At 43.3% G+C, this 144179-nt stretch overlaps 3 protein-coding genes and 1 long non-coding RNA gene across 7 annotated transcripts; 3 read left to right on the top strand and 1 right to left on the bottom strand.

The window, feature by feature from the left end:
- The first annotated feature begins 35020 nt into the window (after window positions 1-35020).
- Cpeb4 (cytoplasmic polyadenylation element binding protein 4) lies at window positions 35021-104107 on the top strand. Of its 3 annotated transcripts, XM_047555103.1 has the most exons (10): window positions 35021-37530; window positions 55923-56004; window positions 74528-74578; window positions 89962-89985; window positions 91685-91858; window positions 95885-95974; window positions 96348-96466; window positions 97765-97879; window positions 98883-99064; window positions 101372-104107. In XM_047555103.1, exons 1-10 carry the CDS (start codon window positions 36406-36408, stop codon window positions 101597-101599), a joined length of 2190 nt encoding a protein of 729 aa, XP_047411059.1. In that variant the 5' UTR covers window positions 35021-36405; the 3' UTR covers window positions 101600-104107. The 3 variants fall into 3 exon arrangements, with proteins under 3 accessions (XP_047411059.1, XP_047411060.1, XP_047411061.1); XM_047555104.1 differs by lacking the exon at window positions 89962-89985; XM_047555105.1 differs by lacking the exons at window positions 74528-74578; window positions 89962-89985.
- Window positions 83408-85353, top strand: LOC124986624 (bifunctional methylenetetrahydrofolate dehydrogenase/cyclohydrolase, mitochondrial-like). Its single transcript, XM_047555106.1, is given in 2 exon segments — window positions 83408-83906; window positions 83909-85353. Coding segments are annotated over 2 exon segments (1035 nt in total). The 3' UTR covers window positions 84445-85353.
- A 1744-nt stretch (window positions 104108-105851) lies between the features above and the next one.
- Window positions 105852-112927, bottom strand: LOC124987648 (uncharacterized). 2 transcript variants are annotated; one of them, XR_007109216.1, is made up of 6 exons: window positions 112768-112927; window positions 109057-109144; window positions 108343-108707; window positions 107242-107381; window positions 106690-106784; window positions 105852-106053 (listed from the first exon to the last, which is right to left on the bottom strand). It is a non-coding gene; the product is annotated as an uncharacterized LOC124987648 (long non-coding RNA). The 2 variants fall into 2 exon arrangements; XR_007109217.1 differs by lacking the exon at window positions 112768-112927 and adding an exon at window positions 111022-111224.
- Window positions 112928-123352: 10425 nt separating this feature from the next.
- Window positions 123353-132686, top strand: C6H5orf47 (chromosome 6 C5orf47 homolog). The gene is made up of 5 exons (XM_047554810.1): window positions 123353-123620; window positions 126339-126424; window positions 127884-127983; window positions 129353-129391; window positions 132497-132686. Exons 1-4 carry the CDS (start codon window positions 123353-123355, stop codon window positions 129370-129372), a joined length of 474 nt encoding a protein of 157 aa, XP_047410766.1. The 3' UTR covers window positions 129373-129391; window positions 132497-132686.
- Window positions 132687-144179: the final 11493 nt, after the last annotated feature.

Raw genomic sequence — 144179 nt, forward strand, 5'->3', positions numbered from 1 at the left:
CCATCAGATTCCTGCCACAATCCAAACTCCAGCTTATTTAAACAGAAAATATGTGTCTGAAAAGGAGACGGGGGAAGCGCGCGAAACCGTGAGGATTTTGTCGGTAAGCAAGGCAAGGCAGAGGACGTGACCGAGGTGTCCGTCTTCTGTCGCCGCATGACAAAGCACAGTGCTTAAAACATCATCACAGGACCTGACTCCTCCGACTCTGCCGGCTGCCTGGGCTCTCTGGGCAGTTCTGTTCCACGTGGTGTTGGCAGGTCCCAGGCACCTGGAGGCTCTGCTGGACTGAAATGGTCATTGGTCCTGCCGGTGGGTGTCCTGGCTGTCAGCTGGAGCTTAGCTGGAGATGTCAACCAGAGCCTCTCTGATCTCCTCCTGGGATCTTTCCACACAGCTAGGTCCCAAAAGGCAGGAATCCACGGGTGAGAAAGGAGAAGCCTCAGATCTCCTGAGGCCCAACCTCGGGAGTTACAGAGCATCACGTTAGCTGTGTTCCATTGGCCAGAGCAAGTCATGGTCAGCCCAGACACACAATGACTCTGCCTCTTCCCAGGACTGGGAAAGTGGATTTCGCAGCTGTCTTTGTGCCCATCATCCCTTGCTAGCTTATTCCCATTACCTCGTGAAGGAGGGGAGATTGAATAGGGAACTTGATTAACATCAACTGGGATTGGAAGATCAATGGATCCATTCATTTACTAATTTGTTGACTTGGGAATCACTATCACAGAATAGATCGGTCTTCTTGGAATAAGTGAGAAGCAGCTAGAGGGGCTGAAAGCAGCCAGGCAGACCGGGGTCGTCTCTCGTGACCTCGGGTCACCTCGGGTGAGCCACTTAGCCTGTTTGGAACTTAGTTTCCTCATCGATAAAATTGGAATAACTGTAACTCCAAATGAGAAGGACACTCACTCCTTGCAAGGTATTTCTAGGGTTAATTGGCCACGTGTCTGGACCCTGCCAGTTAACCTTGGCACGAATGACCTAGTAGAAGGAAAAGTTTTATTTTCGGTGAAAAAAAAGAAAGAGAGAACACCCTTATGTGACTTCAGAACACTTTTACTACACTACCAACAAAAAAGATGTGGATCTTTTGTATTTTAAAGATCATTAATTGAAGGAACTCCATGACAGAGGTCACCGCTGGGAACCAGGAATCAGAGATGACAGGGAAATCTGTGTTTTAGGGTTTACTTATTGGCATTATCTGAGTATTTCTCTTCTGTTTCTCTATGTTAAAAATAAGAAAGAATTTAGGGACACAGTGGCCCAGGTCTGTAATCCCAGCAGCTCAGGAGGCTGAGGCAGGAGGATCAAGAATTCAGAGCCAGCTTCAGCAAAATCGAAGTGCTAAGCAACTCAGTGAGAACCTGTCTCTAAATAAAATATAAAATAGGGCTGGGGGTGTGGCTCAGTGGTCAAGTGCCCCTGAATTCAATCCCTGGTAACCCCCCTGCAAAAGAATTTAAATAAGAAGAATTTGAATGTTGTCAAGACCGTTTCTTCCTGGTCACTGTTACCTTGGTGAGCACATAGTCGGGCATTAATGCAATTCACATCTTCTCTATAGCAAGCAGACTTGAGCATACGGTGTGTCTCTAAGGCGTTCCTGTCTCTCCACCTCTTCCTGGCTCCTCCTGGATCCCAGGGATAGTTTTCATTCTCTCATTAAGCACCTGTGCAGACTGGAGCCAGCTGGGGCAATGTCCTGCCATTGCTGAACCCCACAGGTCCCCAACACTCTTGCAGTGTCCTCGCCCCATAACCTCCATTGGCAGCCCCTTGCTCCTGTTCAGCTGAACCCTTGGATGTGTGACTTCCAGGCAGCCTGATTCCTAACGTTTCTTAGTAAGACCACAATACAGTGCATATTAGGAGGCAGTCAAGGAGGGGAGGGGAGGCTTGGGGGAGAATGGAGGGAAGGAGAAGAGGTGCTGATTCTTGCATCTCTGTAGAATGCTTCTCCAAAGCCCTTCCTCCTCCAGATCCCTTCTTCCCTTGCCCTGGGTTCTCCTGTCATCTACCCTGTATCTCCTACATGTAGTACAGACTGGTGAAGATCAATAAATATTCTGAAGGACTAGAAAAGGGAATTAAAAAAAGCTTATTGTGTTGGTCAGCTTTCTATCACTGTGACAAAATACCTGAGACAGACAACTTAAAGGAGTAAAAGGTTGATCTTGGTTCATAGTGCAGAGGGTTCGGCAGAGGCTTGATCCCTTTGTCTTGGACCTCTGATGAGGCAGAAGGTCATGGCAGAAGTAGGAATTGGAGCAAAGCCGTTCAGCTCATGGTGAGTAGGAAACAGAGAGCAAGAGCTAGGGAGGGACAGGAAGGGGTAGGGATAAAACAAACCCCTCCAGGGAACTACTTCCTCCAACCGGGCCCCGCCTCCTGAAGTTTCCACCACCTCCCAATGCCCATTAAGCCATGAACTCATGAAGGATTGGTTCACTGAAGAGACCAGAGTCCTCATGACCCAGTTGCCTCCACAAGCCCCACCTCTGAACATTGCTGCATTGGGACCAGGCCTTCAACATGAGTTTTGGGGACACTTGAGATCCAAGCCACCTTCATGCCCCAGCTACCAGCACACACACCCACTGAAGGCCCCCACAGTTCCTGTCAGGTCTGTGAGAACGAGGAGCTTTCCAGTCATTCATTTCTCTAAGTCTCCGCCACCACTGTCCCTGCGCTCCAGATGGCAACAGCCATTGATGTGAGCCAGTCTGTAAAATCATGGCTTCGCTCTGAAAGCAATGCTGCCTGTGGTTGTTTAAAAAAGGAGGGAGTGGGGTGGGCTACCCTCAACCGTTTATTATGACTCCCGCTCTTTTTCTTTCCTTAAGTCGTTTAAAGGGGAAGTCAGACACCCCATCCAGCCAATTCCTGGTCTTTCGTGATAGGTTGATAGGACTGTGTGGGTTAAATTGTGTTGCCCAAAAAGATTTGCTGGAGTCCTGGCCCCCAGGGCCTTCGAGTGTGACCTGATTTGGAAACAGCTCTTGGAGATGTAATTAGTTGATGAGGCCATACAGGAGCAGGAAGGGCCCGTGATTCCACGTGATCAGGGCATCCGAAGAGGAGAAGAGAGGCAGGCCCTTGGACACTCCAGGGAGAACGCCCTGGGACAGCAGAGGTGGAGACAGGACTGCTCTATTTGCTGGCCAAGGGGTGCTGAGGATTGCCACCACTGGAGAAGCTCGCAAGAGGCTGGGGAGCATTTTACCCAAGTTTCTGGCCTCTGACGCCGTGAGGGAACACTCCTTGTTTGTGTTCTTTGTCAGGCACACTGATTGACAGGGCTTCATCTTTGAATCTGCAGCTGGCTAAGAGTCTTCCTAAAGGAAGCCGGTGACGGTTTCAACGGGCGAGGGCGGAGGGAATTTCAGAAGCAAACACAAGCTCTCAGTGGATTCCAACAAGGCCCCATGTCCTCTAAATGACCTGTGAAAAACAGGGCCATTTTGAAGTTAGAACACAGTTCCTCTTTTATTATCCCAAAATTAATAAATAATAAGTTCTCGGGATCATGGGGGAGGGAGGGCAGAATGCCGTGCACCGTGGGCAGGCGTAGAAGGTGCCATCCGAGGCCCACCACCTGGTGGTCCCTGTGTGGCCTCGCGCGGCAGAGCCTGCAGGGTCCTGGAGGAAAGACTCACGCAGTGATCCAGAGGAAGGACCCGCAGGGAGGGACCACAGCTGGAGGCCCAGGGAGAGCCAGGGAACAGCCGAGGTGGTGGAGCTGGCGGAGAGGGCTGAGTGGGGAGAAGGCACGGCGCTAGAGCTGAGGGCAAAGGAAATGGCGGTACTGGAGTCCCTGAGGATGCAGAGACGGGCAGTCAGTGGCATCCAGGGGGCAGGATGTTTCCCATTGGCTGGTCCCAGCAGGAAGCCCGGAGGGGAAGGGAGCCCAGGAGAAGGGACAGAGGGCGGAGAGAGGAAGACGCGAGGGGTTTGAATGGAGAATAACCGGAACAGCAAGTTATTCTCCATCCTGATCTTAGTCTTTCCCTCTGTGGAGTGGGGATGAGAACACTGACCGAGAGGCCAGTGAGGCATTAACTGGGTAATGGGTTATTAGGCACTTAGTGCAATAATTGGCCCAGATACGTCCCTGATAAACATCGGGTGAATAAACAATTGACTGAATTCTTTTATAAGGCAGGCACTTTAGCTTTCTTCTAAAAAAAAAAAAAAAAAAAAAAAAAGACAAAACAAAACAAAAACCTCCGATGATAGCCTTGGATAAATTGTACCTCAGTTCCCTGCCATCGAAGGTACAGAGGGAATCGCGTAGCGAATCAGAGATAATGGACTCCAAGCTGAATCAGGGCTGCCGAAGTCAGGAAGGAGTCGATCTTACCCTGAAAGAGCATGGAGGAGCCACAGAAGGGAAACTGGAAGCCAGTTGATTGTTTGGTTTCTTGGAGTCTCAGGGGTCATGTGGAGGCACTGGTGGCCTTGGCTGAAATGGCAAGTGCCTCCGGTGATAGACTGGCCACAGCGTGGCGGGGGCCCTGGAGAGCCATTTCCAGACCATCATCTTAGAGTACACATGCAAGATGGGGCTCGGCCAGGGCAGGCGGGCTTTGAAAGGGAGGTGAGACAGAAGTCATTTTTAGGAGCTGTTTGAACCCTTCCCCGGTTGCAGGAGGAAGGGGAGGGAATGAATTGAACACCTCTGTGTGGGGGGTGAGGGGCTAGAAGGTTCCTGTGTGTTGCTTCGTGAATCCTCATAGCAACCTGCTGGGGCAGCCGGGAAAACATGCTCAGGGAGGGCTGCACCTTCCCAGCATGCTCTCGGAACTGGGTGGTCCAAGAGGGAGTGAAACTTAGCTCGATATTACTCAGGCCAGGAGATTTTCCCCATCCCACCATATGAGCCCAACAGAACGGCCACACTCCCAACGTGTGGTCTTAACAAGTGCTACCGAAACTTTATCACCATACTGGGAGGGAAAAAAAAACAATCAAACACCATAGGAACAGGAAAGGGGGCCTGGATTGGAATTCCAGCCTGCCTCTGCCCCAGGAGTTGGTGCCATCACGTACCAGTGACTCTCCCACGGTTCCAACACATGCTTTCTCCCCGCACCACCGCATTTTAACGTCTAAAGAATCAGAATAGTTTACAATCAATGGCATGTTAAAGTCTGGCTGACAGTAGTTATTCTTCCTGAGGGCCACATCAAATAAGGGTGAGCCCCGTCAGCGCTGGGGCCTTATATTTACAGAAGCCAGTGACTCCAGGCCCAAGCGCTCTGCATCTGTGGAACCAACCAGCTGCACATAGAACGTCCTTGCAGCTTTACTGAGCATGCACAGAGTTTTTGCCATTACTCCCACAACAATACGTGTAACAACTATTTACATATGATCAGATATGATAAATGCTATCAAGTTAAAGTGTATAGGAGGATGCATGTGTAGGATATGTGCAAATACTATGCCATTTTATACAAGGAGCTTGAGGACCCATGGATTTGGGGACCTAGGCCTACAGTTTCCAGCGGATGACTGTGTATTATTATTGTTTTCATTTCTCAGAAATGAGTACTTTTGCCTGGTTACAAGCAAGCCAGGAGGCCCCGACCTCGCCTCTCCCAGGACATCTTGTTCTGTCTTCATTGGCCACCTCGTCCCTCCTCTACCCTCCAGCTTGGTCCATTTGTTCTGGCTACTGCTGGGTACTTGAATTCCCGCCCCTGCCCTGTTGGCCTGCAGAACCCTGGTTGGACAGAAATTTCCACCCACCAGGAGAGGCTGTACCACCTCATTCCAGGGGAATACCCGGCACAGACATGGAGTTTGGCGTTGCCAGCCTTGTGGTTGGTTGGGGCTGGGCTTGTGACCCAGTTCCACTGTGAAGGAAAGGATGAGAGAGAGAAAGTTGCTTCTCTTCTGAAGAGGACATGGGAGATTCTCCTCTGTCCCCTGGAGAAGGTCAGGTCTTGATGCGCCTGGCGCTGCAGGACCAGGAGAGGATGCTGGGTCTGGCCCAGGAGTAGCGCGGAGGGAACCAGGTCTGCTGATACGGCTGAGCAGCGCCGTCTCGGCCTCTTCCCGCCCTTCTGCTGCTCAGCAAGATTAAGAAGTGACCTTATCCTAGAAGCCACCTTGAGTTTGGCTTTTCTGGTCCATCCAGCTGAAGGTCCCCTGATATACACACAGCGTGGGAGCTTTCCTCTTGCTGTTTGTCTGCATGGCCCTCTACCCTGGCTGGCTCCACTTCATCCCTCAGGCCCAGCTCAGAGGTCCCTCCCTGTCACCTCCCTGTTGAATGTGCCTCCCGCTGGCCCGTCACCCCATCCTATCCTGCTCTGTTTCCTGCAGAGCCCCTGGGACTCATTAAACGTCTCTTATTTAGAGACAGCAGCCTCCTCCCCATGCTGGAACACAGGCCCCAAGGGAGCAGGGACGTGTCTGTCTTATGCGTTCTGCATCTCCAGCACTTAGCTCAGTGTCTGGAACATGGTAGGTGCTCACTGAGTCATTTCTACAGGAAGGAGAAGTGGAGAGCTGGCCTTCTAAACCAGCTCTTCCTCTCCTTGGATGCCATTTAGAATTCCTTGTCTGTCTCTTGGATTCAGGCGATCTTCTTGGATTTCCCTAGCAGCTCAGTGGTGTCCTAGCTCAGGATGCAGCTTCCAGTGGATTGACGAGTGGTTTCCCCTGACCATCAGCAGCCTCTCTTTGCAGAAGAAATTTTAGAAAACAGACAAACAAACGTAGGCAGCTTCCTGTCTGCAGCTCACGTCCCCGTCAGGACAGATGATGCCGTTCCCTAGGACATGCCCTGGCGCAGTTTGGCCTTAGCATCCCTCTGGTCGCCCTCCCTGCCTTCTCTGCCAGTAGCCCCCCCAATCTGTTGCTGCAGGAAAAGCTGTGGTGGTGATGATGTCATCGACCCCCGAGTTCTTCAGAAGATGAACTGAGGCTCAAACAGGGAAGGGACCTGGTGACGGGCAGTGGGCAGAAGCCATGGAAGAGAACTCAGTTCCCCTTTCTCCACATTCGGAGCTGTTTCCAATAACCTGCTTCTTCCCTTAGATGGACACAGACAAAACTGGGATCAAATCCTAAAATTTAACTAGCTCCAGGGTGATCTAGAACTCATCATTTCAATTCCATGAGCCTCAGCTGGCCCATCTGCAGTTCAGGGTGTTTAGCAGGTTCCTTATGGTGTATGTGTGTGGTCCTTAGATGATTGTGTAGGTTGATATATAGGTAATAAAAGCACTAAAGCAGCTTTTACTCTAAATTGTTGTTTGAAGGCCCACCTAAACTGGGATTTAAAACCTGGACCTTTATGAATATGCATATGCTTGTCCTCAGCAAGAGGCTTGGTGTGAACCGGGCATTCTCTGCTTGCCTCCTGCCCGGCCCATTGACATGCCCCAGCCCCTGGACATCTGGTGCCTGCACCAATCTATTAGCTGCCTTGTCTGCCCCCAGAGAAGAGCAATCCAGGCCACCATGAAATATTTAAGCAGTCCTGACAGCTGATCACTTACTGCAACTGGGTTCTGTTAGGATCCTGGGTTGGGTTACAGATGAGAGGCCTGAGCAACTAAGGCTGAGATGTCAAAGGCCCAGGGCAGGGGTGTCCACAAAACAGGAAGGGGACACTGGAAGACAATGGCAGCTGAGGATGCCACTTTGTTAAGAAATGCGAAATTGTCAACCTCAGACTGCCTGCAGGTTTTAAAGAATTGCCAAGGCCTGAGATCCTATTCCGGATGGTAGAAAATTGCAGTCTTTAGAGTTAGAAAGATCTGGGTTCAGATCTAACCTGGCCATTTTCTAGCTATATTCTCTGGCAAGTTACTAAATTGTGCTGATACTCAGTTTCTCTCTCTGGAAGGTGGGGAGAACATGCCCCACCTCCTGGATTATAATGAGATTTAAGTACAATAAGGTGTTTGGAGGTGCCTGGAATCTGTCCCCTCTTCCCATTGAACTGGGGACGTCTTATCTGAGCTGGCTTTAGGAGTGAGACAGTCAGGTGTCCCATGGCCCACAAAGGATGACTGTGCTTAGGGTCACCTGCATAAGCAAGTTCACTCCATCCAACCAGGTGAAACACACTCCGGACGCCCAGCATTTCTGTTCTGCTTCTTTCATTCCCCCACTCCAAAAGGATCTGAGACTACCAAGCACATTTAACTTTTATTACTGTTATATAAAAAGATCAGGAGGAGTGTTGACTGTTTACTCCATAAACATCATGAACTCATGTTTATAGGTGGCTTACTACATGCCAGGCCTGTGTTAAGGGCTTTGCCTATGTTATCTTCTTTCAGAGATAAGCACAGTGCCACAGCCCAGCAAGCAGCAGAGCAGAGCTGCTAAGCATCAATGGCCCTGCCTGGTTTTAAAGCCAGAGCAACCCTGACTTCTAGGTCATGGTTATAAAATAAATTGTTTCAATGGGATCTGAAGAAAGATGGGGGAGGATTGTCCGGGAGAGCTTTAGAGTTACAATAACAAAAATAATTTTTCCTGTAGGGATGCCAAACACCAAAGGTGCTTTTATAGCTGGGGGTTCGTGGCTGTAAAACCTGAAACCTAAATGCCAGCTCCTGCCGGTGGATCAGCTTCACCTGCCTCACCACTGTCAGCTCTGGCACGGGTGCAGAGCATCTCACCTGTTTTCTTATCCTTTATGTCATATTTTCCAATCTGTGTTATGATAAAGTCTCTGCCATAAAGCAAATGTTACAACTTCAAAGTCTCTTGGCCTATTGCACTTGTAGTGGGGGTGGATACTTGTAAGGTCAATTGTATGCCGTAAACAATCCATCGAGTTACGTCCAGTTTGCCTGATGGACACCCAGAAGCTGATGGTTGGGTGCCCAAGGTCTCTGCGCTCCCTGGCAGCCCCAAGTCAAAGAAAACCAACAGGGGTCAGAGCCAGACCTTCCTTACAGGAAGGAGGCGCAGACACTCTGGGTTGTTACTTGGGCTTGGTTCCTTTAAAGTGGATGCCACACCACCAGGCTCGTGGTGGGATGATTTTCTCTGGCTGTGGTTTCCATAGAGTGAACATGGAATCTGTCTGCCCTGCTGAGTGCAAAAAGTCAATGGGATTTAGGGATCCAGGCTCCCTTCCCCTCACAAGCCCCAGGATATTCCAGATTCCACCCTCAAGCATGGATGGATTCTACACACTTCATCTCAGGGAATCTTTTTTTTTTTTTTTTTTTTTCTGTGCTGGGGATTGAACCCAGGGTCTTGTGCTTGCGAGGCAAGCACTCTACCAGCTGAGTCACATCCCCAGCCCTTATCTCAGGGAGCCTTGACAGTTCTCCCATAAGGTGGGCTGTCCAATCCCCATCTGACAGATAAGGCAAAGGAGGCTCTGAGAGGTGAGATGAGCTGCCCAGGGTCACACAGCCGGGAAGTGGCATGGTCTGGTCTAGAGCCCAGATCTCCTTCAGAGAGGTGCAACAATGTGCCCAACCACACACAGAGAGCAGGCTTCAACAGGGGGACCAAGTCCAGACCTGCCCCATCCTCCCCACAACCTCGCTTCCATCTAGCTGGTTAAAAAGCATCCTCTCTGCGCCTGCCCATCTTCCTGGGACTGGTGTCAGGCAGAAACATCGGGAACTCTGGCAGGGGAGAAGGGCTGAGGTATGAAGTCGCTGCTTCAGCTGGGAGATCCAGGGAAAGCTCCTTGGAGGAGGAAACTACCTGAGAGCTGTGAGACAGACAGGAGCACAGAAGGGGCAGGGCCTGAAGTTAGAAGTAGCTCCCCTGGGACAGGGGCGGTGACCAGGGCAGTGTGGGATGAAGGTCATGAATGAAGACCACAGCTCTGGGTGCAGCTGGACCGAGGTGGCCCCAGGGCTCCAGCACGCAGTAGAAGGGCGGACTTCTCCCTAAGAGCAACCTGGACGTCAAAGAGTTCAGGCAGGAGGCGAGACCACCAGAGGTGCACTTTAGAAAGATGATGGTGTGTGTGTGTGTGTGTGTGTGTGTGTGTGTTGGGAAAGCGGGTGTGGAGGAGAGCTGTAGGGGCATCAGGGAAGTCAGAGAGATGCTGCTATAGCTGCCCAGGCATGTCCAGATGAGGTTGGTGGTAGTGAGATTTGGGACATGTTTGAAAACATCATCTGTATTTGATGCTTTGGGGGCCAGCAGCATGGCCAGGGCAGGGGGCTGTTCAGAATGGCTGCCAGGCTTCGGCTCTGGTGCGGCAGGTGAGCGGCAAGGCTGAAGAGCCCCTGCCGTGAGGCCCCCAGACCCCTCCGCCCACAGCACCCAGATAACAATCCCCGCTCTGCCCAGAGCCTTCCGGGAACTCCGGCCAGACAGGCCCCACTGCAACCAGGCCCTGCGCTTTCTAGATTGGGTTCCTGGAAAAGCTGTTCCATTATTGATAAGGAACCCTCCTGACATCACTGCAAGATGACGAGGCGCTCCCCTGGCTGCCCTGCGGATCTGGGTCCTCCAGCTCAGTGACTGGACTATGCGGGGGTGGGGACAAGGCCAAAATGCAGCCACAAGAAGACACTCAGCACAGAGAAAAATAATGATGCCGTGAGAACTCGCAGCCTTTGCTGCGTGTCGGGCATGTTCTTCCAGGGACCATACTCGTCTTAAGGACTCTAACACGGAGGTCCTATAATTATTCCCACTTCACAGGAGAGAAAACTAAGGCAAAGGGAGGCAAAGGAAGTTGCCCCAGGTCACCCACCTTGCAGAGGGCAAAGCCAGGTTTAAACCCCAACAGCCTGGCTCCAGCCTACGGACTCCCCACTGCGCCCAGGTACTCCCCTGGAGGAATTGGAGTGGGGAGCACAGGAGGTGACTGGGGGTGTAGCCCAGTGGTAGAGCACTTGCCTAGAATGCAGAGGCCTTGTGTTCATCCCAGCACTGTGAACAAACAACGGATGAATTAACTGGAATGCCATAGGAAACATCTCACTAAACCCCTGTCTGGTGTTTCTATTCACCACTTAGCTTGATTTGCTAACCTCCTGAGGGGGAGGAATCTTGTCACACCCATCTTACAGATGAGAAAATTAAGGCTGGTCAACTAGGAAATGACAGGCCTGGAATACAAATCTTGGACATTTAACCCAAGGGGCAACAACTGCTCCGGCTTCTCTGCACACATGTTTGGATACCATATTCATAAGCTGTGCAAGTTCATGGCAAAGAACATTCCTGTTTCTACCAGAGGGCACCTGCCGCGCAGTGCACGACCGCCGTCTCAGGGTTTCTGTCCCCACAAAAGCCTGGTGAAAGACCCGCTTTGCAGCTCCACTCGCAGCTGCTCCTGTGTTTCCTGTCCTCTGATCTCGGGCACCTGCCTTACTTTTGTGATCTTGGAAGAGAGGAAGCGAGATCCCAGACCCACTCCTCTAATCTTCCACCAGTTTACTACTTGGAAATATTCAACCGCTGCTCTTTATTTTGCAGCCTTAGAAAATGTTTCACTCTCCCTCTTCTTTCTCCTTAAGTGCTTCCTTTTTGTGCATCCAGCTAAATGGTATTGAGCTCCTGCTCAGCAGTGGGGTGCTGCAGAGGGGTGAGGGATGCAGCAAACAGCAGTCCCAGCCCTACCTTTCGCCAGCTCTGTGGCTTGAGCAAGTTCCTCCGAGCCTCATGGTCTCAGCATTCCCATCCCTAACACAGGCTACCCCTGCCACCCAGGCCTCCTGGGTCGCCACAGAGAGGAAAGAGCCGATGCCGTGAAATTCTCCCATGTGATGCTCCGTACCCAGTGTGCTGAGTAAACATGTTCAGGGCACCATGACTTGAGTGTAAGAGGAGACAACAGGAACACTTTCCCCTCCCCGCCCCGCCCGCTCTGCAGGAAGATGTTTTCTAGGCCACATCCAAAGCAGCCCTGAGTCCTTTGTGAAACAGGGCAGACGGTGATGAGAAGAAACTACGGTGATGAGAAGAAACTAGGGTGATTCCACCCGTGATTGAGGCTGGTGGCTTAGAAATAGCAGAAAGCACCCTAGGGCTGGTCCCATGCTTGAGAAAGAGGCAGACATGCAGGTCTGCCCCAGGTCCTGGCTCTGCCATGCCCCAGCTCTGTGACTTAGGGACAAAGTCCCCATCACTCCAGAGCCTTGGGACCATTTTCTATAAACTATCTTCAGAGCTGTTAAAAAGATTAATTGAGAGAACTGTATGAAAGATCAGAGCAGATGGAATATGTAGAGTAAGGACCAGATCTTAACTTCAGCTCTGTGATAAGTAGGCATGGTGGGGGGTGGGGCACTTGTTTAAGATTTCATTGACCAGTTAGAATTTTAGCAGCTCCATGGAGAACAACTAAAGGGTGAGCACTGGACAGTTTCCTATTTTCACTATTCAACAGAAGAAACCATCAGAAATATACGTGTTCTGTCGATGGAAGCAAAGCTAAGTGTGGCCCAGCCTAGTTTCTTGCATCCAGTTTGGAGCCGGGTTCAGGAGCAGTTGTCACCTGATCCCATCTCCTGCTTATGTCACAGGGTGGGCTCATGGTAGGCCCTCTGGGGAGATTATGATTAGTCCAGTTGGTAGCACCCATCAAAGTGAGATGAGTGGGTCATGGTTAAAGAAGAAGTACATTTCAGGGTCCTATAGCACAGGGCGGTGACTTCACCTCGCCATAGCCTAGTGTATGTTTTGATAGTAACGAGAAGAGAGGAGCTCAAAGGCTCCAAACAGGAAATAATGAGGAGGAGATGGACAGATCAAGTCCCTGAGTACATCCGTACACACTCTATCCAGGCACTGAAAAATCACATGTAACCCACAGGCATGGGCAATCGTATTAGGTTAATCAGAACATTTTTAAATGTTAAAAAAAATGTGCAGCAAGCACTGCGAACAGACCCGCACCCTCAACGATGGGGTCTGAGCCTCACAAAGCACACACAACACAGAGCTCGATGGGCTCATTCATGCATCAGCTCATGCATATGCATGAAGGCGCCGGTCAGCGACCAATCCAGGGACAGCTTCTAAGCAGAAGAGGAAAGGGCGTTGGACCAGGGAAGTGGAACTCTATTCAAATCTGTGTTTTGCTTCTTTCTTCTCTCTGAGCCTCAGTTTCCTCATTTGTACAAAAAGGGATAATCTAACCAGGGTAGTGGGGAATATTGAAAGAGAAAACTGATATAAACCTTGCCAGACGCAGTGACTGGAAAGTAATAGGGGCTTCATAAATGCCACTTAAAGGGGAATCTGCTGCGGACTACAGAGTTGTGAAGGTTGCGTGTGTGCCTCTTGGTATCCCAGGATATGTCAGCTTTGTGTCAGGTTCTGGCATATGGAGATGAATAAAACATGCCATTGTGGGGTCTCTGTATTCATGAGTCCTACATCTACAGATTCAACCCAATATCAAAGTTTTTCTCTTAAATTTTCCCCTAAACTGAATGTGCACAAACTTTTCCCTGTCATTACTTCCCAAATAATACAGAAACTATTTACATAGAATTACATTATATTAGGTGTCACGAGTCATCCATATATGATTTAAAGTGTGCAGGGAGACGTGTGTAGGTTATATGTAAGTACTAGGCCATTTTATATAAGGGACTTGAGCATGGGTGGTTCTCCTGGGGTCTTGGCATGTATAATTCAAATTAATCCTGAGAACCACTATATATGATAGATGGCTAGGTCCCAGTGGTTCATGTGAATTCTGTCTGCACGTCTCTGGGGCTCCTGATCTCAGATGAGACCCACAAATCAGCTTTCCTGAGAACTCTTTTCCTAAGATGGGTGGTGGGGAGGGGGAAATTTCTGGAACCAACCCCCTGCAGATAGCAAAAGATGGCTGTGCTTTATTACTTGTCTATGTGAAACACGAGCCATATCAGGGAAGACATCACAGGTGACTTCCTCACCAGGTTTGAAGGGAATGAGGTCGTTTGTGATCCAAGTCAGTCCTGAGCTTACAGAGTACTCTCAGGGCATTTCCTGCATTCAAGAACGTGGCCACAGAGAAAACTTAGATTCAACACACAGTTCAATTTGAGTGGTTGAGGGACCCCAACCCAGGTGCGGCAGGACAGAAGGCAAGGCCCTGCTCCCAGTCAGGCTCGCTCCAGTGCAGCCGTGCCTCAGCCACCACGCTCCACAATTCCAGTAACAGTCACTAGCGCAGGGGGCCCAAATACGACTTTGCCTGCAAATCATCAGTACAGGGAAATAATGGACTTCTTTGTCACTCAGGTGTTTCCAAAATCTCCCCTTCCCCAGTAGCTCTACACTTCACTCTCTGTCGCCCAGTTTTGTACCCCTAGGAGGCTGATCAGGGCTCATGGAATCAATGGTTCCTGGTTGGGCTCCAACAATGGGGATCCCAGGCCTGAGACTGGGGGGCAGGTGGAAAAGTGAGACTGAGCTTTTCAAATATCTGCCTCTGCCTTGCTGTATCACCAGGGGTTGGCTGAGTCCCTCAATCAGAGGCCATACCTCCTGCCATGTAGTTCCCTCCATGGGGGCTCTGTGTCCTGTCTCCTGAAACCCGGGGTGTGGGTGGGAATGACAACGCTGGGCTATTACCAATCCCAGGGAACCATAGAACTGTATCCCCCTCACCTTCGTAAATAGCTCCTTCATTAAACTCTCCTCCGGTCGCCTAATTTGAGCATGCCATCTGTTTTCTCCCAGCCCCCGACTGACACCTCCAGGTTCCCATTCTGTAGCCTGCTTTGCACTGTGCATACATTTTTCTGGACCAGTGGAAAATAAGGCTGGAAACTCGGCTGTGACAAGGTTGTCCTTTCAGATCTTCACACAGTCTGTGTGCTATTTGGTTGGAGTCCTAAGAGTCACTTTTCCTCCCTGTTAGGAAAAGAGGTTTTCAGGTCTAATCTGAAATCAGGAACCTCAAAGATGTGTGTGGAATGAATCCACATGAACCATAGGACCTATTCATCTACCACACGTGGTGATTCTCAGGATTAATTTAAATTATACATGCCAAGCCCCAGGAGAACATCTGGTCTGTCAACCCTATTTCATCAGACCCTTGGCTTGTCTTTATTCCCTAGTGATTCCCACATATATTGCTCCGAACATCCGCTCTGCTCTGTAGTCTCGTCCTTTATACATCTGCAATGTGTAGAAAGGTAAGTCACTGTTTTCAAATCCTACTTATGCCAGGCACTGCCGACCATGCAATAAATGGTAGCCGTTGGTGCAGGAAATAGATGACTTATTCCATCTGCTTCCTGCTTTATCCACTTACTGGCTTGTAGCTTGAACCAGTTACTTAACACCCTTGCTAACATCTCAGATTCCCCATGCATAAAATACATATAATAATATCACCTCCCTTTTAGAAATGCTGAGAGGACTAAAGAAGTAACATCTATAAAGTACTTACACAGGTGTCTTATGATTACATCCATTACCCGTTTAATTCACATAATAAGAAGTATATGTGATTGTCATAAATTTGCAGGTCTGTTTGACATCTAAGTCTGGCTTCTGCACACTTTCACTGTGGCCCTGGAGAGTACGTCTGGCTGACAGAATTCAAGAAGGGGTGTAACAAATATATTAACAATGGCCACTGTGTATCAGGGCATTCAAGCACCAGGAACCAGGATAAACAATCTACACACATCTTCCTGATTTCCACTTACAGTGATGCAGGAAGAAACCATCATCAACCCCATTTTCCATGAGCAAAGGGTTAAGTTACATGCATACACAGTGGAGCCTGTGGAACTGAACCCTGTTCCTTCCACGCTCTTAACCACCAGGAAAATACAGTCACACTTCTCAGTCAGCAGAACTCGGGCATCTCCAAGAAACCTGTCTGCAGTGTGCACTCCGTTCTAATAGAGACCAGGATGGCATCTTCTGCTGCAGTGGCGGGCAGAGTTTAGCGCGGAGGCTGGCAAATGCAGCCTCTGATGTCATCCATTCCATTACCCCAAGCGCAGACGCGCACGTTTAAAAAAAAAAGGCTGAAGAAAAATTAAGAAGGATGGAGGCCCAGAGCCCAGCCCACTGAAAAGCTGCAGCTGGCATTACCAACGCTGATCACAGTGGTCACTAAACAGGAAGTGCCCGAGACCCTAACTGCCCAGGTCATCACGAGTCCCACCCTTCCCGCAAGGAGGAATGAGGGTGTCCTGACAGGCTGCCAGCCAGGCGCAGCTGCAGAGCAGGATGGCCACCCAGGGCCGCCCATCTGGGGGACAACAGCTCTAGTACAGTCCACCCTCTGTGTGCTCTGCCATCCCCTGGCGCGACCTCAGCCTGCTGCCCAGGCCAGGGCAGAAGACTTCCCCATTTCCTCCTTAAACGGTTTCACTGAGGACAAAGGGAAGGACAAAGAGCAGTGGGGAAGACACGACCGCGGGAGGGACAAAGGACAATCGTGTGTCCAACCCAGGAGGAAAGACACTGGGGACAACGCTAAGGAGTGGGAGAGAACAACACGACCCTGCGGCCCACAGCTGCCCCGGGGAGGGGCCCAAGCCTTGCTAGAACCCGCCCGACTCTCCTGCTCTGGAGAGCTCCGGGGAGCTCCTGGGAGAGAACAACACGACCCTGCGGCCCACAGCTGCCCCGGGGAGGGGCCCAAGCCTTGCTAGAACCCGCCCGACCCTCCTGCTCTGGAGAGCTCCGGGGAGCTTCGGGGACCCCACACTCAGTACAGGCCCAGCACCCGAGGCTCCACTCTGTGGGCCGTCCCCTGGCAACGATGATTGGGCCACGGGAAGGGTCAGCTGACCCAGGTAGACCAATCAGAATGTCACTGGAAGGGACGCCCACAAGGGCGGGGCTTTTCCTCTCCTACTTTGTGCTACAAGTGCCCAAGAGAAATCCTGGATCCCAGTAGGTGCTCAGTATTTATTTAGGGGCACCTTTCTCTACACCTGGAATCGGCATTCAGCCAGTTGGTCTCCCTAGAGCAAGAGCAGCGAAGTTCCCTCACAGCTGGAGCTGGGGCTGTCCTGTTCTGCAGACTGGATGCAAGAATGCGCAGAGGGTGGAGACGGAGGCGGACAGGCAGAACAGGCTTCCAGAACACACCCCGCCAGCTCCAGTGGGTCCTGGTGTTTAAAACCAAGTCGTTCTAATGAAACAACAGTCTCTCTGAAATCCTGCCTCAAGGGACTGGTGGAGGTCCCCGTGAACTCTTGAAGTATTTTTAGTTGAGTGCACTTGGAGGCACAAGGGACAGCTTTAGTCCTTCCCCAGGCACCTCTTCTGATCTGCCTGCTGAGACAGGAAAGAGGAAGGTGCGGGTGCCAGCTCTGGAGTCTGACAGCCTGGTGCCCAGTCCTGGCTTCAACCCACTCACCTGCAACACGCATGAGGTTACCTCACCTTGCTGAACTTCTGTTTGCTCCTTTGCAGAATGGATTTTAGAATTGCCCCCACCTCCAGGGGTCATTTTTTAAAATGTGAAGCACATGGTGCTTAGCACATGGTTAGTGCTGGATAAATAGTAATACTGTTTCTGATACATTGAACAAGCAGGACTCATAAAAGCAACTTGATTTTGGTCTACCATTTCCCTTCAAGAATATTGTACCATCTGACCTTGCTCCTGAATGTGAACATGGACAGATTCATGGGTTTTCTAATCTCTGTTGGCTCATAAAAGGTCCTGTGGTCACTTTAAGTTAGAGACAATGCCTCGATTCACCCCCCATATCTCTCTCCTCCTCCTGCTTGGGCCTGCTGCCAGCAGGAGCCGGTGAGTCTGGCTTTTCTGCTCTTTAACTAGCTTGCTAACCTAGTTTCTGGTCCCTCTAAGAATCATGTCGGGATAAGAAAGGGAGGTAAGGAGGATAGGAAGGCTCTTCGTTGTTGGTCCTGTCCAAGCTGCCTGTGCCCTCACCCAGTCTGGCAGGTGCTTGCAGTTCACGGGGCCCCTCCTGGTGCTCTGCAGATTTTGTGGAGACAGCCCTGTGGTGCCACCTGAGATTCCAGCCCCCTATGTAGGTAGCGTTTTTATTTGGGTTGTCATTCCCTGTCTCCCTCTTTGGCCTCCCCTTTCAGGCCCTTCCTCCTGGGCAGGGACCCTTTCATGGTGACTGAAGGCTGAAATTCTTACTGCTGTTGTACAGGTGGCACCTCGCCCCTTCCCTCTGTCTCCCTTACCTGTGACCTGCTCATGTGCCCACTTTCTCTGTTGCCACAGGCCACTGTAGCATCTGTGAGCATGAACTAGACCCAGGCCCACCACCTCCCCCAGCAGCAGGGCACATGAAACTCTCTCTGAGAGTCTTAGTGGACCAGGACAAAGAGGGACAGCACCAGCACCTGTCCAGAAGAAGTTTCCAGGAACCCTTCCCTGCATGTCAGCAGCCAATCCTTTCCTACCCCGCAGAGGTGAAGGGCCTTGGGGAGTGTGCCACAGGGGCACTTAATCTTTCAGTTCTCAGAAGGTGACTGTGTGCATTATCTCACTTCTTCCTCACGGTCACTCTATTCAGGTAGTACCTCTGCTGTCTCCAACTTCCAGATGAGGACACTGAGACACAAGTTAGTCCAAGATCATACCCTGGGAACTTAGAGTCAGATTTGCACACACATCTGTCTGACTCCTTTCCACTGCCACACACAGCAAAGCTCCCCAAGAAGAGGACATAACTGGAGTTCTGTGACCTTGATCTGTGTGACCTGGTACTTAGCCCTGGGCCTTCCAAGGACCCAGAGTACTCTGGATCAAGGGGATGTCCCTGAGACCTGCGTAGAGAGGCAGCAGCTGCCTCAATACAGAGCAAACACACAGAAGTGAGACTTCCTTGATGTGGGTAGAGGCAGCCAGCCCTGTGACTGGCAGCTGGGTTCAGAGAACTGGCCAAAGAAAAACCTCGCTTCCTTTGCACATAAAGGATCCATTCTCAGTCGCACATGCTGGCACGACACTCAGACCAGAGCTGCAGAGGTTGGACAATGAAACAGACACAGGCAAGAGCAAGTTTTCTTTTTTTCTTAATGCAAAACCCAGACAATGCTAGACGCATACACAAGTTTCATATGAACTGGCATTTTTATAGTTGAGATTTCTTGTGCCAAAATTTGGGGGGCAGATGGCAAAGAGAAGTGTCTATGAAGGCATAGATACTTGTGGCCCTCCCGCGTGGGTTGAAAACACCCCCCAACACTTCTCCTCTGTCCAGCGTCTCCTCTTTCTCCACCTCTCCATCGTTGATACCTTCCAGTGGCCATCCCTGGGCCAACTACAGAGGAGTGACAGTCAACACCCCTCTCCAGGACTCAGAGTCAGGTAGAGAAGAGTGGCAAGAAAAACCAGCAATGGAAATACAGGACCACAGAGCTGAGATGGAGATGCAGTCCTGGGCCAGCTGAAGATGCTTCAGTCGACCACAGATCATGCATACGACAGTGGTCCCATGAGATGATCATGGCGTAGAATTCCCTAGCAATGTTGTAGTTGTGATGTTGTAGTTGTGATGTCTCCGTGCAGCAGCGGAGAAGTTGGTGTATGCCCACTTCGGCACCGCAGGTGTGATCCTGTGCAGTCTGACTCTGGACAACCGTGGGAACCACCTGGTACTAATTGACTATGCTCGTGCTCACTATTTTGGAGTGTACTCCTGCTTATAAAAAAGAAAGCTCACTGCAAAGCAGAGTGCAGTGTTGGCTGCAGCAGCTTGTATTCACTGCCTCTCTCGGGTGCATGGAGGGGCTGCGTGGAAGACCAACTAGACTTGATGGAAGCACCTCTGACCTTCCAACCACAAAACCTCCTGAAGATGCACTCCTCAAAATGTGCCCGCAGCCCCCTGTGAGGCCATGCACAAAGGTGTTCACAGACTGCTGCAAGGCCACAGAGCATGATGGTGGTGACTTTCCAGACATCTTGTGACCCTGGAGGGAAAGGGGAATGGTTAGAACATAGGCCATTCCTTCCATCACAATCACCATGGGCATGGAGTCCACGTGGGACTGAGTCTGACTCCCCCGCCGTGGTTCCCTCCCCGCTCTTTGTTCCTGTGGGCCTCTCGTGTCCAAAGTGTCCAGGTGTATGCGTGATTTCCATCCAGCAAGCTTCCTAAATGCAAACCTACTACTTCTTTTGGGGCTCAGTCAAAGAAATCATGATCTAACTGGTCCAACAATGGAAAATGAACACTCTTGCTGCATCGCGTCTAGTGATAGGCAAATTAAGAACATTGCAAAGGTGATTTTGACAATGCGGTCCAAGTCGTCTTCAGAATGTGATGACCCCAGTCAGGTGCCATTGTACTGAGCACAGTTTCCCATGTAAGGAAAAGTCAGTGTGCATGCAGGTGAGAGGCCTTGACTCAGTAGCCATCTTTGTGCCCTTTGTCCTTGGAGTACCTGGGGTCTTCTGATTCTCAGTGACAAAAGCACCCAAGTTCTATCCAAAACCCAGAATTGGGTTTCACAGGTATGGGAACAATGACAACGGAATAGTGGCCACTCTGGCTTGTGGCTGCACCTGCAGGCTCCCTACGGCCCTGATGTTTCTGGTGTTTCTGTAATTACCTTCCAACCTCAGAAATGAAGACTCCATACCGGAGCTGGGAAGTTCTCTCCAGGACGAGGAGCATCTGAGCCGAGACCTTTCCCTCCATAATCTGAACATCAAAATTCAATCGAGTGTAATAGTCATTGCTTAGATCCTATTTCTAAAGTGGTCCAACCCAACAAGCACTAAAATAACATCCAAATGTTATCTTGCACTGCAAGCAAGAAAGAAAAATAAAAATCAGGCTGCTTTATCATTTGTCTCTCATGAACACATCTTATGAATATTTTTCTTTAAAAGACTAATCTGCTGAGGACTTGGAAAAAATGTATTTGTGTGCATTCATTAAGCCTCCAAGTTTGAAGCACATTCTGGGACTAATTATTTTTTAACAAACTAATCAGCATGTTTCATTCATAAATTGGGATTTATCAGTATAGCACATGAAAGGAGAGAACATATTATTATTTTAATTTGGTTAATGTACAAAAACGCGCTGTGTTCGTAATGACCTGCTTTTGCTAAATAGAGGCAGGCTGCAAATAGTAGCAGCTTCTCTAATGAGGGTGCTGGCTCCCGGCCCCAGCTGCTCGCACTAGACACTTGGTTTGCACCCTGACCTATTAGAGCTGTGCTCCTCCCTCAAAAACTAAAGGCCTCCTGTTTGTTTTGCTGATAGAGCCAGTAAGGCCTGCTTTGTCGTGTGAGGAGAAGGCCTGCAGGCTGGCCTGGGGGCGCTGTGGTGAGGGCCATTCACTCACACACTCCCTGAAACTGTCAAGAGTAAGGCCCAGGGCCTTACTCAGTAGCTCAGTGGTACAGAGTGTGCTTGGCACGCAGAAGGCTCTGGGTTTGATCCCCAACACCAAAAAATAAAAGAAAGGAAGGCCCCACTCCACTACCGTGAGATGCCACCGTGACCTACTGGTCCCTGTCTTCTCTCAGCCTACCTGACCTGCTGTCTCCATGCGCAGCTTGTCTGCCCTGCAAGCAAGTTTCCGGTTCTGAAGTCCTCGAACACAGGGATTTCTTTATCAGCCTAGCCTGAGGATCCCATTTGCTCCTGCGGATGAGTGCACCCACTCCTTGCCTCTGAGCTGCTCCTACACACTTGGATGTAGAGCCACTGAACCAGAACCCAGGGTCACCCAGAAAGACTGGATTATGTCCCCAGCCCCTCATAGACAGGAGCCTGGATTATGTCCCCAGCCCCTCCAAACATGGAGGCCAGGTTAGAACTGGAATCTTCTGGCCCCCTCTGGCCTACAGAACTGCTCTGACCTCACTTAGAGCGCAGCTGAGGAGGAGTGGGGGCAGGAGTCCCTGCTGGCCTTTATGTGACACACAGGAGCAGGGTCCGGTCGCATTCTTTCTGTCCAGCCCTGGAGCCAGCCTGCCGAGGTCTCCACCCGGGGACATCCTGATGTGGCACATTCTACAGCCAGGCTTGCTTTTGTGTTTTAAAAGAGAACATTTCCTCTTCTGTTTTTTTCTTTTTTATTTTCACTAGAGAAGCTATTTTTAAATTATGAAAGAAATACACATGCTCAATGGAGAAAATTTAGAAAGAGCAGAGAACTCTCCATTAGGAGTCAATCTGCAATTCCACTACCAAGAGACAGCCAGCAGGCACAGGTCATTTGGAGTATTGCCTCCTGGCCTCTGTGCCTGTGGCAGAACAGGTGGGCTCAGGCAGTAAGAGTAGCCAGGGCTTCCCCTGAAGCTGGGGGGTGGGGGGGACTGAAGCAATACTCAAGCAGGAGGGGAAAATGGTGCTGTATTTTAAATGTGTACATACGATGATCAGTCACATGCTTAATGGCAAGAGTGCATCTATGATTGTGTACAACTGAATTTAAAATATCTCTGCATAACTGTATTTAGAGATCATGTCAAAAATTGAAATCAATGGACCCAAGGTCTGGTCACATAGCTTTCCTGAATCCCTGCTGCTCCCAGGGCTTTTAGACATGCCTCATGTTTATAACCTTTGCATTTTTGTATTATTCCTTCATATTATTTTCCTAGCCGTTTTCCAAATCTATAAAAATTCTTCCACAACAAGATTCAATGGCTCCTCAGCATTCCACTGTGTAGACTTACCATGTAAATTTTCACCCATTAGTAAACAGTTTAGATGGTTCTTACTTTTTCTTTTTTTTTTTTTTTGTATTATGAATAATATCACATTCAATATATTTCTGTGAAAATCATGGTGACTATCTGGGGTTATTTCCTCTGGATGGATTCCTGAAAGGAAAATTCCTAGGTCAAGGGTAGGAACATTTTCATGTTGCTCAATTTGTTCTCAAATGGGGTGGCAGTGATTTACCCTGCAAGTTAGAGCATTTTCACTATTTAAATTAATCGTTAATTGCACAAGAGATTCATAGAATACATTCTCCTTGCACCGCATTTGAAAAGTAAGACCGAAGTCTCTTTTCTATGGTCTCTTCCAGTCTCCGAGTCCTCAGAGGTAGCCACAGCTTCAGTCTGACAGAGAGGTTAGCAAGCCTTCCACCTGGCTGTCGGTGTTTTTACTTGGAATAAAAACTCACAGAACCCCGTAACTAGGGAACACGGTGCTTCGTGTGTGGATCTTTCACATGGGTGCTGTCACTGCATACATACTACGCAACTGCTTCCCCCTAAGATGTGTGTCTTGGAGATTTTGTCCTGAATTTCCATACATCCAAGGGATGGATGCAGACCACTCTACCTAGCCATCTCTTTGCGCATACAGATCGGGGCCACGCCCATCTTTCCATTTCTATGAAGAGTGCTGCCAAGTCTGCCCTTTTCCTTGAACAAATGACTTGGCAAGTGAAAAACTTGTCTTCTCTACTTAAACTTGTTTTTTTCTATTTCCCTTACTTAAAACTAAATCGTTGACTTTCTGGGTCTTGGGCTGTGCACACTTAATCTTGATAGATGTTGCCAACTTGTGCAGAGTGTTTCAAGTCACTTTTTTAGGGATGGTCTAGAATGCTTTGGATTTAGGCTTAACTGTCTGGGATGGGATCTTGAAGTGTTCTGTCATATTGGATGTTCCCAAAGGTCTTGCACATTTTTATCCATTACTCCGCACATCTTCAACTCCGTAGGCCTGGTGTGGCCTTTGACCGTGGCCCACGGCCAGCGAGGGCGGATGAGACACTCTCTCCTTTGCCAGCCCCATCCTCTTCTGCCCGGATCAGACACCTGATTCCCGTCAGCACCTGCCAAGCCCCTGCTCGTCTTTCCAGATAGCACTCGAGTGTCCCTCCTTGGAAGCCCTCCCTGGAGACCAGGCAGAGCAAGGCAGCTCTCTCCAGTGTCCCCATGGCACCTGTATTTATTGGCTTTTATGCTTATTGCAATAGCAATGTAACCATCTCTCTCCTTTCAAATGGGTGGTCTGGGGCACGCTGAGGTGCATGGCATTTGACCGTGTTTGTGGGCCACTGACAATGACAAGCACGTTGGTATGGCTGACTGTCAGCTTGCAAGGGGAAGGGATCCAGCTTCTGCAGCACTCTTCAGAGACGGCTTAACACAGGTGGCTGTAAGCAAATAAGCAAATAGGCAAGAGACATTAGGTGACTAGTTACTGAATCTCCATGGTGAGGATCTGGATAAAAACGGATGAATAATAGCAACAAACTCACATGCACAAGAACATTTCCACATCTCTGGAAAGTGTCTGTAGCATTCCTCACTTCAATATTTCTTCATGAAACCTACAGGCTTTTTATGTAACTTGTTTTATGAAATGCGTCACAGGGAATGACAAACTGAAAAACCTCCTCAAACAGTTGGAATATAGTAACTTTATTGTCATAAATCTCTGAGTAGGATGTCAACTATGAAAAGAAATGTATGAGAAAAGACTGGAAATAAGTATATCAAAATGCTAACAATGTTTGTCCCAGTGGAGTCAGGGCCATGTGTGAATTTCTCTTCTTCTTTTTACATTGTTAACATTTTCAGACTATTTTACCATGTATATGAATTAATTTTTAGTCAGAGAAAAAGAAATAACTAAAATATTTTTCATTTAATCAAGTTTCTAAGGAGAAAATTGTAAATGCTCTGTGATGTGCCTGCATACATGACAAGAGAAAATGATTCCAAGAGGACTAACCCCAATTCTCAACCCTCACATTAGGGAGTCACTCGTTCGGTGTCGGCTGGGTTCCTCGGATGAGCTGGGGACTATACTGGGGCAGAGGGTAGGCAAGTAAGCCAGGTACAATCCCTGCCTGCACAAAGCTTTCAGTCTAGTAAGAGCTATGAATCCAAATACCAAGGTGGCCAGACATGAAGGAGAAAGGAGTCCCACCCACTAGCAGGCCCATCTATGATCCCCGGTGACATCCGAAGGCCCGGGAAAGACTACACATGGAAGCCCACCTCTGCTGTGTCCAAACACAGCTGCCCTTTGGTACCATAGGAAATGGTTCCAAAAATCCTCTCAGATGCTAAAACCCAAGGATGCTCCAGTCCCTTTAATTAATTGGCATATTATTTGCATATGACCGATCTACCTCCTCTCCCTACTTTAAATCATCTCTAAATGACTTATAACATCTAATACAGTGCAAATGCCATGTAAATTGTTGGTATCATTTACAGAATTGTGACGAGAAAATGTCTGTACAGTGTTCAGTACAGACACAATTGTTACCCAAATATTTTTGACCCATAGAGGGTTAAACCCAAGGATGAGGAGGGTCAACCATTTCTATGACCCTTCTGCACATGTGTGACCTCTGGGGAAGAAAAGAATACTAGTGTTCCATTTACATGTTGCTTGATCACTGGTTTTGAGAATGATATTCTCCGATTCCTGAATGTCACTTGATCCCATAAATAAATGATGATAGGGCTCCATGGCTGCATGTATGTTTGAATTTCACGAGTCCTCTGTTCCCCAGCAGAAATGCAGTTTACTTGGCATCTTCTAGGACTGCGTACATCCCCCTGAGCAGGCAGGAGGGCCTGGTGCGTGGACCTGCGGTCCCCACTCCACCCTCTCTCTGGCTGCCATCCACCTGAGGCAGGTGCTCTTGCTGCACTGCTGGAAGGCTGCTGCCCTCAGCTCTGTACCAGGGGCCACTCCCGAGTCCTCGCCACGTCCACAGGGCCGACCAGAGCCTGCCGTAGTAGACATCTAGTGCACTTTGTTCTGAACCGAGCTCACTGGCGTTCAGTTCTCTCTACTCGCCCATGTCTCCCCAGTCAAAAATTGATAACAGCAGCTGACACTCTCGGGCATAGCCTGCGCACTGTGTCGAGTGCTCTCCGGGTCTGACCTCACCTAAGCTGCCAACAAGCTGCTTAACTCTCTCACTCTCATTTCCCAGATGCAGAGACTGAGGCTCAGGAGCAAGAATTCCTAGTCATAAGTCAGGAGGCTGGCAAGTGGCAGAGGTGGGATCGAATCAATCTTTCCTGAATTGAAAGATCTCTGGGTGCTTTCCTTAATGTCCTCGAGTCAAGGGTACACAGAGGACATCTCTTGTGATTCCTGGACATTCGTTGGACACATTATACTTTTACTTCAGAGTGTATTAGGAAAAAAATAATGATAGCATCTGTTTATGGCATGTCACATTGATTTTTCTACTTATATCAGGGATACAAAATATTCCTTTTAACTTATTTTCTGAAGTTCTAAAACATTGAGTCCATTTATAAATAATGTCCCGTGAATGCTAACAAACATAATACAATAACACAACACAAACTATTTATTTGAATATATAAAAATGACTAGATTTTGAAAAACATTGCCTCAGAAAATATATGGATTTAACAGAAACATGTGAGCACACACTCACACAGTGAAACTAATTTTTAAATTCTCACCATGCCCCTTATAAGTGTGCAGAGTGTTGATTTAAAAATTGTAACCCAGGCTGGGCAAAGAGGCACATGCCTATAATCCCAGCTGCTCGGGAGGCTGAGGCAGGAGAATCTCAAATTTGAGGCCAGTCTGGGCAACTGGCTCAAAAAAAAAAAAAAAAAAGGGCTGGAGATATAACTCAGTGGTAAAGTGTCTCCGGGTTCAATCCCCAGTACTAAATAAATAAATTAAATAAATCGCATCTCAGACCCCTCCTATAAAGACTCTAAGAAGGCTCTACATTTCTATATTTGAAGCATGTTTATTGCTTTTTCCCCTTTCTATTTTTGTAACTTAAATAGCTGAATGGATTTAAAAAAAAATTGCCTCTAAATAAAAAATGAGCTAGGGGCCTGGCGCTTCCTCTGCCTCATTTCAACTCTGAGCAAATGGTGAATTACAGCACCCCTGGACATAGTGGTTTCTAACTACCAAGCTGCCAGGCTTTTAAATAACAGCAGCACAGAAGTGTGGCCATAATGCTACCTATTTCCCTTGCTAAATTATTTATGCATTTATTATATTTTACATGGGCTGTTGGACGTGAAGGTACTTCTGTGGGACTAGGTCATTTCAAGAAGCCCATTACTGAGAATCAACTCAGCTATATTAGAAACTGGCGCAGCCACTTGTACGTGGTATTGCTCATTAATATTAGATAATTACTGCCTCTGCAGTAGTTTTGGGGTGGTGGTAACTTTATGTGCATGTACGTATGTGCACGGGCACTATCCAATGACTCCAAGGCAATCCACTTCATTAAGGAGCTGTTTAACATGGAGGTACATCAATAAAGATGAGCTTAATGCAGTCCTCCAATGTACCTAGGACAGCCCAGCCAAATGAATCTATTATCCTGCATAATGTGTTTTATGCAAGATTGAAATGGTTTACTGTTTGTAAAAATCACTCCAGGATTCACAGTGACTAGCCCGCTGTCAGAGTCTCCGCGTGTAGAAGTTTTATGTCAATGGCAACTTCACACCTGCTCTTAGGAAGTGGCTGTATCCTCCCCAAACACACAGAACAACAACAAAATTGAGAGTACTACGTATAAAATGGCCCAAAGTACACTTGTTTCTAAATTCAACCTAATATATATTACTTTGGACTTACTTGTGACTTGTGTAGAAGAAAGAAAAAAAATAATTCGACTTTAAGTCAGTGAACACTCAGTCAAGGCCTGCTGTATGCTGAACTCAATGCCAGAGACAGGCACAGAAGAGAGAAAAGAAGGGTCCCTGAGGGCAGGAACCTCTCCAGCCAGTGGCCTCTAACAGTCTAGAACGTGGCCGTCTGTCGGTCATGGAGCTGAGTGTCAGCACCAGCCTCGGAGAAGGCACCGCCTCTGCGTGGTGGTCAGAGCCCATCAGGGGAGGGACACGTGAGCAGCAGAAGGACCGCAGTCCTTGAGGGGTGAGCAGGGGGACTGCTGACCCTTCACTTGTTTCCCTTCTCCTTTGCCAGCAGCAGCTGATTTTGCTCATGTTTCGGGTTGGGATCTTTTGGTGTTGGAAGGTGGGCCCAGGTCTGGTCGAGGTCGAGGCTCTTGGCCCAGGTCTGAACAAACAGTTATAGTAGTGTGTCAGTAAGTGTGTTGGTGGGCCTTTGGAAAAGACCTGCCCTCCCTGACCAGGACAAAGCTCAAGGTGAGAAACTGCAGGCTCTTCGTAGCCCTCTGTTCCTCACTTCTGAGGGCCACTGTGCAGCGGCCAGGACTGGGGCAGGCATCGAAGACCAAGAGCACCCAGAGCTTCCCACCAGCCACCTCTAGCCCTTTCTTTCTTTCTTTTTAATTTGATGCTGGGGATTGCACCCAGGAGCGCTTATCAGTGAGATCTATCCCCAGCCCTTTTTATTACTTATTTTGAGACAGGGTTTTCCTAAGTTGCTTTGGGCCTTGCTAAGTTGCTGAGGCTGGCCTTGGACTCGCCATCCTCTGTGTGTGCTGTCTCTAGCCCTCTCAGCGTGGGAGAAACAACCTCTGACCGTGTCAGGTGCTGCTGCTCGTGCCTTCTGTTACCTGCAGCAAACAGCGCCCAGGACTGGCTGGTGGGCTTTGGAAATAAGTTTTCCAGGGTGTTTGGAGTAACGCTCCTGGAGATGGTGGGAGATGGTACTGGAATGTCAGGCAGGTTCCGGGCTGACCAGGGCCCAAGGCCATGGCACAGGAGTCTGGCCATGGTTTCCAAACACCAGCGCTCTCCCAGTCGGGCACACGGGACGACGTCTGGGGCTCAGTGCACCATCTAAAGCACACAGTGAGATGTGGTTCCTCCCGCTCCTCGTCCTTCTGGTCACTGCAAGAGACCTTTCAAATTTGGGCTAGAACGCCTCTTTCTAACCTCATCATCTTTTCCTTTCTAAAAAAAGAAAGAAGGTCTCAGGCTCAGGGACTTAATGCAGAAGGAAGTTAACACCCCTCTTTTGTTTTTGTCTTTATATTTACGCTTGGTTATAGCAAGTGATACCAGGTTTGATTTGGGGTGGGGGATCGAGTTTCTTTGAATGTCTGCCTACTCTACATTGTTTTAAAGAGTAAGCCAACTTTCAGAAAAATGTCAAGGGACAGGGCAGAAGCCACACCCAGGACAACGCTTGTAATGTTGAAGTGAAAATCACTGAGGTTCGAAGAACATGACTGAGTACATCAGGGAGCCACTGGGAGCCTGGTCTTCAACGGAGTCGTGTAATCAGACTCCCTGTTAGAAAGACTCAGTGAGCGCGGCAAGGCCCTCAGCTTGAAGGGCGGGGACCGTTTCCACCATGCTGCTTGACAAGGTCCGAGCATGAGGAAGGGGCGTTTGAAAAAAAAAAAAGAAAGAAAGAAAAGGAAGAAAATCAGGTGAGAAATGATTAGACTAGAATGAAGGACAGGAGATACGGCCACTTGGGGACAATTGCAGGGGAAGGAAAGGGAGAGGGTGGAGTTTGGCTTAGGTGAGCGAGAGGATGAATCATGGCACCATTAAATGAGCTAGTCTTGGTGCAGCTGGCTGTGTCCGGCTGATGTACGTCGCTAAACCGTGGTTCTCCAAGCATGTTCGCCAGAGCAGCAGCACCTGGAAACTTGCTAGCAATGCAAATTCTTGCTTCTTCCATAGTTATTTGTTACAGTTTGGATCTCTAGTGACTCCCAAAGGCCCAGGTGCTAAAGGCTTGGTCACCAGCTTGTCACACTTTTGGGAGTGGTGGGACCTTAGAGAGGTGGGGCCTGGTGGGAGGAGGTTAGGTGACCTGAGGTATGCCTTTGAAGGGAATATTAAGACCTTGGCCACTTCCTTTCCTTTTTACTTCCCAGTTACCATGAGGTGAGCAGCTCCTTTGCCATATTCTCTCGCCCTGATGTCCTGTGTCACCATAAGCCCAAAGCAACAGGACCAAGCAACCGTGGATGGAATCTTTTGAAACCATGAGCCAAAATAAACCTTTTCACCTTATAAGTTAATTTTCTCAGGTATTTTGTCACAGTGATGGAAAGCTGACAACACTTTATTGAATTATAAATTCTAGTCTAGTTTAAGTAGTTCACCAGGTGACTCAAACACATGCTAAAATCCAAGGGTCACTGGACAGGAGAAAGAGTTCTGATCAAGACAGCTAAGCAAAAAAGTTATTTTACACCAGACCTTTCTCTGGGCCTCAGTTTACTCAACTGCAAAATGAGGGTGTTGACTTGGCTATGAGAGTTCCAGTAAGTCACTAAATCTTTCTGGGTTTCAGTGCCCCACCCCCCAAGCACCCATCTCCTCCTCCTTTGCTAGTATTAGAATCCCAACCTTTTATTTAGTACTTGTGAGCCCAGAATAAAGACCAATATCTTATGCCTAGGTGTGATGAACATGTGGCCTTTTATGTGAGAATCATTTTTGTTTTAGCCATTCCAATTTTGGTTTTTCTGTGCTTTTACATTATTCTGAGAAAACCTCTTGAGCTTTATATTTTTATGAAAAATTACTATAAGATGGGCTATACGGCCTGCAGTGAAAAATTACTATAAGAAAAATGAATACCAAGATAGAGATACCCTCTATCTTGGGGGCTGGCATCTGAATTTGATGAGTTCCCAAAGGGCATGAGGCACTCTGAAGTTTGAGGTTGAGCATTTAGAAATCACTTCTTATCATTGTTCCCTAGTAATATACATATTCCAAGAACAGGGAGCAAGAGATTTGGACATAAAAGGAAAGGATCATTTTTAGTGGGCTTCTTTTCTTTTTAAAAACAGAGATGACTTTTTTTTTGCTTAAAGATTCAAGACGGGAACTTTTTAGCAGAAATTCTGGCCATAAGGAAGTCATCACACAAACTAGACCAGCTCCTGTGGCTTTCTAGCCATGTTGGGTTTTATCTCTGACTCCCAGCTCTCTGGACTCTGGACCCTACAGTTTCCCTGCACGCTTGAGAGAGCTATTCTTTTCCCAGCAACGCAGGTAAAAATCCTCCAACGCAGCCTCTGGGTGTGAGATGGCAGCTCTTTGGCGGTGTGGCCATGGTTTTGACAGAGGAAGTGAAGTGCATCCAGCTAAAACGGCAAGGGATAGCCCAGGTCAGCAGGCTGCCCACGCGGGGGGCTGGAGCCACAGAAGACTCCAGATCATTCTGCGTGATGCACGTCACAGTTTGGAAGGTCAACCCCCTGGTCCAGCTCCCCTAAATCTTTGCCAGGACACAGACACTTCAAGTGAAGCATGTCCGTGTGCTGGACCTTTCCAAACCAGTTATTCAGTAACGATGCCTTGGAGGACTGACTTCGCCACTCCCCACCGAAAGGGCTTGTTAACCGTGGAGTCTATGCGAATGATAATATCTCAAGTGGAAAGGCAGGAGGAAGATAGTGGTTAAGAGGCAGAGGGCTTGCCCAGGTTGCAAGACAACAAAAGCAGAAAACACAACCCAGCAATTAGCCATTTAAAGAACGGGTGCTTTCTAAGTCCACACACACACTTTCCAATATTGGAACAGGTGAAGGCTAGAGGTGCAATTTCATAAAACCTGCTTTCAGGACTTGGTTTTGTTTCTGACCAGGTTGCTTTATGGAGTAAGCTTCCAGGTACTCTCAGAAAAGAGTATCCTCCCAAAGTAATTCCATCCTCCTCTCTTCCCCTGCCTGCGTGGGCTCTGCCTCGGAATCTTCCATTTTTAGAGTCTACCACTACACCAGAATGCTCATTAATGCGTCGGGCAAAGGAACTGCTGGGTATTAATCTCTTGGGAACTGGACCATTTACCTGTCTGGGCCTGTCTTCTCACTATAGCTCACTAACTGAAACCAATACCAAGGACACTGTGCCCTTCAAGTCAATTACAGAAAGCTCTGGGTCGCTAACTCTGAAAGAACCAACAGCTTGAAACATTTCTGCATGCAATGCACATGGGCTCATGCCATTTGTGGTGTCTCTGTGTATGGACGTCACGTTTCATAGTGTCCCTGTTTCGTGGAAATGAACCGCAGCAGGGTCGCCACATCGCCCAGCTCCAGTGGGCCACGTTCGCAGGCTAGTCCATGGGCCTCAGGGAGCTGCACAGGGCGGAGCATGGGCAGCGGCTGGTGGTTCTGATTGCCATAGTCATCAGGTGGGCCCTGGGTAGCTGGGTGTGGGCCGCTGGGAGCAGGCTCACAGTGTGTTCCAGGGCAGTGGAGGAGGACATTAGAGCAGGAGCCGAGCAGAGTTCAGCCTGTGATTACAGGGCGAGGCTTACGTCCTCCACCATGCTGTAAAAGGTCTGGGGGAGGAGGGACTGAGGTTCTACTTCCTGGGAGGCTCCAGGCCTGGGGCGTGGTTAACCTGAAATCCCAGAGGCAGCTGGGAGGCAGCCTCCAGGTACAGGCATTCCCCAGCCTGCAACGTCTCTGATGGGGTATTTTTGCACCAGATAGGGAGGGTTTCATTTTGTTATCTGGTGGCACCCTTAATGTTTGGGCAAGAACTCGCTTTCTGGGGAGCATGCTCCATGGGAAGGGCTCTCTCCTTCCTGCAGAGTATTCCAGCCAGCACTCATCTGCAACTGGAGATCCCTTCGGAGATCCTAAAAGGAGCGCTGAACTGTTGTCATGGTTACCATGGGACAGTTTCTGAGGCCAGAATATTTTTTCCAAGGAGGGCAGGCCTGGGCTGCGTATCCTGAGTTTCTTGAGTGGGCGATGAACCTAAGAGAATTGAATCTCTCTTCCTTCTCTCCTGCCCCCAGTACCAAACCAGAAAACTGACTAAGGTCTCCAGTGATCATCCTAGCTGCAGCCCTGCCCAAACCTACTGCCTGCACTGGATTTAGTCCTAGAAGATCAGGCTGACCTGGAAGCACCTGACTGGTTCTGGGTGTGGTTCCCTCCTACAGACTAAGACAGGCTCCTGCATTCTGTAGTGCATGTTACTGCTTCTACATAGAAATGCTTGTGAAGTAATTCTCTGCACTTATTATGCTGATAAGGAATCGACTTTTTTGAACGCCTCCTATCAGCCTAGCACTTCTGTGTATCTCATATCATTTACAAACCCAGAGAGAGTGGAGGTGGTGGTGGGCATATTGTCTGCATATTATTTATGAGGAAAGAAGGGTTTTAGAAGTGATACCCAGGGCTGCATAATGAGGAAGCAGCAAACCTGATATTCAAATTCATGGCTGTTTGGTTCTAAGATAGTCCCTTTTCCTCTTAAGTCACAGCTGCCATTTTAGCCACCGTAAAGAAAGAACTGGTACCTTCAAGAGACTCTCCACCATCTACTGGGCTCCATCCATCCATTCAATACACATGTCTGGAGTCTCTCTGTGCCTGATCCACTACTGGCTGCTGGGAACATAAAGACAAATCAGACATAACCTCTATCCTCAAGAAACGAAACCACTGACAACCAGCAGTAATTTAATTAAAAAAAAATCTACGAGATTCTAGAAGGAGGATAGGAGGGGAAATCATTCTGGAGGAAATAACACCTGACAGAACCAACTAGATCTGGAGGCATGTTCAGTGGTAGGAAATAACAAAACAGAGTAAGACCAAATCTCTGTGCTCTAGGAACTCACAGAATTGCAAAAACAAGACTCATACTTATGGTACAATGACAGAGAATCCCTGATTAAGGCTTCATATAGGTGAGCCACATATATGTGTTGGAGATCTGAGAGACTGAGGCACAGAAATTGGGGCCATGGCAGGAATAATACAGAAATGAAACTGAAGCCACTTTTGTTTATAGGATTCTCTTTAAACCTGTCTTTTCCTCACTAATTTTTCCACAGTCATTTCTGACTCTACACTGATTCTCCCCCCCTCCCCTTTTTTTCCCCAGTTTTTCATTTCCTGCTAAAGGAAAACAGTTCTTCAACATCTTTAAAGCTTGTGCTGAGAGCAAGAACTACCCCAGGCTCTGATGGTGGTCATAATGCTGGGAATGTACAAGATGAAAATGATACTGAGGACTGAGCAGCAAACCTACTGATGGAAATTTGAGATGTGAACCCCAAGTCAAATGGCATAAGGAATGAAACTAATTCAGGTTTGAAAACAAGCTGTCACTTAGGAAAGGCTCCATTGTCGCAGGTTTGTCCATTCATGTCTTCAGGATTCATTCACTGATACCTCCTGTCTATAATGCCTACTCCTTAAAGATCCCACAGTCCAGCACAGGGCTGGGAGACATAGGCAACTCTTACTATATAATGCGATAAGCAAGCACGAGTTGTACCTAGGGCCGTGGACACCTGGGAGAGCGAATTTAGAAAGTAGAGTGGGTGGCTTTTGAACTGACTCCTAAAACCAGGCGTTCGGCAAGCAGAGATGAGAGTAAAGGACGCCTACAAGGGCACTTAGGAGTATGTTCAGAGGGCGATGAGGCGTTAAAAATATGCTTCCATAAGGTGAAAAGGCTGGAATACCATACTAGTCTGGCCTTTATCCTCGAGTTAAGGGACAGATGTAGAAGCGATATGAACAGAGGACCATGATTAAATTTTCATTTAGGAAATGTCCCTCCGCACTGCGTTAGGCTAGACCAGCACCGGCGAAATGAGGGCTCAGCCACGCACGCCCACAGCAGCTACGGCTTTAAGACACCATGGGAGAGTTGGAGGTGCGGGAGCCGGGATGAGGGTGAGGGGAGAGTCCGTCACAAGGTCCACACTCCCGGCAAGGACCTACGCAGAGCGGGGCACCGCACAGCGCCTGGGAAGACCTGCTTCCCTGTCCTGATCCCTCTGGGGCGGAGCTCGGGCCAGAGCACGTGACGCCTGGGGCACCACCTTTATTAAGGGCAGTCCTCTCGTTGATCGGCCTTTCGCAGGTCTCCATTTCGAGCCTCAACACTTTGACTTTATGCCACATAGTGCGAGAAGCCCATCTATTCCGCGTGTCCCTGTACGATCCTCCTTCGGAGCCTGGTTCGGGAAGATAAACATCGAAGGGGCCCTTTGCCCACACAAAAGATGGCGGCGTGCTGCGCCGACTCCGGTGGGGGGACGGGTTCCAGGCGCCCGGCCTCACTGGGCGAGGCGCAGACGGAAGGGGCGTCTCCGCAGGCAACTTCTCGACCTTCCTGGGATGGGCCCCGAGCCCGGGAGGCGGGGCTGGGTCTGCATTCTAGCAGCGCATTGGTCTTCCGGCGGGTGGGCGGGGATTCGGCGGCGCCCCACCTCTCCCTCCTCGAACCGGAAGTGTCTCTCGGTCTTTCCAGCTGGTTGTCATTTCACTCGGCTCGGTCCTGAGGAGAAGGACTCAGCCGCGGCTGCTGGACCCGGGCACCGGGAGGCGGCGGCGGCGGCGGCGGCGACAGCAGGGAGGAAGAGGAGGAAGAAGGAAAGAAAAAGAAGAGCCAGGCGGAGTCCGCAACGACGACAGCTGGGACTGCGGGACCGGGGTAAAGCGGCGGCGGCGACAGGGACGGCCCAGCAACCGTGAGGAGAAACAAAAGCCTTCTAAATTATAGTTTAAAACCCCGGGGAGCCGAGCGAGCCGAGGGGAGGCCCTTCTCCGTAGCCCAAGCGCGCTGGTGGGGTTTTCCTTCCTCCCCGCCCCCCCACCCCTGCGGAGAATCGAACTGAGAACTGAACAAACCGCCCCTGGGTCCCATGAGGGAGAAAAACCCCGGAGCCGCAGAGAGGGGAAGAGGCAGGAACCGCAGGACCTTCCCGGCCGCCCCCGTGGTCCGCGCTCCCCCGGGCCGCCCGCTCGCCCTGTCCCGCTGATCCCCGATCGCCTCCCGAGAGGGGCAGACGCGTGTTCGCAGCCCCTTTCATGGGGGAGAGGAGGCCGGGGGCAGCCCGAGAACAGCGACCGCAGCAAGATCTGCACCCGGAGCCTCGGGAACAGCCCCGGAGGCCAGAACTGCGCCCAGCGAAGGAGCAGAGACAGGACCAGGAGCAGCAGAAACCTCCCTGCAGTCGTCTTTCCATTAGTCAATGCTGATTTCCCCTCCCGCAACCGAGAGCTCACCTCCCGCCCCAGATAACCTAATATAATCTATATATATAAATATATAATATATAATGTTCTTAAATTATTCCTGATTTTTTTAACCAAGCTGCCAAGAAGAGAAGAACGTATTCTCCCCTTAGCCCTATTCTAATTTTTATGTGAGTGAATCTAAACTGCTGAGGAAGACCATATGTGATTGTTAAATTATATATATATACACATATATATATTTTTACTCCGCGCAATGCTTATTCTTCTACATCCATAGATGCTTGAGAAGCTGTGTTTTTGTCATTCATGTGTATTTTCCTTTGGAAAAAGAAAGCGCCTATTTTACTAACCAAAGACTTGATTTTTACCCTCTTCGTTTTTATTCCCTCCTAGAAATCAGCCCAATTGGATTCATGTCAATATTTTAAAGAGATTTTTTTTTTTTTTTTTTTAGTTGCTTTTTTCTTCTTTCCGAGAGAGACCAGAATTCCAAACCAGAGCTACTTAGGGTGATAAGCTGCCATCTTTGAGCTAGCTATAAATAAGATATTTCAAGCAAACAAACAAGCAACTTAATTTGGGGTAGAGGGAAAAAAGGCGAGTGACATCAGGTTGTCGTTTTTTATTGTGAGATTCTGATCCTAAAAATAATAAATGGGGGATTACGGGTTTGGAGTGCTAGTGCAAAGCAATACTGGGAATAAATCTGCTTTTCCAGTCCGATTCCATCCACATCTGCAACCTCCACACCATCACCAAAATGCCACCCCCAGCCCTGCTGCTTTTATAAATAATAACACAGCTGCCAATGGCAGCAGTGCTGGGTCAGCTTGGCTCTTTCCTGCTCCAGCTACCCATAACATTCAGGATGAGATCTTGGGGTCAGAAAAAGCCAAAAGTCAGCAACAGGAACAGCAAGACCCTTTAGAGAAGCAGCAGCTCTCCCCGAGTCCAGGTCAGGAAGCTGGAATACTGCCTGAAACCGAAAAGGCAAAATCTGAAGAAAACCAAGGGGACAGTTCATCAGAAAACAGCAATGGGAAGGAGAAAATACGAATTGAATCACCAGTTTTGACAGGGTTTGATTATCAAGAAGCCACGGGGCTAGGTACTTCGACCCAACCCTTGACATCGAGTGCATCCTCTCTTACTGGTTTCAGTAACTGGTCAGCAGCCATAGCGCCTTCTTCATCTACAATAATCAACGAGGATGCAAGTTTCTTTCACCAGGGAGGGGTCCCTGCTGCTTCGGCTAATAACGGTGCTCTGTTGTTTCAGAATTTCCCCCATCATGTCAGCCCTGGCTTTGGCGGCAGCTTCTCCCCTCAGCTCGGGCCTCTCTCGCAGCACCACCCTCACCACCCTCACTTCCAGCATCACCACAGCCAGCATCAGCAGCAGAGGAGGTCTCCTGCCAGCCCCCACCCGCCTCCCTTTGCACACAGGAGTGCTGCTTTTAACCAGCTGCCTCATTTGGCGAATAATCTTAACAAACCCCCCTCTCCATGGAGCAGCTACCAGAGTCCCTCTCCAACCCCGTCATCTTCCTGGAGCCCAGGAGGTGGCGGATATGGAGGCTGGGGAGGTTCCCAAGGCCGAGATCACCGCAGAGGGCTGAACGGTGGAATAACACCACTGAACTCTATCTCACCTTTGAAGAAAAATTTTGCAAGCAATCACATTCAGCTCCAGAAGTATGCTCGTCCCACCTCTGCCTTTGCTCCAAAATCCTGGATGGAAGATAGCTTGAACAGGGCTGACAATATTTTTCCTTTTCCGGTAAGATTCTGTGCCATTAATAGATTAAGATGAATAAGGAAATAGCATGGTGTAATGGAGCTGAAGAGTTCGAATTGTCCATTATCACCTCAGAGCTCTTCTTAAAATATGAATCAGTTTCCAGACTTTATCAGAAGAGTGTAATTTGGAACAAAATGTTCAGCTGATTCTTTGGCAATTTTCTAATTATAGCCTAAATTTTTCCGTAGCTAGTGATGTCATGATTATTAACTATACTACCTTTCTTGCCCTACAGGAGAAATGAGGGTCAGTTTTCCCTGCTTATTTAGGTGAGAACAAACAATACACAGATGTAAATATATTTCATTGTGGAAGCCAATGAATATTTTTCTGTCCATATGAAGTAACAATGTAACTTTTAAAAAATTATTTCTTTTGACAGTTAAGGTAGTGATTCACCGAAAACTGACTATTGAATTCCAGTTTTCTCAGTAGGTTGTATTTTAAACCTGGGACCTTGCAGTCTGAACAGTCTGAATTGAGCTCTCAGACCTCTGCAAATTCTGACTGGCCTTGTGTCAGTAAGGGCGACTAGTGAGAGAGATGACCTAAAGTGTAATCTGATCACCAGTTTTGTTTTATTTTTGTGGGCTGGGGGTTGAACCTGGGTCCTCCTCCCAGAGCATTTCTTTTGAATACCATGAAACTGGTCATCTCATGGTGACTGTTTTTTGTGGATGCCTTTCACCCATTTGTTTACTTTCCAGTGTTAACACTAGGGGTGTAGATAATTAAACCATTCCTAAAAATAGATGCAGGCAAAGATCACTTGTCTTTCTTGCTACCAGTATATCCTCTCTCTGGCAAGAGTCACCTTGTTGGATGTTTTGAACTCATGAGCAGCCAGTTTAGTTGATATAAACAAGATAAGGGAATTTCATTATTAGTTGAATATCACGTGCCTCATTAAATTTCTATACTTTGGGAGTGTGATCATTTATGTATGTTTAGAAAATTTATAGGTGGTAAGATAATATTGAATCAGTCATCACAACAAGCCCACAAGGTAAGTTCTATTATTATCCCCATTTTACAGATAAGGAAATTGTAGCTGCTATGGATATGAATTCTAGGTTAAAAACCAAGGATTAAAAATATGTGAACATGCATGTGTACACAGACACACATGCTGCCACTGGAGTGTTATTTAGAGTTCTTTCTATAAGGGCCAAAATAGTACAAAATAGTTGTAGTGTTCCCAAATTCCTTGTTAACACAAGCTGAAGTATCTGTTTTTATTAGTAACTATTTAGTGGGATGGGAGGTTTGCCAAGAGAATTCGTTGTCATTCCGTGGAATTAAATATCTGTTCTACCCTAATGATTCAGGTGCAATATATCTTAAAATATTTGATTAAATTTAGTTTTAGATTGTTAAAAATGCTTGTGTTGCCCGTTGAGCAACTGTTAACATTTTCTTTTAGACAGTATTTTTACTCAAACTGAAGTACAATTATGTTTTAGTGGTCAGATAAATGACTGTGTAAGACATTGGCAATTCCATGAAGTCTAGTTATAAAAACTTGCTTTTCATATTCCTTTGAACAAAAATTTAAAGGAAATTTAATGCAAAGGTAACTTCTATGAATTATTTTTGTATTACTAATTTTAAAAATCCAGGTTGGCATTCTGTATCTTTTAACTGAATTAAAATCTGGCTCAGAATTAAACATACTTTTCAGTCTTATTTTGCTATTATAAAATGACAGAATGAATTTTTGCAAACTTATGATCCGTCATCTCACATTCTCAGCTTCTTATGATAAAGGTTTGCTTTGGGAAAAATGAAAAGTTCAGAAAAGAATAAAATATGCACATACGCACATTAATATTTTCCCCTGTGGGGCTAATGGAATGTGTTTAATGTGAAATCTTTTTGATCAGTTTCTTTGGAGGTTAAGCTAATTTATGAAATAATAGACTAATACTAAAAGATGTTGATAGAATCTAACTCTTCCCTTGTCTATTTTGTTGAGAATGGAAAAAGGTCAGTGTACCTGGCTCAAATATGGCAGGATGGGATTAGAAAGTAAATTGGTGATTTCTGCTCTCCTTCCCCATCAGCTTTAGGAGTGTGTGTGTGGGGGTCGGGGGAGGCGAGAGAACAAGCACTGGGGTGATTTGAAAGTCACTAGAGGAATAAGTGATTGAAAAAATCTCTATGACAAACAACTCCTGGTTGAAATTTGAAAAAATTCATAAGAAGTAAATAAACTTAGGACTGTGGTGCTTGCTTAAATGAATGCAGTTCTTCTTGTGTGTGTGTGCGTGTGTGTGTGTGTTTTAAACAATAATTCTTTTGAACTACTTTTTGGCAAAACGTACCCCTCTGAGTTGATATAAATTACTTGGTTAAATTTGATATGAAAAAACTGGAAGGGATATTTCTTTGACTGGTACCCAGGAGACCTAGGTTGAAGTCTTGGCTTTCTCAGTACCAGCATTGTGAGGCCTCAGTTTCTTCACCAAGCGTGAAGGGTGACCCAGGTGGTCCCTGAAGTTCCTTTTGATTCTAAAGCAGCCTACTATGCAACCTAAACTGCTTGACTGTAATTCATACTTTTTTCTAAACATTCCTGTCTTATTTAAATTTGTAACTTAGCACTAATAATTTTAGGAAAAGTTTATAGATATTAGTCATTAAATTTCAATTGCTGCTGAAAAGAATTCTTAGATGTTATGGAGAGATCTTGACATATACTATAGAAATTATAGGCTAGAACTTAACAGGGTTACATTATAATATTAATATTCAAGCAAAGGTTAGCATGGAATTGTTATATTAAGTGGAAATAATGTCCCTGAAATGTAATTGTTACTAGGCAATGTTTATTTTAATTTGAAATGGACTAGAATTATTTCTAGCTTTGTTTACTGCAGGCTTGGGTACTTAAAGGGAATTGAAATTAATGATGACATTTTATATTAGTTTTTTGTCCAATCTCAACATTTCCTTTTATCCATGTTTATAAATCATGAGAAGATTCCAAATATGTGAATAACACTCCCTCCCAATAACTGATATGGAAAGGCATTGTATTTTGGAATTTTTTTTTTGTATTGAACATGTTTATAGGTTATTTTTGCTTAGCCTGAAACTTCATTGTGTGAATTCAGCTGGCATGCTTCAAATCCTGTTTTCAGGCACATTAAAGTAGTATGCATCTAACAATAGCTAAGATGCCTGCTGGGTTCTAAGTGTTTTACACAAATTAACACATTTTATTCATTCACCAGTCCTGAGGTTGCAATTATTATTATTCACGTACAAGATGGGACTCTTAACAATTGTGCTATAGTGTCTCCTCAAGTCATAACATAGGCAAGGTTGGGGTGAGGAGAAGGCCTACAAGAAGTGTGGGAGATGGAAAAAAAAAACTACATTGCCAAGTGGTGAACACCGCTGATTGTAAGGCTGCCAAGTCCTGGGTCCTCCAGGGGCCTGAGGTGGAGGACCACTTGAGCCCAGGAGTTGAGATCAGACTGTGCAAAATAGGCAGACTCTGTCCCTTAAAACAAACAAACAAACAAACAAACAAACATAAAAGCTGATTGTAGGGTTCTGAGAGTGAAAAGTCATAGGATCTATTTGTTTGTCAACTTTAAATGTTAAACTCAGATGATGTTCAAGTCAATACTTTTGTTTTTAATTTTGAGTGGTTGCTGTATACCATGCAGTGGGCTAGGTGCTTTCACATGTGTTATTTTACTTCCTGTGTAGGATTTCTCAACACTATGACTTTTGGTTTTATTGTCCTGATTTTAGAATTAAAAAAACAAAAACAAGGCCCATAATTCTTGTGAGTACAGGAATGATCTGATCCTTATAGTAAGGGGGGGAAAATCCTACTTGTCTTGCCAAACTCATTCTGGAATTCTGATGTCCAAATCAAATAATGTATTGGGACAACTGCCAATAATTATATTTGAATATAGCACTTCTTTAGTGGCATGCTTAGCTCTTCTGTCTTTGCAGGAAAGGAGAAGAGAGCTGCCTAGTTTGTATGCTAACACAGTTACCTACTGCTTCATTGTGCTCTTGCTTCTATTAGCTAAGAACTGGGAGTCACAAGCCTCTCTGTTAAAAAGATTATCCTTAAACTGAATTGGTAGGAAATACTTTAGGACTTTGAACCAGCCCCATATGTAGGGGATGTAGACCCAAGTGCCACAGATTTGTTAAGTTGTCTCAACTAGGCAAATAGTTCTTGTCACTTTAATTTTCAGCTCCCTTGGTGCTGTCAGTTTATTGATCCTTAAATCATGTACCACAACTTCTATTTGCAAAGTTGCAGCAGTGTTTCAGTTCTGAAACTCATGGTGAATTATTAGAATCATGCAATCTCATTCCATTTTCTTTTTCTTAATATAATCCCAAAAGGAATTTTTGCAAAGGACTTTTTCTTTGACTTAGAAACATTTTCTTTAACTCTCAAATATGGGTTGGAGAGTTCTTTTGGAAATACTTTGGGGAAAGCCTACCACATACAATTTCCTCCCTTTTTGTAAATTTAATTGCTTTTCTAATGGGGTGGGAATAATTTTAGGGTAGCCTTTTTTTTTTTTTTTAACTGTATTTTGTCTTTGGAGAAGTCATAAAATATGGCCAACGCATTGCTCCAACACCTTTCAGGAAAAACCTGTTTATTGCCAGCCTGGTGAATGTGGTTGTTGCTAGTTGCAATTAGAAAGATGGTACTTAATCATGAGGTTAAAATTTGGGAGTAATCCATATTGGTGTTCATAAAAGAAATGGGAAGGTGCCTTTAACTTAATCTATACATAGATTTGAATTTTACTGTCTAAATGAAATTTCCATGTGATTTTTCTCTCCAGATAGAAGGAAAATAATCTTGAAGATCTAGTACCACATCATTTTCAGTAATGTATTATACTTGGGTTTTTGGTCTCATCACAGATAAGATAATGTGAATAACGTGTTTTTCTTTAAGTCAGAGAGCTTATAGTGTGAGATTCATTTTAATTTTGTGGCAAATACTTTATTTTGTGTTAAATTGTTTAAAGGTGCCTTTCAGAAAGTAAAAGTATATTTTTGCCATGATAAATTTTCAACTATATATATATTTAAATCCAAATTTAGTGTAGATTCTCATCAATTTTTTTCTCATTACATTATTGAAACAATGAGTTATATTTTCAAGTTCTCAGACAATATTTAAGTGTATAAAATGATGAAATGTAGATCTTAAATTTTACTAAATCAGTTTCTGCATGTGCAACATGAATAATTATTGAGAAAAGCTGTTTTGTGAGGCCAAAAGTGTAGCATGGGCTATGGATCCACAAGTTTGACCCTGAACTCTAATTTGCAGCATGGCCTTGAGTAAATCCCTTCAATTTGAAAGACAGCCCCTCATCAACGTAATAGTACCTAATAGTGAAGGGTTATTGTGAGGGGCCCTGTATGTGGCCATATTAGGCAGCATAAAATTTTTTTAAATTTAAAATATGGCTCCCAAATATTTTTTTTAAATTCATTTTTATTGTAAACAAATGGGATACATCTTGTTTCTCTGTTTGTAACATGAAGTAGAGGCATACCATTTGTGTAATCATACATTTACCTAGGGTAATAGTTTTTTATTCATTCTGTTTTTTTTTTCCCTCCCCCCACCCCTCCCACCCCTCTTATCCTTCTATACAGTCCCTCCTTCCTCCATTCTTGCCCCCCTCCCACCCCCCATTATTTGTCATCATCTGCTTATCAGTGAGATCATTCGTCCTTTGGTTTTTTGAGATTGGTTTATCTCACTTAGCATGATATTCTCCAGTTTCATCCATTTGCCTGCAAATATAGCTCCCAAATATTGAATAAAATTATAAGGTAATTATAAGTATGGTTTGGGTTCCTTTAAAAGATTTTGAACAATTCTTACTGCATATGTTTAATTTCTCAAATTACTCCTTTGGAATCAATTATAGAAGCAACCCAGGACAGGTACATTGTTTAACAGAATTATAAGTTTTCTTGAAGGGAAGTTTTATAATTATACATATATATATGCTTATTAGCATTGGTAGCCTGTGTTTTTCAGTATTTTGAAAGTTTGCCTGTAACTGTTTTATTAAGAACTTTAGAACATGTATTGCTTTTATATAAAAGAAGATTAGTATTTTAATGGAAGATTAATATTTTAATGGAAAAATTGTGACTTTTGGTAAGAAGTAGGAAATAGTACCATAGATTTGAATTGGGTATGGTTTTATTTTTATCCTGGAATTAGGTTTTTTTTTTTTATATCTTAACTAATTTCTGGCATACATTTATTGAACACCTGCTATATTATGGACTGGCATAGGACTCACGAAAATGATTTTATGTTGTGTTCTGACCTGTGCTGATCTTCAGTGATACTGAACGTGAATTTTTCCCCTCACACATGATGATCAGCTAGCCTAATGTTATTTTAATCTATGATTAAACTTTAAGGCAAACAGACTCAACTTTAGGTATAATATAAACAATATATAAATTTACATTAATAAAATGTATAGAAACTTCCGAAAATATTTGGGCATTTGCACATATACACTTGTGTAAGCTACCTTGTATACTTAGGCACACCCTGTGCTGATTTACGTTCTGTGACAAAATGGTACTATGAAAGGCAAACTTTAGCCTATGAATAACAGAATTCAAGTTCCATTTACATGTCAAGGAACAGCTCAATCAGCTGTGTATAGTCCTGTCTCATGCTTTCAGGCTTGATTATTGAAGTTTAGAGCCCTAAGCTGAGCGTGCCATTTCCGTATTGTAGGATATTTAGGTTGGACAGTTTCTATTTGCCAAATATTTATCAAATATATCCCAGTCATTTTTATAGGCCAAAATTGTTATAGTTAATCCCTAGGTATTATACATTTTAAAACCTTATTTATATTAAAAACATCATGTAACCTTTTTAATAATAGTTCTTCCAGGTATTCTTGAGGATTGCCTCTAGTCAATAGGTGCATGGTGCCAGTCAATAATATAGCTCCTGTTGTTTTATTGTCTGTGAGACCTAAAAAGGACAAACACCTCAATATAAGAGCATTACTACTCAGAAAAATATCCTAATTATAGTTATGAATGTTGGATCTGATTCTGAATGTGGCTCTGCCATTTCCTGGCTATGTGACCCAGGGCAAGCTACTCCACCTTCCCGATCCTAAACTTTCTCATTTATTTTGTCTGTTTTTTTGTTCGTTTGTTTGTTTTTTGAGATTAAAAAATATGTCTGATATTTGCCTTCCAGAAGATTCTGTTGAATGAAAACAAGTCATCCAATAGAAATATTAATTCAGTCTTAGGAGTAGCAGTTTTTTTAGTTTTAAAAACAAAACGACTGTTCTTAAATAATGGTGAATTGGGCTAGATAATGTTTGTTTTTTTTGAACACTGTTGAAAATACAGCGACCACCGGTGATTCCTGCCTCCACCCCACCTTTTTTATTTTTAATTTTTTTAGTTGCAAATGGACACAATACCCTTTATTTATTTATTTGTGGTGCTGAGGGTGGAACCCAGGCCTCACACGTGCCAGGCAAATGCTCTACCACGTGAGCCACAGCCGCGGCCCCTCCACCCCCACTTTTTATACATTCCTTCCATAGTGTCTTTTAAGTTTTTTATCATGGAAAAATTTAAACATATTCAATAGTAGGCAAAATAGTACGGCAAACTCTCACTGCCTGCCGCCTGGCTTGCCGGCTGTCGGCTCCTGGACGGCCTTTCATCTCGGCCTGGACGCCTCCCCCTTTCACATTATCCTGAAGCACTTCCCAGATGTGGTATCATTTCATCTGGAAATGGTTCAGGTATCTCTAAGAGATAAGGACTCTAAAAACCAAACCAAACAAAAGATATCTTTTAAGTTTTTCTTTTTGAAAGAGTGAGAAACTGAGGCAAGGCCCGCATTTCTGAAACTGCCCAGCCTGGTCTTAATCACTGCAGACAACGCTAAGGGCCCCATCTCCTCAGCCACCAAAACAAATAAATAAAAAGAACAGAAAAGGTCCAGCCAAAGTACCAGACGTCAGCTAGCGACCAGGAGTTTGGAGTCCTCTTTTCATCGTAGCCCTCCTCTGGGTTTGGGCGTCTGTGGACCAGTGGGCAGGAGCTCTGGAAGGAAGAGTAAGGAGAGAGGGAACAGGACTGGACGGAGTATTTTGGGTTTTTTGTTTTTTAAGAGGAATGTAGAAGTGTCAGGCGTGGAGGCACATGCCTGTAGCCTCAGCTGCTCTGGAGCCTGAGGGGGGATTGAAAGGTCAAGGCCAGCCTTGGCAACTTAGTGAGACCCTGTCCCAAGATAAAAAATTAAAAGGCCTTGGTGCGTAGCTGAGTGGTAGAGTGCCTCTGGGTTCCATTCCCAGTAACTGGCACATGCGCATGTGCCCTCAAAAGGAATGTGGAGCTTTGGGGTCTTTTGCAGGCCTTTGGCTCCACCAAACCTTTTCACTTCGTTGTCTTTGAATGCACAAATGCTGGACGCTTTCGATGGCCTGGGAATACTTACCCAGGCTGAGGGCATCGTTCCATGAAGAGTACAGTGTGGTGACCTGTTTTGTGTTTGAGGATGGACGAGTGCCTTCTGCCCGGGAAACTGGAGGCCTAAGGATGTGGGCGTGAGACTTGTGAGGACCCAAAGGGCAGAGCCCGGGCAGACGCTGCCTGGGGCTCACAGAAGAGAGGTGGGCGGTTCCAGGATACCGCTTGGGTTTAGGAGTAAAGATCGTGCATTCGAGGGGCGCATTCCCCTGCCGACCAGGCACTTACCAGGCCTAGCAGACAGGAGGAAGAGGAGCCCTGACAGCCAGTCAGGGTCTTCATGGTCTTTATCCCTCAGGGCTGGTTTTAGTACTATTTCCTTAAACCAATGGCTTTTTGTCTTGAATGGCTTATTAGGTAAGAGAAACCTTCTGTGATATTTGTAGGTTCAGAGATTTGGGTGTGTGATTATCTCTCTGAAAACATGCTGTGGGAAATAACAACACTGTTCTGAATTGTTCTGCTCTAGTCAGTACCTAATTTAACCTGTGAGTTTCCCTGTTGCACAGAGAGAAGGGGTGGAGGGAATGTTTACTCTGTTGACTGCCGGGCCTTGGTACCTGCTGGTGCGTGTCTTTTCTCATTTATTCCTCAGCACGGTTTTATATGGGAATCATTATTATCTTCTTTTTTTTTTTTTTTTTTTTTTTGCGGTACTGGGGATCGAACTCAGGGCCTTGTGCTTTCGAGGTAAGCACTCTACCAGCTGAGCTATCCCCCCAGCCCTATTATCTTCATTTTGAGGAAGAAATCAAGGCTCAATGCTGCTGCCGTATCAGCATTACTTGCCTAGTGAGTGACGACTTGAATGCAGAGCTTATGGTAGATTTCAGTGATTTCTTTCTGCCAGGCAAGGTAAGAATGAGCAGGACAGGGCTAATGATCCAATAACCGACTAGCGGGGCCTAGGGTGCCTGTTTGATTTTTTTTATACAAATAAGTGGTGATAATAAGTGTTTACCACATTCAGGATTTCTGATGCTTTCAAAATGACTATAGTTAGTTCAGTGAAGGAGGCATTAAAAAATGTTCTCAAAGGCTTTCCAGAGGGATCTTCTGATTCATTGGTTCAGGTGGGAACCAGATGCAGCTGTTGATCCAGTGAGAGTAAACCCCAGAAGACATTTCATCCTTTTGTATATAGTTTGTAATTCTGTTAGGGAACCTTTGGTTACCTGAGATCTCTGCCTCTGTGGAAGAGGTCATGATGAGAAAATATTAACTGAAAAGGGAACTTGCTAAGAAATATGAGATGCTACTGAACATAGTTCCTCCTACTTTAGATACTTACCTCTTTGACTTCAACCTTTGACCCTTGTCTGCATTCAGACCATGTAAATAGAATGAAGGATTTCATGCCTTACAGATGTCAACGGTAAACATTCTAGTTCATGACAAGATTCATTTAAATGAACTACTTCTTTGAACTTCTGCTCTGAAGCCAGACTCTGCCACTCAGTGTGTGACTGCAAGGGCAATTAGTTAAGCTCTCATAGCTTCATTTGCCTAAGATGAGGCTAACAACAGTAGTGACTTCACTTGATGGTGAGAAGGTAATGAAGTGAATGATGGATAATTCACACAAGATGCACAAAAGAGAGGTAGGAGGAACGTGTTAGCCACTTCCTCTATTGGTGGTGGTGAACTTACAGCATGCGCCCCACATGCTTTATAACTGGGTGTGAAAGTGAGGGAGCTCATGATCCCCATTACAGTCCAGTGGGAGATAGTCCTGAGTTTCTCGACATCCTGTGGAATGTCTGAGTGCAGAGGGGGTGGGCACAGGGGAGAGTGACCTGTTGCCTGCACAGGGATGCGAGGTTTATTTGGAAGTGGGATCCTACAAGTTGAATGTACCGTCGACTCTTGATGATCTGTGGACTTAAATATCATTTGATCCAAAAAGAATATTTACATTTTGAAAAAATCTTGGATTAAACTCTCATGACCTCTGATTAATTATGGGCCCCTCTGGCATCTCAAACTTCCTATTTATTTTGGCAGCTGACACACTGGCATAGACTTTCTTTTTAAACCAAAATATTTTTCTTTCCCTTCTTCACCAGGGAATGTATAAGCCAGAAAGAGAAGCATCCATAGCTTGATACAGATTCATAGCAGTCTGAAAAGCAATCACAGGAACAGATATTTTTACGGAAAGAGAATGAGTAAAGAGGATAGCTGATTTGGCTTTGGTTTTTAATAATTTGATTACATTCAACTAATTACATTTTGTTTTAGACTCAGTCCAGTCATGCCAAGACATACAAATTCGAGTTTATATAAACAACTGAGTGGCTGTGGGGACAGTGGTGGGTAGCATAGGGTATATTTAGATAAGAAAATTTAGGCTGAGGACAGTTACTACCTGTGAGCACAAGATTTAGCTGTCAACATCCCAACATCCAGCCCAAAAAATGGAACTTGAAGGGTTACATACCTCTCATTCTCTAATGGAAGTAAGTCTACTTTTATGTAACAGTGAAACCTTTGAGAAAAATTTGCCTTGTGGTTTCTAACCATGGCGTTTTGACAGATATAATGACTCTTCCCCTTGATAACATCCATGAGTGTTTAGCAAATGGTAGATACTAATGTTTACTTATTAAAATCCAAGATCATACTCTTCAGCCACAGTTTATCAAGGCAAGCCAAGGAGGACTGGGATATCCTAGGCAGTTTTCTGGTGATATGACTTGATTAAAAAAAAAAAAAAATCAACCTCAATAAATCAGTAATGAGCCTATCCTTTGCATAGGACATTTGACCAACAGTTTGAGAGAGAGGAGACACATCATTATTAAGCCAGAAGGCAGAGATTCTGTTTTTGGGTGAAAATGGAACCATATGCCTAAGGTACCAGGTATATAGAAGCCAGAGATCATATTTTAAAGTGAAAATATAAGTGCCGGATTTGTATTTTGTTCTTAATGGTGAGCCACTTACCTTTCTGGGCTTTTCTCAAATAGCAACTCCCTATTTGTTGAACTTGATTATAATCTTTTCCCAAGGTATGCATCTTAGAGCTTGGAAAAGAGAGCTTTGTTTTAGGTGTTGAAAGCAAAGCCCTTCTCTTCCTATGAAAACCTTAAAATGGTTCTTGTGGAATATTTAAGCTGGACTGTATACAGCTATCACTCATAGTATCAGCTACAAATCTAATGCAGCTAACCTGTTGGAATTGCATAACTCAGTGGTTCTCAAAGTGTGTTCCCTGGCATCACTTGGAAACTTGTGAGAAATGTGGATTCTTGGACTCTACCCAGACCTACTGATGAGAAACTCTGGAGCTTGACTCAGTAATCCTGTTTTAACAAGACCTCCAGGTGATTCTGATGTTCTCTCAAGTATAAAAAACATTGGCTTAGCTCATCATCTGAATGTTGAAAGAAATTGCCATGGCTGGGCATGGTGGCGCACGCCTGGAATACCAGCTACCTGGGAGGCTGAGCTGGGAGGTTCTCAGGTTTGAGGCCAGCCTGGGCAATTTAGTGAAACCTGGTCTCAAAAGGAAAGAAAATAAATTGCTGCAGATGATTATTTTGGCTTATGGCATAATTACAGTTCAGTTGTTTTTCTTGATAGTGATAGACCAACAGGTTCATGTGCTTCTGTGGCTACTTCTGGAATGTTATGAGAAGGCCTGTGCTCAGCTGTGTGCTGACGCAGGCCTTCCTATTTTGCGGCGGCAGGCAGCAGTTTTCAGGTGCATATTAAAGGTGGGGTCCTGCCCTTTGAAATGCTCACTTTGTTTTTTAAGAAGGTCGTTTTTATTCACTTTGATTTTCATAGTGGTCTTGTATAGTTTTTCTTTTAGAAATAGTCCTGTGAAGTAGAGATGACAGAAACAACCAGCCAGTTTGACATGCAGCTCAGCATTTTAAATATAAGAATTAAGATTGCAAAACAAAATGAGGGCTAAGCATTGTAATAAAGTGTGCTGTGTTGAGCCTTGAAGATAATTGGTGCTCTTATATTTTTGTGCATGATTATTAAGCTCACATGTTCTAGGATCAGAAGGTCTGGGTTCAAGTTCTGCCTCCTCTGCTTACGTGGCATTGAGAAACTTGTTTAGTTACTGTAAACTTCATTTTCTTCATTTCTGAAATGGAGTAACAATTGAACATCCCCAGTTGTCTAGGAATCAGTAAAACTGTATGCAAGGCATAATGTTAGCTGCTGCTATTATTAGTATTACTTCCAACTCTCCTGTGGTAACTTAGAGATACATTTGTAATAGGTCTCTAATTTGTGTGCCACACCTGTTTGTCATCTCCCAATGGGGAGAAGGAAGGTAAGACTTCTCTTCTTATGGTTTTCAGAACTCTGATATCATCCTGTTTTGTTCATTCTTTCCTTGATTACGTAATTCTTGATTACCTCCTGTTTGCGAGGCATTGGCCAGCATGTTCACGCCCTTTGAGGGAGGCCTCAAAGCAGAGGGCCTCCCTTATTCAAATGTGTGTCTGAAGTACCCAGGCCTCTGCCATGACGTTTCCCTTACCTCGGGACTCATCAGCTGCTTTGGTGCGACCCCTGGGCGCTGCTGAACTCTGCAGTAACCTGTCTATGTAGTAAACTGTATTTCCTATCCCAGTGGTTATTATTAAAATGGGAATAATATAGTCTAACTTAGGAGTTTTGAGGATTAATTAAGACAGAATTCATAAGGTACTGAGAATACAACACAGCACACTTTATTACAATGCTTAGCCCTCATTTTGTTTTGCAATCTTAATTCTTATATTTAATATGCTGAGCTGCATGTCCCTAACAGATGCTTAATAAAGGTAAGTTCTGCTAATTTACCTCTCCCCCCTTTCAGCTGCCAAGAGAAACTGGCAAAAGTGAGTTGAACAAAGTTGTCAGTATCTTTTGTAAAATATTTTTTAATCTCTCTTTTTTTTTTTTGTACTGAGGATGAACTCGGGCTGCTTAAACACTGAGCCACATCCCCAGCCCTTTTTTATTTTATTTTTTATTTAGAGACAGGGTCTCGCTGAGTTACTAAGTGCCTCGCTAAGTTGCTGAGGCTGACTTTGAACTCACGATCCTCCTGCCTCAGCCTCCCAAGCTGCTGGGATTATAGGTGTGTACCATCATGCCTGGCTAAATCTTTAATATTCTATCTGAAATCAGGACACTTTACTCCCTTTTCTCCCAACAAGTTATTTCAGTAATTTTTTAGAAAGAAAATAGTTGTTTGTATTATGTATTGTGTGATGAAAGTGAATTGACTGTTCAGACTCCCAGGACTTCTGGGAGGGTACCTCATTGGTTAGAGCATGTGCTGAACACGTGCGAGTGCCTGGCTTTACTCCCCAGAACTGAGAAAAGACTCGAGAGTTTTATTTTCTTACTAATCTACCTCTGACCCTTGCCTTTTTGTGGACAATATGTGGTGAACTTTAATTCGTCGTTTTTATCCACATTTTTAGTTCCTGCCATAATTTTCATTACAATTTATAAATTGGACATTTTGGAAGAGCACATACATCTTAGAATGTTGGAAACTAAAATACAAAAATGGGCAGGGTGTGGCTCAGGGGTAGAGAGCTTGTGTAGCCTGCACAGAGCCCTGGTTCCATCCCAGCCCTCAAAACCCAGGACAGAAACAAAAAGCAAAACCCCCAAGTACTTTGGAGCTGGGAAAGAGAAATTAGAGATCTGATCAGACCTCTTCCTTTTATGGATCAGGAAAACGTTCTGGAGGACAAGCATGCCCCGAGTAGTTGGGGCTTCCTGGGGTCTAACACTCATCACATTGATTTATGCTGATTTTCTTATTTTGGTCATCAGCTCAAGTTCAATCAAGAAGAGTTGTCACTTAACGAATTTTTAACTTTATAGTTAGTTTACTTTTTGGGAAATGGACCTAGAAAATAGATCAGTAATTATATCTGGTTCAGTTAGCAATTATAAGAGGCAAAATTGAAGGATGAAATTAGGAACTCAAAGCACTCTTACTTCTTTGATTTAACTCTCATTGGGTAGGAAAGCCAACATTGTTTTGCTGTGCTTATATGTTGGGTTTCTGTGTGTTTCTGTTCCTCTGCCTACTTCCTAATGGCACAGACCCTTCCAGTTTAAGTTTTTAAACTCATTGTATGTTAAAAATCGAAGAAAATCAGGGAGTAAGTTAAGAAAGATAAACTTTGGACCCTCTGAGATCAAAATATTTACTTGACAAAATGTCAATTACCAAATGTTAAAGTACCAAAGCATCATGTGAAATGACCTTTCGCTGGGTGTGGTGTCACCCGACTGTGATCCTGGTTCCCTGGGAGGCTGAGGCAGGAGGATACCTAGTTGCATCCCAAGTTGAAGCTTCAGCAACTTAGCTAGACCCTGTCTCAAAATAAGCATTTTAAAAAGGGGGCTTGGGATATAGCTCGGTGTCAGTACTAGAATGCTTGCCTAACATGGGAGGCCCTGGGTTTGATCCCTGGTACTATGGGGGGAAAAAAGTAATACATTAAAAATACTATTCAAATGTAGTTTATAATAAGTATAATTCCTAATATGGTTGGGTTCTGGAGAAGAATACATATTAGACTAGGGTTGGCAGGAATGTGGTGCTTGTTCCACTGGGCTTTATACTGTGCATTTACTATAATCACAGCAATCTGTTGAGGCAGTTTCCTTCCAAGTTCACATAGAACCTGAGAATCCTTCTTGATGCATCACAGTCGATCAGAGTGTGTATAATGTTATTTTCTTGTCACCTCGCAATTAAATCATAAAATTTAAAGGGTTTTTTTCCCAGTCCCACAAACCATTACTTAAATTTTAACTTTTCATTTAGAATTTTATCTTTAACATACGTCACCAATTAAAAGTTAGTGGTTATTAAGTTTAGCAAAAATGTATGTTCCAGGCAATGTACTTGAGGCAGGGGGCGCTATGAAATGATTTGCTAAGTTTTGGTACCCCATTTAGAAACTCACAGGGCTTCTTGACTTAATGGAAAGAGCTCTTCTGAACAAAGTCAAGCAAAACCCTTCTGTGTTGTATGCTTTCTTCAGCTGCTTCTCTTTGGTGTTCTTCATCAGTGATTGTCAGAGTGCAAGTTCCGGAAATTCACAAGGTTGCTTACTGCTTTACTTGCCTGAAAAAGAATAATAGGCCCAGTTCTTCCTCCTACTCCATTATTTATTTTGGCAAAAGAAAACATACAGCTCTATAGTGGGAAAGGGGAAATCTATAAACAAACCTTAAGATAAGGAAGTAGGAAAGAAGAAATATTTAAACATTTAAAAAATTACTTGAAGGGTTTCATCCATTCCTTGATGGAAACATTTGCACACTAATAGGATGTGCTTGAGACACGGCGGGACAGAAATTCCCCACCTGTTTTGTACCATGGCACACGTAGACAAGGTGGTCTTCCAGGGACACCTCACCGCACACCCTCTGCCAGTCCTGCAGGCTGAGGGGATGACTGGGTTGGCACATAGGTGCCCATTTGTGGTGACCTCCCTGGGAACATTGGACGTAGGATGCAGTTCCTGCCCTTGGGAACCTCACCGTCAGAGGACACAGTCAACTGAACTGTGACCCCGAAGTCTGGCCTTCAGGGTGGGTGTGTGTGGGAGATGGGTTCTGTGGGCGGCCCAGTTATCTGGTTCTGGACTCCGAGAGGAGGGCCAGCCCAGCCGCAGCCGGTCTAGCTGGTGTGTCTTGGACGAGCTTCTGCAGCGCTTCCCTGCCCAGGTGTTGACTTAATTCAGTGCTCGAGGAGCGCAGTTCTGGCCATGTCCTCCTGCTCTCTGTGGACCTTGCTGAGGAGAAGTAGGTGAGGAAAGGTGGGAAGGAGGTTTTGGGGTGCGGCACACCACTCTCAGACAGAACAGCGTGTTAAAGACCCGGCCTCTCGAGGGCGCTGCCCCAGCCTCCGTGGAGAACCCACACCGTCCTTTCTGCTGTTGCTCGTATCTGACTAGAACTGCAGTCAAACGCCAACATCCCGGGACGCACAGTTCGTATCAGAGCGGCTCCTTCGCCGAACACTGCTGGGGGTCCTCATGGTGGGGCAGGTGAGCATGCAGGGTGTGGTGTTAGAGAGGCACAAGGGAGAAGCGGCAGCTCCATCGAAAGCGCTCTCCTGTGAAGGACAGTTTCTGTCAGCCAGATGTTCTAGAAGTTAGCTAGGAAACCAGAAAAGGGAGAGCCCAGAAATTTAAGCAAACAAACAATAAAATTAGGAGGTGAATTTTTTTAAGAAGCTAAAGTTTTGAGTTAAAAAGTAATGGGCCAGGCGCAGCGGCACATACCTGTAATTCCAGTGACTTGATGGGCTGTGGCAGGAGGATTGCAAGTCGGAGACCAGCCTCAGCAATTTAGGGAGACCTGGTCTCAAAATAAAAAATAAAAAGGGCTGGTGAGGTAGCTCAGTGGTAAAGTACCCCTGGGTTCAACCTCCAGTACAAAAGAAAGGAATGTTGGTAATGTAGCTGAGTGGTGGAGTGTGTGCTTAGCACACCCAAGTCCCTGGGTTCGCTCCCTGGCACCAACAATAAAAAAATAAGGAACTGAAGAGAGTCATGGAACCTGCTGGGCTGACTTCTTTGGAAGCTTGTTGACTGTGTGTGTGTGTGTGTGTGTGTGTGTGTAGGGGTGGATCAGAAGCATGTATTGCTTCCTCTCAGAGTAATATGAAAATGTTTTCATCTCCTGCATTTAACTTACTAGCTGTGCTTTAATTTTAGTTATCTGTGGTAGTCTTCACCCTGAGGAATGCCAGAGCAGTGGGATGTTATATATTTTAGGAGTCCCCACCCATTCTTAAAATGTACTGGGTTAAGCCAGGGTTTTAGAGGAACAGCACACCCTACGCCCTTTCTTCCAAGCTGAGATTGTAAATAAGATTGAGATAGTCTTTGGTTTTCTCATCTAGATGCTGACTCTGATCTGTGTCTTTTATCCTTTACTTATCAGGGAAAGGGCTGGGTTGTTTGGGACCTCCTACTTTGTGCCTGGCGGGTAGGAAGGGATAGAACCTGCTTCAGCAACTCCTCATTGTCTCCTTGGGGGAAGCTTGTGGCAGTAAGAAAAGCTCTCCCTGTGTCCCATCATTCCAGATTGAGTTTTATATTGGGGGAGGGGAGATTAGACCAACTTTTTTTTTTTTTTTTACATATTTTACGTGTGTGTATGGGGGGTGTTGTCTGTATTCTGAATGAGTTGTTAGTTTTAAAAATTCTTTAGAGAAGGTAAATGATTAGAATTCAAGGACAGTCTTGGTAATACAGAGATAGATAAACCAATCATTTTTATTTTCTTTCATTGAGAGCATAATTTGTCTTTTCATGATTAACCAGTGATATTGTTTTGGAATACTTTACTATTTAGCTATCTAACAAACATTTGATGACTATGAGCAAACCTTGACTTATAAGAAAATATTATCCTGAGAGCACACAGAGATGCCAGTTTAGAAGTCAGTCTTGAAACAAACTTAGAAAGCTTTGCCACACTATTACAGTCTCAAGTGGTAGAAAAGATAGATTTATTTATATTTAATTTAATGTTCTTAACTACTATGGAGATTAGTTTTAATGGTTTATGCTTTATTAATAAAAGTGATGCTTTGTTGAAATAAATTGTTAAAAACAAAATTACTCTCTACTGAGCTCTATATACTTTTGTAGTTTTTGATGTTTTGAAAGTATAAATAATAACATTTAGTAATAATGTACCTGATACAGAGCACGAGTACCTTTGCTATTTTTTGATCTCTGTCCCAGGAACTGCAATTTGTTTTCCTATTTTTACATGTAAATGCTGTTTTAAAAAGTGGTTTGTGGTTGTTTGGTTTACAGGACCGCCCCAGGGCATTTGATATGCACTCCCTGGAGAGCTCACTCATCGACATAATGAGAGCAGAAAATGATTCCATTAAAGGTAAGTTGAGAAATGTACTGTTCTATTTTAGTAAATTGTCAGAACATATATTATGTATTTAATCCAATGAGCAATATAGCCAATATTTTGGAATCCTATTTTGTATCAAGTTAGTGCTATCAATTTTACACATGAACTCTTTGTTAAAAAATCAAATAATATTTGATGGGCATCTACAGTAGACCCATCGTGATACCAAACTAAGCCCAGCAAGAGGACTAATTGGTAGAAGTGGGCAGTTAACTCAAAGACATGAATTGTACTCTTAATTATTTTTTATGTATCAGGCAAGAAAACTTCTTAGTGTGTCTACCCATTTAGGCCAGTGATTAAACCAAGAAGAGTCAAGTCTTCATAGATTTTTTTTTTTTTTTTTTTGCCTAGTTGCACATTTTTTAAGATGGCCAACTGTTTTCACAATTAAAATAAGTTTTGTAATTTAAGAAAAAATTTTATATATTATGTTAAAAAAGTAGTACTATTCCTATTTGGTTTTTGGTCTCAATTTTGGTACTGATTAGTTGTGGTATCTTGAAAAAGCATTCAGTTTGACCAGTCCTATTTCTTCATCTTTATGATATAGGACTTACAATCACCTGGGAGCTTCAGCAATAAAATTCAGATGCCAGCCCCACCCATATGTGGGATAGGACCTGACAGATTCTTTTTAATGTCAGGCGCAGCATGTACCTTCATTGAGAATTACCAGACTAGATGTTCTATAAGGGCCCTTCCTCTGATTCTGTGAAAACTACTCCTCAAAATAGAATAAAATGTTGTTTTTCACAAACATCTCAGTTTACTAAAAATTGAAAACCAAGATTTTTTTGTATTTGTTTTGTAGGGCTACATCCCTCTAGCCCTTTTACTATTTTATTTTGAGACAGTGTCTGGCTAGGTTGCCCAGGCTGACCTTGAACTTGCAATTCTCCTGTCTCAGCCTCCCATGTCACTGGGATTGCAGGCATGCACCACTGCACTCAGCTACAGATTCCCCCCCACAAAGAAATTTGGAGTATTTAGTACATTGGTCACCCTACATATTTGTTAGTTCCTTCGTTCATTCATTTGGCATTTAGGAACCTGCTTTGTGCCAGACATAGAACTTTGCACTGAGGGCAAAGGTGGCAAGTGGTAACCAGCCAGTTAGTTTTCCTTTGAGTTTGGTTTATCATATTAAAAAATAAAAGGAATACTTTGGGGATTCTAGACATGAAAAATAATGTGTATAAGAATATGCATCCATCTCATGAGTTAACTTTGAAATAGCACTGTTTCAAAGGCCTTTTAAGAAAAATTTGAAGGCCATTGCTGAATTCCTCATGAGATTCTGGCAGGTAATTCCAGTCTAGATGCATGTCTGTCTCTCCAGAAAGGTGCCCTCAGCCTGGGTTTTGCTCTTGCTCCTTCCCCCATTCTGACTTTGGGTGTCCTTCATTCTCTCCACTCTTGGTTCTCTCATCCTGAAAGGTGAAGAGTGTCTAAGGCCATTTCTAGCACCAGAAAAACTGTGTACTTAAAAAGTAGCTCCAGGAAAAACCTGAGTAAGGTCTGGGGTTGTACATGTCACTGTCTGGGCTGTGCTGTAGTATGTGAGTGTTACCATTTGGCAACGCACAGATAAAGGTGCATGAGAATCTCTCTAGTACTTTTTGCAACTTGGTGAGAATTTATAATTACTTCAGAATTAAAAGTTAAGTCCAAAAAAATAACTGAAGGACGTTCATTTATTTATTTGGCACTGGGGATTGAACCTACATTCCTAGCCTTTTTTTTTTTTTTTTTTTGATTTTGAGGCAGGGTCTCTCTAAGTTGCTAAGGCTGGCCTTGCACTTACGATCCTCCTACCTCAGCCTCTGAGTTGCTGGGATTACAGGCAAGCGCTGCTGTGCTAGGCTCTTTTATTCCTAATGTATTTAATTTTTTCAACCATATTTTTTTGAGAGCCTCCTACATACTGAGTACCAGGAATGATAGGTAGTCAAATCATTTTTCGTGGTAAGTGCCTATGGTTTTTATCAGAGAAAACACAGGTTACAAACAGCAGTAGATATACTTTATTATGTGAATTTTCTAAGAAGCAAACCTCTAACTGGTACTGAAATAGATATGAAGAACTTGCACACATTATTTTAGGATTAACTGCAGGATTTCCTTGGTTTATCCATTTTAGCCAGGATATCTCATGTTTATGTCCATCTTCTAGTTTGCTAAGTGGATTATTATATGAAGTTCATTTTTATTCATTCCTTTTTTAAACATATTCTCCTCAATTTTACCTATATTCTCTTTAGCCAATTCTGTAAGGATAATCAAAAGTTAAATGACAGAAAAAATTATGTGTGATTGATCTAGTCTGGGAACCTTAGGATTTTGTGAAATTATAATTTATAAGAAGCAGCATGACAGGGTGGGAAAATCATGGGTTTTTGGCGTCAGGTCTAGATTTAAATCACCACTCTGCCATTACATTCTGTGGTGTTCATGAGGTTTAAATGATATGATGTATCTGTAAAATCCAGCATGTGCCTAGTTCAGAAGACACTCAAGGGATGATATGGTATGTTACTAAATATCTATTAAGGCCTTTTTCATGTTCCTCAAATAAGAAAGCCAGCTTCAATGTAACTTTAGGTATTAAATGAAATGTGTGTTTTTTCCTTCAAAGAGTAATAAAGAATTCATAGATAAGGGCAGGGCCTGCAATGCTAGTTTATAATTATGCTTGACTTTTTTTTTAAAACCAAGATCATAAACTTGATATCATTGTAGTCTGTTATTACCCAAATGTAGTTTTGCTTATGGGAATAGTTTATTTCTTATCATACTCTGTTTCAAGTTAGTTTAAGGAATACCATGATTTTAACAGTGATTCTCTTGTGAGAGTTGGTTTAAAGGTAATAACAAAATCTGAATACCTTAACTAAGTAACAGGGTTGTTTTAGAATAGGTATCTAAAATTTGCCAATCCATTTTGAAAGTAAATAAATAAAATACCTCTCCCAGTGCTCTGCTTCCTAGGAACAGAAATAGAAATTGGCGTTAATTCTATGAGACTAGTAGAGAGCAATATCTCTCGAGAAAAAAAAATGTAAAAATTGAATTAAAAGGATTAATTGGAGAATTTTTTAAAACATGAAGGCAGATTTTATATTTGAATTCATTTTATGTTAATAATTTCACAAAACATATTATGAATAGCCCCATTTATTTTTATCTTTCATTGACAGTGCTCATAGATATGTGGTTTGTGGCTGTATTTAAATAATAAAACCTAAAACTGATACAAAACTAAACATTGAATCCATTGATGTAGCTTAATTAATTACATGAACAAAAAGTCAAAAAATTGAATTTATGTTTCCCCTCTGGGAAAAAAATCATCTCTCTTGATGTTGTGGTGTTTAAATTTTTTATTTTTGCCATCAACAAACAAGATGCTTGATATGCCTAGAGAACTTCAAGTATAGTTTTTGATTTTGTTTATCACTGTGTTGATTCCAGCTGGCTTCCTTAGAAACCTTTTATCTTTTTTTTTCCAACAAATGTTCAGGAGGACTTTGTCTTCATTTCATAATTTATGTCAGTTTCTTTTTAAAAAATAACTTATTCTACAACTATTTTTCTAAGAATTTTAAAGCTACTATCATTTTCTCCACATACAGGGACTTAGCTCCTTGGGGAGGGACAGGGTCCGCCCTCTACCTTATCTCTGTGTTCTTTCTCTGGTCAGCTGGCAGGTCTCTGTGTTATTTTTATCCTGGAAATTGTGCCTTGCCTTCTCCATAACCAGCGCCAGTGACAGTTCACAGAAGCTTGTCCCCAGAGACCAATGTCGTTTTCTTTGCTGCACACGCAGTCTCATAAGCCAGGAGCCTGAGCTACAGACTGATTCTGAATTTTGATCACCCGCACGGCAGCTTGCGCATTGCTGCAGTATTATTGAGCTTATCAAGAATTTTCTTTCCCTGGACAGAAAAATATTTTACTATCATAGATGCCCAGATGCTTATTTTGGGCTTATTTTATCCTACTATATTTGTGGTTTTTTTTCCTCGCCTGTGAAATTGGTACTTATTATTTAGAAATAGAGCAGCATGAAATAGATTAAAACCACATGTGAGTACATCTGTTTTCAGCCTTCTGAAACATAGGTTGGATACAGTGACATAAAGATTCGTAAAGCAGTGTTTTATTCAGCGTGTCCTGTAAGACAGACCCCCACCCCCACATGGGAAGGGAATAAAGGAACATAGGAATAAACCAAGAAGCAGTAGTTATGGAATGGAGGCACTGGATAAAGAGACAAAAAATAGTACTTGAAAATTATCAGATGTCAACAGAATGTACAATTCACAATTTCATAGGAGTAGCTGAGTGTTTAGAATTTGATATATGAAAACAATTCAGTATCCAGTTTGCTTCATTCACTAGAAAGCAAGAACAAAGGCAGTTGTCAAAACATTATGGTTGTTCTTCAGATAATAACTGAATTATGAGTCAGAATATCATCCTAATTTTTCCTTTGAATATGGTAAAAATGGAGTCTTTTCTCATCATGTGTTTGAGAACGTATCTTGCTTTCAATTTTTAGAAGAGGGAGACTTGGCATACCCACCATAACTCCTGGAAGTTTCAGGCATTTCAGATATTTAGTTTGAATGCAAGCAATAAGGATTGCATTCAGCATGGCAGGTCTTTTATAGATGCCCATGTGCTCAGGAAACCGATGGCGGATGTGGAGTAAGTAGTGGGTCCTTGTTACACAGTCAAACCCGTCACTGCCTCACTTGCTTCATGCATTCATTTAATTAAATTTTATTTTAAGAGTTGTCGATCTACTCCAAAAACGCTTCGCATTTAATTCCTGATTGCCGAAGGTGTTGTGTCCTTCATTTTAATATAATCTTGATGGTTTTCTTTCTTTGCACATTATGTTTAGGGGCCTTCTCCCTCTACTTTTCATTGCTGTAAAATTTGTTTGCAACAAATGCTTAAATGAGTGGGCAAGTGATGATTCCATCTGTGCCTCTTTTCTTTGTTGCTAAGCAAAAGAATTTATAATATTCTTCTAGAAGAAAATCATGAAACTTAGTTGCAAGTTTAGTGTAAAAGCTTGTTTCATTAATTTCATATAAGATTTTTTTATGTCACTGTAAAAGTGTTGGGATAATAATTTAAATTATTTAATTTATTTAAATTATTTAAATTCTATATCTTTATTGTGGGGAGAGAATGAATTTAGTGCTACTTGTTAAGATAAATAATAGCTAAGAAACCTTAACTTTTTTTGGATACGCAATTCTCTTAATATTCCTTTATTCCAGATTGCCACTACTTAGTTCTCTGTATTATAGAACAGACATTCTCTGTATTGGAGAACAGACATTATATTCTGATAAACAGATGTTTTAGAACAGATTTTATATGGATATGAACTTTATGTAGACTGAGAGCTCTAGAAACTTAGTGAGTTACCAAGATAGGATTAAATTTTTCATTTATTTAAATCATGTGTTATAAACGTGAAATAATTTGGACATAAATAAAAATTTTAAAGATTAGAGGAACTCCTACTGAAATAGGAGTTGCTTTAGGATTAGAAGGATTTATTTCAAGGAATGGTTTGGGGGGATCAGTATCATTCTTACAGTGTTTAACCTTTCTCTATCTAAGTCAGTTTTTCCTGTGGCAATTTGAGAATAGATAACTCTGTACCCCAGCCACCCCCAACCTTTTTACAGGGTTAGGTGACCATTTTCCTTTAAGAGACATCTAGTGAGGCATGATGCAAAATACCATACAGAAGAAATGGACAGTGCAAACTAGCTAATTTTCCTTGGATTCATAATCAAATTTCTCCTCTCCAAATAAATTGCTATTGTATGATATCAAATGTCTTCTGGCAAATCCAGGGATCTTTATGTATTAAGAATGTCAGGATCCAGGCTCAGCCCTCCAGCTGCCCTGCATGCCTGATCAGAGCCTTCCTGGATTGCTGGTTCTTTCTTGTTCTGTTTGGGTGATACCAAATAATTCAAAGCAGCAGAGTAGGGGAGTGGCTGAGTCTCCAGAGAGTAGAAAACTTCCTTCCTTCAGGAAGGCTCCTGGGTAATGGGGAGAGATACATAGCCAAGTGTACAGTTTAAACTGGGCTGCAGCTAACGTGGTGTGTGGCTATTAGACATGAAGTGCATTTCCTCTCCTTCTGAACCTCCCTCTCCTGACCAGGGTAGTGGAACATCCCATGCAGTCTCCTTTGCCTTTACTTGTGCAGTAGGATGGGACCGGGCTTCTGTGTTGAGGTAACTTTGGTTGTGAGGAAGAAGAGGGCACAGTTATGTGGCATGGTTTGCTCTGTGTCGCTGCCAGTGCAGGGCCTGTTCTTAACTTGAACAGCTGCCTGCTTTCCTGTTGACTTTTGATCAGGATTTATTGGATTTCTTAGGGCCCAGTGTGGGCAGAGTTTATGGAGGTGTGGACTTTGAACAGTGTGCTGTACCTTTGCAGATTTGGGTTTGCCTTTGTTTTTGTCTTTTTTTTTTTTTTAAGGGAGGAGGGAAAGGGGAAATGCCTGGGAGAGAAAAAAATGTGATGTGTGAACGTTGATTGGCTCATAGAATTGGACTGGGATCACCCTCGCTGTGCCTCTGAACTGAAACCAGCTCAGTCTGTACGGAGCACGTCTTATGCACTGGCCAGATCCTTATGGGCCCTATTCCTTACGTAACATGCCCTGAAAGTCAAAAGTGCTGATCTTCTGCCATCTGTCCTCCGCACATTTGTGATTGGGATATTTGACTCTTGTTTTTATTTGTTCTGAAAATCATACAAGCAATTGTCATATTCATGATGTGAATCCACAATTGCTTAGGCAGTCCTTTACTTTCATCTTGAATATTGACCACAGGAATTCTGCTTTGAGTTGGTGAGGCTACTCTGATTCTTACCTGGGTGAGGAGGGGAGGTGGAGAGGAGCTTTTTGTGTGTTATGATTGAATTTTGTTGATACACATGCAGGGCAGGGACTGGTAAAGTAATAAAGTAGATGTGGTAATTAAACACTTTAGAGATAATAAATCAGAAAGCAAGCAATAATCAAGTAGCAAATTAGATACATTCCTTTAATGTCTTTACATTGTTGCATTAAGTATTATGTATGTAGAGGTGGATTTTACCAGATAGACAAAAATAGTAATATTCTCCATTTAGAAATGAAATCTGAATAAAATTTAAGTACTAAGGCTTTCAGACTTTCAGCAGTTTGTCACTGATAAGTATCAGTGACCTCTCCATTATCTAAAAGAGAAAGGGTTCACATTTCTACAGATTCCCTGTTACTTGTGCTACACACCTGATGAATTTTGTGTGCAGTGTACCTTTTGATAGTGCCACTTATTTTTCTTTCTAATGTCTTTCTATTAAATTTCTATAAAACTATGTGGAGAGGGGCTGGGGAGATAGCTCAGTTGGTAGAGCGCTTGCCTTGCAAGCACAAGGCCCTGGGTTCAATCCCCAGCACCGCAAAAAAAAAAAAAAAAAACTATGTGGAGAGGTGATTCTTGCTTTCTCTCTTGCTGGTAGTTACTGAAACAGCCCCATATACTTATATCTGCTTAATAAACCCTTTGTCATTGGTGAAGGTCTTGAGGCCTTCCTTGATCCTGTTATGTAATCCTGGACTGTGTCATCGGGTGACTTTGGGGGAGGGAAAACTGTCATAAAAATATCTAAGATTCTTATCACATGCAGTTTAGCAACAGGAAGAAAGGAAGAGTTCACATTTGTGCCATAAAAATTATTGCTTCCTGATGATATGCATGGAATTTTTACCTGAATGCTGTATGCAGTTGATTAATTCATCAGCTCTATGTGCCTGACTTGTGAATTTATTTTTTTTCCCTCATGTTGCCTCTGTCCTCACTATAACAGTTTAAAAGACTAAGAAGAAAGAAAGAAAGAAACAAGCCAAAACCCCAGAATAAACCACATTGAATTTGTTGCTGCTTAGCAGTAGAGTTTGTGTAAATCAGACTTTTTACTAATTTTAAACTAGTTACTACTCTTTGAAAAAGCTGTTGCAGTGGCCAGCATATGCTGTCTCTGGGCTTCATTGTTTTGTCTAATTGGCTGGTTCTGAATTCATTCCCACACCAGTGCACTCAGATCTAAAAGCAAGCCTTTGTTTTATCCCTGGTATTACCTGGTAACCAGTCAATTAAGAACATTAGTGGGACTCTGAAGGAAAAGCAGTTCCATAATCTCTTTGGAATCTAGTTGGGCAGATGCCAGATGCTATACATTGGGAAAGGGAAGGAGGAGTTAGCCAATTAGAGGGCCCTTTTTAGTGCTTGGGAAACCAACAATACAGCACAAGTCTTAGTTTGAAGACCAGCCTTGATTAATTGAAGTATAAAGAACTTAAATCTAACTTCTACTGGCTATAATATCCCAAATAATAAATATCTACCTTGGTTGCCTAAATAGAGATATTGAAATCAGCTACTTGATCTCTTTATTGTAATGATCAGGAATTGTTAACATGTAATACACTTCTCAAAGTATTAAGAAATAAAAAGAAAAATTTAGGATTGTGCTCAAACCTGGCTATGCTGTCACCAGCTGTGTGGCCTGAGGTTGGTCATTTCTCTTTTTTTACCTGTAAACAGAGGGGTTGATCTCAATGATCTTTAAATTACCATAGGCAGTTCTATATAGTCTTACATTACAAACTTCAAAGTTTTTACAGTTAAATGACAGAGTAGCACGTAGATATCACGTGGGTCTGAGCATGGCAGTATTTCATATTGAAAAGCTTGTATAAGGGGAATAAGCAGAAACTAGTCAAACTGAGTCAGTTGAATGAAGGCTTTGCTTCTAGACTACATCTTTTCTTTGAGATAGGCCTAAAAATTGTTTAGGAAAAACATTATACTTGGCCTCTAGAAATGTTTCTGTTCTCCATTTGTGGACCATGAGTCTCTTCAGCTATGGGAATCATTTCATGGAGCCTGTGGACCCATTAGTGATCAAGCATTCCAGTTAGGTAATTGGTGTATCACTTCAGTCTGTGTGATTATCTTCTAGGAGCACAAGGATGCTGATGTAATGCAGTCAAAACACATTTAAATGTGTCACAGATCTCAGATTGTTCCTAAGGTTATTTAGTTGAAGTTTTAGTTGTTTTATGTGTGTTTATTCACTGGGTGGGGGTTGAGTGTAGAGAGGTCTTCGATCGTTGTCATGGAGGGAGCCTCTGGGAAATAATCTTGTTCAAGGTAGGTCTTAATAGTTATAAAGGCTACTAAATACTGTTGCAGAGGCCTTCTCCACTTGTTGCACTTCATACTCCACTGTTAGCATGCTCCCCAGCAAAAGAACGCAGCATAGAGAAGGGATGAATCGAGGAAAGGCTGAGGCGGACACTCGCCACGCTACGTGGTCATCTTCACCAGAGAACAGGTCAGCGCACCCTCTGACATCTGAGCCAACATTTTGCTCTCAGGGCAGGGCTATGCATATGGGGACATCCTGGCATATGGCTGCTTCTGGGAAGGGAGACAGGGGCCACTAAAACCTCTTTAAACCATTTGACTTGGAAATATCTTACCTTATAGCCTCTGCTTATAATCCAGCTTCACAAACATTTGAGCATGTTCTGTGTACCAGGTAGGTTGAAGGACACTTGATGCATTTTCCATTCTGAGGTAGACCTTGACATCCTGTATGAACAACAGTGTTAACAGTCAGTCCCAAGTTTCAGGGCACTTTAGGTACCATTTTGCTGACTTTTACTGAGTGTCCCTTCTGAGAATGATCCCAAACCTGAATCTGTACAGTAACTTTTTATTTAAATTTTATGATCTCTATTTTTATAGTTGAAAACCATCAAAGCTTAGAGAGATGCAAGAGCTTCTATAAAGTCCCTCCCCTTTCTAGGTACCTAGAGGTTGGGATAGGCACACAGGGCCTCTTGCCCCTGGTTCAGTGGCTCAGGCATTGATTAACCTTTAAAAGGGAAACAGAGATTAGAAAACTTAAACACTTTTGGCTGTATGCTTTGACACAGAAGATGTTAGCATTTCCTAATTTTAATTTAGGAGTCTAGGGACTGAATTTTGAAATATGTATTTTTTCATAATGATCTTCTGTAAAAGACTTGGATATCAGACTTGAGGGCTTCATATATTGAGGAGAGGAGGTCAAGATAGAATCACTGAGGGGACTTTTCCAAGTTGGTTATTCTCTGCCCTGATTCTGATTCACTGGGTCTGTCACGGGACTTAAGCACGTGTTCTCCCCAAGTGATTCAGATACACTGCTCTCCCTCCCCACCCCCACATCCCCCACTCCACTTTGAGAATATCTGTGAAGTCCAAGGCTGGCTGAGGCCATTCATACAACAAATATACATCAAGCATCTGCTGGGCTCTAGGCAGTATGTTAGACTCTTGACGTCAAGCAGGCACTAAAAACAGATTCCAGGTCTCATGTAGCTTATTTTCCAAATAATTAGCAAAAATATTTGAATAACTTGTTTGTTATTTAATTTTGAAGGCTAATGAAGTAAGACTCAGACCCGTGAGTGTGTATAAGAGAAAATAGGGACTGGGCATTCTGAGAAAGAGCAAAGACTAGAATTCTTGGATTAGGTGTGAAATTCAAGTACAGTCTTCATTAAGTTTCAAAAAGCTGTTAGGCCTTATTTGAAATAAGTGATTAAAGTTGATGATAGGTCTGTATGTTGAGCCAGCTAATGACTTGGTTCATTATTTTTGGGGATTTGGATTTCACTACCAGTTTTAAGGACAGCTGTTTGTCAATGCAGGGGTAGTAGTCTGTTTTATAAAATAATGATTATAAATAAGATAAGCACTCTTTTTATTAGTTTTTGTGGTCAATCAGAGAAACAATCCAGCATTAGTTTGTCTTTTTTTATGTTCATGTCAATATGGAGAACCATTTTTGAAAAATCTTTTTTACTCTGGAGGCAGTTCTACAATTCTTTATTCAGTGGCTCTTTTAAATCGTGCTTCTCAAAACACATGTGTCTTTTAATCAATCTTTTTGCAAATTAACTTAGAAGAACTTTAGTTTATTGTCTTGACCTTCCCCCTCACCCTCTGAATTACTTACAGATTTTATACCATTCATAGGTTGGTTTTTCTACTTTTCTTTTCACTCTGTTATCCATTTTTTTTTTTTTTTCTTTCCTTAAAGTTGACTTTGGCTGGTTTAGTTTGGACCAAAACCATGCCTAGTTTTGTAGAGCTTTAAAGATTGCCATTAATCACTGGTATCATAACATCCTCTTAAGGCAAGTTATCTTGTAGCTCTGTCCTCTAAATGTGGCAGCCGAGTCAGAAGGCTTCTGGCAAGGATAAAAATAGCCTCCTACTTGCTTCTCTGCTGTTGGCTTTTCTGGCAGTAGGAAATCTTTTGAATTCCTTAATTGGGTCAGTTCCTTGCTGGCTTCTCTAGACATTCCCTTCTGCCTGGAATTCTTAGATGATTTTAGATCTTACAACTTTGCACCTGTCATGAGTTGTTGTCAATCTTTTCTTTACACGAAACCTTTCTTAATCTACAGAAATTTATTCCGTTGACTTAATTGTAGGTCAATGTTTTTGCCACTATTACAGTCTGTTTTTCACTGCTCTATCACAATTTAAAGATTAAATTTTACTTTTTAGCACAAAAAGATCCTCCTTAGTTTAAAATTAATAGGAAAAAAATTAAGTTGAATTTTCAAAGTTCTCCTTTCCTAAAAATTCTTTTGTCTACTTGCTAGTTTGGCTCTAATAAAAGTAAGGAGTTAGGTTTTTCTTCCTTTTTTATTTCCCAGAGAAGAATTGTATCCCTGTTTGTAACCAAGGACACTAGCAAACTTCATTTCTCTGGAACCGAAAAATCCCCCAGATTGTCCCTCCCTTCACTGAGGTTCCAGTTTGGAACTGACTAGCCAAGAGAAACCCTCCCTCTCCCTTCTCTCTCTCAAGTGGAAAATTATTGGCTTTCTCTGGCTAGGGAGTGGAAAGGAATTAATATTCATTAGGCACCTACTGCATCCTGTAGACTTTTCTTGCTGTTCTGCAAAAAATTATCTCAGTATTGTCTCACAACAGCTTTGTGAAGTAAACAGAAATGTGGATCTCTGTTTTCCTGAGATTCAGTAAAGCTAGGTATTTGACATAGGCCGCAAGATGAGATGGATTTGATTCTACCCTTTCCACTGTGTCTTTCAAGGCAGAGAGACCACCAGTTGCTGACTTTGTTTCATTCACTCATACATTCTTTAATTCACTTGACAACTGTTTATTGAGCACTTTTCTCTGTTCCAGGCTCAGGATGCAAGACCTAAAATCTATCCTCAAAGATTTTGTTGCCTTAGAGCAAGAGGGAGCTTAGAGTGGGTAAATAAGGTTCAGTGCAGGAAGTGTCAAGGACACTGTACACTTGGGGTTATCTGAGCCAGAGCATGGGTGGCTTGGGGCAGGGAAGACTTCACAAAGGATGTGAACCGAAGAGGAGGTGGAGGCTTGGGTGGTAAGACATTGGAGGCAGGCAGAGGAGGGCCCTGGAGAGAGGAAGTAAGCTAGAAGTAGAAGTCATGAACCAGGAGTCTGAATGACTGGAGTGCCTGATGTGAGAAGGGAAATGCAGTGTGCAGAGACAGGAAAGGGCGTGGATTCGAGGATTTTTATAAGTCCTGGCTTTGAAACTGAAAGCCAGATTCATCTCAGAGAGGGCTTTTGTTTAGTCCAAACTCTGTGTGTGTGCGTTTAATGAATTTTAAATGACTCTGGGAAGGAACAAGACTGTTCAGTTGGTGTCAGTCCCAACCAGTTCTTCCTTTGTAATTTTGCATAGAAATGTCTTTATGGGAAGTTGGTTGTAGCACAGGTAGATCAGGGGATACAGTAAGCTTACGATTTTGATTTGGGAAATTATTTTTACATTGATAGAGTAAATTGCTAAAAATTCTCTTCATAGCATAAAGTTATAGAACATATGGAATAAGTTTTGTTTTCATATTAATGTTGGTTCTGCATTTGTGTAAAGCTGGTATTTGCATTCCATGAATTCATTACACACCTCAAATCTCGCTGTGCATTGTCCAGATCCCCACAGCGCCATCTTGCTGCGAGTCTCAGGCAGTGTGAGTAAAAACAGCAGATGTGGAAGAGGTGGGTGGAGTGTGTCCTTTAAAAAGCCTATGTCTGGGTGTCATAGTGCACACCTGTAATCCCAGCTATTCGAGAGCTTGAGGCAGGAGGATTGCCAAATTTGAGGTCAGCCTCAGCAAATTGGCAAGGACCTAAGCAACTTAGTGACACCCTGACTCAAAATAGAAAATAAGGGACTGGGGTTGTGGCTCAGTGGTAGAGCTTGCCTAGCTTGCATGAGGCCCTGGGTTCCATTCTCAGCACCACATAAACATAAATGAATATAATAAAGATATCATGTCTATCTACAATTAAAAATATGAGAAAAAAGAAAATGGGCTAGTGTAGTGCCTCTGGGTTCAATCCCAGTAGCTGCCCCCCAAACAAAAAAAAAACAAAACAAACATTTGTGGCAGCATAACTTTGATTTACTTTGATGTGAACTAAATAAAACTATCAGGAGTAGAGGCAGGAGGAGCACTTCTAGTTAAACAAGAGCTACAGATGTTTGTGTGTGGATGTACACGTTTATGGTTAGAAGTTTTTAATGGTGTTCACTGAAAACTCCTCCTCTCCTTTTTCTTTGGACTAAATTTTTATAGCTTGAGCCAATCAAAAAAAAAAAAAAAACTTGGAATTCCATGCTCCTTGTCACTCTATTAGAATACGTGGTGTGTTTTGAACAGCCTTCCTACTCCTTATTATCATTCTTTAGTCCATGCCATGTCACCAACAATGCTGGCATGCCTCTGGCAAAGAGAAGGTCATAGCATGAAACTTAGTAGCACCGAGGAACCCTTGGTGTTTTTCAGCTTGTTTGAAATGGAAGTATTTATTGTATCTTTTCCTCCTGAATCTTTAGTAGCAATAATATGTGTTACTTTTTAGGAAATGTACTTAATTAGAAAGTAATCCATCCATACATTGCTCACATGATCAAGTAATTTGCTTCTAGTCTTTCCTTCTTTCATCTCTTTGGTGAGGTTGCTTGGAGTCTTAAGAAATTAGATAGCACTTACTGTTCTTGTGAGCACACCTAACCCCACCTGTCTCTGTCAGTCTCTTTAGTAAATACTGGTTCTTTAACTCACAGACACCTAGCATAGAATTGTCTTGTTGCCGTATGGATCTTTTCGAGGCAAGCACTTTACCGACTAAACTATACCCCCAGCCCAGTATGGATCTTTTCTAGGCTGTAGAATTTGGTGGTGTGGTTCCCCAGAGTCACGCTATCAACTTGTGGGTTGAGTCATGTCACCAAATATAGCCTACGCCTTCTGCATGATGTATGCAAGGCATCTGGCTCCAAGTGCCACAGCTGGCCTCTAGAGACTACTACTTTTCTTGTCATAATAACCCTTAAGAGAAGGACTGCTGATCGGACAGTATTTTTTATATTTATAACACAATCAATATCAAGAGCCTTTGAAGGTTGAATTTTACTCACCAAATAAAAGTCACTTGCCTTGAATTCTGATACTCTCTCCCTTCAAAATTAAATTACAAATGTACTAAAACCTGGGTTCTGTTTTTGCTAGCTGAGTTATCACAGACCAACCAAACTAAACCGCAGGCCCTGGGTTATATTCACATTCAGGTATCTCAGTTATTTTTATTTTCTTTGTGAGATTCTGGTGTTTCGGGTTCAGTGGAATTAGCTAATATGAATAGTTGCCTGGTGCCTGAGTAGAAGACTCAGGATGACTGAGTTAGAAGACCTCTAGTTCCTAAGGGGGGTGGTGGTGGGGGCGCTGTTGGTTATTATATAAAAGGGGTGAGAGACAGCCAGGAACCGAAATGATTAGTTAAGTCCTTTGGCGGTTGCTGTGTTGCTAGAAGTAAAATTGGGTGAGTTAATTTCAGAAGAGGCTTCCCTTTGGGAAAGGTCTCCTAGAAGAAGGTGAACCTGGAGAAAAAGTGGAAAAAATCTCTTCAGAAAACTTACGTCTACTCGGAACACTGCACATGGATGTTTATGCAGCTTTATTCATAATTGCCAGAACTTGGAAGCAACTGAGAAATCCTTCAGTAGGTGAATGAATAAATAAACTGTGGCCTGTATAGACAGTGGAACACTTGTTATTCAGCACTACAAAGAAATGAGCTATCAAGCCCCCCAAAGACATAGAGGAAACTTAAATGCTTGCTGCTCAGTGAAAGAAGCCAGTCTGAAAAGACTATTCGGTGATTCAACTCTGTGCCATTCTAGAAAAGGCAAAACTGTAGATTCAGCAAAAAGATCAAGAGAAGAATGACTAGGTGGCATCCAAAGAATTTGTAGGGCAGTGAAGCTGCTCTGTATGATGCTCTAATGCTGGACGTGTAACCGGCTGTGCACATTTACTCACACCTGTAGAACGCACCTCTTGTGAACTGTGACCTCGGCGATACCAAGTGTCGGTTTATGTTGCTGTGACAAATGTACCACTCTCTGTGGGGAGTCGATAATTGGGAGGCTCTGCCCATGTGGAGGCAGGGGTGTATAGGAAACCTCTGTACCTTCGTTTTAGTTCTGCTGCGGAACCAAAGCTACTCTAAAAGCAAAGTCTTTAGGTAGATAGCCCCACACCCACAGCTACCCTTCATTAGGAACGTGGAACAAGGACCGCTGTGTAATGTCAGTACAGATCGCATCTGGACAGCAGAGAGGACGTTAGAGCAGAAGTGAAACAGGTGTGCAGGTGGTGAATGGCTCGAAGAAGATTCTTGATGCCCATGAACTTAACCATGGCAGCTTTGGGAAGATTCCCAGGAGGGAAGGATATGCATTATTCATAATTTTGAATGACTCTAGATATTTTAGTTGTAGAAATAATTTACAGAAAAGTACGGCAGACAGGTTGGGGAAGCATTTTGAAAGTTACCAAAAGAGTCTTCTAAATGTCACTGCTTAAATCTTCAAATTGAAGTAGAAAGAATAACTGATTGTTTAAGAAAATGTCTTGAGTGTATTTGCTACTCGGAAACCAAAGCTGAATCTAGCCTGATAGGAATCCTATTATAAGATCAGGTCAAAAAATCAAAAAGGAGTATCTCTTTCAGAATTCAGTTACGAGTTCTGTCAGTGATTTTTCAGGTGGTTTTTGGTTTTTTTTCCCTTTGGTCTTAGGTGAGGGGTAGAATTACTGTATTCAGAAAGGCTAAGGAACAGTAAAGGTGTCCAAGATCACCTATCCTTGGAGCGAGGGTCTGTCTCTTCAGGAACTGTGCAGGGAGGCAAACTCTAAACTGAGTTAAGGGCATCTTCTAAGTAAAAGGTACCCAAAAGATGAGTTTCTGATGAGGTAGAAATTACCAAACTGGGCCGGCCAATTTGGTAATTTGTCTTTTGGATTCTCATTTTTCTCCTTCCTTAGTATCAAATTAGAGACATTTTGGTTCATATAGAAAAGCCGTGACTTCCATTGTACTGTTAGCATTAAAAAAATTAGAATCTCTCCTGAGTATAAGAAAACATTTCCTCTTAACCCTTGATTTCAATTAATATAAATATTTTTGTTTCTGTATTGACTACATCACCCTTTAAACATGTTCGTAGTGCCCGAGGTGGTGTGGTAGCTCTGGAGTGTTCTGCAGCTACTGTAGTCACATGTGCATTCCATTCCAGAAGGTTGGCTGCTACTTTGAGTTATAGGATTCAGAAACTGGACCCCTCCCCCCACCCCTCAGTTTTTAACAGTTGAAGTCACGTTCCCGTGCTTAGCATCTTAAGTGTATACTTTTAAAAAATATATTTGTGGCAAGTAACAAGATCCAGGCTAGTTAAAACAGTTGAAATGGGGTTCACTAGGTTTGGATACTTGACTGTATATTAACATTAATGAATGAAGCCAATTCAGTAGGAACAAATTGAAATACAGAAATTAATTTTTACCTTCTTCCCTTTATCTACCTACTCTCACTCCCCAAGCAGGAATAAACTGAAATTTTAAGTGGAACAATTAACCATTTAACTTTAGAAAGCCATTTTATTTGGTTTTAAACTGTAGGAAAATTACCAAGTTCTGATTTTTTCATGATAGACTCCAGGCTTTGGGTATGGATTGATTAAAACTGCTGACAGTAAAGAACAGTTTTCTCTTTTCATGGCGGGAGTTCATTTCTGTGGAGACTGTTTCAAAGACGCTGGGTTTTAAAACAGGGAAGGTCTAAAGCTCCTTTCTGAAGAGCTGTTAATATGTGGCTGTTGGATTGGTGGGTCTGTACATCTGCCCTAGGAAAAGTTTCACTTTGTCCTCAGGGCTTGGGAGAACCTCTTTCTCTGCTTTTCCAGAGTCTTTGAGAGTCACAGTTCTGGGAGGTCAGAGTTCAGAATGCTGCTCCCTAAAGGAGTGTTTGCAGTTCTGCGTTGATTTTGATTTGCATACTGCTCCTGATTCATAGAGTGCTGGGCCACGGCAGAGAATGACCCACCAGGTTTTCCTGTCGGTCCCTTAGCAAGCAAGTCTGGTTGAGGGCTTGCCACCCTTCTTCTGAGTGGTTGTGGATGGGCATGTGGGCAATGGGAACTTCAGATGTTGCCTTGATTTTATTTTATATCTTATAGTGTACAAAGTATGCACGCATGAGAAGTTGTGGTCTAGATTCCTCAACTTACATGTAGAAACTCTTCCAAAACAGACACGTCATTCCTTCAAGGCAGAAAAGGCCCATTGCCTCTCCCCCATTTATTATGGCTACCAGTTTTAAAGACAGCTTATCCACCGTTTTTAGTATGTCCATAAATTCCTTTTTGAGGGGCACCTTGGGTGATCATTTTAAGTTAAATGTTTTTGAACTACTGCAAAATTCAGAGGAATCTCAGGATTTAGTGAGCACCTACTGTTCTTGGGTATAATGTTAGGAACTTTTGTTATTTCCTACCATGTCTAAGTGAAATCAGACATTCTTCTTATCTTCAGTATGTATTGTCCAAAGTCTGAATTTAAGCATGTCTGTACATGTAGGCATAAGCTGGCACTTTTGTTATGAGCCACATAGGAAAATATCACTAATTACATATTTGTAAAAAGTAACAAAAAAACTGCACAAATGAAAAAAATGTGAAAATTGCTTTTATAAGTTGGAGTTAGAACATAATGGTATATAGAAAATACTGTGGGTGGGGATTTGGAAATCAGAATGACCTAGTTGTTAAACATGAGGGATATTTTATTTTACCTCTTCCAAACTTTCTCTTTTTGAATTTTGGTGAACATGTTGATTCATTGTGTTCCTGAGCACCACAAAGTTTGGTCTTATAAGCAGATTTTTAAATACTTTGCCTATTAAAAGCAATCAGTTCAGCTCTGTTATTGAATAAGTTTAAACCATCAATGAAAAAAATAAATTTAGTAACGGCCTTCTTTTACCTTCAGGTCGTCTAAACTATTCATACCCAGGATCCGATAGCTCTCTGCTTATTAATGGTAAGTGATAATTGATTTCCCATAGTGAAGTGGACAAAGCAAGTCAGTACTAGGGGAGAAAACACAGTAGTTGTGCTTCAACTAATAGAGAAATGACAGTAATTTGTTCTGTAATGACAGTTGCAAGTTGCTGCTAATCAACTATTTTAAGAATAATTCTTTCCATTAAAATTGTGACAGGAACTTTTAAGAAAATTTGAGTGCTGATTCCCTATTTTGAAATTGCTGACAATAAGTTAGAATCCCATATGATAGATAAAGGCCAACTTTATTGAACGTTAGCTTCTGTAGAATGACCTTTGAAATGTCAACATAAAAGCCATTTCTGTGTTGCTGAAAAACTGTGCCAGAAAAAAGAGGATAATCAGAGATCTGAAACCAGACAGAGGCAGCCCGAGACCACAGTGCTTGACATTGGGAAAGACAAGGTCACTCACTGCTGCCAAAGGAGGTCGGGAAAATGAAGTTTGTTGGCTTTTATGGTACCTTCCATAGAGTCTCTCATTACCTGTTCTAAATTTTACTCCTGTGCTAATGAGTGCATGTGCAGAAGCGAGCCGAGCTCTACAGGGAGGCATCTCCTTACAGAATTAAAGAAGTTCAGAGCGTCTGTCCTGGTTGAGCATAGCTGAGTAGAATACAGAGGTCTTGCTTACTTCTTTTCTTCTCATTTACTGTTGATGTGTTGATAATGTCTCCCCCTTGGCCAAAGCTCATTATTCCCCAAACAATAACCACAAAACAAACCAACAACAACAAAAACAAACAAACCAAAAAACACAAATAAACCTTGTCTATGGTATGTGGTGAATGAAGAATTGAGAATTAGTTTTGTGACCGCATCTCCTTTTGGTTAGTGTGTAAAGTCAGTGTGCTGCGGGATGTAGGCTTGTCGAGCCAGGAACTGTTGGAAGGGGATTTGATTGATGAGAGTGTGGTCTTACACTGTGGTCTCTTCATTGCTATAGTGCTAGAAATAATATCATCATAGTCATAATTTTAAGACAAAGCAATGCCATAGGATTCCAGCATAAATCATGATAATAATAATATATAATAATAATGCCATGATATAATATTCTAACATAAGAGTGTGTAGGCTCAAATCCAAACCCAGTGGTGACACTGTCATCAGGATAAAGAGGATGTCCCTGCCCTGTAGCACGCTTAGCTTTTCCTGGGAACTAACTCCTGCTCAGGTCCAGGTGCTGGGAAGTGCAGCCACCCATCATGTGACTCACTGCTGTGTGCTCCCAGGCAACAGGATCAAAGCTTCTGTGTCCCAGTCTCCTCATGAAGTTATTCAGTTGGATCAGTTCCCTTCCGGGTGCATCTTTTTTGAGGCGATAAAAACTCTCTAGTGGGTTTTTCTTTAAAGCAAACCTCAAACAAACAAACAAACAAACAAACAAATTCTATGATTATGAGATTGCCTTTCCTTTTTTGTCCATGAATAACCTTTCTTTTATGAATAGGTTATTTTTAATGACCCTTACTTGGCAAAGGAAACAACCCCTCTAATATTTATGTTTTGAAATTTTACTGGTCCATAAACTCTAGAATGGGACTAGATGGTTGGTTTTTACTGCTGCTTACATGGAAGTTTTGTTTATTATAAAGGTACATTGGCTGAGGTTAGCATTGTCTCAAACCAAAAGACATGAAAATAAATAAAGAACAAAAAGAGATGTCATTGTGAGAAAACGTGCTGGCTCCTCAAACCAGGCATGACAGTGTGAGACCTTGCCCTGGTCTAGCCTTGATTTGAAGAGATGTGACCAAGTGTTAGATTTTAGTGACCAGCCAGCTAGGATCAGATGCCAGGGTATTCATCTATAAGGAAGAAGAACACTTCCAGGTAGGCTGGATGCTAGTGTGAGTGATGAACCCATTCTCTCCAGTAACAAAGTCTAGATTATAGCAAAGATTGCTTAATAGTCATGAAATTGAAGCCAAGCAGGGGAGGAAAGCATCGGGACCAATCCTTAGTCATTGATTTAGATGTGGGCATTGTTTGTTCCTCACTCTCATTTATAAAACATCCTCTGGAGCAGATCACTGATTGAAGTTATCTGTAAAGATAACTTCATTTCATTCCAGTATCATTTCTTAATAGCATTGTTCTTGCTTTAGTTCAGGTTTCAAGGGTAGCTATATTGAAAAATCTCATGTCATTGTGCCTAATGAAAACAAACTCAAGAATCATAGATATGTGCCACCTCCTGAAGTCATGGTGACAGTTGAATGTATGTAAATCACTTCACATGACACCCGGCACATAGTAGGTCAAACTAATTACAGTGATTTTTTTTTTTTTTTTTTTTGGTTTCAAATTTTAGTGCTAAAGATTTTGAAAAGGAAAAAAATTTCAAAACAAGGGGTTGAGAGAAGTTGTAAAAGCTGTCCACTATTAACATGCTTTCTGTGTCTACTACCCATGGATGAACTAAAACTCGGTTCACTTCCCAGTGCGCCCCTCCACGTCTTATGGCCATGCAGTCTTTTCTCAGAACTGAAAATAAATGGCCTAATTCATGGTGTCACGCTGTAGTTGTAGAAAGGAACTCTAAGGAGCTGTCTGTCCTTGTCTGCCATAGCCAGTCTGTTCCGGCTGTAAGAGGTGATGGCTTCGCCTCTGTACTGTTTAGCTGTGACTTTAAGAGCTCTCTTTCCAAGTGTCTGAGTCCAGAGCCCTTTCTTATTTTGTTTGGATTTGAAAATAGATAAGAGCTGTTTTTAGCTTCTTTCTCACGTGAACATTTTAACACATTTGAATTTCTACTGTGATTTTTATTGTACAACTTGTTTTGAAATTTTCAAGCAATCTCAAAACTTCTGGGGAAGAGATGGGGTTTAAGTTCTAAATAAATAAAGAAAAAAGGAAAGGCAGTCTTCCACAAATTTTTGCCAGTTTACATTGGGGTAACCTTGAATTTGCCTGTACACAGATGAGAGGGGCTTACTCATCCATGGATCAAATTACTTCTTATTATTTTGCCATGCTCAGTCATCAGCTTTCATGCTACCCGTTGGCCTTCATATATCACTTTTGACTTTTAAGAGGCATTGCCAGTACAAGTCAACAAATAATGATCAAAAACTGCTAAGAATGTTGCAGTGTTCATTTTAGAAAACTACTCAACTTATTGCTGTGTTATTATAGTTTTTTGGGGGGGTGGTGGGACCTTGGGGGAAAATTCTTGAATTTCAAATGTGTTTTAAAAATCAAACTTTCCATTTACGCTTTGGAAGCTGTGTTAGTTTGCTAGAGCTACCATAACAAGTACTGCAGAAGGTGTGCCTCAAACAACAAATGTCTCCCCAGTTCTGGAGGCTAGACGTGTACCCAGGGTGATTCCTTTTGAATGCTCTCCTTGGCTTTTAGACGGTTGTGTGTTCACATGGTCTTCCCTCTGTGCCTGCCTGTGTTCTAGTCTCTTCTTAGAAGGACACCAGTTGTATTGGATTAGGGCCCATCCCAATGACCTCATTGAACTTTACCCTTTAAAGACCTTGACTCCAAGTATAGTCACATCCTGAGGCCCTGGCAGCTAGGACTTCAACTATGAATTTTGTGAGTGGGTTGGGGGCATAATTCAGCCTATAAACTGATGCCTTTGACAGCACATTTCACGTAACAAGAATGTAGCGAGCATGTCCATTTTCTCATGGCACCACTTGGTTAAGCTCTGAGGTGGACATCAGAGTGAAAGATTACATTTCCTTTTACTTAAGGAGAATGAAAAAATGCAGGTGCACCACCTTTGTATACAAGTGCTGGACATTGCTCTCTCTCTCCCATCTCCGGTTCCACTCCTGTAGCCTTAGTGTTATCTTCTTCAGAAATGAACCTTGTGATCACCAAAAGTTATCAAACAACAGAAAAATGTTAGTTTTTTAACAGATTTATATCTTCTAAGGATATCTATTAATTTAGAAGTATCAACTAAATATTTGCTTGTTCCAGAGGAGGAGATTAGTGAGACAATTTTTAAAGGCTAGTATAGAATAACACCTCATTAACTATAGTTCTTTGGAATGAAAGGAGGGGAGATATCTGCTTGGGGTGGGGACAGAAATCTATTAAAAAGGAGCATATCATTTACCCAGGAGAAGTGTGAATGATAGGTGCTGAAAATGTACTATATGGTCCTGGTTGCTACAATACAGGGCCTTTTGAAAGAACCCTTCATGAAAAAGGTGATATGAAAAAGCTTTGTAAACTCTTGTCCTCTGCAGTTGTTAGGTTAGAACAGTAATGAAAACCCAGAGGAACTGCTGAAGATCAAATTAAGGATGGCATTTGAGTTGCTTCTGAGAAAGGGGGAGATTACCAGCACATAGGCATATGATATCTTCCCCTGGCCTCTCATTTGTTCCTTTTTCTTTTTAAATTTTTATAATAAACTGGGGATTAGTGATAGACAGAAACTAGAGTTGCCCTCCTCTTGGGTAACTCTTTACAAGTTAATAGTGCACATCCCTACCATAGCTTATGTGTGTTGAATGCTGTTGTACCAACAGGCTAATATGAGCTCAGGGCACCATGACTTTGGGAATTGTAAATGGAAGCATAAGTGTGAATTAATTCAGGAACAGTGAGCCTGTTAAATTAGGAGTTGATTTATAAGATTATTTGAATGACTCTTGACCTCCTTCGCATCCTCCTTGGGCCGCACTCCTCCTTCCTGCAGTGATGGGGTCAAGCTTTCTGGTTCCACCATCCTTATTCTTTTGTTCACAGAGTCACAACTTTTAGTTCTGAGCTTTTAATTTTTTTTTTTAATTTTAAATTATTTTTATTGTAAACAAATGGGATACATGTTGTTTGTTTGTACATGGAGTAACAGCATACCATTTGCGTAATCATACATTTACATAGGGTAATGAGATTTGATTTATTCTGTTATTTTTTCCTTCCCCCCACCCCTCCCACCCCTCTTTTCCCTTCCCCCCACCCCTCTTTTCCCTCTATACAGTCCCTCCTTCCTCCATTCTTGCCCCCCTCCCACCCCCCATTATGTGTCATCATCCGCTTATCAGCGAGATCATTTGTTCTTTGGTTTTTTGAAATTGGCTTATCTCACTTAGCATGATATTCTCCAATTTCATCCATTTGCCTGCAAATGCCATAATTTTATTATTCTTTATAGCTGAGTAATATTCCATTGTATATAGATATACCACAGTTTCTTTATCCATTCATCAATTGAAGGACATCTAGATTGGTTCCACAGTCTGGCTATTGTGAATTGAGCAGCTATGAACATTGATGTGGCTGATCTCTGTATAATGCTGATTTTAAGTCCTTTGGGTATAGGCCTAGGAGTGGGATAGCTGGGTCCTTGGAATGGTGGGTCCATTCCAAGTTTTCTAAGGAATCTCCACACTGCTTTCCAGAGTGGCTGCACTAATTTGCAGCCCCACCAGCAATGTATGAGTGTACCTTTTTCCCCACATCCTCTCCAACACCTATTGTTGCTTGTACTCTTGATAATAACCATTCTAATTGGGGTGAGATGGAATCTTAGGGTAGTTTTGATTTGCATTTCTCTTATTACTAAAGATAATGAACATTTTTTCATATGTTTGTTGATTGCTTGTAGATCTTCTTCTTGAAGCATCTGTTCATATCCTTAGCCCATTTGTTGATTGGATTATTTGTATTCTTCATGTAGAGTTTTTGAGTTCTTTATATGTTCTGGAAATTAGTGCTCTATCTGAAGTATGAGTAGCAAAGATATTCTCCCACTCTGTAGGCTCTCTCTTCACATTGCTGACAGTTTCCTTTGCTGAGAGAAAGCTATTTAGTTTGAATCTATTGCAGTTATTGATTCTTGCTTTTATTTCTTGTGCTATGGAAAAGTTGGTTCTTTGAAAAAGTAAACAAAATAGACAAACCCTTAGCCACACTAACAAAGAGAAGGAGAGAGAAAACTCAAATTACTAAAATTCATGATGAAAAAGGAAATATCACAACAGACACCACTGAGATACATAACATAACGAGAAGCTACTTTGAAAATCTGTATTCCAACAAAATAGAAACTGCCGAAGACATTGATAAATTTCTAGAGACATATGCTCCTCCCAAACTGAACTAGGAGGACATACACAATTTAAACAGATCAATATCAAGCAATGAAATAGAAGAAGCCATTAAAAACCTACCATCCAAGAAAAACCCAGGACCAGACGAATTCTCAGCCGAGTTCTACAAGACCTTCAAAGAAGATTTCATTCCAATACTTCTCAAAGTATTCCAGGAAATAGAAAAGGAGGGTACCCTACCAAACTCATTCTGTGAAGCTAATATCACCCTCATACCCAAACCAGGCAAAGAAACATCAAGGAAAGAAAATTTTATACCAATATCTTTGATGAATATAGATGCAAAGATCCTTAACAAAATACTAGCAAACTGTATCCAAAAACAGTAAGAAAATCGTGCACCACGATCAAGTGGGGTTCATCCCTGGAATGCAAGGATGGTTTAACATCCGTAAATCAATAAACGTAATCTATCATGTCAGTAGACTTAAGGATAAGAATCATATGGTTGTTTCAATTGATGCAGAAAAAGCGTTCAACAAGATACAACACCCCTTCATGCTCAAAACACTAGAAAAAATAGGGATAGTAGGAACATACCTGAACATTGTAAAGGCTATTTATGCTAAGCCCATGGCCAACATCATTCTTAATGGAGAAAAACTGAGAGCATTCCCTTTAAAAACGGGAACAAGACAGGGATGTCCTCTTTCACCACTTCTATTCAACATTGTCCTCGAAACTCTAGCCAGAGCAATTAGACAGACTAAAGAAATTAAAGGGATACAAATAGGAAAAGAGGAACTTAAGCTGTCACTATTTGCTGATGACATGATTTTATATTTAGAGGGTCCCAAAAACTCCTCCAGAAAACTTCTAGACCTCATCAATGAATTCAGCAAAATAGCAGGCTATAAAATCAACAAGCATAAATCTAAAGCATTTTTATATGCAAGTGACAAAACAGCTGAAAGGGAAATGAGGAAAACAACTCCATTTGCAATAGCCTCAAAAAAAAAAAAAAAAAAATACTTGGGAATCAATCTAACCAAAGAGGTAAAAGATTCTCTACAATGAAAACTTCAAAACACTGAAGAAAGAAATTGAGGAAGACCTTAGAAGATGGAAAGATCTCCCATGTTCTTGGATAGGCAGAATTAATATTGTCAAATGGCCATACTACCAAAAGTGCTATACAGATTTAACGCAATTCCAATTAAAATCCCAAAGATGTACCTTACAGAAATAGAGTAATCAATCATGAAATTCATCTGGAAGAATAAGAAACCCAGAATAGCTAAAGCAATCCTTAGCAGGAAGAGTGAAGCAGGGGGTATCGCAATACCAGAACTTCAACTATACTACAAAGCAATAGTAACAAAAACGGCATGGTATTGGCACCAAAATAGACAGGTAGATCAATGGTACAGAATAGAGGACATGGACACAAACCCAAATAAATACAATTTTCTCATACTAGACAAAGGTGCCAAAAATATGCAATGGAGAAAAGATAGCCTCTTCAACAAATGGTGCTGGGAAAACTGGAAATCCATATGCAACAGAATGAAACTAAACCCCTATTTCTCACCCTGCACAAAAATCAACTCACAATGGATCAAGGACCTTGAAATCAGACCTGAGCTTTTAATTTTAAGATTTACTGATTTGACTGATTCTCTCTCCCGCCCCCACTTCCTTTCTTTGAGATAAGTTTTCTCTGTGTTGCCTTCTCCTGGGTTCAATTGATTCTCCTGCTTCCATCCTGATAGCTGGGACTGCAAAAACTTCTCACCATGCCCGGTTTCCCCACATTTTTTTTAGTCCTTCAGGAAAGTCAGTTATGTGATAGCATCTTTCCACCTGAGACACCACCCTTTTTATTCCTCCTGCCCCGCTTCGGTAGTTTGCCATCTTCCCTTTCAGCAGGAGGGCTGAGAGGTGCGGGCAGGGGGAAGCCTGGAGTAGAGGAGGGGCTGCGTAGGCTCTATTCTTCGCAGCCTGCTAACACTTCCTGATGTTTTATCTTTCCTGGCCTAAGTCCTATTCCTTCCAGAATTATGGCTCTCATGTAGGAAAGGATGCTTTTCTTTAGTACAACATATGTTTATTTTAATGCAGGTACTACCAAGAAGAAAACCAGAAAGGGTCAATTAACAAATACAGCAGTGTGGCATACACAGTAATTATGAGTTCAGATAGTACAGAAATCGATGAAACAAGAAGCAAAGGCCTTCTTTCTTTTCCTATTCTAGTTTTTCTGTTTCTCTCAAGATCTTGTGGTTGTTTTAGAAAAAAGGTTAATACATATTTTCACATCTCTGTTTATTTTTACTTTCAAGTTTACACAAGGATCATCCAGTACATATGTAGACACTACATGCAGACTATCTTAGAGTTTTCCATATCAATACATGAACAAATGCCACTTTTAAAATGACTGCATACTAGGTATTTTCTTTTTATGAATGCATTATATTATGGACACTCATCCATTGTTACAACAAATGAGAAAAAGATACTTTTGAAGAGATAAATAATATTTCATTTTTACAACAAAATGTGTGTGTGTGTGTATACATGTGGAGAGAAAAGGAAAGTCTTAAGAGTATTTCTGTACCTTCTTGGCAAGTCGAGCACCACAGATTACTGGAATATTTACCAAGGGGAATTTCATGAGGAACACAGGGCTAATAAGAAGAAAAGCGTTTATAAGCAGTGCTGTAAAGACATTTTAGAAATAAAGTAGCTCTCCCGGCACGGGCACCGGCGCTGGCGATGGCTGCAACTTCCCTCCTGTCCGCGTTGGTCACCCGGCTGCTCCGGCCCACGCAAAGCTGCCACTTCCTCCATCATTCCTTCCACCTGGCCGCAGTTCGAAATGAAGCTGTTGTCATTTCTGGAAGGAAACTGGCCCAGCAGATCAAGCAGGAAGTATGGCAGGAGGTAGAAGAGTGGGTAGCCTCCGGCAACAAGCGGCCACATCTGAGCGTGATTCTGATTGGTGAGAATCCTGCAAGTCACTCCTACGTCCTCAACAAAACCAGGGCCGCTGCAGATGTGGGAATCAACAGTGAGACAATTGTGAAACCAGCTTCAATTTCAGAGGAAGAGCTATTGAATTTAATCAATAAATTAAATAATGATGAAAATGTAGACGGTCTGCTTGTTCAGCTCCCTCTCCCAGAGCACATCGATGAGAGAAAGATCTGCAATGCTGTTTCTCCAGACAAGGACGTTGATGGCTTTCATGTAATTAATGTAGGACGAATGTGTTTTGGACCAGTACCCCATGGGGTGTGTGGGAAATAATTAAGCGAACTGGTATTCCAACCCTAGGGAAGAATGTGGTTGTGGCTGGAAGATCAAAAAATGTTGGAATGCCCATTGCAATGTTACTACCCACGGATGGGGCTCATGAAAGACCTGGAGGTGATGCCACCGTTACAATATCTCATCGATATACTCCCAAGGAACAATTGAAGAAGCATACAATTCTTGCAGATATTGTCATATCTGCTGCAGGCATTCCAAATCTGATCACAGCAGATATGATCAAGGAAGGAGCAGCAGTCATTGATGTGGGAATAAACAGAATTCAGGATCCTGTAACTGCTAAACCCAAGTTGGTTGGAGATGTAGACTTTGAAGGAGTCAGGAAGAAAGCCAGTTATATCACTCCTGTCCCTGGGGGTGTTGGTCCCATGACAGTGGCAATGCTAATGAAGAATACTATTATTGCTGCAAAAAAAGTGCTGAGGCCTGAAGAGCGGGAAGTGCTGAAGTCTAAAGAACTTGGAGTAGCCACCAATTAACTGTTGTGTCTACTGTGCCATGAACAGCACTTCAAGCCAGTCCATGAAGCAGGCCACGAGAAATGCAATATTTTTAATTTATTCTACTGAAATGGTTTAAAATGATGCTTTGTATTTATTGAAAGCTGAAATGGGTGGGTTTTGTGCACACATGGCTCTGCAGTGCCTCACCAGGGAACACTCCAATGTCATGCTGGATCCTGTGATCTAGCCAAGAGAAGCCATTAACCTAGTGATTAACATGGGATACCCTGTCACATCAAGAATGGATGCTTAACTTTGTCAAGCCACTTCGGTTAAAACTTTGCCTTTTCTAGGATTGCATTTCCCAAGTGCTTTTCCAATAAGAGTTGATACATTTTAGGTTCCAGGCCTTTTGAGTTCAACTGGTCAAACCAAAGGAAAAAAAAAAAATGTTAGAGGGAAAAAAATTAGGGGAAAGAAAGAAATGGTAATAGAGTGGAGAAAAAAAAATCACCATAATTTTTATACATATTGCTCAATAACCAAATCTATCTGAAGAGAACTGAATTGGCTGGAACAAAGAAAAACATTACTAGCTCTTTTTTTTTTTTTTTTGCTTAGTTGTTAGGGAAATGTTTTGGGTTGTTCCATTTGCTGTCACCCTCACTTTGCATACCTTAGCCTTCAGTGAGTTCTCTCCCTTGTGCATTTTCTAGGATTGAAAGGCTTGTTTTATAAATTATTTGTGTGTATTGTCATATTTGACTATATCCTTTTTGCTAAATCCATTTTGCTACATTCTTAAACTTTATTATTCAGTTTTTGTATTGATAGTGGGTATCTGCATGGTTTATTTGATATGTCTTGAAACCTATTTTTGAAAACCAAAACTTGGGCTTGATAATCATCGGGCAGCTGGTGTAAGTATGCAACTTTTCCACCAAAGAATTGTCATAGCTGCCTTCTTTTCTGTCATCTTTCCTGAAAGATTTTAAAGAGCTTGAGTTAATATTGAATTTAGACTTTCTGATAAAAGGGGTTCTTTTTTGTGTGTGTGTATGTGTGTGCATTTTTTTAAAGGTTTTTTTTTTTGTTGTTGTTGGTTTTTTTAAATAAAACACATTTATCTGGTGTGGAATGTTTCTGAAATACTGTCTTCCTACCACTGTCTTAGTTGTAACCTAACCAGAGTGAATTTTTCTCATTGAATATGATCTAGTTATTTCTATATTGGGTAACACCCAACCTCTAAACTTAAACAAATTGGTTTAAAGAACTATGAAGAAACCAGCCTAGTCCTTAATCCCAACAGGTAGTGCCAAACCAGGAACTTAATCTGTAAGATTCCTTTAAGTGGTTCTGAGTGTTTTCTAAACCAGGCATTCAGTTTACACATTGCTACAGAGGATTTTCTCCTTGCTGTTCTCAATACACACATAGTAAGTTTATTTCTCCATTGCCATCCCTACCCACCCTGTGTGTGTGTGTGTGTGTGTGTGTGTGTGTGTGCGCGCACGCATGTGTATGCACGTGTGTTTAAATTATAAGTTTGACTAGGGAAGGTGTGGTGCACATCCTGACACTGAGATAGGTCCCTGGGTATGCTGAATCACAGCTGTGTATCTGCGCTTTCTTGCAAGTAGCTCCTGCTGTAGGCAGCCTGAAGCCGGAAGGGAGAGAACTTTCTGGAGTTGACTTGCTTCTTCCTTGTTCCTCTGCTGACTTGCTTTATTTTTTTTTTGCTAGTTTGATGGAGATTTTGTACGTGAGGTATAGCTTAAGTCTATTAAGTCTATTGCCTGCTAACTTACCGAAATTATTAAACATGGAGTCAGATGAGCAGGCAGGATTAAGTTTTATTGAATTTTAGTTACATTAAAAGTGGAAAAAATTACTGCATGGAGAAATAACATGTCACCCTGTTAAAGACTATTAAAATTAAAATGCTCATGTATATACAAAATATAAAGGATATATAAGGTAAAAATTGCATGGATCAATTTACAACAAAAAGCTAACATCATACTTTTCCAGCTTGTTTTATTAATCAAGCACATTTACTCCTGAACCCATAACATTTCTACAATTTAATGGGGACAGTGCTATTTCAAATCAGCCAGGCTTTAAAACTTAAATGTTAAGGGTAGATTGTTAGCTCTCCCAGGATTGGTACAGATGAAGATAAAGACTTTGTACTTAAACAGGATGGTTCTGGATTAGTGAACAGCTAAATAATTTTGCTATCAGGTAGAAGTTTAGAGCTTTACTTCTTGGCAGTATTACTTGGAAGGGAGCTCTGAGGTTAAATTTAATGAACATTTATTGAGAATTTTTTATGAACCAGGCACTATACTAGGCCCAGGACTACAGTGGCAACTACCTATTCTGGTACTCAAGATGTTAAATAACTAGTGTCATTTGTCTTAAAAAGTGAAGAAAAAGTACATGCATTTGTAAACTTGAAAAAAAAAAAAAAAAAAAGAAATAAAGTATTTACTAATACATCTAATAGCATGTATCCAGAAATTATAAATAATGCTTAAAACCCATTTTAACATACTTGACTCCTGTTGATCCTGAATGTAAATTGTTGAGGACTTCATATAGCAAAGCTCAGTAATAAAAATAATATCAGGTACACATATCTACAGCATTCGTTTTAACTCTGATGGGGACTGGGAGATTTTTAGTCAGTGGTGTTCACACTTGTATTTTTCAATCTTTAGTCTACTCTTAAATAATTAAAGGAAAATTCTGAGCAGAGTTTATTTCAGCTAACTCAGAACTTTCCTAAAATATTTCTTTGAACATAATTAAAGCCATTTTGTTCCTTGCTACTTCCCCAGATACTTGTAAACCTCCGATAGCAAGCAGCACTTTATAGTCATAAGGTTAGACATCTTTCTGCCATTTTCCTTAGAAAAGTGATGGGAATCTGTGTTTCAAGTATTTCATCGAATATGTTTGCTTCAAATATAATTTGAAATAAATAAGAAGAGGGTATTTAGTACATCTTTTAAACATGGGGTAGAGTGGCACCATTTAGCATTCTGTCCTGGTTACATAGATATGTTTACTTCATGGACAATTCACTGAATTCACGGTTTACTTTTCCTTATGTCATATGTCAATATTTACACAAAATAATGTATAAACTATTACAATAAGTGGAAATAAAAATTTACTCATTCTCATTTTGCATGTTCCAGAATGTCATTGTTTTTATTTTTTTCAACTTTAACTAACTTTATCTGTTTGATCAGGCAGTTTTTATAGTTTGCAAGGATTACACACCTGTGCTTGACTTTTCCTGTTGTGCAGGACAATGTCTGCATAGTTTTTAGATATTTAGCCTCAGCATCTAATGATGAATTCCTCCATATTAACCAGCTTAATTTTGTGTTACACTTATCAAATTTTGAAAGTACACATTTGAAGATTTTGAGGATGTTTTATTTTAGCTGTTGATTTCCAGATCTTACTATTCCTGAAACTACATTATTAAATGGAAGTTATGAGCATTTTTCACATCAGCTTTGTATCTTTTGAAAGCCTACTCTTTAAGTATCTGTTGTTGCAGAAATCCAAGCAGCATGAATCTTCTTTTTAAGATAGACAGAATCAAGATCTTCAAATCATTGTTTCTTCAAGTTTCCTTGTCTTCAAAACAGTTGTATAAATAGCAGGCTCTTATGCAGCCATCTGCTTCTTTCTAACCTCTCTCTGTCTTTTGAGTTGGAAAATACTTATTACTCCTAAACTTAAAACCTATGAGGTTTTCCTCAAGGAAGGTTTTATTTTGTTTTAATCTGCTTAATCAGGTACTTTGGTGAAATCCAGTTTTATCTATTCATGGTAGAAGTATATTTTGATATGAGATATAATTTCATTTTGGAAAATACCCTGGCGATACTTCTAAGTTATACTTACTTAGAACTTATCTAGAAGGCTAAGAATGAAAGCCATAACCATTTTGTATTGTGACTTCTTAAAGGCTCTATACCTTCTAACTCAAAAACCTATCCCGTCATCCTATTAAACCTCTTTCCTAGCCAAGCCATAGGCTTCTGTTCTGGCTGCCTCTCCCTGAACTTTATAGCACCTCGACCTGTGGCTTTGCCAGGCCTCAGTTGCTCCTCCTCTTTTATTCTGTCACACCAACGGTACAACTAGGATAGTCAGTCCTCTTTATCCATAGGGGATATGTTCCAAGACCCCATAGATGACCGAAGCCAGGGACATTACTGAACCCTACATATACTATGTTTAAAATATATTTATAGCCATATGTACACAAAAATATATGATAAAATTTAATGTGTAGATTGAGTGTAAGAGATTAACAACAATAACCAATAATAAAAATAGAACTGTTATAACATATACTATAATGAAAGTTATGTGAATGTGATCTGTCTCTCTGAAAATACATCTCAAAAGTGACAAAGTACAGGTAGCACATACAGCTTGAATTCTCTAGGTGAATTCCCAGGCAGGATGGAGTGGGAAGGTTCATATTTCATCATGCTACTCAGATCGTGCAGTTTAAAACTTATGAATTGTTTTATTTCTGGAATTTCCTGTTTATTATTTTTGGATTGAGGTGGACAGCTGATAACTGAAGCTGTAGGACAGAAACCAGGGATGAGGGGACCACTGTGTAGCAACAGGCATGGTGCATTATCATTAGTGTTTGCGTGTGTGGCCCTATAGTTTATGAGGTTGCTAGTTCCTGAGGTCAGGCCCTTGGTGCTGTTATCCATAGTGCTAGCAAGACAGGGCATTTACGGACTGTTTGTTGTGTAGAAACGAGGCCTTTGACCATCTGGGCTTTGAGTGCCAGTTTGTTTCTCCAAAATTTCCTAATGTAAAGTGTGCGCTGCCATTTCCTGGATATTCAGTAATTCCCTTTTCCTTTCCCCTTGACTGCAGCCCACCTGGTGATATAATGCCCAGTCTTTTACTTTTCAGCATTTGGGTTTGGTAGAAGGTTTGAATAGGGTCACAAAAAATTGCTGGTTAAAAGAAGCATTTAAATTACCTGAAGATTCATTTGTTATGATTTTTTATTAGGAATGAACTGAGAAATACTGTAAAAATGTTGTTTATCCTGTAGTGGTGAAAAGACATGAATTAAATACCAATATATCTACTAAATTGCTAGTGGAGCAGGAAAGTCTGAGAAAATATGATTGATACAGTTGTTGGTTTAAATCTTGTTTCATGCTGTTTCTGTTTTATAATGGTTTGAATCTTGGGTAACAACTACAGCCAAAAGTTTCCCTTAGAACAATAAGTCCATAAAGATTTACAATGTTTTTGAAGAACTTCTTAAAAATGCACTCAATTGACCTCTCACCATTCGGGTTCCTTATTTTGGAAACATTAACCAGGAATGAAGAATACAACCAGATTTTGTTTCAAAAGCTGATAGATGAAATCTCAGTTGATTCTTTTGACAATGTTTGAAAGGTTGTTTTTTTTTTTTTTTTTTTTTTTTTTTTGTTCTGTTTTGTTTTTTTCTGTTTTTTTTTCTTCTCATTTGACATGCAGCAAGGACATATGGGCGAAGGAGAGGTAACACTACTGTTTCTAACTTTTGAATGTGTTGGTTGCATTTGGAGAAGACCCAGGGCTTGCTCAGTTCCTATGAAGAAGGGAAGGGGCGAGGGACAGGAAGCTCAGCTCTGATCCTTCCACGCCTCTGTGCGCAGAGGGCATTCTGGGCGTTGTATTTTGAAGGAGTTAATGAACTCTAGTCAAATTACTAGAATACTGGGATTTAGATTTGCATTCATATGACTTTCCTATATTACATTAGATACTCAACTTACCTACATCTAAAGGTTTTCCCCCTTTTCTTTTTGAAGGAATTTCTTGGGAGGAAAAAATTTAAAAAATTTTAAAAGCAATAATATAGACTAGTCTCAAAATGCCTCATTATCTTTGAGGTCAATTTTACTTAAGTAATTTGGGTCAACTTGTTTTACTAAGTAAGCATAAAACATTTGGTCTAAAATAAGCTGAACTAAATAAATGACTTCCTATAAATTTCAAACATTTGGGGGGAAAAACTTTAGAAGTGTTAGGGAATTTTAAAAACCGGTTTCCTAGAGGTGCCTGAAAAAACCTTATTTTTGTGTCTGTAATAGTTTTGCCATTTTATAAGCAAGAAGACAGTTAAATAGCTAAGATCTAAAATCTAAGTAATTTTTGAAGATCAATCAGAAAATAATCTCTAATTTTATAATTACTTTTTGTCTTCACTTGACCTGGTGTTTAGGATAAATGTGCAATAAAGATACTGTTATTATTTGTGTTTAGTAATGAAAGTTAAAGACAGTGGCCACAAAATGGTGTTGGGATGTTCTGATAAAGGAAGAGCACTTGAGATAAGTTTTAGAGGACCCATTGGCAAGTTCCTTTTGTAGACCTAGATGTAAATTGGCAGCTGAACAGTGACAAAAAGCAGTGCTTGGGAGATTTTGCAGTTATTTGTAGCTCTGTATTTTGTTATGGTGTAAAGTTCCTATTTTGCTGTCAGGTAAATGTGGGAAGACTGTTACACACAGTGGCATCTCTGGTCTTTGCTCCTTATATATTCTGGATAATATGATTTTCAAACAACAAATTTAGTGACTAGTTTTTAGAAAGAGCATCCTTGGTAAGCTGATAATTACTCAGCTATTAACAAATGTATCTTTAGCATGCCTACAGTTCTTATGTTCTAGACAATGAACTTGGGTAACTACATTAAGTGGGTTTTGGTTGTATCCCCTTAGTGAAGGTAAACTAAAATGAGGGTTCACTTAAAAATTGTCTTGTTCATTTTAAACCCATTCTTAGAGGAAATTATGCAGGCTGTGCTATTTGATCTGTTAAAGAAATTTAAGTGGCTAACATCTTATAGCCAGATTCCATACTAAGTGTCCATATCTGGTTTGCCAGTGGCCCTGGGGCCCTGCCAAGGCAGTGTAGTCTGCTGCCAACTGCTTTCAAAAGAGTGCTCTCTCCTACTGTACTTCCATTTCACCTCCCTGAGGTTTCTGGGTCCCAGGGGGATACTCGAGCAGTCCTCTATTTAACCATGTGCTTTCTCTGACTCAGTTGGGACTTAAAGGTGGTGGGGACTCAAGAACATATCTAAGTGATCCTATTATTCAATGAGAAAAATAAAAGCAGTTTTATTGGGTTTGCTGCTTTCCTTGTTCTTAGGCATAGTCATCAGTGACAAGCAGCATTTCCTGTTAGCTTTCTGTCTTGCTTTCTATTTCAGGTCAGTCTTCACTATTCCCAATGGAAGATGGATTCCTGGATGATGGCCGTGGGGATCAACCTCTTCACAGTGGCCTGGGCTCCCCTCACTGCTTCACTCACCAGAATGGGGAGCGAGTCGAGCGGTATTCTCGCAAGGTGTTCGTGGGTGGATTGCCTCCTGACATCGATGAAGGTATTTTTAGAAAAAACTGTCTACAGTAGGGTGCCTGGGTGGTGGCATGTCGTAGGGAACTCATAGATAGTGTTGCTGTTTTTACAGCTGCGATCTTATCTGCCTTGGGAATTCAGGCTTGATTGCGCTGTTGTATTGTCCCACGTCCTATCAGAGCATGGTTCACGGCGGTAAGGGAGTGGACTGTGGGACCTGCCGAAGGGACTGGCCTCAGTGCAAAAGAGTGGAGGTCACCGGGAAGACCTCCATTGATTCTGTTGTGGTGAGCAGACACGGTGCTGCCTGTTTGTCCCCATGTCCTATCTTGGCTGAACTCGGCTGTGTCTCCCTATTTCTTTGCCACCTTTTATAAGTGCTTTATAAATGTACAGTTTATTGTTTCAAATTTTTAAATCTTAGATTAATCATGAACTTTTGATAAACACAGCCTACAATTGTTGCACAAGAAAGGGAATCATTCATTCAGCAGATATTTATGTGCTTTCTAAATGCTGTGCACGGCCCTTAGGCTTGTTTACAGTAGTAAACGAGATGGACTGTCCCTGCTTGCATAGAGTTGACATTCTAGTCATGAAAGGCCTATTAAAAATATGTACACATGCAAGAAAATATCAGAGTAAGTATTGAAAAGCAAACATGGTGACCTGAGCTAGTGATTCGGGGAGTCTTGGCCTAGGTGGTGAAGGAAGGCCTCTTTGAGGAGGTGACCTTTGAACTGAGACTTCAGTAAGGAGCCAGCCATGCAGAGGTTTAGTGGAACCAGTTATCTAGGAATCCGCAGTTCATCTCTGGATCTAAGTGACCCTAGATAAAAATCACAGTAGACCGTACAGCGATCACGTATCTTGGTTGCTTTCTTGGTTTCCTGAATGGAAATGTTTTAGAGAATAGAGGCAATTTCTCTAAAAATATGTTGGGCCTAATAATAAGGTTTAATAACTTACCATTTAGGCTGGGATTAAAACTTAATCAAGCCACATCATTTTCTACAAGATGATCAGTCTTTTGGAAGGCTGAGACAGTCATGGTTCTAAAAAGCCAAAAATTGAAAATAAGCATAGGGTTTGGTTTGGATTTTTCCCCCTGCACAATGAAATGTCTTGGGGAAAACTGTAGAAATTTCTGTTTAGTTTGAATCTCTCTCCATCCTTCTGTTAGAGGGCATAGCTTGGAGAATAGTTTGTTCTGTAGAATCGTGTACTAAAAATTTCAGGATTTATGAGGGAAATAGAAGCAGATCATTTAAAACCAAATGAATCTGTACCTGCAACATGAACACAAAGAGTTAGCACCTTGGATGTGACACCGACATGAAGCAAGAAGCTCAGCACGGTGGGGTTGCCGAGGGAGTACCGAAATGCCCTCGACCACCAGGGCAGCGTGGAGACGAGGCAGAGGGACTGGGTCTCTGGACAGACACCTGAGGACATGCAGGTGGCCAGGGCCCTTCGGGTGCGGCGAGAGAGCCCTGGCGGCGGCGCTTGCTGTAGTGTGCTTGGAGTAGAGCGGGGCGGGCGCTCATCTGCACCTCCCACTGCCAGGCTCTTGCCTCTTCTGATGGTTGTGATTCTCCTTTTCTTGTTTGGCTGACATCATTCTCCTGTGTATCAGTGTCATGTGAGTCACCTGTACTGTGGAAACAGGTGTAGCAGAACAGACTGTCCTGCTTCACAGTCCGGGAAATGAAGACCGTTCCTCCAGGATGAAATTTGAACGTAGTCCCCGTCCCTTGTTTTTGTTCTCTGTCATCCCTATCATCAGGTCTCCTTTCCACATGCTTAACCGACTCTTTTCAGAGGTCTCATCTCATGGAAATTTATTTTCCTAGAATTTACCTGTTAGTTATCCAAATGTATAATGGAACACAAATAGTATCATTTAAATTAATAGTAAAATATGATCAAACCTTCCTGTTCTCTCTCTCTCTCTTTCTCTATCTCTATCTTTCCTTTCTTTCTTTCTCCCTTCCACCCAGACTTGGGTTTCTTGCTGTCCAAGGAGGTGGGAGGACAAGAGGAAGAGATTACAGAAGGGGTGTGTGTGTATATGTACGTGGGGAGGGCCCAGAAGCCTTGGCAGCAGCATGTATGACGTCTAAGGAATTAGGGCCAACCCAAGCCAGAGCACAAAGCTAGGAGGTGGAGGAGTCTAGCAGGGGAGCTGGAAGATTGGTTATATCGAACAAGTAAATAAATATATTGCAGATGAGAGGAGCTAAATTTCTCAGCTTGAGAAGGGAACTTATAAGCATGGAAGGAAGGCTAGAAAAAAACTGAGATATTAGAGTGGAACTAGAAATACTAATGTCAGTTCATTGGTTTTTATAATATGCAGATATAGAAATAGTCATAGATGTGCATGTACATGTGCATATTTCATTTATTTTCTAGCTTCGTCCACAGAGAAGACTTGGAAATAATGAATACTCACTAGCAATGAACCCGTGGCACACCCAACTGTTAGTTTTTAAATATCTTGCCACTAAAAGGAACCAGGACTTCATGGAAAAAAGAAAAATAGCTGTCTCTAGAGCTGGAGCAATGGAAGGACAAGATGAGCCTCAAGTCTCTTCCTGTGCCACATATTATGGAAGTGCTATAAAAAGTGATAGGGCCATGGCAGAGGAGATGGGAACTCCCACTGGCAAAATCAGGGATAATATTTTTGGACAAAAGGAGCATCAAAGTAAATAAGGAAAGAATTGGATTATGTGACCTATTTAAAAAGCAGGCCTAGGGCTGGGCTGTAGCTCAGAGTGGAAGGCTTGAGGCCCTGGGTTCAACCCCCAACACCTCAAAAATAAATAAAAAAGACCTATGCTGATATAAATTAATGCATAAATGGATGAGAAGTATACTCTTTAACTAGTAAAGGTAGAAGGAATGATGAAAATAGGTGGTGATTATCTGTCAACCATCCTAGGGGGAGTGGGTGGCAGCAGGGATCTTCAGGGTGCTGGCCTGTGAGGGAGACTCCACAGTACTTCTAAGGGGTGTGATTCCTCTAGGTGGAGCACCAGGCAGACACGACCTTGACCAGTGAGGAAGGTTAACATGCCCAGTGCTAGGACAAGGCAGAGACTGCCATTGTGCTGGGGGTGTATTCCAATGTGTAGCATGAATCTGGTCATTAGGAAACAGACCCACATCGAGGCCTTTGACTTATCACAAAATACCAAAGACTGAATAGCTTACGAACAACAGAAACTTCTCACAGTTCTAGAGGCTGAGAAGTTCAAGATCCAGGCAGTAGCAGGCTCAGTGTCTGCTAAGTGCTGGTTCCTCATCTTCTCACTGTAAGCACACATGGCAGAAGGGGCAAAGGGTCTCTCTGGGGCCTCATTTACAAGGGCATTGATCCCATTGATGAGCACCTCGCCCCTAGGACCCAGTCATCTACCTAACACCTCACGCTGGAGATGAGGTTTCAACATATGAATTTGGGCAGGGTTGGCGAAGGGACACAAATATTCAGAGCATAGCAGCATCCTGTAGAATAATGTGAAAAATAGGGAAGAATGGGGAGCTGTTTGCTACTGAAAAGGACCAGCACTGCAGGGTTGTGACAGCTCAGTGCAATGTGTTCTGGATAGGACTCGGATCAAAAGGGAAACGGGTATTGTTGGGATAGTTTGAAATGTAAATGGAGTCTGTGAACCGGGTGGTAGTGTTGTAGCCGCACTGATTCCCTGATGTTGAATACTCTGTATGTTGGTATATAAGGAGTCGACCTTGCTGTGGGCAGATACCAGCCACCGTGTTTGGGCCTACAGAGTATCATGTCAGAAGAAGATGGTGTGTGGGTGGATTGCTAGGTTGGTTCATGCCTGCACAGATGGAGGGAGGAAGGGTACGAGAGAAGGAAGAGGGGGAAGCTAATGTGTCAGACACCATAGCTGCTGAATCTAGCTGAAGTGAATTCTTTTTGCTGTCCTTGGAGATGGTAGATATGAAGTTTTTGTTAATAAAACTACTTTATAAAAAAGTGACCATAAATATTTAAATCTACTTTTTTCTTGTTCATTAGATGAGATCACAGCTAGTTTTCGTCGCTTTGGCCCTTTGATTGTGGACTGGCCTCATAAAGCAGAGAGCAAATCTTATTTTCCTCCTAAAGGTAATTCCCAAGATTCACTATACAAGTACAATTTATCCTTATATTGTTCAATGTTCAACTTTTTCGTAAATGTTTACTTTCACTGCAACTTTTTCTATTTTTCAGCTTATATTTTTCTAAGTGTGTCTTTAAAATTTCTACCTAATATACTTTTAATTCAAATTTAATTCTACTCTACAAGGTGTTTCAAGGTACTATAGAAAGGAACTATGTATTGATGTTATCAGATCTTTGGTATGAATATTAAGTTTTAAATTTTTTCACATTTTTCTATTCCTTTTTCTTTCCTTAGTATTAGTTTACACTTACTAGCTCTTGAAGAACCATAAATAAGGTAAGAGAAAGCATAAGCCTTTTTTTCATTTTTCCTCAGGCTATGCATTCCTGCTGTTTCAAGATGAGAGCTCTGTCCAGGCCCTCATTGACGCATGCATTGAAGAAGATGGAAAGCTCTACCTGTGTGTCTCAAGCCCCACCATCAAGGATAAGCCAGTGAGTGCAGTCTAGCAGGAAATAGCTCTTAGTTTTTGCCTCTACCCATCTGCTGTATTTGAAAAACACCTTGATGTGTCTGTTGTACTTAATTGACATGTTTGTAAGTAGAATCTAAATAAAAAAGTTTTGTTATTGTTAGGTTCCTAACATTGACATTGTTTATCCATGCATATCATTTTGACATTGAATGTGTAGTTAGTTGAAATATTGGTAAGCCTTTACTATTTAAAGCCTTCACTTGAAAAAGCATTTTACAAAGGTAAAGTAGCTGAATTTCTTCTGAATAATAAAACTCAAATCACAAATATGTTCTATGTCTTTCTATCTCTGTCTTCTCTTGGATCAAGATTTTACCCATTACTGTCTTTAACTTTTTGCATATGATACTTTTCCAAAGTAGAATTGATTATGTATATGCACATAAAGGTATAGTGTGTGCTATTTTTCCTTCCTGGAAGTTTTTCTTTATCATGAAATGTCATCATAAGGGAGCATAGTGCTGAATCTGACATCAGCAGTTCCCTTCTCAGCCAGCCAGTGATGGTGAGGAGACAGTGCAGGAGGGCAGCACTGGGGCACCCCTGTTGGTTGTGTGGTCAGGAACATTCTTTTGAGTTCTTATGGCCTGGATTCTTTCTGCTTGACTTGTTTGTGTTCCAGGCCAGTGCTCATAGGTATTTAAATTGGGTACCTCTGGCCTAAGACATTGTTGGTGTGTATATTAGGAAATATGTTACCTTTGGTGTGGCCACTTGTAGCAATTAGTAAATGAAAACAGATTTAATGAGGTACATGATTCTTGATTGACTGTGATTGACATATTGAAGTCTTTATCACAAAATGGTTTATTACAAATATCAGTGATTACTTTGAAATAATGCAACAGATTTATTAATATCAGTAATTTCCATTTCCTGGATATAACACTGAATTGAACATACAATTGTAGTTTATCTATCACTGTAAGCTTATCAACACAGATACCATGATAAATTCTAATTAAGTAGATATTGAGGGGTTAGACAGAGAAGACTCAATAAGCTGAAAAATAACTAATTAACTTACAAATAATTAAGGACCTGCTAAGTGCACTTTGGTCTATAATAGACATTGAAATTGAACTTTCCACCTTGGTTTAGTTTACTCTAACAGATGAAGGATTGGGATATAGACTATTTTCAAGTCTTTTAGTTTTATAGCTTTATTGATTTGTCATGACAGATTTTGACTTTTAAGAATGCAGTATGCTTGGACAATTTTAGACCTTTGATAGCTTTTGTTTCCGTACTCCCTAGGTACAGATTCGGCCCTGGAATCTCAGTGACAGTGACTTTGTGATGGATGGTTCACAACCACTTGATCCAAGAAAAACCATATTTGTTGGTGGTGTTCCTCGACCATTACGAGCTGGTATGATCGAACATCCAAAACACTCTCTGCCCTTTAAAATAAGAAGTATAAAGATCCTTAGGATGAACTCTTCATGAGCATTTGAACTCGTTGTCTAAGAGTATATAAGAGTTCTAGAATCAAAGTGTGAGAGTTTGAATTCACATGCTGTGCTCTGAGTGGCCTTGGGCAAATGACATGATTTCTCTTCAGTTTCCCCGTCTGTCGGAGTGGCCAGTGCATGCACTTCACAGGGTCGTTTTGTATTGAGTGGGGTGACCAATGTGAAGGGCTCACGTTCCCGCTCTCATTGGTGTCTGGAGAGAAAGCCCTCTAAGAAGAGCTTAGGTACTGAGCTGCTCAGTGTTCACTTCCCACGTCCTCAGTTGCTCAGCAGCTATTTACTGAGCTCAGCTGTTTGCCGAGAGCTGCTTACTGGCTCTCAGCAGTGCCTCATGTTTTTAGAGTAGTAATTACAGAAGAAATTACATCTCTACCATCTAGTAACTTGGAGTTTAATAGCATGAATGAGATAAAAAACATAAAAGGGACAGAAATGTGGTTTCAGAATTGTAACATTTCATGGAAAGGATGCTTTCATTATTTCAAGTTTTATATGAGAAGTGGATGAATAGCTAGCCTGTAGGGAAAGGTAGCATGTTTGATGGAGAGAGACTGAAAAGCCCCTCTTAATTAGTGTTCAGTTAGTTATTTGCAGTAAGAAACACCTTGTGACTTTGGACAGATGGATCATCTTTGTGCCTTAGTTTCCTTAGGAAATTCTTACCTATTCCATACAGTTGTGAAGATTAGAAAAGAGCATATAAAACCACAGAGCCCCTGCTCACAATGAAAACATTAAGGATTAACCCACTATACTGCTGGTCACAGTAATGAGTTTGATTTTACTAATCATTATAATAATGTGAGCTCAGAGGACAAATGAACTACTTTTGAGGAAGCTGTCAGTGAGCCAGATGAGTTTTCCTGATGCAGATGCCCCGTTTGCTCCCCTCTCATTCAGTGGAGCTGGCTATGATCATGGATCGACTGTATGGCGGCGTGTGCTATGCTGGGATTGACACGGACCCTGAGCTGAAATACCCAAAAGGAGCCGGGCGAGTCGCATTCTCTAATCAACAGAGCTACATAGCTGCGATCAGTGCCCGCTTTGTCCAGCTGCAGCACGGAGAGATAGATAAACGGGTGAGTCCTTGGCTGCATTTTGGAAAGCTCTGTGTCATCCAGAGATTAGAATGGGGAAATTTTATGGCTCTAAGTTGGCAGCTGACACTTACACCTCTAGGGTCAGCCAAATGTATATTCTAAGAATTGCCTCTGAGTTTCTTCTCTTAGTTTTTTTGGATAGCCGATCTAGGACACTGGATACCATAATAACTTTACTTGAGTTAATTTAATCTTTCCTAATTGTCACCCCATCCTTCCATTCATTCAATAAAAATTTACTGAATCTTCTGCCTTATCTTACATCAGTTATGGGAGCATGAATGCATGTAATATCTCCTGTTTTTTTTTAAACTTGGAACATAATGAATACCTTTAAGTCTATTTCTCAATGCACTGTGGTAACCTGTGATTGAATTAATTCACTTCTAGACCCACCTTGCTTAGAAATCTTTCATTGTAACAGATGAAGTAGAAGAAATCATCTTTTCATTTGTAGTCTGTTTTTCCACCTAAAATTAGGTAGTATTACTCAGCATTATTTTCAGCACTTTTAAAATTCCTTTTTTTGGCTTTATCCTCTGAATCACAAGACTGGAGAAAAACCTCAAATACAGTTCTTTCCTCTTTCCAGTGTATTGTATCAAAGCTCTGTGTTTCATTATGTCTTATATTCCTTTTTTTCACAGATTTATTTCTCTTCTTTGTGTTTCATGCATTCCACAGATGTTTTAGTGCCTAGGATAAGAAGTCCCTGTCCTCCTGAGCCTATGTTCTGATAGAACCATATTTTATGCCAAAGGCGAGGCAAGAAATTGTTATGAGTTTGAGGTGAGATAGGAATTTACACCAGAACATGTATCCACTTCATTACAAAGCACAGCGCTGATTGCTTTTGGTAAGAGAGACCTCGATGAGGGAAACAGTATGCTGACTCTCCTCTGGTTTGAGCTCTTCATGGCAGACCAGCACTTTCATTAGCCCTGTCGTTAACGTCCAGCTCAGAGGCATTGTGCGGAAAAGTCCTTGTTGCTTGGTTTTCCCGCCATTCTCTCTCCGAGCAGTAGAAGCTGACAAGGCAGTGTGGTCGACACACACAGTTTATGTTTCATGTCATGTGTATTCTTGCTTCAGTGGCAGTAAAAATTTTAAAATAATAGCAGTCGTTCTACAGTATTATGAATATATTAAGCAGAAAAGTTTATGTTATAAACACAGGTAAAGAGGACAAGACTAAGGGCAGTGTATGTTGACATGCCCACTTGCTCTTAATTCACACTCAAAAATATCTGCACCTCACTGTAGTATAAGTTTCTAATGTAAGTTTCAGAGTTGTGGTGTTCGTCACTGGAAGTTCAGGCTTGATTTGTGTCCTCTACAATGCGATCCTTTGACATGTTCTTGCCACCCTGAAGATGTCATGGAGTGGTCTAAAGGCCCGAGCCTGTGGTTCAGCTATGTCTGCTCTTGGCATCTTCCTTGTCACTCCTATCTTTTCCTTTTTGACTCAACTTCGTGAGGATTCCTTTCAGAAGTGGATGGCCCCAGGGTAGCAATAGCCTGGTATTAGAGAGCTTCAGCCGAGGGTCTCACCCACACTGAGAATAGCCAGCTGTCTGCTAGCTGGTGAGCTGATAGCCAGGTTACTTTTATTGCCTGCAAGGCTCAGTAACAGGTTGGCCTATTGAGCACTGGAACAGCCCAGTTTTATGAATTCACCTCTGACTTTTAGACTCAAGAAAACCATTCTACTGAGAGAATAAAACAAGGTTTCAGATTGTGCGTGCCATGGCTGGGTCCTGTTTCACCAGCATTCCAGGGTTGCAATTGTGACCCCGAAGTGGACACTATAAATAGAAACTGTGAGCCAGCTCAGTGACAACTCGGAAGCTTGTGATGCAGAAATCAGGCACCTTCCCACTGTTTTGTGGAACCTGGAAGCTCTTTGTTGGTTTTGTTTAAATTATGACCGCACATATGATAAAAATTCAGATCCACTAATTAAAACTAGGGTTTGTGTCTGGAAAATACCCTGAGCTTAATCTCACAGTGTTCTGTTTTAAACAGCTGGCTTCACTTTGTGATTTCTGTTTTCCCTTTGGAGGCTGTTTATTTAATAAGATGAAACCATAAGGCGAAATGTATAAAAGTCTTACAACTGAAGTTAAAAGATGGATGGTCTTCATTTCAGTAAAGGACTTACTGGCCCTCCCTTTTGGGCATGTTGGCACAGATTCATCCGGACAGTGGATGGAAACGCACTGTATGCCTGGTAAGAGTGCCCGGTCACTGAGAAATGCGAACTCCCTCTCTGTTGTTTCATTGCAGGTGGAAGTTAAGCCATATGTCTTGGATGATCAGCTGTGTGATGAATGTCAGGGGGCCCGTTGCGGGGGCAAGTTTGCCCCGTTTTTCTGTGCTAATGTTACCTGTCTGCAGTATTACTGTGAATATTGCTGGGCTGCTATTCATTCTCGTGCTGGCAGGGAATTCCACAAGCCCCTGGTGAAGGAAGGTGGCGACCGCCCTCGGCACATTTCATTCCGCTGGAACTAGAGGCTGCCGACCTACAGCGCTCATTCCCAGGCCTCAGAATAAGTGCACTCTTCGTTCCTTCTGACCCTCCTCAGCCTCTTCACGCTGGCATGTCCTTTTGTAGCAGTGTGTAACTTAACGATAGTATAAGGAAAAGAATGCCCGGTATGTGGGCGTTTCATAGATCCTGTGTCACTGCAAACAACCTGTCTGAACTCCTTTTTGTATTGCCATCCTGTTGCGGGGAAGTTCTGTCCTCTTGCTTTGCTGGAGACCAAGAGGATCCTAACTTCCTGCAGCATTTTCTTAGAGGAGAGAAAGAAATATTAACAGAGAAATGAAACAATAGAGTATTTTGGGGTTTTAATTAAATTATTGTTAATAATATAACATATAAGAATACTTTTATTAAAATAACCATGCAACAATAACACTATCAGTCTGTTCTGACACAGTTCCCCCCAGGGAAGTGCTTTTGCCTTTTCCTTTCTTCCATATTTTTTGTCTTTCTCTTTTTTCCATTCCCTTCTAATCCTTTTAACAGCAATGGAGGAAGTGAACAATCACTACCAGGAAAGAACGTGTCAAAGCGCACAGATGCATGAGCAAGGTTGAGCAGCATTGTAATTAATTTTAAGGGTTTTGAGGCTGAAATAGAACTTCATTATGCCTCAGCGTTACTAGGACACCAGAAAAAATAGTCAAGTAGGCAGAGCTAAGGTTATTTTCTTTTAAATAACTTTAAAAATTCAGAATGTAAGAATTGGGCAAATTTACTACTGAGGGGAGTGCACTTATTTATTTAACTAACTTATCTGGTCACAGCCCCAGGAAGCCTACCAAAGCTAGAATTCATGACAACTGGTGGGAAAACTAGCATTTCCTCTCCTGAAGAACAAATGTGCACATTTTATTTTTGATGTTATATATGAACTCTATATCCTAATTCACTAATACTCGTCAGGTGTCAGCCTTTGCTCTCCATTTTGACATTAAAAGCAACAGATCCAGAGATACCTCAAGGATTCCATTTTTAATTTTGTTACAGAACACTTGTAGCCAAAACCTGAAGACAAAAACAATATACAAATTGGCTGCTGATTGGCTTACTTTTAGATTTAAAGTTACTTTGGATATCCTGTAATTTAGTTGTAACATAGAAAAACGGAAAAAAAAAAGTTTTAAAAAAAAGTTAAGTAGTTGCAAAGTGTTTTGCACTGTTGAACTAAGTAACTGTGTAAATCTGTGCAAAGGTACGTATGTTTATCTTACTCTTCCTATAAAATAAAATAACCTTACAGTTTCAGAACTTAGCATGGGACATAGTCAGTGTTTGAAGTGCCAACTTCATCAAGTAATGCATGCTTTCTTATAAATAAAATTCTTGCTTCGAAAGGCGTTCTTATGTGTTGAACAGTATGCTTCAGGAGTAAATTTAAAATAGTCTCTTGAAGTTCTAGTCATGGAAGTAACTTTTATTTTAATTGACATTCTTTTATTAAATGCCCTATCCACCATTCAAAGGATTATTATCAGTGTGCAAAACATTAAACAACAACAACCTACCGGCAATCTTGCTAGTTGTGCTACCTAATAGTTACCATCTTGGATCCTTCAAAACCAAAGACTTGCCCAGCACTGCTGTGGAACCATCTGGCTGATGACCCCCACTGATTATCTTTAGGAAAAGCAGCCCTTTATTTTGAGTACAGGCTTTAATGAATTATACCTGTTAAGTTCCAAAGGTCAAAATGGAGGCATTTGCTGTCTAGGAGCCCAACACAGAGAGGGAGCTGCTTTTCAAGAATTCCCTGCAAACAGTGAAGCAGTCATGCGAATGGAGGGTGCTCTCGTGTAGCTGGTCAGGGACTTTTTTTTCTTTTCTCCTGAACCACGTGATTCTGATCAGAATGTTCATTTGCCTCTTTTGATTCTTTTCCACGCTTGTAGGTGGCTTGGGGTGTGCTATTGTGCTGTTCCTACTCAGTAAACAGGTGTGATGAGTTAACAAGAAATAACACTGTTTGAAAACTAGCTTTGAATAATAATTTTTCCCTTTGTACATGACCTGCTGAATTTCGGTACAGTGTTTTTGTAGCTAACTTATTTTGTCATGCACATAATGTATATTTGTTATGCACTACTTTTGTATATCTTGTTTTTCCAACAGTGAACATTTTTAGGCACACTTTTCACTGACGGGATATCTCTTTATGCAATACCTCAATTTTTCATATTGCAAAGAGTAGCTTTTTGTACTTTTATTACTGAGAGATCTTCATATACTTCATTTTTTAATATAAATAATTTTAATAAATTTTATTTTCTTATATTCTGCTTTTTATACATTTCAGTGCTCTGCATACATTTTAAATTATGAATGTTGTGCACTGGCAATGCTATTTTAGAGTCTGCAGAGAAGAGAAAGCATGTTGCTTAAACATCCCTCCCCAGCACCAGCTCTTGGTGTACCTATAATTTAAGAAATAGTCTATGTAAAGTCACAAATTAATGAAAAAAAAATTCGCATGAAAATGACAGATAACACTGTAGTTCCTAAAAAAAGAAAAAATTAAATGCATAAGCATAGGGTAGAAATTTAAAATAACAAAATTGTCTACAGCTTCTTACTAAGTTTTTAAAATTATTCATAAAACGCAGACATTTTTGGTGAATGTTTAGCCATTTTTAATCTTAATAAATTGATGTTAAGTGTTTGATTCAGAGATGTCTGCTCTTTTAAATTATATATAAGGAAAAAAAAATAGCCTGCCATGGGACAGGTGTGTAATGTTAGTATGCATGACTAATGTAAGAAATTGTTATTCTACTAATATTTACTTGTGATTGTGTGACAAGCGTGTTTACAGATTATTTGGTTACACTTCAATTTACAGGGCATAAACAATGATTATCTATTACTCTGAATTTTATTGATTACATGTCCTTCAGATTACATGGGATTGTAGTTGGGAGTTACCATGTAACTCAAACATAATTAACATGTAATTAGTTTACAGATTTTAGGGTATCACTTCGATTTACCAAGCATGTAGTTCTAGCGCACTAGCATGGCACCAGCCATGTACTTACAATGTAGTTACAGAGTAATTACATGGTTATTTTTGCAATGTAAAATAAAGTGTTTCTGATTATTTTCTATGTAAAGGAGCCCTCTCCCTCCCTCTTCCGGTCCCCACGCTTTGGTATAATATATATACTTCTCCATACACAGACCTCTGCAGAATGCAAAATAAAACTTGCAGTGAATGAATTTAGCATTTTATGAGAGTGCTGTTGGAAAGACTTGATAATTCACCCCTTTTGTTTTGAAGAGTTGAATCTTCTGTTAAAAGGTGATTTAAAACTTGAATGTGATGAATTGTGGCAAGTTAACTTCAAGTTATGTGCAATACTTATTTCAAACTTTTGAAAGATCTTTGCAGTGTAATTCTTTGTTTTTAATTGCAGACATTTAAAAATGTCATTTTCTACTGTTAAGAGTAATCCTCTTTCTTGCTGGTGTTTCTAAAGAAAAGAATCAGAAATCAATCTTTCTACTAATGTAAATTTGAGATTATTTTTAAAAATGGAATAAAAGAGGTTTTGGTCATTTGCTTTATTTTATTATCTTATTTTAAAGCTACTGTGATTGATAGCATTGTAAGAATTGGGACAATATTGTATTCAACTTTTATTTTTTATATTTTTAAAATTTAAAGTATAATTAGTTTTTATAATTTTCATCAGATTTTTGTTATATTTTTTGGAAGTGAAACTTTTAGCAAGTGGGTATCTAGTTTTTACTAATCCCTAATTTTTTTCCCAGTGTATTGCTCATATTATCAGAAGGAAAAGTTATTTAAGTATGTCAGTTAATTGTACTACTTGGCTGAATTTCCATATAGTTTTTACTGTGTATGGGGAGGTTGTAGTATTTATTATAGCATTTTAAATAAGGGTAATTCATTTTTTATTAAAGTCATTTTCACGTTAAGTTCCTATTTTTGTATGTTCTACTCTTAAGTTATATAACACAGTTCCTTTTTTAAAAGAGTTCATTTGTTGAAGTGCTAGTGGAAAATTAATGTTATTAAATAGTTTGCAAATGACTATTTATACCAGTATGCATATAATTTTTAAATATTTGTAATGTGAGATGTTGAATGAATAAAACTTTTAACTCAGATTTCTTTTAATATTTCTTTTCAACATAAGTACATTATGCTTCCATGGTTGGGAATATGTCATTTAAAAATACATTAGGGCCAAGGCAGAGCAAACCAATAAGGGAAGGATGTTGGGTCGGGAGCGCGTGGCGGGCGTCCGTCCGTTGCCCACTTCAGCCTGTCAGTGTCGGCGGCTCGGGATGCCCGTGGACGCGCTGGTTCCCAGGCGGCCCCACAGAGTTCTTTTTGTTGGTAGCCTTCCGCATGTGCGTGGGGCGTCAGCCCAGGATCTGAGTGTTCAGCCACCTGCTTAAGGCCAAATGTCCAAAAAAAGTAAAGAACAAATGTTGATCTAATGACGTCCACATCCAGGAGTTTTAGTTGGAGTGTTTGTCAATGGGGATTTCTGGCTCCTGTGCCAGGACTTAGAAACAACTCTGTTCCCCTTTTTTTGGTGGTGGGGAGTGGAATCACGGGCCTCAGCATGCTCCGCACATGCTCTACCACCAAGCTCCCCCCAGTTCAGAAAGCAGATCTCTTCCGACTTTGAATGCCCACTTTTCTCTAGAGCCCCAGGTGACAGGATCTGGTCTCTGGGATCTTGATCTCTGCAGCATGTGAATCTGATCTGGTCCATGGGTCATGGAGACTACGGAGCACTCCAGTGTGTTAATATTTAGATTTTTAGACTACAGACTTACCCGAGTTAAGGATTGATCATAACAAAATGGTATCTGAGAACATCTACCTTGTCGGTGTGACACCTCCTCTTTTTTCTCACTAGTATTCTCAAGACTAGAAGCAGCTCTGAGACATGCAGACTGTGAGATCATTTGCTAAGAAGTGCCTGGGGGTCAGGTGGGACCAGAGGTTCTGACCTGCTGGCAGGGGCTTTGGCTAGATAGCAGCCCATTCTCTTACCTGGCCGTATCCCAGACTTACCTTCAGATTTCAGTAAAGGGCCCCTGAGGAAGCCCCAGGGACATCAGAGATGCAGGTGGCCTTTGGTTGCCACCTCCATGATGTTCTTAGGCCTTCTGGGATGGTTTCAGCATTTTAAGAGGAAAAAGAGAGGAAGAGAGACATAGCATATTTAGTTTCTTTATTTTGGTAAATATTTATTTCAGGCACGTGACATATCAGCTCTGAATGGCGCCCACTGTCTTGACGTAGGGTGGAGGTGCAGCGCTCCTACTGTTTGCAGGCACAGGGTGGTGAGCCCAGGGCTCCCAGCTGCCTGCGAGCTGGCCACTCTCCCAACCCCCGCTGTTCTTAACAACCCAGTCATTTCATACCCTCATTGGATGGTGGGTTTGTTTTCATGCTGAGTTCACAAAGACAATAAATGAAATTTTAATGTTTTTTTGTTGTTGTTTTAAGATTAAGGAGCAGTTACAGGTGTTGATGAGATGAGTTAAAACATTTAAGGGTATTTTTTTCCTGAAGTATGGGGTGACAGTCATAACCCAAGAGGAAATGCTAATATCTATTTACCAAGTTGTGGTCCTCCGAGGACTTAGGAGCATTGCTGTTAGACTATGATTCTGACAGGCTTCAGGACAGCTCTCTGTTTTGGAAGTTTTTACTTTTTTCTTTGTTTATTCTGCATCAATCCAAAATATAACAACCATTTCCTGGAAAAGAATTTTATTAAAAAGAACAAAAAATTAAAAAAGCCACATCATTAACTAAACTTAGGAAATGAGGTAGCCTGTTCCTTGAAAGTTAAAACAGAGTGCATTGGCTTGAGGCTTAAAGCTCTACAGTGAAGAAAGGTTATTCATTTTGTTGGAAGTGATCCCTCCCCAAATTTCTTAAAATACAAACTCTGTTTACAGGTAACACAGGATCCCAGGGAACATACTTTGAAACACACTGTTGGGACATTTTAGTAAATTTACTGGTCTCAGAAAGCCTTAGAAACCCCACGTTTTTCTTTGTATTAGGGATTGAACCAGGGCCTCACACATGGTAGGCAAGCGCTCCACCTGAGCTACGTACGTCCCCAGCCCTTTTTATTTTATTTTGAGTGGGATCTTGCCAAGCTCCCCGGGCTGGCCTCAAATGTGGTCCTGCTGCACCGCCCGGGTGGCTGGGTCATAGGAGTGCACCACTGCGCCCCGCAGAATCCCACTTAGCTACCTGTACATGTGTTCTGTGAAGCTCTGCACAGGCAGGCGGGCCTGGTTAGTCATGGCCAGAACTGATTCCCGGGTCCACAGTGGATTTACTGTGGTCCTGGGAACCTACCTTCCTTCCAACCCTGTCCCATTTCTAATTTGTCTCCTTAGTACCACCCCAGAAATAAAATAAATAAAAATGAAAAGAGAGACGTTCCGCTGCAGGATGAACTGTCATCTTGCAGAGCCCTTTGGGTTACACAGTCCCTGGCTTGGCCCAGCCCTGTTCCTCAGAAGTGCCTCAAGTGCCGCTTCAAACAAGCCTGCTGAACTTTACATCTGTCATTCCGTGATATGATAACTTTCTGAGAATTCATATCCAAATTTTTCTTTGCCAACTCTGCCGAGCACGCCTCCCCATGCACCGAGGACCCGAATCCTGACTGTGAGTGAACTAAGAATTCCGAGCTCTCACCTGGCAGTGCTGCCTTGGTGCCTTATTCGAGAACATTCTGTTCTGTCATGCCTTGAATTTTCTCAGGATATTTTAAGTTCTAATCTTTCTCTAGTCACATCGGGTGTCACTGTTGGCCGCCTGGAAACAGTGCCTTATTGTGATTCAGCATGGTGACCAGAGTTGGAGAAGTACAGTTTGTCTCAGGGAAGTTAAAAACGAACAGCAGTGTCCAGATCCAGAATGTGAGCAAACCACAGTGCTTGGTATTGCACATAATCTGATTAAGTGTCATGAGAAACTGCTCGCGGGCAGGTGGGGGCGGGCGGTGAGTCAGCGCACCGACGCCCAGGCAAAGCGTGATCCTCATCCTTTTCTTTGGAGTTCTATTTCAGGAAGCAAAACTTCAGTACCAAAAAATGTCAATGTGATCAAGCAAATGTCACCATTTTAAAGAGATTAATTTCAACTCTTCTCCCACCCCCTGCAACATCATAAGAGACAAGAACCAGACAGACCTAGTAATGACCCCCAGCGCCCAAGTCCCTAGGGCAGGGGAAGAGGACAGTGCTTCCCCCTAGCAGTGCGAGTCAGGAATTCCAGAAGCCAACGTTTCTGGGAGGAAGAACCCAACAGAGTGCTTCCAAGTGCCGGTTTTGTGCCACAAAAGCCCTTCTCCCCACAACCAGGGGTTATGCTCCATTTAAGGTGACCAGATCAGAAAGGTTAACCAACCTTCGAATCCAGGGTTTGATTCCAGGGTTCACATCCAGAGTCACAGACCACAGGTCCTGCTTCACTTCACGCCTCACAGATTTCGAACCTAAGACACAGAAACTTCCTTAAAATGTCATTTCCTCCTGCATTGACAGGGAAATCACCAAGAACGTATGCTGCAGAGATACAGATCATTTGACGAGCTCATCTAAAAATCATCCATCCTTCATTTGCTTTCAGAAAGATGTCTGAAACCATAATGTGAGAGCTACTCCTTGGTCCTAGTTCTATCATCCCCCAGATTGCCAGGGAACTGAGACAAGTGGCCCAAGCCACCAAAGCCATGTGGGCATCAAGCAAGGATCACTAGTTAGCTCAGTGGATGGTTGCTGGTAGGTGGGTAGCTAGGCGGAAAGGTGAGAGAGACATACCAGATCTCTCTGTACACATGATTATTTTTGCAGTTCTGGACATTGAACCTGGGGAGCCCTACACCGAATTACATTCCCAGCCCTTTTTATTGTATTTTAAGGCAGGGTCTCCCTCCCTAGGTTGCCGAGGCTGGCCTTGAACTTGCCATCCTCCTGCCTCAGCCTCCTGACTCATTGGGATCACAGGCGTGAGCCACCATGCCTGGCTGTATTTTTAGATGTCAAGGAAAATCCCAGCAAGGAGACAGGGTTTTATCCCTCCTCTGGAACTATACTAGCAGTACATTCTGCACAGAAAGTCAGGCTGCCTCTTATGCATCCCATCCTTTGATTCTATCGTAGCTCTCACAAAAATAGTCCTGAAATGGAGGAGGGGCTTTGTCTGGTGTGTCCTTGTGAATGCTTAAACAGCACTTGAACATTCTGCTTCAGCACTGGGATGTTGGAAGCACCAAAATAGGTTCCTGCGGAGAATTTATATTCCAGATTTTATATGTATTTATGAAAGAGAAAACGCTTTCCATTTTTAGAGCACGGGTGCTCTGGAACGCGCAGCTTTGATTCGTGCTGCAGCCTGAACAGCTGTCCTCAGACAGATGTAATGCTGCAGACCCTGGAAGGATCAACTGAGAATATGAGAATCTAGATTTGCAGCCAAATGTCCTTCTGCAGGCAAAGATGTGTTAAGGCCACAGCTGAATGCGGTCATTGGCAACTTCCTTTTCCTTGGCCACCCCCAAAATTCAAATTCAATGACAACTAAATGTGACACCCTAAAATTAGGATGCAGGCGGGGTTAGGCTTAGTCCCATAATGCCCCATGTAGATCAGGCTCGGCAGCCCTGGGGGCTTGAGAGGCGGGTAATGCAGGAGGGTGGGCCAAAGTGGACCCAGCAGACCCAGGGAGGAGAGTGGGGAGCCGGGTGGGAAGACGAGGAAAGGGACTCTGGGTTGGGAAGCCCATCACCAGCTAAGAGCACGTGCCCCCCAAGAATAGGGATGCGTGGCTTCCTCCTCCGATCACAGTCTCCTCTCTGGGAGGCCGAGGTAATTTTACGGGGACACAGCTGCCACTCCAAGGGAGGGGACTGGAGTCTTTCTCGGTTGTCCTCATGCTCACTTTATAGTTTAGTGCTTTTCCTTTGAATCCCACGAGTGGGGCGTCTTGGACTCTGGGGCGGGGTCTGTGATGGGGTTCTTGGTCTCTGGGGTGGGGTCTGTGATGGGGTTCTTGGTCTCTGGGGTGGGGTCCGTGATGGGTTCTTGGGTTCCGGGAGCAGAGTGGGGCGTCTTGGTCTCTGGGGTGGGGTCTGTGATGGGGTTCTTGGTCTCTGGGGTGGAGTCGGTGATGGGGTTCTTGGTCTCTGGGGTGGGGTCCGTGATGGGTTCTTGGGTTCCGGGAGCAGAGTGGGGCGTCTTAGACTCTGGGGCGGGGTCAGCGATGGGGTTCCCGGCGCATGAGCACCGTGTCCTGCGGCTCAGGACGTGCTCAGCTGTGTGACGCTCCGCACAACCCAGGCCGGGCCGGGCCGGGGTCCTCCCTGCTACTTACAGAGCCCGGAGCTTGCTGGCTGGGGCAGGGGTGGCGGCAGGGCGGCAGGGCAGGGCCTGGGATGGCCCTCTTCCACAGGGTCCTGGTGCCTTCTCTGCTTCCCACTCCTGCCTACCCGGTTGCCATGGCGACGGGGCGAGCGCTGAGACTCCTCCGCGTCGCGGCGCGGCGGCAGTGCCAGCCCTGGCATCTCCTTCTCCACTTGGCACAGGAGAGCCTCCCGCCCCCGGAAATCAAGGGCCGCCGCCAAGGGGCTGTTCCTGAGGCTCGGTTTTCTGGACCCCTTGGGATGAGCCCTAGATCATTCTCTCTGGGGAAAGAAAGAAATGGGAAGCGGGAGGGGGACTGGAGAGCGGGCCTTGACCCGCAGCTGGCAGCTTAGTGGCACTGCATTAAGGAAATGTTTCCTCCCTTTGCCCTGGAGGCTGCGGAGTGCAGGTGAAGGTGGTCGCCGTGCAGTGCAGGCCAGCACAGCTGACTTGGCTCCAAGGGCTGCAAGGCGGGGCTCCAACCCTGAGGACAGCGATCCTGTGCCTGGGGACATGCCTCTGTAGTGACACTGCTGGACTCCGCCCTGCACCACCTCTGACTGGCCAGGTGCCCTGGTAACCTCTGAGAATCTGTTTTCTGCTGGGTCAGGGGAGCACGTAATATCCCTTGGTTGGGGATCAGGATGAGATGAAGTAGTAACAAGAAAGCACCGAAACCCTAGACATGGGTGGCTCCCCCGGCCTTGGGCATTGCTGTTTCACATCTGGCCACTGTTGGCCACCATCACCCGGGGCAGGCAAGTCCCTTCCCCTCTCTGAGATGACCACCTGCACCACCCACCTGATGCAGCTGAATGGAACAGAAGCCCAGCTTCGCCACAGCCTAGCACGCCCTGTCCGGCATTTCCTGTTGCCCTGGAAATCAGATCCCCGCATCCCCATGCCCCTTGGCCATGCAGGATCTGCCCTCAGCCTCCACGCCAGCCTCCTCTTGATCATGGACTCTGGTGACACTGAGTGGCCTCCCTCCACTCCTCTTGTGCGAGCCCCTGTCCTGGTGCGAGCCCTTCTCACTGGCCGTGACCTCATGCCTCTCCACCCTTCCCTCACTCCAACCCAACCAACCCAGAGCTGGCTCCTCCCACCTCCCCCAGAGAACTTCCTGGATGATGACGATGGTTCTGGTACTGAGGATTGAACCCAGGAGTGCTCTACCACTGAGCTATATCCCCAGCTCAGTGTTTCGAGACAGGGTCTTGCTAACCTGCCATCCTCCTGCCTCAGCCTCCTGAGTAGCAGGGGTCACAGGCACCCCCACAGTGCCCAGCTTCCTGGATCACTTTCTAAAGACCCTCATCTTCAACCATTTCAGATGTCATCAAAATTTACTTTGGACTGGGTCAATTATAGCAGAAATGTGTTTGGCTCATGCTTCTGCAGACCGGGAGGTCCATGAACTGGCCCCTGCATCTGTCCAGTGCCTGGAGCAGGCCAGACGAGGAGCCCACTGCTAAGACAGCATTGACGCCTGCCTGAGAGCCAGGCACCCATAACCCAGTCACCTACCTCTTCAGGGCCCCACTGTTTCGGTGGTGGCAAATTTGGAGGAGAGTTTGGGAGGGGCTGCAGGACCATGGCAACCCCTTCCCCATCGTCACCTTTCACCTGTCATCAGGAGCCCGTCCCACCCACAGGTACCACAGTGTGTGGTTGTCACTGCATGCCATCCCTTTGCCTTTCCGGAAGGGAGACTCACCGCCTTGCCCAGGGAGTGAGTCCTCACGTGGCTTGCTCCTGGTGAGTGAGGGACTGAGGGCTCTGGAGGTTAGTTCTCTTCCCTAGGCCTGCTCTCAGAATCGCCAGGGAGAGGATTTCTGCGTGCCAGGAGGATTCCCACAGCCTCTGGGCTCCAAGACTTAGACTCTTCTCGGGAAGAGCGGCTGGAATGCCTGAAAAAGAAACCAGGAAAGCCCCTGGACCAGGTGCAGAGAGCTCCCGGGTTCAGGGTCACAGTGCAGCTCTGACTCTGCGGCCCGAGTCCTGGGACTCCACGCTCCGGCGCACCGGGAGGTGAGCCCATGCTACCTCTTAGGAGTGAGCAGGTCCCAAGAGGCCTTGTGTTCTTGGACCTTGGGAGTTAGGGGAGGGGGGTGCCGGAAGCAGTGCCCTCCATGGGCTGGGGTGCCTGGGCCTCCAGGGCAGGAGTGGGAGGCGGAGGGAGAGCTGGCCTCTCCCAGGCCTGAGCAGACCAGCTGTGTTTGACCGCATTAGGCCCCAAAGACACTGTGTGAAGGAGACCGGCGAAGGACCCTCTTGGCCTTGACTTTCTTGGGACAAAGGCCTGGAGGGGAGACCCTTGGAGCACTCATGCGAGTGTGTGAGGATGTGTTTTGGTGCCTGTGATCTTGGTGAGTCACCTCAGTCCTCTGGGTCTCAGATCCCACTGCCCACACCAGCAGGGGGACTTGCAGGGGATTCAGGGGGACAAAGCCTTGCACAAGCAAGGTGCGATGGTCGTCCTTCAGCCCACAGGGAACCGGCCGAGGGCCCCTGAGGACACCAAAATCCTAGGAGGCTCAAGTCCCTCATATAACAGCACAGCATTTGCATGCCACCTGCGTACAGCTTCCCACAGATCTCAAACCACCTTTAGATGCCTTACAGCACCCAGGACAATGCATTCTAGGGAAGCAGGTGCTATTCTGCATTGTGTAGGGACTAAGGACGAGAAGTCTGCACATGTTCAGTACAGATGAAGAGTGCTTTCTTAGTATTTCTGATCCAAGGTTGGCTGAGTCTGTGGTTGGTTAAATCTGCAAAGGCAGAAATGTCTGTTTGGGTCCTTTGCCCATTTTTAACTGGGCTGTCTGCTTCCTTGCTCCCGAGACGCTGTGTTCCTTCAGTGCTCTGGACAGCGACTCCGTCTCAGATGTACCTTCTTGCAGACCTTCCCTCCTGGCTTGTGCTCCGTCTCTTCACCCCATTCAGCGTTTCCCTTGCCGAGCAGAAGCTTCTTTGATGAAATCCAACTTGTCTATTCTTTGTTTTTGTTGACAGGGCCTTTGAGGTCTTGTTCAAACAATCTTTGCCCAGTCTGAAGCCATGAAGCATCTCCCCTGTGTTTTCTTCTAGAAGGTTCATAGTTTGGGTTCTCAGATTTAATCTTCAAAAGATTGTCTTTTCAACTAGATATAGGGAGAGCCACTGAAGAGGGGTGCTATGGGGAGCCTGAGCTGATTCCTGCTCATGCTGGCAACTGGGAGGCCTGATATGGAGGAGCCAGGGTGGCAGACCCCCCAGGAGGAGACAGCCGTGTCCTATGGGTGGTGCAGGCCAGACGGAGGGACGTGGGCAGTGAGAAAGGCACTGTGGACCTACTGGTTGTTGGCAAAATCCCACATGCCCAATCAGTAAGGGGGCAACACCGGGAGAGTGCATTACCAACCCTCCCCAGCAGAGGCAGACCTCTGTGGAACCAGCCGCAGAAGCCGGTTCTCATCCTGTCTGTCACAAAGGGACCCCTCCCGTCCTCTGAAGTCTCAGTGAGATTCTTGGCCGGTTTGAAAGGGCAGAAGGTTCTGTTTTAACAGAAGCAGGGGACTCTGAGATCTACTGAACCCTTCTAATTCGGACCGCTACTCTATTTTATAGGGAGCTTGTGCAAGAAAAATGAAATGAAAATGATGAGGTAGGAAATTTAGTTAATTTAGAGACTGAGCCCCCAAACCAGGAGCCAAGCGTGTGTTCTGCTGGTTTCATGCAGGAGGGGGTGCTCAACTTTCCTGCTACCAGGCCTAGAGGACCATCGTCAGTTCCCCAGAGGGGTGGGGCTGGGATGGGGCTGGGGCTGGGCTGGGTTTCCTGGGGCCCAAGGTCCTCTAGTTGCCCAGGTCTGAAAACGGAGATCTTGACCTGCGAGGTGGAACAATAGCCCGAGCGATCCACTGACTGCTCTGAGAACAGGCTTGAGCCAGAGACACCTCTAAACTCGGGTCCCTTTATCACAACCTGGGCCTGCGGCACATGAGGAATCCAGTCTGAAAGCACAAGCTCCCTGGCTCGCTGAGCCGGTTCACGCGGGCTGCGCGGCCTTCTGGAGGCTGGCGCGGTTCGGCTGGGAGTGAGCTTGGTCATGGGTCAGTTTCTGCATTCTGAAAACGGCCCCCTGGGGCCCTCGGTGGACTGGGCCCCAGCCCCCTGGCCGATCCTGAGGTTTCTGGCTGAAAGTCCCAGCGGCTTAGGAGCACTCGGGCCGCCCCCCACCCCCACTTGGAATCGGAACGTCCTCGGGAACGCAGTGGGGGCTGCCAGAGCATGTGGCAGTGCCAGCGGAGGGGGACGGGACGCACTGCAGCGCAGACGAGGAGGGCAGGCCCTCTGCACAGTCATGCCCTGTCCCCTCCGGGACCATGCGGAGCGCTGGCCGAGGAATGGGGTGCTGGGTTCCTCGGGGCTCTAGCAGCGGGCCGGGGCCTGGAGGAGGAAGGCGCCCAGCGTCTCTTCCGGGGGCCGGGATTACGTTCCGCCAGTGGCCGCGGGGTCTGTGCCCAGCGCTGCCTAAGCACGCCGCCCTCCACCTGCCCTGGCGCACCTGGCTGCCGGGCCCGGCCCAAGATGCGCGAAGGCGGGACACTCTTTAGGTGCCACTTTCCAAAAGCCCAGGAGTCGAGTTTTGAATTCAAGCCACTCACTTCTTGATAACAATAGAAATTGACATACTTCTATTTTTAGAAAGAAAGAGAGGGAGGGGGAGGCGGCGAGCTGAGTTCGTTGGGGAGCGGTGACTGCCACCTGGTGGGCGGCAGCTGCCCAGCAGCTGCAAAGGCGCCGGGCTTTCAGGGCTGGGCATCCCTTCATTTCTGTTGCCTTGTTTGGGAAGCAGCTCAGCCCAGCAGGAGAGGGAGGCAGGTACTAGGGTGGGACGGATGAGGGGAGGGACGGATGCGGCGAGGGACGCGGAGCAGGGGTAAGGCTGGCTGCTTGAGCTGTGCTGCCTGGGTTTGAACCCTCGGTGACTCTGGGGCTTTTTTCCTCTGTAACTTGACCTATGCCTTTTATTCCTAGTCTGTAAAGTGAGGCTAATGATCCTTATGTCAGAATAATAGTACAGTAATCACCCCCTTATTCAAGGTTGCAGTTACCCTTGGTCAACCTTGGTTGGAAAATAGTAAATGGAAAATTCCAGAAGTAAGTAATTCTTAAGTTTAAATCCCATGCCATCCTCTGGGTAGCATGATGAGATCTTGTGTCATCCTGCTCCATCCTGCCGGGACATAAGTCCTCTCCTGTCCAGTGTATCCATGTTGTGTACGCTACCCTCCTGTGAGCTGCTTAGTCTTTGCTCCCAGATCGACTGTGGGGTACCACAGTGCTTGTGTTCAAGGAACCCTGCTGAACTTGATCACAGCCCCATGGCGCAAGATACTGACCCTGGCAATGTGGACATGACAAAGAGAAGCAAGTGAAAGGGTGCGAGTTTCTCATAGGTATGTATGTAGAGAAAAAAAACGTATGTTGGTTTCAGTATTATTCAAAGTTTTAGGCAACCATTGGGTCTTGGAATGTGTCTCTTTCAGATAAGGGGAGGTGACTGCACCCGTCTCACAGGGTGAGTGTAAGAATCAAATGACACACTCCATGTACGTGCTTGTCACAGATCTGGCTCAACGAAGTGTTCCGAGAAAGTTAGTTGAATAAGGAAAAGGTGGGGCTGTTTGGACCCTCAGACCTACTGCGTGGCAGGCGCTCAGATATGCACTGAAGAAACAATGGTGAAGGGAAAGGCTCCTGATCTCCTCGAGGTGGCTGTCTGGTGAAGAGACAGGTGTGAACGAGTGGCGCCTGAGTGAGGGATGGTGCAGCCAGGCAGGAAGGCTGGCTGACGGGATCTCGATCCGTGATGAGCTACTCTGGGTTGCTCCAGGGCCAGAGGAGCCAGCGCATGGGAGAACTGGGCTCCTCGTCAGAAGGGCTCCCGCACTGAGCCCTGGAGGAGGGGAGCCGGCAGGTGCGGGGGGCTGGCAGTGGCTCACAGCTGGAGCCAGACTGGGCACTGCTGAGGGCAGAGCAGCTGGGTAGTGCTGAAGGCTGACTGGGGAAGGGCCAGACCTCAGAGGACTGCAGTGGGGGCCTCTCGGGGGAGCAGGGTCAGGTGGAGAGTGCCCTTGAATGTCGGTGGCAGGCGGACAGCGCACGCCAGGCGGAAGGCTGGCTCTTGGCCTGGGTGGGGTAGGTCGGCGGTGGATGAACCCCTGGGTCCCCTCTCCCTTTGATCAGAGGACTATTGTGGAAGGAAGCCAGAGGAAGCTGATAGGGCAAACTGTGGCTTTCCTTAGAGACACAGTAGATGTCGGGTGTGTGTTTGGAATCCACCGATGAGCTTGGGTGGAGGGTGGGAGAGGATGCTTAAAGGTCTGGCTGGACCCAGGCTTGCAGGAGAGGCGAGCAGCTCTTTCTCCATAGAGCGAGCCGGAACACAGCCCAGAAAACTCACGCTGCCTCTCCTAAGTGGCTCAGTGCAGAGAGGCAGGTGCTGACGGAGACCCAGCTGGGCTGGGCACACACATCCTCGCTGCGTTCTTGGGCCTCAGGTCTGACCTCTCCCTCTCCAGCCGCTGCGGCTCTGTGACTGAGCCATGGGCAGGCTGCAGTGGGTTCTCCAAGTGCAGCAGCTTTGTCTCCTCAGTCCCCCGTGTGTCCCCCTCCGTGCTCTGGCTGTGGGAACCAGTGTGCCTCTGAGTTGTTGTCACTCCTGCTCAGTGACAACACTGGATTCAGAAGAAATTAATCCTAGGCAAAGGGAAGGGAGTGCTCCCGAGGTGGTGAGGCATCAAGAGGACCACGGTCCCAGGGAGGAGGAAGGCTGGAGGTGACTGAGCCAGTCCCACCCAGGTACCGCCCTGCCGGGAGCAGAAGCCACAGGGCTGGGAGGCCAGCAGAGGGATGTCTGCTTGGAGCTGTGGCCACTCTGAAGTCAGGCTGGTCTCTGTTGTTAGGTTTTGTGTTTGTCTGCCGTGGAGCTGTGTGAGGGCCTGATACTCCCTGGACATTAACCTTCTCAGATGTGTGGTTTGCAGGTCTCTTCCTGTCCCACCAGTAGTCTGTCCCTCTGCTAGCAGTGTCTCTCTGAGTCTGATGAGATCTCATGTCTAGTTTTGCTTTCGTTGCTGGTCTTCTGAGGTCTTAGCCAAGATACCTTTGCCAGACATCATATATAAAAAGCATGTACAAGTATTATATGTGAATCAAAAATAAAATGAAACTTTAAAAAATGTCAAGAAGAGCTTCAGGTGGTTTCATGGGGCTTGAGGGACAAGTTCAAGCCTAGCCAAAGAAGCCCCAGTAAACACTCTAGGCTTTTGGGCACCTGAAGAGCTGAGCTGTAAGGATACAGACTAAGCAAGATTCACACCCACTTCAGTAAAGACTGAGCCAGCAATAAATCAGTTTGGTCCCAGACAGGATTCAGGTAAACTTCCCCTACCTGAACTGCCTGCCAGAAACAGAAGTCCATTCTCTGTGGAGAAAGACACTACCATATGGAGCCTGGAATAATCTCTACCCTTTTTATGACTCGATTTTTGGCATTTGATTAAAAAAAAATTACTCAGGAGTTTAAAATAAAAACCAAAAACCAAGAAAATATTTTCCCATTATAATGGTATTGAAAATAACGCTGATTGATATGTTGTAGAAAACACTCTGAAGAAATCTTGAATAAAATTCAGCAGAATGGAAATGGAAATTCTAGAAATGAAAAGTATAACCGGAATTAAGAACTTAATAATGGGGTTTGTGTGGCTCCACTTTCTATTACTGTTACAAACACCTGAAATGATCAACTTATGAAGACAAGAGGGTCGTTTCAGGCCACAGTTTTGGAGGTGTCTGTCCACAGCCAGTTGGCCTCATTGCTTTTGGACCCCTGGTGGGGAACTCAGTGGAACAGAGTCACTCTCCCCAGGCTGGGGTGTGAAGGAGAGAAAGAGGAGGGGAAGGGGCTGGGCCACAGCACACCCCCAGTTACCCAAACCTCCCACGAGCACCCCCTCCCCAAGGGTCCACCACCGCCCAGTCGCATCTCACTGGGAACAAGACTCAGCACCCTGGCCTTTGGTGGCTGTTCCAGACAAACTCTAGCAGGGCTTAACAGCAGGTTAGAGAGTTCTGAAGAGACCAGTGAACTGGAACTCAGACCGCAGGAAACAACCAGACACCAGCGCTGAGAGGAAGGAGCACAGCAGCTACAGGAGGGGCGTGAGAGGCACAGCAGAGCAAAAACAGCCAGCAGCTGCTCCACAGGCTCCATCAGAAGCACCTCGAAGCCCAAGCAGAGCAATGCCACGAAAGCCTCATCTGTTCACATCACGGTGACCCCTCCGCAAAGCAGAGGCACGCGGTCAGGCTGGAGAAGAGGCAGAGGGGAGCCATGCAGGGCAGCAGCCCTCCTGACCCAGCGCTGACTTCTCAGCACAAACGCACGGTCCCGACGGCACTCGCAGCTGCGTCCTGTTGCAAAGTCAAGACGGCCAGCGGAAACCTCTCGGAGTTCTGGTCTTCTCTTGGTCCAGCTGCCTGTGCCGCAGGCCACTCGTGGTCAGGATGAACGGCTGGTGCTCTGCGGCCTGCAAGGTGCTGGGCTGTGATGCTCGGCTGGTCAGGTGCACGGGAGTAGATGCATTTTGGACTTAGGAGATTTTCAACATATAATGGGTTTAATGGGGTTTAAGTGTAATTCCGTCAGAGTCAAAGGCCATCTTTACCAGACCAGAAAACCGTATCTTCAAAGTGCTGAAAGAAAATAGCAGCTACCTTGGATTGTGCAGCAAAATATTCTTTAAAAATTCAGTTAAAAATATGTATTGGATAAACCCCAAGAAAACTCATCACCAGCGGGACCATACTAAAGTGAAAACTGAGGTGGCGTGTGAGTTTGCTCTTGGTCACGATGACAAATGTCTGGGATAAACAAATTAAAATGAAGAAAAGTTTATTTTGGCTCATGGGTACAGAGGTTTCAGTCCACGGTTGCTGGACCCTGTTGCTTTTGGGTCTGTGATGAAGCGGAGCTGTTGCCTCCTGGTGTCCAGGAAGCAAAGACAGCAAGAGGAAGGAGCCAGAGCACCACTGTCCTCTTCAAGGCCACGCCCCCAGGGACCCAACTACCTTCCATTAGGCCCTGCCTCTTAAAGGTCCCCCCCCCCCAACAGCACCACAGGCTGGCAAGCAAGCCTTTAGGATATAAGCCTTTGGGGAACACTTAAGGGGGTTCTTCAGGCACAGGCACGCCGCTGGGAGGCGTGGACATGTGATAATGAACGAAAAGCCATGGGAAGGGTGACATGTTAGTGAACCCAGATGAAAGCCGACTGTATAAAATGACAGTAATATTATCCAGGCACAGTGGCACATGTCCCCAATCCCAGCCTCTTGTGGGAGGGATCACGAGCTTAAGGTCAGTCTGGGAATTCAGTAAAACCCTGTCTCAAAAATGCTTTTTAAATGGGGCTGGGAATGCAGCTGAGTGGCAGAGCACTTGCCTGCCCTGAGTTCAAGGCAGGCCCTGAGTTCAGTCTCCAGGACCACAAATACCAATACTAATAACATTCCATGGTGTCTACAGTGAACTGCAGAATCACCAAAAATTCTATATGCTGAGTGTAGCAAGTATCATAAACATGAAGATGAGGACAAGATGACAGTAAGCGAATAAAAAAGACTTGAAACACTAACCAATAGACTGTCACAGAAAACGTGCTTAGAGACAAAAGGGAATGTTTCTTAAAGATGAAGGGATCAAACTACAGAAGACATAATGATGCCAGTGTGCGGACACCTAACCATGTGACACACTCAAGGCAAACACGGAACCTGGAACAAAAATTCCTGATGCAGCGGGAGACTGCACGCCCCCCTAACCCCCGTCAGCGGCCGAGTGGGTGGACCTCACTTAGCTGACGCACACACACACTCCCAAATCAACAAGGACACAGGGACAAAAGGCACTTCACGCATCTGATCTACGGGCGTTGAACACTGGCTCCAACAACTACAGAACATGTGTACTTCTCGCCTGGACAGAGGTTCACAAATAGACTGCACACTGGGTCCTAAAGCAAGTCTCAGAAGAATTCAAAGAACTAAGATCATTCAGAGTGAGTTCACTGACCATTGTGGAATTAAGCTGAAATCAACAGCAAAACAAACAACAACAAAATCCCCCAAATTAGGACGTTCCTAATGTTTGGAAATTAAATAATATATTTACACCCAACTCATAAGGCTAATAAAAATTGTAACTTGCCCACATAGTGGCACATGGCTCTAATCCCAGCTCCTCAGGGGGTGGAGGCAGGAGGATCTCAAGTTCAAGGCCAATTTGGGAACTTAGTGAGACCCTCTCAAAGTAAAAAGGTCTGGGGACCTCAGTGGAAGAGTCCTGGACTAACAAGTATGAGATTCTTGAGTCCAATACCCAGTACTGAAAAAAATCACAACTTAAATCAGAAATATTATCACTGAATGATAATGAAAATATGACATAGGGAACTTGTGGGATGCAGCCAAAGCTAAGCTCAGAGGAAAATGTATAGCTTTCTATGCATGCATATAAGAAGAAAGGGATAATAACCAATGATCTGAGTATCCACGTTAAGGACATTATGAATAGAAAAAAAACAAGAGAGTCACAAATCAAAAGTTGTTTCTTTGAAAACATTAATAAAATTGGTAGCCTCTTGTTGAACCTGAATCAGATAAAAAAGAGAATGCAGAAATTATCAACAGCTGGAATTTAAAGGGGGTATCACAATATTCCTAGAGATAATAATTATTCTAGGTTTTCTTTTTTTGCACTTCACCACAAAGCCACATTCCCAGCCCTGTCTGAGAGATATTAAGATGATAAAAGTATATTTGTACAACTCTTACACTTTAAACGTTAGAGGGAATGTCTCAGAAGAAAACAGCATATTGAAATGAACCCAATAAGAAATTGAAAATCTGAATAATCCTTTCATGACTGAAGACTTTCTCACAAAGAAAACTCTGTGCCTACAGGCCTCCTACAGTGAATTCTACCAAACAAGGAAGAGAGTACAGGCCATTCCCAGCCCTGAACAGTGACAGAGGGCAGCCGATTACCCTCCGTAGTGGGGGTGGCCTCATCCGATCAGCTGAAGGCCTTAAGAAGAAAAAAAGAAACAAATGAAAAAGGGAGGAACTGTCAGCAGATGAGTTCAGGTTGGAATAGCAGTGTCAACTTTTCCTTGGATCTCTGGCTTGCAGTCTCTAACATACACACACACACACACACACACACCTGGTTGCTCATCAGAATGACTAAAATGAAGAAAACTGACAATGCCAAGTGGTAGTGAACGTGTACAGCCACCGTCTTCTTACACTTTACTGGTGGGAGCGAGTGTGGCATAACCATTCAGGACACTTGTTCGCTGAAGCTGAACATACCCTAAGCAACTCCACATTAATTCTGTAACGGGAGTTCCATAAAGAAGTAGGAGCATGTTCCCATTCACTATTAATAACGGCCCCCAAATTGGAACAAATGAAACGTCCATCACAAGCGGGACGGTTGAACAAAATATTCAAGTGATGTGGAAATTCATGTAATGACTATCTCACAAGCACAACTTAAGCTCATTTCCCCAGACCGGTCCAGTAGTCCTGCACCCACCCTGCCCACTGCGCCCAGTAGTCCCGCCTGGGCCCCTCGTACCCCATGCAGTGATCCTGCCCCCGAACCCCAGCTACGACTCTCCCCCACAGTGGTCCCGCCCTCCTGACCACAACCTCCTACCGTGCCCTTCCCCAGCCTTACCACACCGCACGGTGGTCCTGCAACAGCCCCTCCACCTCTGCAGTGGTCCCACCTCATCCCCACACCGTGCTGCAGCCTGCCCCTCCCAGCACAACCCTGCACCCCCCAAGAGGGACCCACTCTGGAACCTAGCCCATTCGCGCACAAGGGTCCCGCCCCAAGACTCTCCCACGCTTGGACGGTAGTCCCACCCTCCGCGCCCAGGGCTTCCGCCCCAGCCCCTACTACCCCAGCAGAGATCCCTCCCTGCCAGCCCGGTGGTCCCGCCCACCCGGCGTTGGCCCCGCCTATTCGCGCAGCGCTCCACCCCACCGTAACCGCCCCCTTCCGGCTCCCCACTCCTCAGGGGCCCCGCCCACCCACACAGGGCCCCGCCCACCGTGCCGCCCCCAGAGCCCCACAGAGGACAGTGGCCCCGCCCACCCCACGCAGAGGAGCCCCCACCCTTGCCCACCCCCATCGTCCCACAGCGTCCTCCGGAGCGCCACGTGACGGGAGGGCCATGGCTCCGGCAGGCCGCGGGCAGCAGCGGGCTCGGGCGCGCTTCGTCTACGTGACCCGCTTCGGCTCGCACCAGTGTGGCGGCGTCCTGCAGCTGGGCGGACCCCGGGCTCCGGGCCGCGGGTGCCCGGGGCCGGAGACGTGCGGCGGCCGGCAGGAGCCGCGGGAGGCGGCGGCGGAGGCCCCGAGCGGCGGCGAGCTGCCCGCGGGTCGGGCCGGCAGCTCGCGGCTGCGGGCGTCGAGCGCGCCGGGCCGCCCCGGGCCTGCAGGTGGCGTGGCGGGCGCGCGGGCGGGCGGGCTGCTCTGCGTCGCCACGTGCCGGGCGGCCGCTTCCTGTCCCGCGGCGGCCGCTTCCCGTCGGCCATCTTGCCGGGCCGCGGTCTGCCGGCTGTAGTCGGTCGGCCCGCCTCCGGGTGCCGGTCCCGCTTGTCCTGCGGGCCGGCGCTTCCCTCGGCCCGCCCGCCCCCGTCCCGTCAGCCAGCGGCGGTCACCTCCCGCCGCCCTGCTGCTCGTCCTGTCGCTCAGCCCTGACAGGCGCCGCCCGGGGCCGGCCCTCGGCCGCCATCCCCGCGGCGCCCGGGCCCGGGCAGCGGAGCAGCAGGGACCGCGAGCGCGCGCGCGGGCCGCGGGCCTGCCCGCCCCGTCGCCCTGGCCCTGGGTCAGAGTGTGAAAAGAGGAGTAGAGAAAGGTTTGACAGACAAGTTGGGACCAAAATCCATGGTGTACACTGGAGTTAGCCTCAGTGCAATACAAAAATCAAGTGAAAGAAATATTTTTGCCTTTTTTCTTGTGCATATTCATTTTTAAAAATTTGACACAGGGTCTCACTCAGTTACTTGGGATCTCGCTAAACTGCTGAGGCTGGTCTTGAACTTATCCTTCTGCCTCAGCCTCCTGAGTTGCTGGAATTTTTGGCATGTACCATCATGCCAGGCTGTATTTCTACCATGCCTTAGATCTCCAAGTAATTACAGACAAACTTCATGGCTCCTAACCTACTCTCAAGAAGTATAGGTATAGGCTAGATAACACTTAGATGGGAATTTTGGAGAATGATGCAAATAAAATGTTCTAAAGGTTGTAGGCATTTAGAGGAAAGGTACATAAAGAACAGTTTCCCAAACTTGAATTTGTTTTCTGTTATATCTGCATATCAGCTATACTATTAATACATTTATTTAAATAGGTACATGTACCTTCTTAAATTTCTTTTTAGAACACTTTACATCATTACCTCAGTGGAAAACCTGTACTATTTGCCATAAATAGAAATTAATTAAAAAGAAATCAAATAAAGGCAAAAAAAGGATTCTAGCTAAGTAGGTTGTCTGTGTTCATGAAGGGAAATCTGCAAGACTGGAGAGTCTTGATGGCTAGTACCAAACCAGACCTCCTCCTTGATAGGACTTGGAAAGGAGTTGATTTTCTCACTGTGTAAATTAATGTCCTTTAGTATGTGTCTTTGCCCCACCTACAATCAGTGACATGTACTTCACCAATTGGAAAATGTCACTTCAGAGCTTATTTTAGTTCATTGAACAAATTACATACCTAGTATTAGCAGAGTTAGAAACAGTCTCTAGAGAATAAAACATACTCATCAAGTAAATAATGTGATAAATCCTGTGTAACTGAGCATTGGTGGCTTTGAGATCTGAGAATGCTCCCTGAAAAGCTAGATGTTACACGTGTAGAAAGGATTCAGGTAGAGTGGTAGTGGGGCAGGACAGAGCGGGGAAGGTTGGGGGATGCTGTAGACAAGGAGCAGCTTTTGGGGGACACACAGGCATTGTTTCATGATTTTGTCTTTGGATACACACACCTTTTCTGTTAACTCTGGGAAGACCACAAGGTGGGTGGAGTGAGTGAAATCAGTAAGCTCATTCATCCTGCAGAACCTCCCCATTCTCCGCTGATTTTCCAACATTATGGTAGCACTAGTGATAACATGGTAGGACCCTTGCTAGTGATGCTGGACATTGACAGGGAGCTATAGCTCTCAATCAATTGTGGTAAATGACAGGTACCCCACAGTGTACTGCATTGCCAGTATTTATTGAATCATGATAATGAAACATCTGTCTCTGTGTACGGTGAGATATCCAACACTGGTACAAAGTAGACTTTGCTTCAGGTGATTTTGCCCAATTGTGGACTAATGTAAGTGCAGAGCCTATTTAAGATAGTCTAGGCTGAACTATGATATTATGTAGGTTATGTGTAGTAAATACGTTAGTGACTCCATATTTTCCAATTATAGTGGGTTTGTCTGCATTTAAATCCGTCATAAGTCAAGGAGCCATCTATATTGTTAGATAAAAAGATGAATAAGACCCACGTGGCACCATCCTCCAGAGCCAGATTCTCCTAGAGGGAGCAGATTACAAATACTTGATATAAAAGCATGCCAAGTGCAGTGTAGTAGTCTTGGGAGCCCGTGCTGTATGTGGGGCTGTGTCTTTGAAGGAAGGCTGTAGAGGAGAGGTGACATGAGTTGAGTGTTGAAGGATAGGCAGAATTCCCCTGGCAGGGTGTGTGTGCTAGTCTGGTGGGGAAGCACTGCCGAGGCTGGGAGGGTAAGGATAAGACACAATGGGGGAGCTCAGGGGATTCCTGTGGTTGGGAGCAGAGTGGGGCCCGGGGGTCTGGGGGGAATGGAGGCTGTGGAAACAGCAGCAAGGCGTGGTTTCTCATATTTGTTCTGTTAGCCTTTTTGGGACTCACAAATCACAAACGGAAGAGGACGGAATAGGTGAATGCTTTCCTAGATAACTACAAGCTTGTTTACTTCAGTTTTTTTGGTTGTTTTCAGCATATTATTAACTAAATGGTAAAGTAGTATTACTTAGTGATCTGAAATATACTAACAAGTATAAAAATTCCCCCAATGACCTCAAGAGATATTTCCATGTTCTCTATTTAAAGGTTAGTGAATTCTTTAAAATATGTACTGACTTTGATATCTTTTTACTATTTAAAAAAATTAGGTGTAATCCAGAAAGATGCAGCTAAAAAGTTTGATTTTCCCATACCAGTGAGTGAAGCCTCCAAAATAATGAAAAAAAGGAAAAAGGTATATTATTGTAGAGTGGAGTGAGCAATAGTTTTAACTTTAGATTATCCTATCTAAATAGAAATGTGTGAAGATATTCGAGTCAGTGAAAACAATTCCATTTTAAAAATAATTTAATTTTCTGAAATGAGAATGTAGAAGTAATTTGGCAGAAATAGAACTGAGCTTGGATATATTTATTAACCATGAAGAATAGTCCTTATGGTATTTGAAGGTATAAAATGCATTTTAATCAAACTGTAACCCTCTGGGAGATCTTTTGAAGTATAATCTGTGTTCCAGAATATAACAAACTGATAGATAATTTAGTATGAAATCAAAACCATGGATTTCATAGAAAAGAAAAATTATCTATTATATATCTCTTTTCAAAGACAAAGGGTGCATCTTGGGTTTCTAGTGGAAAGCTGATGAGGATGAACTTTTATTGCTGCTCTGTTCTCCAAATGTCATGGTTGTCCAAATGTCATGGTCACATTAACATTCTAACTATAGTCAAGATCAGGTGCCTTTGATTGCCATTTTAGTTTAATTTAAAGAAATTATTGTTGATCATGACACAGAAAATTGTTTCTGATCTTTGAGTTTAATATATAACCCATGTGTATATAAAATAGCATTCAGGGTGATTAACCTTTGCACCATATATATTTTGAGAGAGCATCTAATCTTCCTACTGCACTAAGAAATATTTCTTCCAAGAACCATCTCCTTTTGGGTAAGGTGAAAGAGAGCAGCCAGTATTTACTTTGACTGTTGTCTGCCAGACAGGGCATAAGTGCTTTACATAAGTATTTTTCATTAATCCTAATAATTGAGTATGTGAAGATATTCCTGATGAGGTTTAAACACTTAACAGTGCCAGATTATGAGTCTAGATCTGTTTGATCTCATAGTTCTCACTCCTCCTATTCTAGTATATTCATGACGTCTAGTAATTTTGCTTGGATATATGTCCTTGAAAATCATTTAATTCTTAATTAGAATAAAATTCATTTAAAAAATCACATCACTACTCAATAGTTTAGACCTAGGAATAGAAATTTACTATATATATAAAAAATATATAAATATATATATTTATATTAATATATAATATATATTAATATATATGTCTAAACCATTGAGTAGTGATGTGATTTTTAAAGTGAATTTTATTCTAATTAAGAATTAAATGTTTTTTAAATATATATATGTATATTGAAAATGGAACCATTTAGGTAGGAGTTGTGGTCATTGCCTTTGAAAGGAAGTGTCATGCAGGACAGTTTAAATATGTCCAGGAAATTCTAGGAAGTTGGAAAAGGAGAACAAATAATTAAGTGATCAAGGAGAAACAATTGCATTTAAATTTATGTGCTAATTTCTTTATAGTATTTAAGTTGATTGACAGTTGAGTCACTACCAATTGCATTCCTACTTTCTGCTCAGCATTCGTTAACTGTGCTAATTTTTTAAGGTTTCAGTATGGAACAGAGTACACAAAATCATTTCTAGAATGCTTGAAGAAAATGAAAAATACAGACTCAGACTGGAATGCCAGAAATTATCTAGTGAAAGTAAGTCAACATGATTTTTACTGTATTTAAGAAAACTGACTTCTATAAATGGTTTAGTTCACCTTGGATCATGTTATACTAGCAGTGTTCTAGTTGTCACTTGCAGTGTACAGAACTGTAAAAATGAGCTTACTATGTTCTCACTGTTCATCATAATCAAAAGCACAAGACCTCTTCCAGCAGTGAGTGCAGAGCAGAGCACACCCGGAATAGGTGTGGGTGGAGTGCAGAAGGTGCGTGTTGGCTGGAATTGACGGAACACAGGGAGCACTCTTGTCTGTTAAATGTGGATTTCAATACCGAATTATAAAACTCATCCTTATGGATGAAGAAAAATATTTTAAATGTGGTATAAAATTATGTATTCTATTTATGTAACTTCTTGTAGTCATTTCCCTTCCCTGGATGTTGCAGTCTAATTCAAGGCACTTAAAATCTGCCCTTGAGTTATGGCCTTGATGTCATTATTTTATTCCTGGAAAACAGCTCATAAATTAAACCATGTTCTAAAGCCGCATCAATAATGAGTTGATATTGTGGTCAGGGTAAAATTTGATGTCATCTACTATGTTTATTATCATAATTGGAAGTTCTGGATTCTCAAAATGTTAAGTGAATAAAATTAATGTAAGTAGTAATGCCATATGAATTGATAAATCAAAATAGTTACTTTATTTGCTGCACATGCATGCTGTCATGATGAATGCTGCGGTGGGTGCTCAGGACGTAGTCACTTGATGACAATTTCCGTTTGACAGTCATTTAACTTGTAGTATTTAATTTTGTGAAGAATATTTTAATGAGAATAATAAGACAATACCATTTTATAAGCAATATAAACACTGGAAACATTAATATTCATATAATATTTGTCAATGATGGCATATAAACCAGTGTTCAGATTTGTGATATTCTATTTCACTTTTCTTATCCAGTTAAGGAGAATGAGGAGGGAGGAGGGATTAGGTGCAAGGAAAGTAGTCAGAGGTTTCTTAAAATAAAATGATGTTTGAATAGGCAGAACAATGTGCAGAAGCACTAGACAGTGTTCAGAATGCTAATCCAGTTATATAACTTTGAAACTGGTGGGTTCTTTTATGCCTCAGCAAGAGGCCTTCTACCAAACATAAAGTAAGCTTGTAAAGATTATTTAGCAACTGAATTTGTTGTGTTTTTCAGAAATAGTTCCTCGTAAATGAAAGGTATCCTTGTAATTCATTAGTTTACATTACAGTCTTAAACTAGACTGTAAAATTTTTATAAAGCTAATGTTTCAAAAATGTGTTACAATTTTATTCTTAGTATTTCTTAATGAGAAAATCAGTGCTGAAGACAGACTTGAATTTTTTGTATTTTTATATTTTTTTAGACTCAAATTACACAAGATGAATCGTCTCATCATCTTTTGGTAAGAAGCCATTTAGATAATAATTGTATAACTTTTTTTCTTACTTTTTAAATCCTGTCTCTTCCAACTTTTAGTATACATCCATTGCTAGTTCCTGCCTGCTCATTTCCTTAATCCAGTATTTGGCACTCATTAAGTCTTTGTTGACATTTAAAACTTCATTTAGGTTAATCGCCATCAAATTATTCCTCAATGGTCCATTTTTTTCTCCTTCTTCCTTTTTGCTCATATCTCCACTTATTTCTCTTTTTCTTTGACATGCTGTCACATTTAACACTTTCTTATTATTATTGCTCCTTCAGCATTTTCTTTTTTCCTGTGTCCTGGAGACTGTCATGGTTCTCATTCTGCCTCTCACTGTATTTTCTGTATATTTTTAATGTGTGCCTTTTTCTCTTTCAGGAATGGTTGTCAGTTCTGTCCTCTTTACATTCACTTTCAGATAACACACTGGTATTTATTCATAACTCTCCAATCACTCCTTTTAGGCGTATGACTTACATCTCTGTTCCACCTCTGACCTCTGTTGTATGTACCTCTGAATTTCTTTAAGCTATTCCATAGTTACTTTCAATATCCCAGGTTTTAAACTGACCGTCTTGTCCTTTCTTTTTTTTTTTTTTTTTAACAATCATGTCCCTGGATTCCTAGTCTTCAGACTCATTAAGCTCCTAGGGAGAGATTATATATAATTTTATGGGAATATAAGAGGTAAGACAGGTCTTTGAAAATAAAATTAGATTTTTGTAAGTGGGAATGTGAAGAGGAGCATTTACCTTTCACAGGAACATTAGCAAATCGATGGAGTCCAACAAAATGCTCAGTGTTAGGCAGCTCTTTGTTGCTGCAAAAGACACCTGAGGAGAAATGATTTATTTTGGCTCATGGTTTTGGAGGTTTCAGTCTGGGGTTGACTGGCTCCTTTGCTTTGGGCCTGAGTGAGACAGAATCCAGTGGCAGAGGGCATGGTGTGGGAAAGCTGCTCACCTTAGGGCAGCTGGGCAGCAGAGAGGGAGGGAGGCAGGGGCTGGGGACAAGAAGTGTCCTTCCAAGGCACACCCCAGTAACCTACTTCCTCCACCAGGCCCCCCTTAAGCTTCCACCTCCCAGTAGTGCCACCAGCCTCTCACCCAGCACTCCAGTGCTGGAGCCCTGGAAGGACCCCACCTCTGAACACGCTGCATTGGGCACTAAGCCTTCAACATCTAAGCCTTTGGGGGACATTCCAGGTCCAGACCACACACTGAGGGAATGTGCAGTTTTGTTAGAGATGACTTAAGATAGTATAATTAAAGAAAAATGTAAAAGAATGCTAAGACTGTATTTCAAAGAGTCTCCCTTGAATGCTGGGCGAGGATCTGTACCTTGTTTAGCAGGCAGTGAAGAAGCATGAGTCACTTATTTAAAATGATTTCAAATATTCAGGAAAGTTGCAGGAATAATGTCAAGAACTCTATCATTTACCCAGATCCACCAATTTTGGCATCTCCACATTTGCTTTCCTATTTTTCTCTGTGTATAAAAGTATTACCCCTGATACTTTAATATGTATGCCCTAAAAAAGGGTGTCCTTTATATAACCACACAATAATTATGGAATTCAGGAAATTTGACTTTGATACAAAACCTTTATATAATCTATACTCTATAGTCCAATTTTTTCCCATTGCCTCAAAAATGTCTTTAATGGGATTTGTTTCTAGGTACCAAGTCCAGTCCAGGGTCATGTATTATAGTTAGTTGTCATATATCTTCTTAAATCTTTAACAATTCTCTAACCTTTCTTTTTACTTCATGATATTGATATTTTTTAAAGGGTATAGGCTAGTTAATTTTCAGATTATCCCTATGGACTTGCTGGTACTTTGTTATTATTTGATTTATGTTATGCATTTTGACTGGAGCATTATATTAGTAAAGTTTCCTTCTCAGGGTATCATGTCTGGAGTACTGGGATCTTCATTGATCACTTGATTATGGACTTGGATCTCTAGGTTAAGTTGTCCATTCATGGTTATAATTTTTCCTTTTGTGATTAATAAATATTCCATGGAAAGATAATAAGAAAGCATGCAAATATCTTGTTTTTCATCAATATGTAGAACATTTTAAAATAGTGGAGTTATGAGATCTGCATTTTAGAAAGGATCTGTCATTTGTGAAAAGGTTTCCAATGGAGGCAAATGAGGAGGTGAGAAAGAAAACCTGCGACCCTAGTGGCAATGCAAGAAAGGAGTGAAGTGTTCTTGAATGAGGGTGGTAGGGCAGGCAGTGCAGAGACGGGGCTAGATGTGGGATCAGAAGGAGGGAATGAGTTCTGAGAACGAGGAAATAAGAAATGAGGAAGTGGGCAGACTGGTTTTTGACATGTTGAGTGTTGGGTGGCAGTGAGGGGACCCATGTAGAAATTGTACACAAGCAGCTGTAAGTGCTGAACTGGAGCAGTCGGGTAGATCTGCGCTGCATAAAGGGCGTTCATGGCTCTTGCGGGAGGCATGAAGGAAAACCTCAGTGTGAGGTGGAGAGCGGAGACTGAGTGCACGTCAGGGGGTGTCCAGGGAAAGGGGAGTTTTCAGTTTCAGAATCAGGGATTCTAGGGACTTACTCAGAAGCAAAGAGGGAGCTGACTGAGGGTCAGATGAGAGAAGCAAATGGAGCTCGCAGGAGATCTAGGGATTGGAGTGCAAAGAAGGGCAAAGGCTACACTCCTTGGGAGCACAGGTCTATGAAAAGCAGGAGGTGGGGATGCGTCAGCCAGGAGCTCCGAGAGTCCTAGCACCCAGAGGCAAAGCACAGGCGATGGCGGCGTCCAAGCAGGGCTCACTGTGAGCAACTGCAGTGGTCTGGAACCTGGGATGTGCGTTTCTGTGACGGTCCTGTCAGTGCAGCTGATGAAGTCACCAAGGGAATTAGCCCGAGCGGGGAAGGACAGTATGACTGCACAGGGAGTCCCTCAGAAGCCATGGCTGACCAGGGCAAGCAGGTCATTAACACCGTCAGTGCAGGAGTGTCCTGCTGGTCTCTGCAGTCCAGAGTGTCAAAAATGTCAATGAATACTGACATATTTTATTTTAATAAGATTAAATTTTGTCACCTTTCATTTAGGATTAACCTATCTTTGGATTTGTTTCCCAGTGAAGATAATGAAGAGTTCAAAGATGGAATGTTAAATGGAATCATAATTATTAATCTTGGTGTTTTTTGGAATTGGTACTTTAATAGTTCAATGGAAAAACTAGTTTCTTTATAAATTAATAGTATTTTTTGCAAGTCAATAAAATTTTTAAACATTGTTATGCAAGCATTATTTTCAGAATTAATATTTTTGTATACTTTTAAGTTAATCTACATCAAATTTAAATTAGCATATCAGCACAATTATGTTTATAATTGTTAACTTTTACCTTTTGTTAGTGAGTCTGCAACTGCTGCTTTATGCACCTCTTCTTTTAGATGTAACTTTTAAATTAAACTTGTATTAATTTAAATTATTTTTGGATTCTTCCCTTTGTTTAAAATTCTGAATTGCAATAATTATTTTGGGTGTTTAATTATTACTACCATCTTTTCATCCTAAAGATATTAGCGTGTGTATATTTATGATGTGCATACGTTACAATGGACTGTGTAATGGTGTGGAGTGTCTTAGGAACATTTTTGAGCAAAGATCAGAGGAGATGCCCTTCTCCGTGGCCAGGCTCCTAATTAAAAGATGCATTATTTTTAAGTCCATGAAAGAGAACTTCAGAACTCTGAAATGATCGTTGAGAAGTATTTTCCAGTTTAGTCCCTTTGTTTTCCACCCAATATTAAGTAGTAAGTAATGTTACATATGTTTACATAATGTTTCTGTTTTTTTTTTTTTTTTTCTGGTATGGGAATTTAGGAGGGAAAGACAGAAGAGAGTTATCTGTGGTCAAACCCTGTGTACACAAGTTGCTTCTTTCCCTTGAGGTGCTAGGTCTTTTTCCTTAAATATTCCAGATGAGAACAGGATTATATTAGTTCCTTATGGAAGTGTTGAGAGGATGACCTTCCTCAGTTTTCTTACAAAGGTGTTGAGAAATGGGAGTATACAAAATTCTCATTAAATAGTAAAAGATGTAAGCATTATAAAATAACTCACAGTTTTGTTGCTTTTTCTAGTTATAACTTAATTGCTTCATGAAACTCCAGTGGCCTAGGATTTGAGGCAGTGTGTTCTTCTAATGATTGTTTACCAATTCACTTGTCTTAGTTGAAGGACTTATTGTCTGGGCACATGGCCTAGGCCCTGCCTGCCATATGGGGTTCACAGTTCCCCTGCACACAGGGACATCTAACTTATTTCAAGTGTGCTGAATGAATTACTAGGTTGTTAAATCCTTCAGTGAAGTTTCAAATTTTAGCATATACAACTTAAATCCATTGCAAAGTGAGACATGTGTATATCATAGTTTATGCTGCATAAGTAAGGTTTTGTGATGAAATGAATGAGCATTTTAGGTTTGCTTCAATGTAGTTTTTACTTATGTGACTTGTACAACATAGTAATATAGTCAGTTTTATCAGGTGTTCTAGTATTTATTAGATTTACAGCATGAATCTAATGCTGGGTACAAACTTAGTTTGTCTCACTCTTCTAGAACCACGGAATAATGACACTCACTGAAATGAACATTTTAAATATTTTATTTTTTGTTAAATTATTTCTGGTGAAAATGTATTGAATTCTCTGTTTTCTTAAATATAATAGGATTTCTTTGATGACTTGATCATTTTGATACTGTGATTTATTTATGATTCTATAATTCTTGCAGGGTTGATGACCCATATATTAAAATCTCAGACTACTATATAGTCTTGGCTTCTCTTCATCTCTGCTCCAGACTATCTTTTCTGTGGTCTCCATGAATAGGAACATTCATTCACCAAATCTATACCTCATTCTTCATTTCCTCTTAGTCCAAAGGCAGTTTATTTGAACCCAGTAGTCTGGTCATGCAGCTCTACGTTCTTAGAAAGGCATCATTAGAAGGCTTCGTCATCTGCAGACACCAAGGAGTCTGCTTCCACGAGCCTAGAGAGCGTGAGTCAGGTATTCACCGCGGCCTCTTGCTGCAACCAGGAGATGCAATGAACACAAGATGTGCGAGGTTGCTGCTGAAGTGACACTACACACATACTGCTTTATAGTGAACTTCACTTGTAATCAATAGAAGGAGTGTACTTTAAAACAACAACAAGGCATAGCACAGTAAATATATAAACCATTTAAGTTATTATCATTATTATGTATGCACAATCAGAAAAATGAGAAATTACACTCCATTTATGTGTGATCTATCAAAATGTATAAATGCATACTACTGTCCTTACAACCAATTAGAATGAATAAAAAATTAATAATAAAAGAATTATACACTGTGCATAATTTATGCACTTTATATATATATTTTTGTAGTGCTGGGAATCAAACCTAGGGCCATATGCATGCCTGCATGTGCTCTTCCACTGAGCTACATCCCCAGCCCTGTGCTGTATTTTTACATGACTGGTAGAACAGTAGGCTTGTTTATACCAGCATCATCACAAACACATGAGGAATGCATTGTGTTAGGATGTCTATGATGTCATGGTTGTGTATGAAATTTGTTGTTGGACAAAGTATCATTATGCAATGTATGATTTTATTTTCATGTTCTGTTTTGGATTCTGTTGTAGATGTTTTATGCTTAGGTGTGCAGGGCAGGGAGAGGAGGAAATGAAAGATTTTTGTGAGTATAGAATAGAGAAGAAATATGTCATTATTTCCAATAATCACTCAGCCATTTTTTTCAGGTCACTCAGATGATTTCAGATGAGCTTTTGAATTATGAGGAAAAATCAGTGGGATCTTCCAGCATAGGAAGTAACTGAAGTCTAGGATGTTTTTCCATCTAATGCAACCTGAAGAAAGGCTGATGCTTTAGAAAAGTCTTGAGTGATCTAGGATCCTCCAGGAATCTGCTCTGTAAAACAGTGAAAGGATAGTTTAGAGCATGGGAACAGGCTGAGGGAGCAGAAGCTTGAAAATTCCGGGGGGCGGTTGGGGGAAATAGCACTAGCACAGCCTTTTACTATGGGGGCACTTAAGGCAGTGGTATGCTGCTGGAGTAGTAGCCAAGTTTCTAAGTGGGGATCACATCCATGGCAGACACGAAAATACGCATCTCAGGTTTCCTACCGCATGGGCCATAACTGACTGATGGCTCAGCTGAGCTACTTTGTGAATTAAATGCAGCATTTATATGAGACTATGCCTCCCAATAAGTCATTCCCAGATGATTAAGCTTGTAAAGGATAAGAAGGCACACTTTTCAGGGAGATGATCCTCAAAGACTGCCCATTTACCTTGCCGAAACTTTCTTAGAACTGCATCTGAGATAGAGTCTAAGATTTTTCCCATGTAACCTTCTTTCATTCCCTCTCTTCCTTACAGAGATCAGCCTTCATAGAGGCAAAATGGCTAAAGTGCCAAACTCTGAAAATTTATACAAGGTCAGTCAAGGCAGGTCTGCTAAACCAAAGTCTGGACCCAAATTGGAAAAATATAGACTCTGGAATGTGTGCTGGGGTATCCAGGTGGATTCACTGGAACCCTTAGAGTTTGCAAAGGTGGTTCATTCTTAGCTTGTGTTGGAAGATGGTGCACAAGCCCCACCCCTTCAAGGCAAGCGATGTCCTTCTCAGGAACTGCCCTCACCTCTTCTGGCTAACTAGGACAAGTCCTGATGTAACCCAACTGGGAAAGTGCTGGGTCAGATAAAGGAAGAAAGAGATAAAACATATAAAGCTGTTTAAGAATTAGTTAGCATGTATTGGCATGAGCAAGAGGCATATCAGGGATGGATGTTGAGACTGCATGATCAAAAAGGCTAGAACACAAGCCTGTAGATAATCAATGATTCATATCCCTTGGGGCATTTTTTTAGATACTTTGGAAAAGAGGAATACTTAGGAATATTAGACATAGGTTCTGAGTTGATATTGATACCTGGAACAGCAAAGCATCTTCTTGTCATCCTTATTAGAATGGCATCTTCTAGAGATGAGGTAATAAATGGAATCCTGACTAAATTCTGGTGCACAATGTGCCCAACTGAGTTTATAAACACACCCAATGGTCACTTCCCCAGTTCCCAGGTGTGCGACAGGAATTGATGTACTTGGTGGTTGGAGTAACCCCCACATTGGGTACTTGTTCTGTGCAGTAAGAGTTACAGTGGAGAAGGATGAGTGGAAATGTCTAAAACTGTCCATCTGCTCCTAATAAGGTATTAAATAAAGAGCAAGATCATGTTTTGCAGATGTGGAGAGATGGCAGAGATTATCGCTACAATTAAAGACTCAAAGACTGCAGACTACTACAGACTTAGTTGAAGAGGGGTCCCAATCGCAGCCTCTATGCTAGGTAGACATCATTGGTAGAGCAGGAACATGGTATAGATGTGGTAAATGCATCCCTTTCCATCCCTATCAGAAAAGGACATGGAAATTTGTCAACTGTAAGTGGAACCCAGTGCAAAAAAGAGCTCTGTTGCAGGTCTGGGCTGTGGTATAAGCAACCCTGCTGCTTGGGTCTTATTATCTGGCAGATATTATGGTGTCAAAGATGTCAGTACTGGAAAAAGATGCAGTATGTTGCTTATGGAAAATCTAAGACAGGCCCCCATAGTGGGATTATGGATCAAAATTGTGCTGTCCACAGCACAAAATTAAAAGCCTTTTGAAAAACAGCTTCTGATATGTTTCTGGACTCTGATAGAGACAAATTGCTTAGTTAGGAGGCACCAAGTAAGTATTTACCTGGAATTTTATGAATAGGATTCTTTTGGAACCCATCAAGTTGAAAGCAACAACCTTGGGATTGTAGTAGCACATCAGTACAGCCTCATGAGGGTAGAAGTCTGGGGTCCTGATTCAGCCTTCGCTGATATGACTGTGGATGGGATCCCAGTTTCTTCCGTGGCATTTGGCAAGAGTGCAGTGGTTATTTGCATAAGTTTTCTGTCTGGCTAGGCTGTCCGGATTTTCTTGGTTCTTGGGGGCAAGGAGGGAGGGAGGGGTAGAGAGAGAGATCGAAAGCAGGCTTTCATGGGGCCATTTTCGTCAGTGCCTGGTGGCATTTCAAGTTTCCAGTTTCTTCAGCTTCAAGTCTGGAACATATGAGGCAAAAAGGAAACCCAGAGAACTCACCACAATGGTGTTTCTTGAGTCATGAGGTCCTTATCCAGTCTTTCCTCTTCCTTTCCTAGTCTTTTTATGTTTGTTTTATATATAACATTCAAGGTTTTTAGTTTTAACACTTTGTAGAAGGAATGGGAAACGTATGTCTACTCCATTTCCCTGGAAACCTAGTCTCAGCTGATAATTTATAAGGGAAAGAAACATTCAATTCAACGAAGAAAGGATCATTTCTTTTCAATAAGTGGTGCTGGAACAATTGGTTATCCATCTGCAAAAAAAAAACAAACAAAAAACTCAAGCTTACATAAATAAATAATTCAAAATGGATCATGGATATAAATGTAAAACCATAAAATATTTAGAAGAAACAAAAAAATTTCATGACAAAGAATTAGGCAAAAAGTTTTTAGATGTGCAACAACAAAAACATCCATAAAAAGCTGGAAAACTGGTTTCTTTAAATTTAAATCTTTTGTTCTGTAAAAGTGACTAAGAAAAATGGACATTATAGAATGGGAGAAGATACTCGAAACACCACATATTTGATAAAAGACTAGTATCTAGTATATATAAAGAACTTTCTAAACAGTAAGAAAAATGAATGACTAATTAAAAAATGAACAAAACTTGAACCTACTCTTCACTGGAGAAGATATACAGAGGCAATAAGCCCATGAAGGACTGTTCAGCATTGTTGGTTTTTAGGGAAATGCAAATTAAAACCACAATGAAATGGCACTATACACTTATTAGAGTGGGTAAAATAAAAATCACTGACTACATCAGAAGCTGGAAAGGATACAAAGCATCTTGGATGGTCATACATTGCTGGTGTATAGTGTAGCCACTTTGAAAAATATTTTGGCCATTTCTTTAAAAATATATATACAAACACAGCAATTGCATTCCTGGGCATTTATCTCAGAGAGATGAATTTTTGTTCACACGAAACCAGAAGCCTGTATGTGAATGTTTATAGCTGGTTTATGTGTAATAGCTGGGAGCTGGAAGTGACCCAGATGCCTTTCAACAGATGATTGAATGAAGTGCCTTCATACCATGGAACACTCATCAATAAAAAGAAATAAGCTACAATGAAAAGAGCAACCTGGATGAGTCTCCAGAGAATTATGCTGAGTGAAGATGACATGTTATCTCATTCCATCTGCATGACATTCTTGAAATGACCAAATTATTAAAATAGAGAAGAGATTGAGGTTTCCAGGGTTGAAGGAGGAAATTAAGGCTCAATGAAGACTGGGACACGTGGCTATGCGAGGCAGCCTGAAAGGTGCCTGTGGCCATGGGCGCACTCTGTATCCTGCGCTGTCGGTGCCAGTACCTCCTGGGATTTCCATGGTAGTTTGTGAGGTGTCTTCAACAGGGGAACCTGGGTAAAGAGACCTATTAGTTCTTAAAGTTGTTTGTGAATTTACAAATTCTCTCAAAAAAGTTAATTATAACACTGCACCATAATCCTTATGATAAATCATTACTTAAAATAATATAAACAGAATTTTTCTTAAAAATATCAGTTGACCATGTTTGTGATCTATTTCTGGGTGCTCTGTTCTCTTCTGCGGATCTGTGTGTCTACTTTTTCTCCAAAACTACGCTGTCCTGAAGCTACGGTAAGTTGGTTAGTTTCTCCTACAACTAGCTGTAGTATTTTTAAAAGTGCATGCTACAGCTTAAAGTCCTTTCCCAAATATTTTGACTCTTCTAGTTAATTTGTGTTTTCATGTAAATTTGAGAATCAGCTTGTTGGTGTATATAAGAAACACTATTGGGATTTTTATTTAGCTGCATATAAATGTTTGGTGAAAGTTGTCAATGATATTAATATTCTAATTTGGGAATATGGTATATGTCTGCTTGTTTTGGTCTTTCACTTTTTTGGATTTTGAATGCATTGTGGTTTCTATCTTGCATGTGTTTTGTGAAATGTAGACATAAACATTTTCTGATTTTTGGTTTTATTCTTGATACTTTTAGATTTTCCATTGTTGTTTATTCATATATAGTCTTGTGTGTGATTTCTACAAAGATAATTATTTTGTTTTTGAATAGAGATTTAATTTTTCCCTTCCAATCTATATATACCTTTTCTTATTATTATTTTAAAATTTATTACACAGCCTAAGGCTTCCAGGATATCCGCTGTCTTATTGGTCTTTCAAGGACCCCAATGTGTCCTCATTGAATCCTGTTATTCTAGGAATTGATTGGTGTTCAGAGAACATTTTCAAACAACTAGAACTAGCCTAGTTTGACTCTGGTGACTCCATTAGTCTCAGTATTTAGCATATGCCATATTAGAAATATTTCCTCTCTGAGCCAGACCCTTTCTTTAGAAAAAAAATCACCATAAAATGGAATCTTCTGGGCATCAAGAGGCATAGACCAAGTGAGAATTAAAATTATCCCAACAAAAGGTAATGCCAAGTAGTTGCCAAATATGTACTACTCACTCCTGCCTGAAGGTGGGAGTCTTCAGTCGTGTGATGGTCCAGAGCAGGGCTTGGGAGGAGCAGCGACCTCTGTTCAGGAGTCTCCTACCTTATGTGAGTCCCTTCAGGTGAGACATGCATACGTGCATGCATGCATTCATGTTTCATGTATACTGAGTGAATTTCTTGTACCAGATTCTCTTCTAAGCTCTGGAGACACAAATGTGAGCAAAATATATAAAAATCCTATCTTTGGGGAAAGACAAATGATGCAGTAGTGTATAGCATGTTATAAGAAAGTGCTGAGGAGAAAAATAAAGCAATAAATGAGGGAAGTATATGAGAATGTCTCAGGGTGCAATGTTAAGTAAGCTGGTGAAGGAAAGGCCTCACCTAGAAGGCGTGGCTTAGATAAACCCAAAGTTAGGGAGCCAGATGTGCACATCTGTGGAGGAAAGCAGAAGCACTGTGGCTGAAGCCAGAGTCCCAAGGCTGGAGAACCAGAGGCACCCCAAAAACAAAACATTACAAAACAGAAGACAAGAAGAGGTCGTGGCATGAGTAAGAGGGAGAGGGGAAAAAGAGTACGAGAGGCCAGATGTCGTGGGCTGCTTCGAGGACTGTCTTCTGAGACAGATGAAAACCCGCTGAAGAGTTTCCAGCAGAGGGTTGGCATGAGCCAGCTAACTTTAACAGAACTGCCTCTGCAACTATTTTGAGAAAGGACTAAAAGGAGGCAAGAGATTTCTTACCTTATAATGTCAGTGAGGGATGCTTTTGTACCCCCGTACTTTAACCTATATGGAAAAATCAAACAAGTAGACCTTCTCTACAAAGAGAGACTTCATGAGGAATGTGCGGATACTCCATGTTTCCTTCAGTGGAGGTGCACAGTGCACCTTCTGGGCCACAGCGCTCACATCCCCACTGCGCTTCGTTCAAGAGGAGTGGGTGCTTACGTGCCGCTCATCTTTTCTGGTGTATCAAAAGGCTTCAGGTCTGTAAAAGGAAGTTTCTGCAAAGTCTTGCATAATACCCAGTGAACTTACCCTCAACTATTTGATTTTATCACATTGGTTTAATAGCCTTTGATAAATCCACTCTTAATTTTCTTTTTACATTTTCTAGGACTGGGTGGATATTTTTCCTCTGCTATAAAATTGTTCATGTTTTTCTCACTGGTATAAAATAAATATTTTTGGAGCAACAATAAGCAAAAAAAAATTGCTAAAAAAATAAAAATCACCAACTCGGAGAAGAGATGACAGAGGAATTGAATATAATCTAGACCCATGGGGTAGACTTCTCTGAGGGGTAGTATTTAAATGGCTCTGAGGAATCGTAGGAAATTACTTAGAGTAGTGGGTAGAGTGCTCCCTGGAGGGGAAGCAGCAGAGGAAACCTCGTGCAGAAGGTCCCTGGGTGGGGAGTGTGTGTTGGGAGCCGAGGGAAGCAGAGTGTTGGCACGTGGAAGACCCTGGAGCTCGCAGGCAGCAGGGGTCAAATTGTAAAGAGCCCCCCAGGCCAAGTGTGGGATTTGGGTCTTTATCTTACAGAGGTTGCTTGGGCTGTAAGATTGGGGAGGTGTCTTCCTGTCTTCTGTTGCTATAATCTGAGATTGAGTAGTTCATGAAGGAAGGAGATTTACTTTGGCTCGCAGTTCTGGAGGCTGGAGTCCAAGGTCGCACATCAGCCTTCTCTTAGTTGACGTTGCATCACTATAATCAACAGGCAGCTTAGGAAGGAAGAGGTTTGTGTAGCTCACTGTCGTGGAGGCTCAAGTTGAGGTCCGGAGGCCCCACGGAGTTGGCTCTGACGAGGAAAGCACATCTTGTTGGGAGCACACGTTGAAACACATGCTCATGTCATGGTTCAGGCAGCAGAGAGGCAGAGCTGCTCAGGGTCCCGCGGTTCTCTTGGAGGGAACACGTGCAGTGACGCTCCATCAGGCTCCGCCTCCTAAGGAGCCACAGCATCTCCTAAGGCCACCCTGGGACCAAGCCTTTACTTATGGATCTTGAGGGGACACGCATCCAGAGCACAGCAGGCATCTGCTTGACTTCTGGTGAGAGCCTCATGTCGCTTCAGCTCAAGGTAGAAAGTGGCGAAGGCAAGCGGGCGCTGTGGGGGAGGAGCAGGGGAAAGCCAAGGAAGCTGGATTTGATTTTTTAAAAAAAAATTTAACTTTTTGGTACCAGGGATTGAACCTAGGGCTCTTTATCACTGAGCCACATCCCCAGCCCTTTTAATTTTTATTTTGAGACAGCATCTGCCTAAGTTGCTTAGCACCTCATTAAATTTCTGAGGCTGGTCTCAAACTTACCATCCTCCCGCCTCAGCGTCCCCAGCCCCTGGGATTACAGGGGTGCGACACCAGGCCCGGCTTGGATTCACTTTATAATAACTTGCTACTGTGACAATTAATGCACTCTCCTGGGACCCACACTGATCCACCCATCCATCCATTCATGGGAGTGGTGCCTTTATGACCCAGGTGCCCTTCAGAGGCCCCGCCACCCTTCAAGACCTTCCGTTGCAAGTAGACTTCAGTGCGTGTGTTGGCAGGCTCAAACCCACTTCACACCCTGGCAGGAGGCAAACGTGGCTTTAAAGAGACTTGATAAACAGGGAGTCGTGGTCATAGAAGGGCTAGACTGTTTGATAGATATTTAGGATGGAGAATCAGTAAGAATTGGTAATCAGATAAAAGTGAAGGAGGAGATATCCAGAATTCCTGTCAGGTTTCCATCTGGAACGGTGCGGGGAGGAGGGGGCAATTCACTGAATGAGGCAAGGCAGGCAGAGGAGCAGGTTCGAGGGTAGAGGCCTTCCCATTTGGGCTGCTATCACGAAGTACCACCTGGGTGGCTGACGAACAGCAGAAATGGACTTCTTGCATCTCTGGAGGTTAGAAGTGCAAGATCAGGTTGCCCGCACGGCTGGGTTCTGGTGAGCTCTCCCAGGTCGCAGATGGTCGGCTCCTTTTCACACAGTGGCAACACGGGGTGGTGGCTAAGGAGATCTGCGAGGTCCCTTTTATAAGGGTGTTCACCAATCCCTTCAGGAGGGTCTACCCTCATGACCTAATCCCCTTCCCAAGGGCCCACCTCCAAACACCAGCACCACGGGACCTGGATTTCAGTGTGTGAAGTCCCGACAGGCACGAGTCAGCGAGTACATGTCGAGTTCAGATGCCTCAAACCATCCAAGTGAAGGCACTGAGGAGACACGTGCATGTGGGTCTGGGGTCCAGTGGAAATCTCCCTCCTGAAGATACAAATTCAAGACCAATTTGACCTGAATGACCTCTGAGGTGGGGGGTTTGTCCTAGGATAACCTGGGCAGAGCCTGTGCTGGAGGCCGCGTTGCCCAGGAGGAACTTCCTCCAGCTCTGAGTCTTATCCCTCAGCTGCTGCTGGAACCCTTCCTTGTAACCTTTGGGCACTTGGCCTTAGATGAAGAGCCACCTCGCCCACATTATGCCCTCTTGGGGAAGGGCACCCACCTGCACCTGAATTGGGACAACTGAGAAGGGCCGCCCCAGCTTCAGAGCTACCCGGAGGACATTCTGGAGACTCCATCACAGCCTAAGTTCTGCCTCTTCCCTTCTCTTCTTCACACCGAGAGTTTCTTACAAATCTCCAGCATTCAAAGCTGCTGGAGTTGCCTTGTTGGGAAACCTTTCCATTCAATTGCCGTTTATTTTACAAGGCACACCAGGAAGTCTGTTATTCAAGAGACACAGGAGTGGATCATTTAACAGGAAGATAGTCTCTTGGAATGCCTTTAAAGACATAAATTTCTAGGCAAATTCAAAAACTTTCTCCAAAAGTCTTTATTCTGGTCAATGTGTATCTTTCTAAATAGATTCTCAGCCTTGATTGGAAGAGTTCTTTGTAAGTCATTGCTTGTGTTAAGTTGCTGTCAATTTTAACCCCAGGGCTTGCCTCCTCTGCTAAGAGAATTTCCTTCTTCATCTATTTCTAGCCAGCCAGAGGAGAAATTTTGACTGGCCTTTCTGCTGCTCGCCTTTCTGCCTGCCTATTGTCCTTTTTCCCTTTAAATCAAAAGTAGGCAATGTCCCCTCCCCTTTTCAAGAAGAAAGAGAATCTCTCGCTCTTCATAGCTTT

Source organism: Sciurus carolinensis, chromosome 6 (genome assembly GCF_902686445.1).
Source record: "Sciurus carolinensis chromosome 6, mSciCar1.2, whole genome shotgun sequence".
NCBI classification, from domain to species: domain Eukaryota; kingdom Metazoa; phylum Chordata; class Mammalia; order Rodentia; family Sciuridae; genus Sciurus; species Sciurus carolinensis.

Excerpts from the sequence above, each read along its gene's own strand:
- Cpeb4 (XM_047555103.1), top strand. The coding sequence starts at position 36,406 with ATGGGGGATTACGGGTTTGGAGTGCTAGTGCAAAGCAATACTGGGAAT. Across the intron at positions 74,579-89,961 it reads TAGCTCTCTGCTTATTAATG|CAAGGACATATGGGCGAAGG; the intron begins GTAAGTGATAAT and ends TTTGACATGCAG. Across the intron at positions 97,880-98,882 it reads TCCTCGACCATTACGAGCTG|TGGAGCTGGCTATGATCATG; the intron begins GTATGATCGAAC and ends CCTCTCATTCAG.
- C6H5orf47 (XM_047554810.1), top strand. The coding sequence starts at position 123,353 with ATGGCTCCGGCAGGCCGCGGGCAGCAGCGGGCTCGGGCGCGCTTCGTC. Across the intron at positions 123,621-126,338 it reads GGGCCGCCCCGGGCCTGCAG|GTGTAATCCAGAAAGATGCA; the intron begins GTGGCGTGGCGG and ends TAAAAAAATTAG. Across the intron at positions 126,425-127,883 it reads TAATGAAAAAAAGGAAAAAG|GTTTCAGTATGGAACAGAGT; the intron begins GTATATTATTGT and ends TAATTTTTTAAG.